The sequence below is a fragment of the Coffea eugenioides genome, chromosome 11, assembly GCF_003713205.1.
Source record: "Coffea eugenioides isolate CCC68of chromosome 11, Ceug_1.0, whole genome shotgun sequence".
Taxonomy (NCBI): Eukaryota; Viridiplantae; Streptophyta; class Magnoliopsida; order Gentianales; family Rubiaceae; genus Coffea; species Coffea eugenioides.
In genome coordinates, this window is record NC_040045.1 from 45,912,895 (window position 1) to 46,054,250 (window position 141,356).

General features: G+C 38.0%; 12 protein-coding genes, 1 long non-coding RNA gene and 1 pseudogene across 22 annotated transcripts; 8 read left to right on the forward strand and 6 right to left on the reverse strand.

Moving 5' to 3' along the window:
- Positions 1–7,571: 7,571 nt before the first annotated feature.
- Positions 7,572–13,774, forward strand: LOC113754307. The gene is made up of 14 exons (XM_027298686.1): positions 7,572–7,838; positions 8,497–8,570; positions 8,693–8,770; positions 9,598–9,676; positions 10,339–10,403; positions 10,812–10,913; positions 11,566–11,655; positions 11,756–11,830; positions 11,924–11,956; positions 12,055–12,135; positions 12,219–12,278; positions 12,753–12,821; positions 13,196–13,234; positions 13,325–13,774. The coding sequence occupies exons 1-14, from the start codon at positions 7,796–7,798 to the stop codon at positions 13,511–13,513; spliced, it is 1,077 nt and encodes a 358-aa protein (XP_027154487.1). The 5' UTR covers positions 7,572–7,795; the 3' UTR covers positions 13,514–13,774.
- Positions 13,775–15,678: 1,904 nt separating this feature from the next.
- Positions 15,679–23,501, forward strand: LOC113753868 (probable DNA primase large subunit). Of its 2 annotated transcripts, none has more exons than XM_027298130.1 (20): positions 15,679–15,863; positions 16,272–16,333; positions 16,444–16,547; positions 16,667–16,748; positions 16,873–16,932; positions 17,120–17,177; positions 17,306–17,325; positions 17,820–17,903; positions 17,989–18,053; positions 18,625–18,673; positions 18,755–18,802; positions 18,893–18,982; positions 19,125–19,184; positions 19,410–19,469; positions 19,689–19,763; positions 20,201–20,286; positions 20,648–20,741; positions 20,838–20,945; positions 21,731–21,802; positions 23,345–23,501. In XM_027298130.1, exons 1-19 carry the CDS (start codon positions 15,728–15,730, stop codon positions 21,749–21,751), a joined length of 1,362 nt encoding a protein of 453 aa, XP_027153931.1. In that variant the 5' UTR covers positions 15,679–15,727; the 3' UTR covers positions 21,752–21,802; positions 23,345–23,501. The 2 variants fall into 2 exon arrangements, with proteins under 2 accessions (XP_027153931.1, XP_027153932.1); XM_027298131.1 differs by lacking the exon at positions 23,345–23,501 and adding an exon at positions 22,799–22,998.
- Positions 23,502–27,540: 4,039 nt separating this feature from the next.
- LOC113753138 (squamosa promoter-binding-like protein 16) lies at positions 27,541–32,453 on the forward strand. Of its 3 annotated transcripts, XM_027297237.1 has the most exons (5): positions 27,541–27,856; positions 28,100–28,129; positions 29,508–30,024; positions 31,328–31,461; positions 31,598–32,453. In XM_027297237.1, the coding sequence occupies exons 3-5, from the start codon at positions 29,813–29,815 to the stop codon at positions 32,221–32,223; spliced, it is 972 nt and encodes a 323-aa protein (XP_027153038.1). In that variant the 5' UTR covers positions 27,541–27,856; positions 28,100–28,129; positions 29,508–29,812; the 3' UTR covers positions 32,224–32,453. The 3 variants fall into 3 exon arrangements, with proteins under 3 accessions (XP_027153038.1, XP_027153036.1, XP_027153037.1); XM_027297235.1 differs by lacking the exon at positions 28,100–28,129; XM_027297236.1 differs by lacking the exons at positions 27,541–27,856; positions 28,100–28,129 and adding an exon at positions 28,903–29,047.
- A 4,059-nt stretch (positions 32,454–36,512) lies between these two features.
- Positions 36,513–45,230, reverse strand: LOC113752722 (annotated as a pseudogene).
- Positions 45,231–47,132: 1,902 nt separating this feature from the next.
- On the forward strand, positions 47,133–51,874 carry LOC113753969 (agamous-like MADS-box protein AGL9 homolog). Of its 2 annotated transcripts, none has more exons than XM_027298252.1 (8): positions 47,133–47,563; positions 49,334–49,427; positions 50,113–50,180; positions 50,273–50,372; positions 50,971–51,012; positions 51,105–51,146; positions 51,279–51,412; positions 51,638–51,874. In XM_027298252.1, exons 1-8 carry the CDS (start codon positions 47,379–47,381, stop codon positions 51,711–51,713), a joined length of 741 nt encoding a protein of 246 aa, XP_027154053.1. In that variant the 5' UTR covers positions 47,133–47,378; the 3' UTR covers positions 51,714–51,874. The 2 variants fall into 2 exon arrangements, with proteins under 2 accessions (XP_027154053.1, XP_027154054.1); XM_027298253.1 differs by having other exon boundaries at positions 49,349–49,427.
- A 9,785-nt stretch (positions 51,875–61,659) lies between these two features.
- LOC113753880 (agamous-like MADS-box protein AGL27) lies at positions 61,660–76,796 on the forward strand. The gene is made up of 7 exons (XM_027298147.1): positions 61,660–62,113; positions 73,607–73,682; positions 74,273–74,334; positions 74,402–74,501; positions 75,594–75,635; positions 76,187–76,228; positions 76,318–76,796. Exons 1-7 carry the CDS (start codon positions 61,929–61,931, stop codon positions 76,429–76,431), a joined length of 621 nt encoding a protein of 206 aa, XP_027153948.1. The 5' UTR covers positions 61,660–61,928; the 3' UTR covers positions 76,432–76,796.
- A 9,458-nt stretch (positions 76,797–86,254) lies between these two features.
- On the forward strand, positions 86,255–89,557 carry LOC113751097. The gene is made up of 2 exons (XM_027294960.1): positions 86,255–87,065; positions 89,026–89,557. Exons 1-2 carry the CDS (start codon positions 86,660–86,662, stop codon positions 89,040–89,042), a joined length of 423 nt encoding a protein of 140 aa, XP_027150761.1. The 5' UTR covers positions 86,255–86,659; the 3' UTR covers positions 89,043–89,557.
- Positions 89,558–90,211: 654 nt separating this feature from the next.
- Positions 90,212–91,059, reverse strand: LOC113751583. Its single transcript, XM_027295637.1, has one exon. It carries the CDS (start codon positions 90,767–90,769, stop codon positions 90,560–90,562), a length of 210 nt encoding a protein of 69 aa, XP_027151438.1. The 5' UTR covers positions 90,770–91,059; the 3' UTR covers positions 90,212–90,559.
- Positions 91,060–92,201: 1,142 nt separating this feature from the next.
- LOC113751584 lies at positions 92,202–92,566 on the reverse strand. The gene is made up of 2 exons (XR_003464844.1): positions 92,474–92,566; positions 92,202–92,442 (listed from the first exon to the last, which is right to left on the reverse strand). It is a non-coding gene; the product is annotated as an uncharacterized LOC113751584 (long non-coding RNA).
- A 2,192-nt stretch (positions 92,567–94,758) lies between these two features.
- LOC113751582 lies at positions 94,759–95,625 on the reverse strand. The gene has a single exon (XM_027295636.1). The coding sequence runs from the start codon at positions 95,274–95,276 to the stop codon at positions 95,067–95,069; it is 210 nt and encodes a 69-aa protein (XP_027151437.1). The 5' UTR covers positions 95,277–95,625; the 3' UTR covers positions 94,759–95,066.
- A 3,514-nt stretch (positions 95,626–99,139) lies between these two features.
- Positions 99,140–109,552, forward strand: LOC113751514 (calmodulin-binding transcription activator 4). Of its 4 annotated transcripts, none has more exons than XM_027295546.1 (13): positions 99,140–99,582; positions 100,405–100,530; positions 100,644–100,759; positions 101,517–101,605; positions 101,839–101,884; positions 102,392–102,800; positions 103,387–103,556; positions 103,787–103,877; positions 103,970–104,193; positions 105,670–106,349; positions 107,526–108,117; positions 108,598–108,888; positions 109,165–109,552. In XM_027295546.1, the coding sequence occupies exons 1-13, from the start codon at positions 99,570–99,572 to the stop codon at positions 109,252–109,254; spliced, it is 2,937 nt and encodes a 978-aa protein (XP_027151347.1). In that variant the 5' UTR covers positions 99,140–99,569; the 3' UTR covers positions 109,255–109,552. The 4 variants fall into 4 exon arrangements, with proteins under 4 accessions (XP_027151347.1, XP_027151349.1, XP_027151351.1 ...); XM_027295548.1 differs by having other exon boundaries at positions 103,387–103,511; XM_027295550.1 differs by having other exon boundaries at positions 103,387–103,481.
- A 690-nt stretch (positions 109,553–110,242) lies between these two features.
- LOC113752987 lies at positions 110,243–111,536 on the forward strand. Its single transcript, XM_027297061.1, has 2 exons — positions 110,243–110,649; positions 110,923–111,536. The coding sequence occupies exons 1-2, from the start codon at positions 110,458–110,460 to the stop codon at positions 111,415–111,417; spliced, it is 687 nt and encodes a 228-aa protein (XP_027152862.1). The 5' UTR covers positions 110,243–110,457; the 3' UTR covers positions 111,418–111,536.
- Positions 111,537–111,611: 75 nt separating this feature from the next.
- LOC113752988 (nuclear transport factor 2B-like) lies at positions 111,612–114,081 on the reverse strand. Its single transcript, XM_027297062.1, has 2 exons — positions 113,589–114,081; positions 111,612–111,933 (listed from the first exon to the last, which is right to left on the reverse strand). Exons 1-2 carry the CDS (start codon positions 113,886–113,888, stop codon positions 111,859–111,861), a joined length of 375 nt encoding a protein of 124 aa, XP_027152863.1. The 5' UTR covers positions 113,889–114,081; the 3' UTR covers positions 111,612–111,858.
- A 16,212-nt stretch (positions 114,082–130,293) lies between these two features.
- Positions 130,294–138,404, reverse strand: LOC113751113 (histidine kinase 3). 3 transcript variants are annotated; one of them, XR_003464768.1, is made up of 11 exons: positions 137,034–138,404; positions 136,308–136,589; positions 135,891–136,060; positions 135,174–135,386; positions 134,063–134,249; positions 133,919–133,970; positions 133,588–133,817; positions 133,364–133,462; positions 131,586–132,718; positions 130,967–131,319; positions 130,294–130,867 (listed from the first exon to the last, which is right to left on the reverse strand). XR_003464768.1 is itself a non-coding variant. In XM_027294981.1 (10 exons), exons 1-10 carry the CDS (start codon positions 137,517–137,519, stop codon positions 131,079–131,081), a joined length of 3,093 nt encoding a protein of 1,030 aa, XP_027150782.1. In that variant the 5' UTR covers positions 137,520–138,404; the 3' UTR covers positions 130,294–131,078. The 3 variants fall into 3 exon arrangements, 1 of the variants encoding a protein (XP_027150782.1); XR_003464769.1 differs by having other exon boundaries at positions 136,308–136,575; positions 137,034–137,118; XM_027294981.1 differs by having other exon boundaries at positions 130,294–131,319.
- Between the last annotated feature and the right edge of the window lie 2,952 nt (positions 138,405–141,356).

Sequence of the window (141,356 nt, forward strand, 5' to 3'; positions counted from 1 at the left end):
TCCTGCGACAGCACGACTCAAGTACAAATTTTGGAATAGTCCTGCGTTAGCACAACTCAAGTAAAGTCTCAATTTACGTCATATATAGTTAATACTTAACGCTTTTGAGTTTAATTTGCTGGTTAGTTTTTTACGTGCAATGGAACAAAAATTAACTTGTTTTTGACATCAAGGTATCCTCAGCCGAAAGTAAATAAACCAAGAAGTATATATCACTTGAAGTTAACTCTAGTTAATTTGACCTCAATAAAGTTTCATCCTTGTTAAAAAAAATTATTGACTAGCAATTCCCATTATTTTGTTGTTTTAATTTTTTTGATATACATATTGCAATTTGCTTCAATTTTTTTAGTTGAAATTCTTATATTTGTAAGTATAATGTTAATGAAAAATATATATCAAAAGAGTTAACCGGAATGATAGAAACAGTAATTTAATCAACCCAATAAGAAGAAAAAAGAAGAAGAAAAGCAGTGTATGGCATGACTATTAAATTATCGGTACCAAGGATAAAAATAAATTGGTGCATTTTGGGAAAGTTTCATATCCCCGTTTAATGTAGTAAAGATAAAAGGAGCAAGAATTTTTGTTTTTTTTCCTTCATAGGACTAGAAAATCAAGCACAAACTTTACCAAACATAAGTTGACAATCAACCACAGGCTCTATTTGGAAGGTTGGTTTTTAATATATAAGTATTTTTTTTAACAAATTTGTGGATAGAAACCCTTGGAAAACACCTCAAGGTTCTCAAAATACATACCAAAATATCACAAAACACAGGAGTTTTTTTCCTTTCTTCTTCTTCCCCCTCTCCTACCTCAACAGGTGTCGCTGCTCCTCCTTTTTTTCTTTCCTTCCCTCTCCCTCCTTCTCTTCCTCATCCTCTTTTTCCTTGCAAGACTCTTAGTCCATTGGACTGGTCTAATAACTTTTTGAACTTAAACCATAGGTTCAAAATGGACAATTCAAAATTATTTGATAATCCATAGGTCTGGACTTATATATCATTCCTTTCCTTCCTTCATTTCCGATGTGGGACATTTTACTTATTCCACCCTAGAAATTTTGCATCATTGCAAAGTCTGATTATCATTCATACTATCCACTTAATCATATACAGATTCTAGATGTGACTTGTACGGGTTCCAAAAGTGGCCCACATCGAACTTGATGCTTAATTTTGCAAGTTCTATAAGTGACTCCTGTCGAACGTGGTATTTAACTCTCCATAACACTTAGTTTATTGCACTCTGGAGTTTGAATCACAACACCATTTAGTCCAAACTCACCTCATGCAAAGATTACGTGAGATTCGTTTTAATACCATTTAAATACCCCGATCCCACTAGAATGGTCCAATAATTTTTTGATCTGAAATCACATATTTAAAATGGTTAATCCAAAGTTATTTGATAGTCCATGGGCTATGAGTTATATGTCATTCCTTTTCTTCCTCTATTTCCAATGAGGAGGGTATGGCAGAGGAGAGGAAAGAAAAAAATGAGGAGAAATATGAAGGATAAAAAAGAGGGAAAGAGAAAGGGGTGACGGCAGTGGAGATGTTGGGCAACAGTGGTTGGAGTAGTAGTGGTGGCAAGGAGGAAAAAGAAGAGAGAAGATAAAGGGGAAAAAAAAAGGAAGAAATAAAAAGAAGAGTAAAAAAGTTTTTCAAATTCTCCACAAAAAATTGTTATTCAAATCCTACAATAAACTAGGGTAAAATTTGATACAAACATTCAAAATACACACCATCCAGACGGACCCTAGAACCTTCCCAATTATATAGATATACCATTTGGAAGTGTGAAATGTGGAAAAAAAATTAATTATATAGAGTCCATATGGATTGGGTGTTTTTGGAAATTTTTAAAAAAGTACACTGTATGTATTTCAAAAACTTTCTGTTGTAGATAATCCACATGGATCAAGTGTTTTTTAGGATGTATTTTCACCATCATTCACCATACATTACGACCCTTCACCTATCACTGCTTCTTCCTATTTCCCTCCTCTATTGTTGCTCATCCATTCCTCCTCGTCTCTCTTCCACTTCCTTCATTCTCTTTCCTTTCTCTCTCCTCTTTTTTGGTTGCATTAGCCACGGGAGGAGAGGGAAGAAAAAAGAAAAGGAATGAAAAAGAAAGAGAAAGTAGGGAGAGAAAGAGGACGAGAAAGGATGGAAGGGTCGATGATGGCAGTAGAGGAATGAGAAGATGAAAGGATGTGGGTAGGCCTGTCAACGGACCCGGACTCGGACCGGATCCGTCAAATTTTTACGGGTCCGGATAGTGATATAATTCCGTTACCTGGACCCAGATCCGTTTTATCAAACAAAAAAACGGACCGGATACAGAATATAATATTTCGACCCGTATCCGGATATAAAATAAATTAATAATTAAAATATATATATATTTATCAATAATATACCCCAAATTTACTTCTATACCCCAAACAACTAAATATTATCCAAATCCTAATACACTCTTTAGACTTCACTTCAGCCGCCGCACTGCACCTCCTTCACGTCTGGAAGCTCTTTACTCTCTTAGTCTCTTTTGCTCCTCCACCTCCACCTCCAGGCTCCAGACTTCGTCCCTTTTCCAAGCTTCAAAGAGGAGCAAGACAAAATCAGAGAGTAGCAAAATACGGAACTGGGATGGGTAAAAAAGGAAGAAACAAAAAAACTTTTTGCTGCAGAAGCAGAATAAGGATACGACCAATTTGGCTCTTGCTGAAACCTGAGTATCTAAGATGCGGAGAAAAATTCAGTCTTATGCTTTGGATTGCTCATTGTCCAAGCTGGTGTAGACAGCTTCGCTGCTTGGGGTTCAGTTTCAATTTGGAGTAAAAAGAGTCATATTATTCTTATGGAACAATGACTAGTTGAGATCAACATCAGAGATAATGATAATCTTATAATGTATTTAATTTCTCTAATTTGGTGTGGTGTGTATTGATAGAAAGAAATGCACTGGTTTAGAAACAAAAATATATTGCTTGGCAGTGTGAGAACTGGAAAATTTTCTGAATTTCTAGGCCTTATTTTCTTTCTTTGCACCCGTTTTTCTATATTTGTGTTATTATGTTAACTTTAGAGATATTTTTATAAGTAAATATAGTTTTAAATTATTTTTCTAGTATAAGTTAGTTCATGAGATATTAGAAGTGTATATTGGACGTGAGACCCGCTAGTGGCGTTAAGCGCGATAAATTTGATCAATTAGGTTACGTTTTGTATACCGGGATTAATTTACTAGGTGTTAAGAGATAATTAGAGGTTACTTAGATTGTTTAATTTTGGAGAGACAAAAGGATAAGTTTGAACCATTAAGAGTGCCATGTGTCGCGACCCGATTGGATGGTTGACTTGCCTAACTTTCTTACCTTTACTAAAAGAATAATTTTGACCCAAAATCATCTCTAATTTTCATCCTCTTGGCCAAACCTCTTAGGGAGAAAAAAGAAAGAGAGCTTCAATTTTCATCTTCCATTTCTTGCTTACAATTTGAAATCCAACCGATTAAATCTCGAATTTGTCCACTAAAGTGACTTGGTAAGGGAGTTTGAAGGTCTTGGTGGAGTTGTTTTGAAAAGAAAAATCCTAAGTTATCATATTTCTTGAAGTGTCAAGGTACTTTGCTGACAAACTTCCTCTTTACTTCAATTAATTGATAAATAGTGGCTTATAGTTGTTATAGATGCTACTTTGTGGAAGATTTCATGGATTAAAGTGAAGTTAGCTAAATTTCTGATTTTTTGGGGGATTTTTCTATTTTCATATGATGATTATGGTTGGCCTTGGATTGATGGTTCTAAATTGTGTTAAATGGATCCCTTGTGCGTTAATTGCGGTTATTTGCGGAAAATTTCAGTTTTAGGGTTCCAATCTGTCCTGTTTTGGCCGGCTTTATTAGTGCATGTTAGAGGCCGAATCAGGCTTAGGTTAAAACATGAAAGTTGTATAAAATGATGTTAACTAGTTGCCTGCAAAATTTCAGTTCAATCGGAGCACTGTAACTTGTGAAATGACCGAAATATCCTTGACTGCCCATGAACCCTGTTTCGCGGACAGATTTCTGTTTTCGTGGAGATTTTCATTTTTGACCATGAAAATGCATGATTTGGCTTTGGAGGTCTTCATAAGAAATGTAGGTATATGTCTTGGCTTCGAAACCCTATAAGATTCGTTTCAATCCGATAAGTGCAGCTTCAGTTGTAGTTGTTGTGCCGAAAGGTGTATTTTATAGTCTATGACTTGTATGTGGTTGATTTGAGATGAATTGGTTTTGATTGTAGGATGGAAAAGTAAGGAATTTAGGGGATATGCTGTCCAAATTTTGGGAGTGTTGGATTTCTTCGAATTTGGTTTGGTTTGGGATATATATAAAAAGGGTTTGGGGTTGTTCGAGCCCTAGGTTTTCATGTTACCTTTTCGTCCCAAAATCATGTTTTGCACATTTGCATGAGTAATTATTTGGCGAAATCTACGACTTGTAGTTGAGCCTCATTTGCGCATTTTATTTACTGGAATTGTGGCTATGAGAATCATAATTGTTTACCTTGGCTATTTTAGGATTTCTTGGTGATTAGAGCCCTACCTTGGTAGAAACTCTGCTTTAACTGGTGAGTGTACCACTCCCCTGAATTGTTGTTTAATTGGTTCATCTATACTTGAAATTTGTGACATGGATAACTATGAACTCTGTTATTCTGAATGAGACGAGGGTATACTTTATCACACTCGTTCTCTTGCCTGTATTGAATGAACTGAAATCTATTACTTGTACTTGTTATGAACTTGAACTTGTTACTTGCGCTTGTTATGAGATCGTTGGAAGTGTATCCAACGATCTTCCTGTTAACTTGAGTTCAACCTCATGGGGAGTTAATTAAGTCGAGCCAACAAGGGCTTGGTCGAGGTAATTGACAATTCATGGGTGCCTGTTCCTGAGGAATCTTTGGGTATTGAGACTCTTGATTCCGGTATATTCGAGTATTACCAATTCTGTACTGTTCGTCGTTCGGGCCCGGTAAGGGGTATGTTTGGTGAACGGGATTTTGGCGCAAGAGGGGTCTACGGACATGAGTGTGTCATTAAACGTTGACGGAGAGTCAACGAGACTGGATCAAGTATTGCAACGGGGATTTGGCTCCTGAGAGCCACCTGTATCCTTTAAATTGTGGTGTTCGTTCATTTCTCTTACTTGATGTGTATATGTGGCCTAAAAGTGTTTTCTCATGATTTCTACTGTTATACTTTTGGTACTTCATTGAGCTTTTAACTCACCCCGTTCCTTGATTTTTATTTTCCTTACAGGAAACCATCGTTTGGACTTTTGATTTTTGAAGAATGAGTTGATCTAGTTTAGATATTTTGTATAGCTCCTCAATGGTTGGAAACCCTAATTGTACTTGGATTCAAATGTTTTATTTTGATTTGCAAAAATACGAATATGATTTATAAAAGCGTGTACTCATGTTCATGTGTTATATTTGGTTTGTATATGTCCATTTCAAGAATTATATGAAGTTATTTGTATTCGATTGGGTCCCGGTCGGATTGTGACATGGCAAGCACTATTCACTTTCCGTTTCAATTTTCATTTTTCTGTTTCGTGATTTTGCTTTGTTTAAGCGCGTTACTGTATTCCGGCACGTTTTGAGTTGTGTTTAACCGTCTTAGTAGTTCTGACGAGAGTTGGGCAGGCGGTCCGCCGAATCCTTTGGTTCGCCTTAGGGTGAGATGGGGCTGTCATAGGCAGTCTCTGGAAAATTGAAGTTATCCATTCTGTTAAGAATTATGATGATTATCCCACTTGATATGGAACAATGATTGTTTTTTATTTTGCTGTAAACTAGGTTTGAGAATTTTTTCAGGGTAGACCCGGATCCGGGATCCGTCCGATCCGGGTCCGAGACATAACTTCTAATACCTGTCGGGTAAACAGATCGGGTCTTGAATCGGTATAGAATGGCAGGTCCGGGTCCGAAATAATGAATTTCGGCCCAAATTCGACCCGTTGACAGGTCTAGATATGGGTGGTGAGTGAAAAAAAATAGTGATAGAGTTGTTTTTATTATTTTATTTTTTTGTTAAATGCATTTGAAATTGTGTGTATTTGGAGTATGTTTGAAGGGCATTTTTTTTAGTGTGTTATTGTAGATTTCAAAAATAAAAAAAATTGTGATAGAGTTTTTTTTATTACTTTATATTTTTTTGTTAGATGAATTTGAGATTGTGTGTATTTGGAGCATGTTTGAAAGACATTTTTTTTTTTGAATATGTTACTGCAAATTTAAAAAACAAAAACTTGTTTTTAAAATACCCACTAATCCAAACAGTAGAATCTTATGGGATAATAACCACTGAGCTTTGGCTCAATGACCACAAAAAAGGGATTAAATCTCTCTTTGAACTATAGGTCGGAGGTTTGGACCTCACAAGCAATGAAAAGATCCAAAAGAGGTGTTAGAACACCCCTTTTGTCTAGTCAGATCTATATACCTGCTAGTCCCTTACATAGCCTCTTTAGGTTCCCGGTCTCTGTAGATTATGATAGATTAGGTTACGAGAATATTATCGTTGTGAGAAAAAAAAATCATACAGGATAATGGATAAAATGTTCAAACTACACGGTGTTAATATGCAATTTACAAATTTTATGAACTGAAATCTTCATCAAGGAAGCCCGACGGGTACAAAAATCTTCCGTTGCAAAGGAGGCCCATATATCGAAGTCATCTGACTTGGGTCCCCTAGAGTGACTTTTAGTCCCCTACTGTTGCTGTTATTGACCCACAGAATGGAAATTTCCTAGCAAAACTGCTGAAATTTGGGGTAATATAAACCATTCGGAAAGTCTTAAAAAAAAAAAAAAGCTGAAACAAAAGCAGTAAAACTGTGACTAGGGTCGAATTTTAGCTAGAGCTCTGCTTGTTAAAAGCTGAAAATCTTTCAGGTGTCAAATAAGCATGATTGTAATAATCAGATCAATTAAGAAACGATCAATTAAGAAATGAGCTAAGATTGAATTGGGATGAGTTCAACTTGTTTGAGGCCCAAGCCCAACCATGGCAAGTTGTATTCATTACACACAGATGGATTATTAATATCTCCCTTTTATCCACGATTTTTCAAGAAATAATATCATATCTATCAGATTTTTCTCATATTAATTAGTTAATTGGGTTTCATGCAAGGCAGACAAAGTTGTGCATGAATTGGCCCATTATGCTTAATTTGCTCCAAACTTTGGTGGCGTTTTTTCTGCCAAAAAATTTTAAGATATTCTCTTAATACATTTCATAATTATTTTTTATTTCATATATATTACATCACAATATAAAAACTCTAAAAAACTGATATCTAAACTGGACCTTTGCTTGATTATTTCCAACAAATTTTCTTTTTATTAAAACAAAAATTAGAATTGGATTTAATAATAGTTTAGAAGGGCTGAGAGCCGCGGGGTGAACTTTCGTATTCGAGCCGAGTTCTGGCTAATGGAAGCCCGGCTCGCTGGGCCCACTTGTCGCTTAATAGCCCTAAGTGGAGCCTTGTTCTCCAAGCTCTTCTTCACTCCTCTCCTACAGCTTTGCTCGATTTATTTTCTCTCTCACACACAAACACACACTAAACCACAAGGCCGACTTCGAAGTTTGGTTTCTGAAGAACAATCAGGGATTTAGCTGCAAGAAAAGAAATTGACTGTACCCCAAAAAATAAAAAAGAAAAAGCTTTAATGCTTCAGTTCGTAACATCCTCTTTTTGATTGATTCTCCAGACAGCGGATGGCCCTACCTCTCGGCAAGCTAACTATCATCGTTGGTGCAGGTGCCTAAATTTTAATTCGTCTTTTTTATATTTCTGTTTTTTCTTTTCTGAACTTTATTATCTGTTGATATGTATTTATTTTTATCGTGTGATTAATTAATTGGTTAGATGTTTAAATTAGTGACTGTCTTTAATGCCATCTGTTCATTTGCTAAGATGGTTACTGAGGGCTTGTTGGAAACCAGTAAATTTGCTGCAATTTGATAATTATTTTGAGTGGGCGGGTAATTATTATGGTGAAGGTACATTAGTTCGTCTATTTCATTGTTTCAGTCATGCTGTTGAATTGGGTTCAGTTGAAGTGGGGAGTTTCTTTTGGAATTTAAACCTCAAATCATCTTTTAAGTGGGTTATCAAGAGGTAGTGATACTTAAGCAATTGGGCTAATTGGAACTTCTATAATGGTGAGGAGAAGCAAAAGTTAGTCCGGGTAAGTTATTCCTCTTATGTGGCTACTACGGAAAAATAATGCTAGAATGGAAATACTAACCATAAAGGGAAGACATTTCCAGAAAAAGAATTCGGTGCCGTATAGGCCATGGCAAAGTGTCTGTATGTATATTTGTAGCTGTATAAATGGATTTTGAGGTGTTTTCTTCTCAATTAAAGAGGAAGAAGCATTGTAAGTGTTGATAGATGTCACTTGTGATTCTTGTAGGCCTTGTCGGATCAGTTTTAGCTAAAGAAGGGCGTATATCAGATGTCTCTGACTTCTTTTCAGGTGCCTTGAAGGTATATTTCATGTTGGATACCAAATGCATCTTATTATTCAACATACTATGTTCTTCTTAAAAAGTATTTTGCTGTCTGCTCATCTTTCTCCTATAAAAACAGTCACTGTTTGTTTATTGCAGGTTGTTCTGAGGCAACTTAGACATGATGAATCTACCACTTCAAAGCCCAAACCACAGAATGATTCTCTCATGCAACAGGTTTAAAGCTTTCTCTTGTATTTTCTTTACAGAGTATGCTCTTTATTTACCTTTTTTTGCTGTAGAGTGTTCCTTTTTCATCTTTATGGTGCCTGGATCTTTTGTGTATGCAGCATCAGCACACTTAAAATTTTAAATTACCATGGATTTGTGAAAGTTTTAAAAGAATGTGTCACATTTCACCGGTTTCTTTCAAAACAGTGTACTTTCAGTATACTTGCGGTGTTAAATCTATATTCCTCTTTGATGTACTTAGGAATTTATGATAGGATTTGATTGCGACACATTAGTTATAAGTCAGCGGCAACTTTGGAGGCCACACTTTCCATATTAAAAGAATTGCTCTCTAGTTACTTTGTTGATAGCTTCTACTTGATTAAATCTGCATTGATTGGAGGGTTTGTGTGCATGGTTCCCTTTTAAACAGCTGTCAGCCATCTGAAAATACAATCTTTAAGCCTAGAGAGTGGCGATTGGTCAGGTTAGCTGATTTGCTTGGTACTTGGTCATGGAACTTTATGATTTCCATACCATTTGCATTGTCATTTTCCTAAAAGATTTTTTTTAATTGTCTAGGAGATTGTTTGTAAACATTGTAGAACTGATATATGGCCTGGGCCTTTGGAAATTTTGGGATAAAAAGAAAAAAAAGAAATTGATCTGTGCCTGGCTGTATAAGTTAATCCTTTCTAAATTCCAACTTCTGTATGAATCTGCACCTTTAAAAAGATGTGGTCCGTTTAACTACATCAATGTTATCTCTAATGGTCTTCTATGCATTCAATTGATCTACTTAAATAGCTTAACTCAATGTTTCACTCTGACAGGTTAATAGCCTTCGAGAGGAGCTGCAACTTTTGGCTTCAAATAGATCAATTACAATTGTGACATCAAGTGCTGGCTCTGGTTGGTTGAATGCAGTTCTGTCTTGGTTTCTATAGCTGTGTAAATGATGTTTTCATACCAAGCTTTGTTGTGATTTGAGTACAGGGTGGTAAATTTTTTTTTTTTTAGTGGTCAAGTGATCTGGTGCCTCGAAAGTTTTGTGAGCTGTTACTTCTTTTGCTTTTGGGATGCCTGTGGTTCCAATGTAAAACCTCACAAGATAGACACTTCCACGAATTGGCGATCTCTGTCATGGCGTAAATTTCATACATTAACTATCCTCCTTTTTGTACAGAAAAAAAAAATGTTGTCTCCTCATCTGCTGCTCTCCTGCTTTTCCACCGTATTTCATACACGCTTCTCAATTTTGAACCAATTATCTTGGACACTGATAGATCCACCAACATGTCTGTGTTCTGTTCTATAGAATCCAAAGTTTCCTATGACTTGCTTTGTCTTCTTATCACTGAAATTGAAGCCCTAAATGTAGATATTTATGCATTGTATTGTCAAGTTGTAGCTCTATAGAAAAATAAGAATATCTTGATTTGACTTTGCAGGGGTGAATAGGCTAATATTATTTGTAATCCAATTATTCATGCCATATTTCTTTTGTTTTTTAACAGTATGCTTTTTTATTGCAATTTTCAATCCTTGACCCTTTGTAATAATCATTTGTGCAGCTTCTGGCAGATATGGTGTAATTGTGATTGTTATAGTGGTTGGATATGGCTGTATATGGTGGAAGGTAAATAATGTGTGGTCGCACAATGTCTGAATCTGAGTATAAAAATCTCCTTTTGTCTTTTTTTTTTTTTTTACATTTCCCCCTCCGTATCACATAGAGTTTGTCCCATGGTATCTGCATGTACCAAAAGTTGTTCACCCAGGTTAGGGTGTTTGACATTATAATGGCTGTGGTGCTGTTAAGATGTATGATTCCTTGTGTGAAAGCTGAAACTTTCTTAGGCTCTGTTCTATGCAAAAGGGTGACAAGTCGTCACCTGTCGGTATTTGCTAGTAATCAAAAGCCTAATAGGATTTTCTACTAAGGTCTATTCCTTCTCTCCTCTGCTTGTGTATCATTGTGTTTTGGGCAGGGAAGGGGTTGACAGAAGAGTGATGTAGACTACTAAATTATTTTGTGTGCTTGCAGGGTTGGAAACTCTCTGATATGATGTTTGCAACCAGACGCAGTTTGTCTGATGCGTGTTCTAGTGTATCCAAACAACTTGAGAGTGTCTATTCTGCAATTTCTGTAAGTTTTCCATATTGTATCGCTTAGGATAGCTACTTAATTTGGTAGGAGAGTAATTCAAAGACATTCTTCACATAATTACTGCATAAGTTAAAGAGTTATTGAACTGCATTTTGTGTTTGACATTGTTGCAGATATATATATATATATATATTGTTTTGCCCTTCTTTATGGACATCCCGTCAACCTTGGGCCCAATAGAGAGAGAGAGAGAGAGAGTTCTGATTTTTTTAGGGGAACTTCAAGGGGGTAGGGGGAAGTGAGGAATTACTGATTAACAGTATTACAGTGACAGAGAAAGTTAATGATAAATGACCTGCTTCTGCTTTGTATTGCAGTTTTGCTCCTCAAGTTGTGTACTCATATAACACTCGTCAGCTACGTACATATCATGTTGCTTATATGTTTTCACATAATATGTATGGTGATGATTGGTTGCTTTAAGATTTCATACAGGAAAATAGCTGCAAGAAGTGACTAAAGATGATTATGCCTTTAAGAGTCAACTTTGTGAAATGAAATAAATCTATTTCCATAGGTATTTGGTGTCTCAAGAATCATAATTCTGTCTTCAGTAGGTAAATTTAAAATGTAGCTACATGATAATTGATCATGGATTTACAATGTATTTGAGATTGGTTGTGTTGTCCAGGCCACTAAGCGCCATTTGTCTTCGAGAATTGATGGTGTGGATAGTAAAATTGATGAATGTGCGGGTAATACATCTGCCACAAAAGAAGAGGTAGGATGAGTAAAATGTATTTTGGTAAATGGAAAATTGTCTTTTTGCCCTTTTGTTTTCATGAGTTAGTGTTTCCTTCTAATTCATGGACCTTGTACAGGTGTCTAAACTACGAGGGGACCTGAGATTGATGGGTGCCGATGTACAGTCAGTTCACCATGTAGTCCGATCCCTGGTAATCCATGTTATTGAGTTTCATGTAGCTTGCCACATCAGAAGCATTATTGTGTTGGTCTAGTTACTAAATAAAGTACTTCATATGTTGCAGGAAACAAAAATCAGCAAGATAGAAGGGAAACAGGTTTTTTTCCTCTTTTCTTTTCTTTTTGTTCAGTGTATTGTGTTGCTGGGGGTTTTAATGGCTAATAATCATGGTCATGGTTTATCACACGTGTGCAGGGTGAAACACTCTTCGGGGTTGGCAGATTGGTTTCATTTGTGAAGAATCTAGAACATAGCAGAACCTTGGATCCTATTGAGGCAGGAGAAGCATCCCTTTACATCATAAATGCTTGTCCTTTTGCAATGTTTCCTTCCTAAATACATTTTGTGGGATTTTATAGGGTGCATTGCCAAGTTCATCTCGGCCAGCTCTTGAAATGCAGCAAATAACTCCATCTAGGGTATGATATCTCTGTAAGACATTGGCTTTTGATGTTTAGAGGAAACTCATGAACCTATGTCAGCCGTGGTACTACTCATCTTAGAAATTTATGGGTTGAGTACTGGATTAATCCTGGATTGCCTCCATTGTGACATGGGAGATCACATAGGCTTCACTTTTGTTAGCATATTTCAAGTTAGACTCTGCAGAATTATCTTAGCTGAGTTGAAAATATTTTTGCTGGTGGATGGCTATTTACTTTGTTTTTGGCCAACCTATTGAAACTTGTCTTAATACTGTATTGCTGATCAAAGCTTGCATTTTACCACGAGGTGGTTGTAGTTCTCCTGATTAGTAATACTGGGGGAAGAGAATGAACATGCTGTTCTAGTTAAGGGCTCGGGTGCCCTTGGGCCAAATATCTGGGGTTGCTCTTTTCCATCTTGATGCCTAGTCCACTTATTGGTTCCCTTGCCTTTTGCTGTTATTGCAGGCTGTGTCATTGCCTTCTAATTGTTCAGTGGAATCGCCATCGTCATCTGCATCTAATGGGCCCAGCAAGGTATGCAAACTTCCTGTTATGCAAAGACGTTAATATGATAAGGGAAATGCTCAAATCCACAGTGCTTGAAAATGTTTAGCAGGCAAGTGGAGTGGTTATCTGTATTCGAAGATAAAATGCTTGTCATTTTGAAATTTAACTGTTATTATGGACTGGATCTGGAACAGTTGTTTTCTATCTGAAGTTCGCTTCTACTATATTGAACTTGCCATTTTTTAACTAAAGTAATGTCGATGGCGTAAGATATGAAGTTATTGATCATTATTGTGTTTTTCGGAGTTCGTTTCTCTTATCCTTTCTCTGGATGTCTCTTTACTGAAACTCGGTTTTTTTTAATACCTCACTCAACTTGTGTATCTATTTCTTTTCTCCAGCGTCCTTTGCAAGGTGGTGTCTTAGACTCGGGCTTGAAGGTAATTGATGAGTTTCTCTTCTTTGGCTTCTTTCTTGTGTAGTAGATATCATCGTGCAGAGTGAGTGTGTGATTTTGTGTTTTTCACCAGCTGCATGGAATGTCAAATGGAGTTGAAATGTCCAGCCAAAGGAGTTCTCAGATTTTTTCCACTGACGTTCCTGTCTCAGAAGTGGCAAACGAGTCTTCTGGTTCTGGTATCTTCGGCCTAAAGTCTTCTGGCGGTGCTTTTAATATGGTGAGAAGAAGCTGCAGCGCGAAGCTTTCATTCAATATTTAATATTTATCATGCTTTTCACATGAAACGTAGATGAGAAAGGATATATTTTTTGCCCTTTAAAATACTACTATATATTGGCCTCGCGTACGGGGTGCCAAGCCATATTCATGGTCTTCGAATTTTGTAGGGTTTTCTGTTCACCTTATAAGGTTAATTTAGGATACATGTATGAAGTTCTGGATAAAATTACTGCCTATATTATACAGTGAGACTTCTGGAAGGGAAAAGGATACGTGGAATCACATCCGTTTTGTCAGCGCATTTTTCCCTGATTTGTTGCCCCATTTGACGTGTGGTCTCTGATCGCTAAGATTCGCTAGGTCTGAGTAAAAAGATGGTACCGGCGTGGCACCAAGTTTTTTTGCAGTAGGTTGTCCGTGATGCAGTTTTGACTCTTTCTTTTTTAATTTAAAATTTTGCCATTTGATGAATAACGTAGAAATTGAACTTGGGTAATGCTGTTGGGTTTGATGATTCTAGTGGAAAACCCTCGAGTCGAGTATTACTGCTTTTTTTCCCCTGTTTTCGATTTACCACCTTATTATGCTCTTGCTTTAAGATTCCGAGACGCACAATTTTTGTCTTTTTTCGCTCTTTGAAGTTTTATATCATGTTTTGGTCTTTGTCATCTGTCAGCTGCCTAGATCTTTTCGCTTCAATTTGCTTTAAGCGGATGAAAAATGAAACCTATGGGTAACAAGCATCACCAAACAAAGATGAAGGGAAACTAAACGAGGCAACTTGTGTGACCATCAAAACATATTATACTTGAAAAGGAAGATTGCACTGTGTGATTTCGAGCGATTATTATTGTTGGTATAAAAAACGCTGTATTATTATTGTTGGTAAAAAAAGATACATATTAACATGAATAAAAAATATGTGAGAAAAGAAAGAGAATAAACACACAAATAAATATTTAATGATTTTATTAACTTAAAATTCAAAAATAACAATATCAAATTGTAACTTTTTACTTAGGACAATTCATAAATAACAATTCTTAGAGGCTCTTTGAAATCTACTTCTCAAGATTTAATTCAACTTTTGAAGTGTTAGCTTAGCACCACTACAAGTATTTATATGCTAATGAGTGTCTTTATATATCAAATACAAATTGGAACCGACTAATAAATCAAGAAAACAACTGGGACTTGGATTATTTCCACAAGAGACGCAAACTTACCAAAATATTAGATACCACCGACTTAAGAAAGACAGAAACTAGAGGTGCGTTTGATAAAACTAAAATCTAAACCCCGATTCCATAAAATTACTGAATTGTTAAGTACTAAATTTGATACATTTGAGTACACATTAAGTGATTAGTGAATTGTTTATCACTTATTTTTTAGATCAAATTTTGCCTAAAAACTTCAATACTATTTGATTAATTTTAAAGTTTTATTTTTCGTTATCAAATGTGTTTGAACATGTTAATATCTGAACTCATTAAAATTAAGTGCTGAATTAGGTTAACAAGTATGGTCTAAATAAGATAGTAACACGGCTGCTAGAAACAAATTCTTGAAGACCATAAACCCACGTGACCACTTAATGCACTCAACAAAACTTTGACGTTCAAATTATGTAAAACCTTTTAATTAATTGGCTCGGTTTAATTTTCCATCAACTATGGTTTGTTTGGATTGAGCATTATTTCCCCAATTTTATTTACTTACATCATCATTACAATTTTCAATACACCTTTTTATCTCATATACATCACATCATAAAAAGTGCTACAGTAAAAATATTCCAAATAACTTACAATCCAAAAAGTGCTATAGTTGTGGCGGCTTAGCTTCTTGACATCCAAGAACAAAGAAAATGTAGAGTAACAGGTACCTGTATTTAATAACTGAAAAAAAAATATAGAGTTGCTTTTTTTTTTGTGTGTGTTTTTGGGGGGCGGGCCGGGGGGGTGTGGTGGAGGGAAATAAGAATTGCTTCCATAAATCCACACAAATCCATTCCTAAATTTTTTTGAAGAGCCCATTTTCACCCGATCCATCTTTGAACGACCTAAATTCCTTAGGGCCCACAACTTGAGCCCAACGGACTTTTTTTTAATGCAGAATTGTGGATGGAGGGAACCAGAAAACATTTCCCGCCATTTTCCACCCCCCCCCCCCCCCCCCCTCCCCCCGGCCAACCTTCAGAAACGACTGAACGGCGAAAGGAAAAGCAGAAAGGGGGGATTTTAAAAAAAAAATGGAAGTGGTAAGATCTCATAGGAAGCCCGCCGAAGCAGACGACGTCGTCCCTACCCTGCCTCTTTACCTGTCGGCGCCTGCTCTCCAAGTTCGACTGGAAGATTTCGAGCTTTATGCCGTGGATCGCCTCAGAGGTCACTCACTCTTCCTCATTTTTTTTTAGTGACCATAGATTCCACAGATCCATTCTTATTTCCCCCTAAAATTAGCAAGAAATGGGACTTATTTTAGACTTTGTTTGTAAGCAAACGGGTTTATGGTGGATTCTTGATTAGGCTTGTTTCTTCATTGAGTATATGTGCGGTGACCGGTTCCTTAAAAGCACTACCTCTCTTCTAAACGTACAAAAAATCGACTTGTATGTGAATTTAAGAATTAAGTCTCTGAACTACATTTGATGAAAGCCTTTTGCAAATTTTAATCAGATTTTTTCGGCAGTCTTATAAGAAATTCTTTTCCCCAGACGTTTTTCTTGGGATGCATCACATGCTAAAATTTGAGTTGTTGATAGATAAGTATTGTCTCGAATCGTGAAAATGCAGTTCTAAAAGAGATTTCGGATGGACTATCGCGTGGAAAGAAGTCTGATGAAATGGAAAAATTGGTAGACGATATGTCCTTTCCATTTCTTTTCAGATGCAGTAATGTTTATGCCAGTTCTGAGAACGTTACATTTCCTTTCTTTCTTTGGACTCGTTTATGCCTTTTTGTTAGGTACGTGAGTTGTGGAAGTTGCATATGAGCCATCCGCATGCATCTGAAGTTGTCAACAAGGACATAATCTCCCATTTTGTCCTTCGTTTGGTCTACTGTAGAACGTAAGATTCTTCACTTTTTTTTTTCTTCACGTGTAATTCTCATATTGTTCGTCAGTTTTCCGTATTGTTAGATAGTCAATTTTATTTTTATTTTTATTTTTTGAAATGTTATGTTTTAGGGAAGAGTTGAGAAAATGGTTTCTTTCCATGGAGACTTCATTGTTTCGCTACCGTTTTCGGTCTGAAACTCATGAAGCCCAGGTGTGATTGAGTAATTTGTGACGGCTATCCTCTTTCTTTTCATGGATTGGGGCCTGGGATGAGGCCAAGGTTTCTTTGCTGTGTGTTTATTGCTGATTATTTCAGGTTTCTGTTCTCTCTGCAGAGGGCACTGATGGCAGAATTTCATCTCCCTTACAAAACTGTGACCAGCGCCGAATTTGAGGTATTTTATGTATTATTTTACCTTACACTTCCTGCAGTGAAATGTTCTTCATGATCTTCATTCGCTTAATATTCCTCGAGTTTAGTTGTTTAATTAGTATTTGTACATGCTGGTTCTTTATGTGATAATGCATTTGTCAACCAATAATATCTGATTCATGTTTTTTTTTTCTATTTTTCCTATGCAGAATGTGAAAGATAAACTGAGCCAAGTTGCGCGTTCAACTGGTCAATCCCTGTCAAGTGGTATTTGCTGTCATACTTGCCAATCCAATTTTTGTGATTGTTGATCCTGTCACTGATGAATTTTCAGATCTTACTTTCAATCCTCTCATTTCTTGATTTTAATACAATTTCCACTTTCTCTTCTACAGGTGATGGTATATTCTACAAGGTAAATGTTGCATTCCCACCTCCCCTGATAAGAGAATATCTAAATGGGGTTCTAAGTTACTTTTGAGGTTTGCACTGTCACACACGTAATTGTGCTGATCTGGATTTAATTTGACAAGCATTATGAGAATAGATCGATAGCAATTCTTGCAATTCCTTTAAGCCCATAAGACTTCCTTGTATGTGATAATCGCATTTAGTCATGCCTCCGATATTTGATTGGTGAGCATGACGTCTATATGAATGTCAGAAGTTAAATCTTTAGGTGATTGTGAACTATAATCTATCATTTTAGTACGTTTGTCAAAACTAATAATTCTGTAATTAAGGAGAAAATTTTTATTCGTATATGAAGTAAATGCTATAGTTCGTGTTCCTTTAAAAGTTGCAAAAGAGCCTCCTCTACCTTGTGGAGTTGAATGAGCATCTTGTCTAATAGAAGTTGTGGTCATCTTAATCTTTTCTCCAATGTATCCTTGAATTTGATGAATGAAGGTGCCATTTGAAGAAGTGCCCGAGCTTGTGGCAGGCCGCCGAGTATATATTCAAAAAGGCCAAGCATATGTTGCAATGAATCAGGTGAATTTAGTGCCTACTGATTCATTCACATCTGTATGTACTTGGGTTCCATCTACCTGATCAATGTATTTACGACTTTTTACAGGTGGTATCTCTTGTTGTTACGCAGTTTCGCTTTCTTCTTTCGAAAGCACTTGTGTTGACAAACAGGTAGTTTATTTTCACTGACCCTAAACTTTTGCATTGCTTTTTTTTTTGGGCAAAAATAAACTTAATCTGTATCAGTTGGTGCTATGCAGTTTTTGTTGCACATGAATTTGCCATTTCCTTTTTAATACTATGAGCTCAAGTGTGTTTGCGCTAGAGCAGTATTATTGCCTTCCAAACCTCCAGTTGCACCGTAGACGGTGGTCTGTTTGCACTGTGTCTTCTGTTCCCAGCAGTCAGCACTAGTATGCTCTATATCTTAGTAGTTTGCCTATTTGTTTGAAAATTCAGTCTTGTGTTTTGATGTATGGTCCTTAATGTTCCCAAAAGTTCCAAAAAACGTTCCTTGGCTTTTAAAATTTTTCTCCATCAGCTGCATAATTGCATAAATAGGGCATGGATAGATCTAAGACACGATTTAGTCGAGGCTTTGGTTGTTTGATTTGTCTTGTTATATGGCGTCGGGAGATATCTGTCTTGGTGTCTCATGTATTAGATTTCTTAGCCTAGTATCTCTTGCATCAAATCTCATAAGAGATTCCGATGGTCTTTAGCTTTTATATTTTATATTCAGAAAATGGACAACGATGATCAGAGAACAAGAAAAAGATCGTTTGACGCCTGTGAGTGGTGAATTAATTCTTATGTTTCATTTTTCTGTTTTTCTCAAATTTGTTATTCTTACTTCGCTGGTTATTTTGTAGCTCGTTGAATCCTTATCCTCGAGTTATTTGGGTCCGGATTATAGTCAGGTATTTGACAGATGCAATATGATCGTCTGTAGCCCCTGATTCATTTCCATTTAAGGTAATCCTGATCATATAGCTGAACCTCTTCTGCAGCCAAGAGAATTTACAGAAATTTCTTTAAAAGATATTGACCAAGTGGCTAAGAGTTCTTTTCCCTTGTGCATGCGTCATCTGTTTGAGAAGGTTGGAGGTTTTAATATTTCACCGTTGTATAATTTTCTTCAGCTATTGTCCATTGAAGTTTAATTTTGAAACAATATTTTTAGGATATGCATTCCCCTCATTTTATTTAATTTACTCCATGATATGCATGGCTTTGATGCAGTTGAGAGAGGATCACCATCTGAAGCATGGAGGCAGAATGCAGTTGGGTTTATTTCTCAAGGTTTGCATGTCCTAGATATTAGATATGTTTTAACACAACTCTGTTTTATGGATATATAATATTATCTATAGAAGTCAAACCTGATCTTTCGTATGCATAAAATGACACAATTGTTTTATAATAGTTAAAGTGGTGGCAATAATTTCTGAAAATTGTATCGTAGCATTTTATTGCACATGTATGGATGTTTCTTATGGATTTTTCTTGTTGAGTGTTTGCTTTTAGGGTGTTGGACTGAAGTTAGATGATGCTCTTGCATTCTGGAAAGCAGAATTCTCAAGAAAAGTAAGATGTAGCTTTATGCCATTTCATCTGTATTTGAGAAGTTAGATTCATTGATCGCCCCAATTGTGAAGAGGCACAATGTATTTCTTAGCATACGAAATCTTAATAGCTTTTTTTTTTTTGTACCATAAGACCTAACAGAGGCAAAATTTCAGAAAAATTCTTTTGCTCTTATTAATTTGCTGCAATAGCCTTTTAAGTGCACATTGGGTGTTGCAGTTTGGTGTTGAAAGATTTGACAAAGAATATGCATACAGCATACGCCACAATTACGGAAAAGAAGGGAAGAGAACAGTGAGTTATTTTCAGTTTCTGATACTTCTCAATTTTCTCTTTAAGTTTAAATTTTTGGATTTAATATGACATTTTTTCTATAGAGATAGAATGCACAACTGAAGATTAATGTATCTTTTGTGTTCAGTAGAAAACATAAACAAAGAGAAGAAAAGGAAACTAAGTTAAGAAAAGGAAACTCCTGATTCTTCTGTGTATGACATAAAAATCATCTTGTTCAAATTACTTTCAACAATTTTCTGAGTAGATTTAAATTGAATTCCATGTGAGCTGTAGTCATGTTAGAATAACTCTATCTGTTCAAATTGCCCCATTTTTTTTCCTTATTGTTAATCAAACAACTCATTTCAAAATTTGTGAAATTCTGCATGGGTGCATTGGCCAATTTTTTCACACTAGCGTCCAACTTTCTTCAACTCTCTTTGTGGTAACTGCAGGATTACACTCCCTATTCATGCCAAAAAATTATCTCTTCGATGCCTGGTGTTGGAGATCATCATGGTTGTCCATATCGTCATTTCAGGTCAGACCTTTGCAATAATGTAACAGGCTTTATTTTCTATATGTTGAATTTTTTACATTGTGCCTGCTTGAATTTTCAAGAAATTCATATTTCTGATGACTTTCTTTATATTTTTGAGTCAAAGCAGTCCAATTATTTTGGTACCATGTTCTATACCATTGATTTTAAGTTGAAAATTATCTGATGAAATGCTGACATGTTTATCAGTGTCAGTTTTTTATCATCGTCATCATCAACAGAAATACTTTTTTGTAAAACTTAAGCTTATATTGTACTCGTTATCATTTATAATTCTATGTTCTTTTTTGGCTTAAAAGTTTTTTTGGCCGAAATAATTAGCTGGACAATCTTTCTTGAGCAGTGAAGAGAAATTGAGAGCTGCCCTTGGAAGGATGGGAGTAGGCAGTCGTGCACTAGAGGATGTAATGGAAAAAGTGCGAAATAAACATTACCAGGTTGGTATTCAGTGTTGTTTGTTGTCTTGAATTGCCTCTGATAATTTCGCTTCTTTGCTTGGGGTTGGAAATCAAAATGCTGAAAGCAATGTGCAGTTGGCATGTACTTTGACATTTGAGGCTGTTCACGGCACATCTTATGATGCTGGGATTAATCATCCAAACCAGTACTTCAGTGACAGTAAAAAGACCTTAGAGTCAAGGGTAAGCTCTGTTGTTTGAACTTGTGCTTTCAATCTGGCGAGTATGTTTGAATGATTGAATTATAACTATCATCCTGAGAGCCTGCAAGTCCCCAATTTGGTACGCATGAATAATCCATGAAGATTTTAACTACACAATGATTTTAAATATTTTGTGTGCTATCTTAGTACAGAGAAGGCTTCTGTGTTTTGATTAACGTTATTGTGGAATCGCCTAGGCTGTATGGATGGGCAGATTGGTTAAACATCAGATGTCATGTTATTTACGATTTTAAACAAAATGAGGGTATGGCTAATGCTAGTAGTCACACATTGGGAGGTTTTGCTCGTATTGGCCGTTCCCTTTCCCTATAATTGCCCACTTTTTCTGCTTTGATGATATCTTCCTTTAGGTTTGTGAAACAGCTTGAGGAAGTGGTCTAGGTATTAGATTGTAAAATAATTCAACCAAGCCTCAAGTCATTTTGGGTTATGTGATTTGTACATGCAAGTTTGTGTTTGGCGGGTTGCTGCAACAGGGAATATCATTTGGCAAATTGCTGAACCTCAACTCACTCCGCTCCCTTACAAAGTAAAAATAAGAAACGATGGATCAAGCATTAAAAACAATAGCTGTTAAAATAAATATAAGTAAAAACGCAAAAAAGATAATCCAATAATAACTGCAACTATTTGTGCATCTCATGATATCTTGTTCTTGTTGCGTGCATTGGATTTTTTTGGTTGTGCTTTTCCATTTCGCTTAATACATGTCTTCTGTTTAGCTTTTACCTTCTTCATTTGCAGAACAATGCCAATACTGCATAAGAGCTGGAGTATTGCATTGTGAAAATTAGTAAAGCTGTTTTCCAATCATCGGTAAGTTTTTGCAACAAGATTCTCAGATCAAGTGCCCTACTGCATTCTTCTCCCAGTTCTTGTTTTTCGTGGTCTGTCATTGGTGATTGCATTGCTGTAAAATGGACAAGATGATGGATTGTGGTGATATAGTTTATTTTAGGATAAATTATCTTTTATCCTCCAGTAATTTGGTGCTTTATCACATAATTTTCTATGGTTTAAAAACTTATATATAATCTCTCATGGTTTAGGTTAAAGTATCACCGTTAATTTTTCAATAGTAAAAAAATTAAAGTCAAACTAATAAATTGACAAATTCACGTTTTCACTACTTTTTTTTTCTTTATTCCTTTTCTTTCTCTCTTTTTTTTTGGGAGGAGGAAAGAGTAGAGATGATTTTGAAAACCTATATTTTGACCTACAAAATCTTAATTTTCTCCAAAATACAAAAGAGATGAAAGGGAAATAAAAAATAAATAAGAAACTAAAAAAGATGGAAGGGAAATATAAAACACATAAATAAGAAACAAAAAATATCAAATCATTTTTGGCTACAAATATCATTGTAGGTTTTTAGACCAAATATTTAATGTTATTTTCTAGTTCTTAGTTATGTATTTTTTTTTTCGATTTCTTCTTTTTTATGTTTGAAGGGAAAAAAAGAAGTAATGAAAGGGTAAATTTGTTAATTTATTAGTTTGATATTAACTTTTTGACTATTGATGGTTAGTTTTAATAGAAAAACTAACGGTAACACGTTAATCCAAATCATAAAAGGGAGTTTTTAAAATATAGGAAGGTTATGTGGTAAAGCACCAAACAAAAACACATGGGGATAAAAAGGTGATTTATCCTTTATTTTAATTGGCTGTCAGAATAGTGGAATTTATTCCAACAGAGCTAAAGGGATGCGGCTTATCTTATAAATTCGCATACGGTTGCTTTATGTTGAAAAGAGTTGGACATGCAAATTGATGAAAACTTTTTTAAAGATATTTACAAATTTCATCCCAGGATTACTGCTTGAGCTTGGATGGTTAATTTAAACCACGAACAGTTAGTGTTCGGAGGTATTTCTTCCCACGTCATGCAGATCGGCTTTGGTGGATGTACTTCCCTCACAGTTTTGAGTGGTGTCTTCGGGTTTTAGATATTAAATCCCGTTTGGCCCTTGTAAACTCCTATCCGTGTCCAGTTTTCAGGACTAAAGAGGACGTGAGCTCGTATGGAATTTTGTGGAGACTGGTTGGAGTGGTGTGAAACAAAAAGGAAACCATGATTTTAATGATTTTATTTCCTTAGCGTGCATAAGGTAGCCAAAGCCTTTTTCCTTTCGACATGGATACGTGTGTGAGTTTAGGATCCTAATCATGTCTGTCGATGATTATTTTGTTGTCATGCCATCATTCCCATGCGTTTCGATGAGGGCACATTCTATTTGACTATTATCAATATCAGCCCCGGAATATCTGATGACTAAAATCATCAGCAGTAGAAGGGTTCGGGGAGTTGTTTACCTGTTGGTTTATTATCCGCTGATTCATTTTTTGCCCTTTCCAGGTTGGCTTCCTGGACCGAATGATGAGTGTGATAGAAAGCTTCTTCCTGCATGCATCGTGTGGTGGATTTCTGCTTCTGTATTCTGCACTGGCCTGGGTACTCCCTGAATATAGTTACTGTGGTAAAAGGGAAGAGGTAAGAGAGGATGGGATAAGAACAGTGCTTTTAGTATGAAGATTGGAAGATGTGTTGCAGCACCAGAGTTTTCCAAGAGTAAAGGAATAAAATCGTTCTCCGCCGTTATTCGAGCTTTTGAAACCGATGTGCATAGATGATAAACCGATTACTTCTTTGCTCCGCTTTTGGGATTTGTAGGAAGGGAGGTGTGTTAGTGTATGTTATCTACGGAAAGGCAAGTGCTACTAGGTTCCTCTTTCCCACAACGGCTCTCACCTAATTATTATTATTAACCGGAGTGTGAAAGAACATATCCATCTACTTTTCACTTGCCGCTGCTTCCTGAATCCTAGGTTGATGTTACAGGTGGGATGAGCGAACCTTTTCTCGTCGAAACTCTTGATGGTAAAAGTACCATTGCATCAATTGGACCGACCAACTTATGAGCGGGGGGCGGGGTTTGGTTGTTTCAGATGGACATCTTTTTCCCTGCTCTCTCTCTACTGTACTTACTAATGCACTCTGTTCATGAAATTGAATAGTTTTCCAGGATAACGCCCACATGCTCCCAAAGCCAAAGGTTGGTTGAGCCAGCATGAGTGAGAGAGAGTTTAGTAGCAAAAGATTTGCCATTCATCTATCATTTACTAGTATTTATTTATTTAATAATTAATTATCATTTTTTAAACCGTTATATATATATATAGCATTAATTTTCTATATATTGATAGTGTATGTATTTTTATCATTGAATACATGACATATATATATATATATATAATATTTATATTTATTACGAATAATAACAAACAATTAAATGTAGAAACCCGGATCTTATCCAGGAAGGACGGAAGGTGGATAGTAGTAGTGTGTTTGTAGAGCATTAAGTCAAATGATTGGAAAAAGATTTTAAAAGATGCAAAGATGTCAGTCATAGAAATGCATAATCGGGCTAGTGGACAAACAGGGGATCATTAGAAGCAACCAAATTAAGGGCTCCACGGCCATGACCCAATTTCATCCATCCATCCATCCATCAATCAATTATCAATGCCATGCATAAAATGCTGCCCCTTCGCTCAGTTGAGGTGATATACAATTATAGATTACTGACACGTGTAATATAAGCATCCCCACATAATTAATTAATTAATGGGGTATGCTGCAATTATAATAGTGTGCCAAGAAAATATATATATAAATAAATTACATAAAGTCGAAGGCTCCGTCTCCGTTGCATAATTGACACACTAACAGATCGGGACACGTGGAACGATAAAGGCGTTTTATAATACTACTACCTAACTACAAAACTCTTTTTCAACGGCCGACATCGCAAACGTACTACATACGTGCATCCAACCCTCATAAAAATTAACATTAAATAACAAAAAAACAATCATTATCTAAATTCTCAGATGATGTGCCCTTAACTTTTTGAAAACACAATACAAAATTCTTTTTTCGCAGTCAAAATACTTAGGTCATGTTTGGATTGCAAAATTCTTTTTTTGCAGTTAAAACGTAGCAATTTTTATTTGAAAAATTACTTTCCAAACAAGACCAGTTTCTCCCCTAAGTGCTTCTTCTTCTTCTTTTTCTTTAAAACTTCTCGATTCGAAACTTTTCAACGACATGAGCGTACAGATTTACTAAGCACAGGTAGACCACAGGTCACAATTTTTGGGGAAAACTGTATGTAATCAGGTAGCATATATTTTTGTGACCGTCTTTTTCCATACATTCTATGACATTCTCGTGTCGTTTTGCGTCTTTTTAAATGGTCTATTGTGTCATTTGTCAATTTTTGTGATACAATTACATATAGATTCTTTGTTAAAAAAAAAATTTATTAGTTAGGGTAAACAAAATTGCTGATTCGATGTCCAGATCCAACCCCAGGCCCCAGCCCCTCTGGTTTGAGTATTTGAAATCGGAGGACAAGAGGTAGTAGGGATTGCTCCGAAGAGCAAACATCAGGAGGAAAGAGGCTTGTCCATGGTTGATTGTCAAACTTGTGCGATTTGAGGGATTATTCAAGGAATGCTTTGACATAAAAACAAAAAATGAGACAGTTCTCTCCGTGTATAAAAAGTTTTCTTGTTTAAATGAAAAAAAAAAGTTGTGTTCCCTTGGTTTCTCTCACTTAATGTCAATTACAAAAAAAAAAGAAGAAGAAGAAGAAACGAGGCATAAACAAGTTTGGGTCACATCTATTGGGTCCAAACCCTAGCTAAAGAGGGCCATTTTGAACACAAAATCTAGACTTCGAGGGTTTTCCTGTAATAGCATAAATTATGGTTTCCAAGAATTGCAATTTCCAACAAGCATCAAAACCCATATTGCAGGTGAAATGAAATGGAACTTTGTCCTGCTTAAATAAAGCATCATTCTCTTAACTTGGATTTTGACCGAATTTTTTAATCTTCTTTAGTTGTAAAGAAGGAAGACTAGACTGCCACTTCTCCTTCGTTAAAGGTTTTAGCTTTTAATCATTGACATATTTATAATGACTTTCAACATCATTGCCTACTATAAGTAGTAACCGAGCAAGCTTTGTTTGGATTCAAGAGTTTTTCAAAAATTAGTTTTTTAAATGTTATTAAAATGTTTAAAAAGTGCTCCAAAAGATACGCTAAAAAGTATTCTAAACTTTTTTAATGTTTAAAAAATATTTTAAAATATATTCTAAAAACTCTTCTACTCTTAAATATTCCAAAATATTTTTTAAAAATATCCCAAAATATATTATAAAAACTCTGTTACAGTAAAATTTTTCAAAAACATTCCAAAAAACAGCTAATCCAAACGAAAATTTAGAGACTCACGTGGCTTCTCTCCTTATCTCTCCCCTTTTTTTTTTTTTTTTTTTTCCTTCCCTCGAGCAGGAAAGAATTAGGAGTTAAGAAGCGGACAGAGAAAGAGAGTGAAAAACATGCGAGTTCAGCTCCTGCTTATGCTTTTATTTTTTTCCCCCTCTAATAGACAGGGTGACCAGAGGAATTACAGAAAATATTTGTGTACCTTTGTGTTTACGGAAAATGACTTTAAATATTATTGCTCTTCTTGCTATACTCTTTCTGCAACTTGCTGTATTTGCCATTTTTGTCGCTCCATATTTGATGTACGCTGTTTCCTTGAGCTCCTCAGAGGACCCATAGCACAGCATGCATCCTCAAGACAGGGTGCGCTGGCCAATCATTCTAGTAGTATAAGAATCTGGCTTAATAATATGTGTAACAGATTCCCATTTCAAATATAGAGGACAATAATAATAATATCTTTTCAATATATATATATATATGTGTGTGTGTGTGTGTAGAGGACAATAAAACCAATTTTGTTTGCAGGAGGGAATAATAGGTCATCTTAAAAAAAAAAAGAAGAAAATTTATAACACCAGAGGAAAAGAAAGGAAATAAAGAAGAAAGTATTAATTTAAAAGAAAAAAGGGGAAAAGGAGAGGAGTAGTGGTAGTGTAACTAGAAGAGGCAAGGGGACATGATTCTATTATGGGACACAACGACTGGGACTGGGAAACCACACCAAACTTTCCAGTTTCCAGTTTTTCCACTCCACGCCCACCAGCACCTACCAGCCCCCCCTCGTTTCAATCTCATCCTCCCATGTACTTTATCTTTTGCCCCGTCTATCTCTCTCTCTCTCTCTCGAGTCCATAATAAAGTTGAAAGCTACAAACACACCCTGTCGCTTTCCTTGCCACTCATTTTATGGCTCTTGTTCTTCTTTAACTTAATCAAATAGTTCAGTTTAGTTGTTTTTTATTAAACACTTGTGGCAAGGCTTTTAGCTTAAAAAGGAATGAGGCTTAAGAAAGAAAGTGAACAAACAGTTCCAAGTTTGAAGTTTTTTAACTCAGCAATCGTCCACCCCACCCTGCTCCGACCCCACAGACCGGTTTAGTTAGTATGTGAAAATTGAATTAGAGTGCTACTTAGTAGGCATGTTTTCGTTGCACAAGTAATAGTAGTATGTGTCTTTGAGGCGTTATCCAATAGCTGCTGTGCTGATGTAAGTGTGTAAATTATAAAAGCTCCTCCCAATAATTCCAACATGAAACACACCTCTATTGCTTCTTTTGCTCTCACTCGCGGTACCATCATGTCTCTATTCTATCTTGTTCTTGCTCTTGCTCTTGGTCTTGTTCAGCTCCTCACCCCTCCTAGCCTTAATTAACTCTCCTCCTCACTTTCGCAGTTCTCTCTCTCTCTCTCTCTCGCGTACAAAAAACACCACAACGAGGGGAGGGACACACGGCTTATGACTGTCTTTTGCTAGTTGCCACTTTACTGATCTAGACTGTTATAATGGTCTCATTGTCAGAGAATGAATGGCTGAGAAGACCAAGTCAGACTTCTTCTCTTGCACTTGTCTGTAAGTCTCCCAAGTTCTTGCTCCTCCTACTTCTTCTTAGATACTTTTATTACTCTATTATTACTGCTATTATGCTGTGATCTTTTCAAGTAGTAATTCTTTGGATGTGCTACTAGTACCATATAGAAAGGGCATCGTGTACTATCTTGCTTGATCTTTTCTTGCTCAGAGGCCCAAAGTTTTAATCTTTATGCTTTCTTTGATGATGAATCTCCAAAATATCTAACTGCTTCTGCTCAACAGGCCAAAGCCAACTTCCCTGTTGATTTTAAGGTATTATAGTAGTTCTGTACTCACCACTTTCTCTACCTGCCTTTCTGGCTGTTTCTGCTGTTTCTTTTAATTGAGATGGAACTGGGAATCCGCGGGGGCTGTTCAGTGTGTCTGTCTATCTATCCACCCATCTTCGAGGGCTCTGTTCCTTTTTCACACCCTTTTCTTTTCTTTCTTTTCTTTTCTTTTCTTGCCTTCGCTAGTAGTTATGGTATATTAAGTGGTTTTGGTGATGAAACCTTTTCTAGCATGTTATTAGAATGAAATTTTTTTGTGTAATGGGTAGTGATTGGATTTTTACTATTGTTGCAATAATATTATAAAAGACAAAGGACAGCTGTGATATTTCCTTTTTTCCTCTTTTTACTGCTACTACTATTACGTACATCTTTTCCTCCCTATTTTCTTTAGAGGGCCTCTCTCTCTCTCTCTCTGGGCCTGGAACTGTGACTAGTAAGATTCATAGCTGTGGTTCCTCCCTTCATAATTGGACGAAGTGGGGTTGCATTATTTACAACTTGCACATGGTTTTTGAGATTTTTCCACTTTTTGGCAGAGAACTTGACATGAATTGGGAGACATTTCTTTCTGAACAACCATCTGTAACCCTCTTCTCTCAATCCGTGGAAGTCATCTTGAATGACCATGGTCCTACAATTCTGTCCTTTTTACATGACCATAACCTTACTTTTTGCATTTTAGAATCTCCCCCTGCACCATGACTAGTGTAGATATATGTTTTAAGCAGTACTAATATCTTTTTCCTCCCCCCCCTCCTCCCTCCTCCTCCTCCTCCTCCTGCCTAATTTGTTTTTGGTGGTTGAGGAGTTGTTGAGGGTTTGGGATGCTGAGGCATGTCCAATTTCTTCTTTAGGCCCCAGCCTTTTGGTGGCTGTCGGACATGTAAATTTTGAAAAGGTTAGTTATGCTAAATACATCTCGAATATTCCAACTGCTGCTCATACCATTTCCTAACATTTCCAGCAAGAAAACCAATGACCTGAGCTGTATAGTCTGCACAAAACGCAAGAACTTGAAGCAGTTATACTTTAATGTTCCTGAGTTTTATTTATCTTAGAAGGATGGTTTTGGTTTCAAGGAACTAGCTCCGCAGTTTCCTTTGTTGAAGATGTTCCCCTAGAGTCTATCGAAGACCTTGACTTACACGAGGGAATTATTTGGGTTCATTTTTTAGGACTTTTAGGACCAAAACTATACTAGCCTGTTCATTGTTACACTAATTCTGAACTTTCCCCTTTTATTTTGATTATTTACACGAATATGAACCCAAAAAGAGTCTATCTTTAAGGAGTTAATGATTTTGTCTTTTTGTTTTTCTCTCCCCTCTTATCTCAACGGTTATGGAATGTTGTACCAGGTGGATAAGTTTGTCAAGAACTTGATTGTGAGGCTAATGGAGGATCCATATGAAAAGAACTTGACTGAGAGGGAAAGTTAGTCTGGGATCTCTCTTTGCGGACAATTTCTTGGAAGTTAGCTGGATTGGAGGGAGACGCTTCTTATTCTGCCTTTTTTGTAACGTGTAAATCTTGTTGTTGACTGGAGTCAAGTAGCTTACAAGTGAAGAGAGACTCAAGGGAGCTAATCTTTCTAGTTAAAGAAGCTGTTGATATTTCGAATTTGGGGGGGTTGGAAAGTCATTGAGCACCACAAATCTTGTTGATGGAATCATCGTCATTGACGGGATCATCGAAGAGGGCCAAAGCACCTGGGAATGTGACCCAAATGGCTCATTGCTTGGTTGATGGATGTAATGCTGACCTTAGCCAATGTCGAGATTATCATCGCCGCCATAAAGTCTGCGAGCACCACTCTAAGGCCTCAAAAGTCACAATTGGGGGTCGTGAGCTACGGTTTTGTCAACAATGCAGCAGGTAAACCACTTTATATCAAGAATGGTCTGCAGTTTTGCTATTGATAAATTTTAAAGAGGATTGTGATCAATTAGATCTCATTGCCTTCTTATGCTTCTTCTTTGTCTCTCTCACTTCATTTTCCCCAGTTTTTGGTAGCCGTTCCTTCACACTCTTGTGCTTTTTGTTGCCTTCAGACTCCTAACTCTTTATCTTATGGATTCCAGCATGAAGAAGGCCGATCTCTTGTTGATTGAAGCTGTGTCTAGCAATTTTAGTTATAGCAGGATGTTTGTTGGGTAGAATATCTGTAAGCTGGTATTGCTAGTTCATGGTTTACTATCGTAGACCACTTTAGTGGGTTTTGCGCCATTCAAGTTCGGTGATTCTAGTTTCATGCTATAGTATTTCTTGTTCTGGAGTTGTCTTACTTTTTATATTTATTGTTTTTTTAAGTTGTTAGGTACAGGTCAATAACCTTTCCAATAGGCCCAAAAGAAGAAAAGAATAAAAAGTGTGGCATAAAAGTATCAATTATTGAACCTCCTTTAATCAAAGTATCATGTATTTTCTAGGTGCCATGTGAAACTCATCAACTCCCTCCCTAATCTCTTAGTCATGAAAATGCTGATCCGCCGTTACTACAAGGTTTTACATAATTTTATAAGTATGCATTCAGAAATGTTTTTTGTAGTGGTTTGATGCTCAATGTTGATTGATGCCTTTCACGTGATGAGGTATCCCTAATTGAAACCATGTGATTTTCATGATAGTTTAGCTGAGTCTGACCACAAAATGTAAATATTCCAATGAACATTTGGCAAATCATTGACTCGAGACATAGAACAGTTTCTAACTAAATTCAACTGAAAGTCATCCTATCATGAATTCAGTGTATATTTGGAGCATGTTGTGGAGCTAACGTCTCTTCTTCTAATGAATTTTTTACCTGAAAGTATTTTTCAAGTGAAAAGATATAGATGCCAGAACAATAAATCACGTATGCAACGTGTTATGACTCTTCAAGTTTGTGAGCAATGAGTGCAATGGTAGTTAGTTCCATGTTGTTATGATGCAATCTAGGTTGAGCTGCTCCCAGTAGGTGACTTACTTTCATGACTTGGCTGTGCATGGTATCCTCCATCCGTGCATGCTTTACGTGAAATTCTTTGAATTTGACACATTAAGGGGAAAGAAAGCTGTATTCACGTTGGATTGCACATGTTCTGATATTTATTCATTGCAGAATTTCAATTGTTATTGAAGATTTTCTCTCTTGTAGATTCCAGTCTGCTCGTTTCTTACTCATTGTATGCATGTGCAGGTTTCATTCTTTAGGGGAGTTTGATGAAGGAAAAAGGAGCTGCAGAAAACGTCTTGATGGCCATAATAGGAGGCGAAGGAAGCCTCAGGCAGAACTTTCCAGAAACTCTGGAATGCTTTTTCCAAGTCAACAAGGTCTGGATGAGTAAAGATCGAGCATTCTTGTTTGTTGACTCTGTTAATGCACTAGCATATTATGTGAATCGCATATTAGATACTTCATCATGATTCATTCAAGTGAACATTGAAATTTAAATGGCTACCTTTGCAGGTAGTAGTAGGCTTCTGTCATTTGATACACCTCAAATATTTCCAAGTGCTGTGGTGAGTTCCAGCTGGAGTGGTGTTGTCAAACCTGAGAATAATGTGGTGCTGTACTGCCAATCAAACACAAATTACATAGACAGGCAAAACGCGTTCCCAGAGTCGGTTCATGACTACAAAGGAGTGAACCAGTTTCAATTCATTCAAAGCACCCCCCGCACTCTTCCTGAAACTTCCATCTGCCAACCGCTTCTTGATCCTGATTCTGCATCAGGACATAATAATAGCAGCCAAAAGATCTTTTCCGATGGTTTGAATCAAGTTATCAATTCTGATCGTGCTCTCTCTCTTCTGTCATCTGCACCCGCCGTAACTAGGGAGATTGGTTTTAGCCACATGGTGCAGCCTGACTCCATTTCCCAGGCACAGTCCTTAGTACACAATTTGCAGTACGGCAGTCCAGGCCAGTTTCCATATGCTCAGGAAATAGAAAACAAGCCAGTAATTTCTGAATCAGATTCCCGAGTGAGCAACAATGCCACCCTTCATTTCCAGGAAATGTTTCAGAATGGACCTGAAGAGTCATCTACAAGTGGTGGATCTCAGCAGACTCTAACATTCCTGTGGGAGTAGCTCTCGTTAATTGCCGTTGCTTGCACTGTGCTGACTGCGTCAATAAACTGTTGCTGTACTAGACACTAATTCTTTTTCACCTCCCTCTTAAGAATGTTTGCTGTTGCTAGATTTATCTGTGTGACCTATTCTTGATACCTGTTGAGGAAATGAAAATTTCACCATTCACCTACTTTCTTATTTCTCCACTTCCAGGTAATTCAGCCCCTCTGCAACGAGAAAAACTTCAATGCAGTTGTTCCCATCTTAAGTAGTATAATTATCTAATGGTCGTTGGAGAAAATGGAATTGCGTATCCCAGGATCCTGTGCTGAAGATTTACAATCTCCAAAAGTGGAACTCCAAATTATAATCCTACTAGTCTGTTGTGATGCATAAGCTGATGTGATATGCAGCCGTTGAACTGAAAATTCTCTCCTCAGCCTCACAGAGTTTGAGAACAAAGTCATACAACAGTAATTCTGCCACTTCTGCTAGTGGATCATTGTAATGAAATAATGACATAGGTTAATTAAAATCAACTGTGAAAGGAGGTCAGGCTGAGAATTTCATCTGCAAATGCGGTCTGTTTCATACGCAATCATCTGGAGGGACTTTCTTCATTCTCTGATATATGGGCTAATTCTATGTTAAGTTTCTTGATTAGTTTTATCTTTGATGAACATTTATTCACAGCAACAAGCTTCTTATGCAGGCCATTTACACGGCAGGTCTTGGAGTGGCAACTCGCTTGATCCCCCCTCTTAGTGCATGAATTATCAACTCCAGTACGTTATCACAATATTGGGTTGTTTGCATGAGATAAACATCATCATCATCCAGCAGCGCTGACTGGTGATTGCTGTGTTCCAGGACCACAGGAAATCAGGGATGTATATCTTAGTTAAACGCGCTGAACTAGTAGTTGTACTTTCTAACTATAGTTCGTCAAAGGCAGCTCCAACCGAGCCTGGCCTATAGCACCATACAAATAAGAATAAGTAAACAAACGCAAGATCTTGTACCAAATCACGGGATAGACAGAGAGAATAAAAAGCGAAGCAGGAAGCCATGCATAAAGAAAGTCCACAGTCGGCTCAATCTTTCCTTGGATATGTTTTAATCCACCAACGCAATTCTGCATTAAGCATATCTCGGAAAATGGGTCCGAATCTGGAATTAAATATAAAGAGGAATATATCCAACTACAACTAATTGAGTATTATATGACTGCAAAGCAGTAATTAGCTGGGGGACCACTGATCGATCATCAAGAAGATTCATTTTTATCTTAACAACCTCAGTCCAATAAATAGTGGAGCTGCCCCCAGTAAATTGTATATAAGTTTCTAATTTTGTGCTGTAACTCAAAATGGAGATCGCCAACCGGATGCAAGGTGGAGGAGGAGGCAGCCTTCTGAAGAGCAAGCTGGTTATGTCTTTCTACAGAGCTGCTAAACCTGCACCATCTATGATGCAATATGCTACAAAGGTTGAGCCAGAGCCGCGCGCATCTTCGGCCGCGGTGCAAACAGAGTCTTTCTCACAGCCAGGCGGAGGCTTTCCTAGTTCGGATGGCTACGTTCACGGCCCTACAGGCATTGGTGGAGATGAACAAGTTGACACAAAGGCCACAAGCTACATTAATCACGTAAAGGAGCGTCGCAGACTCGAAGAATTGAGCATCCTGAACGAAGGCCTTTATAACTGATTGGTGAACTGATCAGGAAAATACATGTAGCCTTGCTGAATTTTTTATGGTGCAGTATGGTGTGTCGCGTGAAACTCAGTCACGCGAGTGACTAGTCGACTAGGAAGCAGCAGTCCAATTTTGTTATGTTACAAGAACCTTTGAAATGGAAGTCGTTTCACTTTCTGATGTGTTGTGATGTAGTTTGGATGTTTCTACTGTTGTTCGAGCTTCAAGAATAAGCGTGCAGAAGACATCATCACTCATTATATATATATATATATTCCTTTGTTATGGAAGATTGTACATAGCCCCCCCCCCCCCGGGGGGGGGGGGGGTATACAGTTTTCTTGTTCTGAAGCCGTGCTAATATTCCACAAAGCGATTATCTAAATTCAGTCTTGTTTTAGCATTTCTCCCCGCATAGCAAAAAAGCCTCTGCATTTGCATGCACCAGGCATACTTATTATATTACTGCTACCAAAGCTTATATATATATTGCTGATGGTTCTTAGAATAAGGAATATTTAGTCCGCACATTTCCGGAGGAGGAGGATAAAATAAAAAAGTGTTTCCTTTGAAAATGACACACTTTCGAGGCTTGTGGCGGACGAGGAATCGAATCCATGGGCTTCCAGAAGCAACTTTTTTGTTTCACTGGCTATCTTTCAATCTACGTAGCTGGACATTGTATATGGGCTTTTACTGCAAAGCCCATTATCTATGTCATGTATAAAGCCCAGGGCCGGCAATGACTTGTAGGCCTGGTATTTGATGCTCATGACCCATACCATTTTGCGTACACCGTACATTTACCAACACCTTAGCCCAAAAAGGAAGAAAAAGAAAGATTCTCTCTCTCTCGCTCTCTCTCTTAAAAATTTTCTAATTGATAAACAAAAAGATCCCACATCGGGGTTGTTAGGGGGATTGGGGTAGTATATTAGTTCCCTGTGAGACCTCAAGAGATACCGGCTTTTGGGGTTCTCACGGGATTCGGGTTAGTTTATTACCACAAAAGTCTTAACTTACTTGGTAAAAAAAAAAAAATGAACAAAAAGATAACAACCCTTTATTGAGAATCTCTTCTTTTTTCTTTTGAACCGTTCAAGGGAGGTTTTAAATGTTAGGAAGGGAAGACTCTGAGAGAGTCTCGAATTAGACACTTCACGGTTAACTAAGTCGTTAATGATAATTACAGTTGTGTTAGATCTCAAGAATTTTTGGGGAAATTAATAGCGGAATTTCTTGCAGCCATAAAATATTAATTTGACAAAATTACCCTTATAGATCATTCGTAGGTCATTTTAGCCTTTCACGCAATATATTCCAACGCTTCAGTTACCCCTGAGAAATGAATTCTTATTCTGCTAATAATAATAACGTATGATGGTTTGGTTCCAAAAAAAAAAAAAAAAAAAAGGGCTGTGTTAGCAGCTGCAACATGTCACTTGGCTCTGAGGTTGCTTTCCAAAACATGAGCAAATTTAATGACACCACATGGCTGATGCAGACATGCCAATAACATTCCTCATCCTCATGGTTGAGATTATCATTTCTCGGTTTTCTTTCAAGGATCAATAGCGGTTTTAACCTTAAACAGCTCCTAATTTGAGAACCCACCACAAGTACTCTATTTTTTTTTGTATTGTTTTGTTGTTTTTTGTGGTTTTTTTTGGGGGGTACTGCCCATTCATCTTGAGAATCATCAGTTACAGTACAGTGGTCGTTTAGGCAGTACTAATTTTCTAATTTGGATCTCTGAACTGTCAATCAAATGTACAAACAGATCAAGCTCAACAAAGCTTTTCCTATTGTCTTCTCTATTTTGTGCAGTTTTCAGCCAGTTTTGGCCAAATTAATAACGCCCTACAAAGTGCTTCCCCCGCATTTGCAATTTTTTGTGTGATCAACAAGCAAGAATTTCTTTCCTTTTTTTGGTTTGATTTTTGGGTTTGGTTTTAACTTTTAAGAGAGAGAGAGAGAGAGAGAGATTTTCAGGAGAGAGACAAACTTCAAAAGAAATTGCACTTCACATGGTTCACTCAATTGCAATACTTTCCATATATGAGTGGTCAGCAGAAAAAAGTTTTCCAGGAAACACTCACAAACACCATTTATGCAAACGCTTTGCCACCAATGGCAGTCAAAAATTGTGTGAAGTGGGCATTTCTGGCCAAAAAGATAACAAAAAAAAGTTACTTTTCTTCCTTTTACTTTTAGTCCCTTCCCCTGCTGCGGTGATGGTGCATGGTGGTGTTGTGCAATTAGTACCACGAGAGAGGGCCCACTTCACACGGATGCCGGAAATTAGCGGTATTATCTAAAAGGGAGAACTGCACAAATAGTCCCTCAAATATTGCAAATGTGAAAATTTAGTCCCTCAGATTGAAAATGATTGATTTTAGTCCTTAATAAATAAAAAAGGATCAATTTAACTCCCTTTTCACTATTCCGAGCAAATTTTGCTCAGAATGTATCACGCGCACATCACGTGCCCAACTTTTAAAGGGTAAAAAGGCCAAACCACTTATCTGTTGACCAAAATGGAAGGGACTAAAGTTGCAATGTTGAGTGCAAACCTCCATTTGCAAGCGTTATCTTCCTTCTGCGATTCCTCTCAACCCAAGATCTGCAATTTATATATATCTACAGGGATTTCTCCTGACAAAAAGTTATCACTTAGATCAAGCGGTATTAAACTTTTTAGCCCGAAAATGGATTTGGGAATTGGTCCAGTGAGTTTATTGAGGTAGAGAAAGAGGTATTGAAGATTGATGAGGTTACCCAAAGATGATGGAATTTCACCTGTGAGATTGCTGTTGACAAGATCCAGATGATGTAAAAAGGTTAATTCACCAAATTTTGTTGGAATTCCACCAGAGAAATTGTTGTACCCCAAATACATCCATGTCAAATTCTCCATGAGGCCTAATTCTGGTGGAATTTCCCCAACCAATTGGTTAGAGGCCAAGGTCAAGACTTGAAGGCTTGTCAAATTTGTGATGGACTTTGGAATTCTTTCTTCCGAAACATTCCCACCAAAATCAAGTACTCTTATCTTGACAGAAGTCCGATGTTTTCTGGGATTGCCCCTGAAAGCATATTGTTTGATAGATCGTAGGTCTCGAAAAACGGAATTGAGCCTTTGGGAAGTGGCCCTGTAAAGTTATTGTTGCTTAAATTGAGATGTTTAAGCGACAAACAAGAAGACAAATTGCCTGGAATTGAACCAGACAACTGATTATTTGAAAGATTGATGGTTTCAACATGTTGCAACTGGAAAACAGCCTTTGGAACACTTCCAGATAAATTCTTCCCTGAGAGCTCTATTTTGTTGACGCGAGACAAGCTATCGCAAGAAACTCCATGCCGTTGACAAAAGGATAGAGAAGAATTCCAATTGGAGAAAGACCTTAGCGGATCCTTGAACCATGCTTTGATGGTGTGAAGCAGCTGAAGCTCAGAACTTTGGCATGTTCACCATAGAACCTCTTTCCTAGATTTTCAGTTGTCCACGATGTCTTCATTCTCTCCGGTGCACCGCAATTACAGGTTGGTGGTTCCGCCATGGAGATAAAGCTTAGATTTTGGGTTTGGTTGAAATGAAGGAGAAGAAGAATTTTGGGAACCCTTGTCTCTTACATTTTGGTTAACAGATAAGTGATTTGACCTTTTTACCCTTTAAAAGTTGGGCACGTAATGTGCGCGTGAGACATTCCGGGCAAAATTTGCTCAGAACAGTGAAAAGGGATTTAAATTGATCCTTTTTTATTTATTAAGGACTAAAATCGATCATTTTCGATCTGAGGGACTAAATTTTCACATTTACAATATGTGAGGGACTATTTATGTAGTTCTCCCTATCTAAAATACACAACAAACTGGGGGGGTTCTCAAGAAAATGCAAAACAACGCTGGGGTTATATTATAATAGTACGTGTCAAAATAAATGAATTTTGAGCAAAAGAATTTATGCTTGGCCAAGATTCAATCAATTGGGGAGGTGAAGCTGAGATGATGGTGCAGCTGAGTGGGGGACCAATGAATTGGAGTGAAGAGAGACGAAGCTTTTTTGCAAATTGATGAACGGTACTGTGGACCCCTCACCCCCCGGGCCCCGGCGGAGAGGAGAGTACAAATCGGGTCAGATTTACAACCTTAAAAGGGCGGGCAGCATCAACATCAGATACCGGGACACGCGGATGGCCTTTCTATTTTGGGAAATTCCACTTTAAAAGCAGTAATGTAGTAATTCACATCTAATTTAATGGGGTTCTTTCTCCCATCCTCCCCTACCCTACCCTACCCTACCCTACTGCTCTGGCCCTATTGGCTACAAGGCCACAGCGGCTTGCTTGATAGATCAAGATCATCCAACCTAAACAACCCCATCGTCTTGGGTGGGTGCGCGTGTCTCGTCCATCCGATCTATGAGCCGGAACGTCGTATTTATTGAGCGCACAGTTGTCTTCGCAAAACGTCGCAATCTCTTCTGTCCGACTCATTGGTTGATTGGAGGGGGTTGGAACAAGGATGACCATTGGCCAAAGGCTCTAACTTTCTGCTTTTTCCTTGCAATGTGCATCTGATTGGATTTATGAGTGTGAAGTTGCTCATGAGGCATGATGATGATGATGATCCAAACCATTTCCACCACATTATACTCAATCATATGCCTAGACGTTAATACGCTTTCTCACGACGATTTAGTGAAAGATAAAGATAATCTTATACTGACTCTTAGGAATAAATTATATAAGTTATTACAACACTCATCTTTTTTAGTCTTGCTTGCCATGTAATGTTCTTCCTTGTTTTTCCTTGTTTTTCCTTTCGGGCGGTGGATACTACTTTAGTTGCACAGGTTAGTGGCCAAAAGAAGTCGTACCCATCTCTTTTGTCCGCGAAGTTCCGTACACGGCCCCTCCGCCCTCACTCTGCTTGTTCCGCTTTTCCGTCGTATTATAGGCTAGCAGAAAACAAAATTCCCGATTCATCATAAAGAAAAAGGTTACTGCAGGCTCTCGATTTTAACTTGTAAAACAAAAAGAAATGCATTATCGAGTCATCATTTCGAGCTTCTTTAGCTGGCCCTCCGATTAATTATGGAATTGAAGTTCCGGATTTAAGATTGAGACTCCACCAACGAACGTTCTTGAGGTCAGCAAGCTATAGCAGAAACAATGGACCACGAAACAGCTCTGAATCTTATATGTGTATGTGCATTGCTGCTCTATGCTCCCTCTTTATCTTCTGAGGGTAGGCTGCCTCCGTATTTGATATTTCGACGTGGGCTCCATCTCTGTCCCCACACATATACTCGATGCAGTGTATTTGGTGTCCCCACCGCCGTAAGAGGTTGAACGTCACATGTCATTTTTGGAGCTAGATGTATTGACTACAGCTACGAAGAAGCGCAAAGTGCAATAGAATGGGCATGGGGCTATATATTATTATATAATATATAATATATGGGGTGATTAAATGTCACGTGGTAGTATTCGTGTATTTAGAGTCATTCTAGGAAAAAAAAAAAAAGAAGAAGAAACATGGGAGTGTTTCGATAGCAGATTTCTCCAAATAATATTTCGCTTGTATCATAAACACATTTTTCAACCCACCTTTTTATATTTCCAATCACCTTTTTATCTCACATTCATCGCATCACAAAAAGTGTTACAGTAATTATTCCAAATAATATTTCGAATAATACTCTATCCAAACAAACCCAGTTTATCCCTGGTACTTAGACTGGGAGGCTGGACATGCCATTAATATAATGTGCTCTTGCGGCACAATCCCTCCAGCATCCAATTAAATTGACTGATTTGACTCCGTATTGCCATGTAACCAAGTTCAAAAATCAGAACCTTTAATCTCAATGAAACAACCAACTCGCCTTAGATGAGCTAACCGTGTATAAGGTACAGATTCAAAAGGATGCAGGTGTGTAATAGTACATTCTTTTGATTTAGAGGTTCTCCAACCTCTTTTAATCCTGTTGAATTTTCCTCTAAATAGATTAGAATAGAGGTGCGGTAGGTGTTTACAATTGGCAAAAAAAAAAAAAATCAATGGGACAAATACTACACTAAGTAAATGATAGTTAAGATTTGAGAAGGGAAAAAGAGAGGTGCAGAGTTTAAGACTGAACGGACGAGGAATTAGAAGCTTATAGCAAAGCAATGAAGAAGAAATGATGTGCAGAATACAAGTATGCACTACTTTTCTAGGAAAAGTTTACCTCTGTTAATTCTAATTCCCATCCCTTTTTCACACGAGGACTTGTTCGAATTCAGGTTTCGGCAAGGATTTGATTCCAACTTCCGAATGGGGATTCGATTCAAATATTACGAGCAAATGCGAGCACAGGTGTGAAAGCTCGTGTTTGCAGTTCCACGTGTGATCGTTATGGCAATTCATACATTAAGAAGCTGTTGGTTCAAATTTCGGAATCTGGATCCAAATTGGAATGAGAATTATAAATCCCAGTATGAGTGTGAGTTCGGTAATTCCCTCTTCCTTGTTTGGTTTTGAAAGTTAAATGAGTTTTCGTTATATCAAAGACCTAATTAATTTGAAGCTCAAGTAGGGAATCATAGGGAGAAAGATCTAACACTTTGATTCCCATTGAATAATTGACATAGTAGTCTACCAAACAATAAATAAGGGTATCATTAGTTTTGATACCCATTCCTACCCTTTAGACCCATTTGCCAAGCAGCCCCTAAGAGTCATGGTCTCATATATAGTCACAGATACACCTTGTTTTGGATTAGTTAATTATTCAACTTAATCTTAAATATATTGACACTGTATACACTATCATTATTGAACATATGACGACGTACATGTAAAATTTAAACTTCAAATTCAGATTTAGATTAATTGTCACCTAATAATGATAGTGTATATACTGTCACTGTATAAAAAAATAAATTTGATCATAATTATTTAGTGAGAATGTTTTTGTCTTGGCTACGTAATTCTTTTAAAACAAAAGTCATTTGACTGAAAAGGAAATAAAAGCAAATATGTTGAGTTTATTTGAAAATTTAGAAAACATATCACCATATTTACCTTGAGAGCCTAAGGTTGGTGGTGCACAATTGAAGCGGGGGAATAAGTTTGTAGAAAACATAGAATGAAGCATAAAGAGTTCTGCATGCGTTTCGCTTTTTGCTTAAAGAAAAAAGATGTTGGACCGCTCTACACAAAAATCCACCTTTCCTTTTTGCTTCATTTGGGAAAATAACAGATAGCTGGAGCATGACTTGGACCATTGTCTGGTGACATTCATCGTCTTCTTTAAGTCAGTGCCTTGTTTTCTTTTTTATTTTATAGCTACGGTAGCCACAACGCGGCTATTTCTCAATAGAAATCCTTCATTATCAAGAAGAGAAAAGGTATATATCCCCTTTTCCTAAGTTTTTTTTTTTTTTTGGTGCTAGTGTGTTTGTCTAGCATTCTTATATTAATGTTTCGCTGGGATGTATTTGCACGTTCTTTTCCAGACACTTACGGGGGAATTTCTGGGTTGATCTGAATTTTGACAAGCAAAAGACGAAAAGAATTTCAATGAAGGTGACACCCCAAACCCCCCCCCCCCCCAAAAAGAAAAAAGAACCACCGGGATTGATCAAAATTGACCCGTAATTTTGAGACGTAGCATGAGCATCTGTGAACACGGGTCAATCTCCATGACATTTATAAAAATAAAAAAAAAGGTTAAAATCAGCCAAAGAAGGGCTAAGATGATCGAGGTGATCATCATCATGACTCATGAACAGATAGATGGTCGAACACGGGGTCAATTTCCGAACGACCTAAGTAGATGTTTTCCCACAAATCCGTTAGATAAATGTCACAATATTCAAACAGGTAGATTAGAAGAGATTTGAACTGTGGCTGTGATTTGGCCTGAAGCAGGAGAAGACTTGTCCTTTCTCGGTCGTAACCAATTCTGAATTTTTCACCGGCCAAGAAGACATGCTTAGTCCAATGGGGTGGAATTTGGAGGCATTCAAAGTATTTGGTCCTCCTCTAAGTTGTTCTAGCAGAGGATTCTTGCACCCAAAAAAAAAAAAAAAATTTTTTTTCCTTTGTAGTCAGAAGAGGGAGGGGGCTTTGTTTTGTTTTAGTGACAAAATGGTTAACGCGTTAAACATGGCAAGACATTGGATAAAAAACTTATTACCACAATCAATGAGATACCAGTACGTCAACATCTTGGAAGATTATATAATAACGACTTATTAATTCATAATCACAGAATTTTGTTTTTAATCCACAATTGACAACTGCTTAGCTTAGGTCCACTTGAAAAATTTTCTGCTTTCACACGCACATGTATGAGCATGTATATATATATATATATATATATATATATATATATATATATATCCTCATTTTGGCAATATGGGTGTTTGCAACGTCTTCAAGTCGGAGGCAAAAATGGAATGTTTTGCTTTCAAACCCAAAGAGGAGAAGAATGGTTATCTACGTATTCTAACGATTGAGGATCGTTTAGAAGTACCGGTTACAAAATCTACATCAATTAACAACTCAACTAGTGGTAGATCCAAGTATTAATTACCATTAATCAATCACAACACAACACGGAGCATATCCATATAAAGCACCATTTTCTCGTTTGCTCTTCCAAACATCCTCTCGTCCTTGCTCTTGTTATGTACCGCTTAATTAATCTTGACATGTTAGCCTAATTAAAGGATGAAAAGAATCCTTTTTTCTCTTTTTTTTTTTTTCTAATTGGTAAGTTCAGTTGGTACAGGAACTATCATTGCAAATATACATATATATATATTTGCTTTCTCTCTTACATATATAAGTGAGCTAGCACTTATTGGATAAGCTGTCCAGGTAGTGGTTTATAAATGGTGAATTCAAGGATATAAAACACAAGCACCTGCGTATATATACGGAAAAACTATTAGAGGAAGAGGTCGGAGAAAGTAATCGCATTCTCTGTCAACTCGTTAATTTCCTGACTACCAATAACAAATAATTTTTTCCTTTACACTGGCAATTAAAATTGGAGACGAACAATTGAACTAATGGGTTGTGGGCAGTTATTTATTATTAATTACCTTTGACTCTTGCCAAGACGTGTAACTGTGTAATAAATGCATGCTTGGGATGGAAGGGCCGATCGAACAAACAACTCCTATGAATTTGTTCTCCACGCAATTACTCAGGCGTCTTAATCAAATACAAATGTTGTGGCGACTTCAATCAATCGAATCTGAAATGCTAAGTTTTGTCGTCTCATTGAAAGCGTCTTCTTTTTCATTTTGAAATGTTTCAAAATATTCGTTATTTTACTAAAGTTAAAGTTTTCTTTTTTTCGATGTTATCCTGACTATTATCTATATTTCATACTGTAGACGATAATTAAGCTTTGTTTAAAAACAGTTTAATAAGGAAAATATTTTTATGATCACTTATATAACAAAATGTACTAGTAGTTAATCACTAAACACGCTAATAATAGCTCATAATTAAGAACTTAATTACCGTTAAAGTATAGTGACGTAAAGTCACCATGGCATTATCCCAAATCTTGAGTTAAACTAAGACTCTGCGGTTGAATCTTGCCCATCTATTCGAAAATATGACCAGACAAATCTCAATATATAGGTGAATTACATAGATCTAGAGAATGATCACATACTTGAAACCGGGTTTGGTGAAACATGGTGGATTATAATCTTTACGTACAAGTAGTAGTGTTAAGAATTCCTTTTTCTTTTACTTTATCTTTCATTATAAAGGCATCAACGAGGCTGTGCTTGTAATACGATATCAAACCTCATTTTGTCTTCTTTTAGGCTTAGGAAGGGCTTGTACGTCATACGTGCTTTTGCACTCCTGTATATTTTGACACAACACCTTTGTCTTTTTTCTTCAATTGCGTGAGACAGAAAGCGGAAATGTTAATGTAATTTAAACCCCAACCCTCCGCGACCCCTCTCCTCTTCTTCAAGGAAAAGAGAAAGAAAAAGGAAAAACCGCCTTCACATTGCCACTTTGTTTATCCAGCTAAACCATACTAAGCAAGTCATCTGAACCTACGTTACTTATGGATGGCTTAAATTAACACGCAATAAATCTCATAGAATCAATTTTGGTTGATTTTATTAATGCCTTGTCATAGACTCTGCAAATGCGTCCAAGTCCAAGATATTTACTGTGTCCTCAGCCGCTGCACTAGAAAATTTTTTATATATTTTGTGTCTATACATGTTTAAGAACTTTTTAATTTTTCCACCCTTTGCCTCAATAATTTCGCAATTTCTGGATCAAAGGGTACAGCATTGGACAAACACACCTTTGTTGGGTTATACACTTACGCCGATGGTCTCCCGTGGGTTATTTTTATGTCAGGAGTTCGGTATTAGAAATCTCAGTTCATTCTTTTTTGGGTATATTACCTTTTATCTGCCCTGCAGTTTGATATTTTACGACATAACACTCATATGATTTTAAAATTTATATATAACTAGGGCTGTGCATCGAAATCGAAAGCGGTAATTCAGAAGTTTGAAATCGAAAATTTTCGAAATTTTGACTGGAATTTTCCTGACCGAATTCGATTTCGAAATGGCCAATTCCAATTTCGAATTCGATACCGAATTGAATTCGGAAATTCGGTGAATTCCTTTTTTTTCGAATTGGGGAGGGAATTAGAATGAACAAATGAGGAAGGGGGGAACAGATGAGGGCCGACATCGGCGAAAAAGAGCCTAGGGTGGTAGGCGAGGATGAGGCAGAGAAGGGAAGAGAGGGCAGAGACCCGGGCGGAGACACGGTCGCACTCAGCCTGGAGATCGGAGGTCTGGACAGAGGCGAAGGCTGAGGAGATGGAGTAGTGGAGGAAGAAGATGGCAGAAACGAGGCCGAAAAAGAGATCTGGAGGTAAGGATGGGAGGAGAGGGGTGGACTCAGACAGGAGGAGGGTGAGGGCGAGGAGGAGGATGAGGAAGAGAATGGCTGCGGACTAGAGGGAGGTGAAGCGGTGGACGGGGGTGCGGCCCTTGAGGAGGGGGTCGGAATCGGAGGAAACGAGGGTTGGTGGGTGAAGGCGACGAGGATGCAAAGGATGAGGAGGTAGAGCTGGAGATGGCGGAGGTCCGAGGAGGCGGTGGGCGCCGTTGGGGAGAGGGTGGTAAGGTCTAGCGGTGTAATCTCGGGAAGACTTGAGGTGGTTCTTGGTGGTATAGATGAGATGGTAGAGTCCCAAGGAGAGCAGAGCCGAGGATGAGAACGAGGACTGGAGCCTAGTGAGGTGACGGTGGTGAGGAGGAGACCGCATTTTTGTATTTTCTATTTTCCTCAATTCGAAATCGGAATCACCGATTTCAAATATTATGTTTTTGAATTCGACCCGATTTCGACCAATTCGAAATCGAAATTACCGAATTCACTTCCGAATTATCAAAATTCTGAATTCAATTTGAAATCGGTTTCGAAATCGAAATTTTTCGACTTTGCACACCCCTATATATAACTCCCTCATGAATTAGATTAAAGCGCCATCATTAGCTTTTCTGTTGAAATTAATAAAAAGTCAAAGTCAAACTAATAAATTGATAAATTTACCTTTTCATTACTTCTTTTCTTTTTTCCCTCTAAACATAAAAATGAAGAAATTGAAATAAAAATAGATAAACAAGAACTAGAAAATACCATTAAAGATTTGGTTTAAAAACTTATAATGATATTTGTAGTAAAAAAAAGATTTTTTTTTGTATTTTTTGTTTCTTATTTATTTTTTTAATATTTCCCTTCTATCTTTTCTGTTTTCTTATTATTTATTTTTTAAATTTTCTTTCCGTCTCTTTTATATATTTGGAGAAAATTAAGATTTTGTTGGACACGAATGATTTTTATTTCCCTTATCAGCATAATTATCAAGTAAAGCTGTAAAGGTATCGCAGAACAATATATAGTAATTTCCTTATACTCCTCTCTTTTTGAGGTAGAAAATAAAAGGGATGACAAGGAAGAGAATCATGGTGAACCTCTCTGATCAAGAACTCTTTGTCGATCGGGTGGGAATGATAGGAGGACATTCTTGTGTAAGGAGGAGGGGTGGTAATTTGCAACTTATATTTCTATGTTGAATAAAAGATGTCCCTGGAACCATTTACATTAACTTACTGATCAAGTACCTCACAGATTTTCATATTACGGTGTATTTACAAGAATTGCAAGCTCTAAGCCTCTAACTTTCACATTGCTGCCTTTTAGTTTGTGACGGTGTCATTGGCCATGAGTTTATGCAATAGCTTGCGCATTGCTGTTTAATTAGTTGTACGCTAGCTAGTAATCTCTGTTAGGTCATATGCAGATAGTTTCTGTGGTCTCGTCAAGCAATTGAGTCTCCCAGCCCCAGAGAAAGAAACTATTCATTACAACCAGCTAGTCACGTACATATCCTTCATCCAAGATACATATATAGTGGCAAAAAAGGTCATCCACGAATATTATGTCTTATACTCTTCAAAAGATTCTTGTAATATTCTTGGCAGCTGCGCATGACCCCTGCGTTTATGTTCATTTTAACTCGGTTATTGGGCAGATAATTGCCTTCTTTTTCATAAATAAATCTCTTTCTCCGCTTTTCTTTTTCTTTTGCTTCAAAAATTTCCTCTTCCCAACCAGATACAACAAAATACTAGTAGTACTAGCTATACGTCACAGTGGAGGGCAAAGTGGTCCGAGCAAACCAGTCTTTCACCGTTAAAATAATAATAATAATAATAAGGGGTACATTTCAAGGGTATTTCAGTCAGGACACAAAAGATAAAAGCAGCTCCTGTAATTACAAAGGTTTAGGTTCTCAAGGATTTGTCAAGAGAAAATCAACTGAATCCTTTGATCAGCTGTCAATCACTTGACATCTTGACACGTAGCACATCGACATCGAATTACCTCGTAGGTTTTAAGGTTTCCTCCCTCAATAACCCTTCATGCCCACTAGTATTTTTTTCGTCCCACCATCCTCCCCTCTTTGTCGTCCTTCCTCAACCCCATCTCTTCACCGTCCGATCCATCCTTTTAAGCCCGAGATACCAACCATGGTCCACATCCTTACCATGCACGTCAACCACACACAATCCGTCCCTTGAGACACTCACACAGCCTTATAATCATTGTGGTTAGTGTCTTGAAGAATCCCAGAAGGGTTCTCATTTTGTTTGAGAGTGGGAAATTGTGTATCTGTCTCAGGGCCCGCCCTTAAATAATTTTTCTCATCTAAACTGTGGGGATGTATAAACAGGACCGAATAGTTATCTAGTATATGTGTAGAAGATTACATGTATTGTGGGATGTGCATATAAAAAGAGGGAAACAAAAGGGAAGGAGCAGTTTTGAGGGGGAAACAATACTCTGTTGTTGTGGTTGTAATTTGTGAGTTTCAGTGGTAATAAGAACGGAAAGAGAGGTAGGAGAGAGGATGGGAAGAGGTAGGGTGGAGCTAAAGAGGATAGAGAACAAGATCAATAGGCAAGTAACTTTTGCTAAGCGAAGAAATGGGCTATTGAAGAAAGCTTATGAGCTCTCAGTTCTATGTGATGCTGAGGTTGCTTTGATCATCTTCTCCAATAGAGGAAAGCTCTATGAGTTTTGCAGTAGCTCTAGGTATACACCCTTATTATACATAAAAACAACTCTACTTTATGCACGCCCCATATACCGACTAGTCATGTACTGCTATCGAGTATAACCATTTGTTAGCAAGACTAGTTTATAACTATCTCTCTTTCCTTATCAAGATCTCCTCTTTTTTTTTTGCCCCCGTTTGTTTTTCATTTTTTTCCTCATTTCTTTAGCTAGGTAATCGTGTGCTATTGTTGGTTTTGAGAGATCTGAATAATAATCAATGGCAAGTAGGAGAAGAGGAGAGGAGAACAGTGAAGGTCGTCTTTAATTGAAGGGGGAAGGGGTGATGGTTGTTTTTCTCTTTTTCGGTGCTGAGCAAGTATGCCGTTTTGGTGAATATTTTGGAGCGTATAGGACTTTGTGCTTAAGGATGATGTTAGATCTGCAAGAGGAAACCATGAAAAGAAGATCATTTCCATTTTTATGTTTGAGGTTTTCTTTAACCCTTTTTTCGCTGATCTAGTTTTTGCTCTTCCCAACTCTCTCTTACCTTTATTTTCTGATCTTCCTAGCTAGTTCTTTTATTAACTCCTCAAAGAGGAGGAGTTTGATCGGTTCTTTTTTTAACAATCCAATTGTAGTGGTTTCCGTTCTCTTCTATGTCATCAATATGGTCTGATCTATACATGCTTTCAAAAACATGCCCTTAAGGTTCATGCAGCTAATTGAAAAAATGTTTTCTGCTTATGAATGCATCTTTTACAAGAAGTCCGGGAGTGGATGCTCATGAATCTGTAAGTTTGCAGCTGCTGCTCCTCAAACATGACAATTTAGGGTTTCCTTTGAATGATGCTTGTCCAAAGTTTGTACCTTTTTAGGGTTTCTACGGTCTTTCTTTGCAAATCTGTTTCAAATTTGCCATCTACCCAATTTGGGTACCCTCCAAAATCTTTTTTTTTTTTTTAATTTGGATCATTCGTGGTCTATGTTATTGATGCATACTGATTTTTTTTTTTAATCATTTATTGGGGACCGTTCGGGAAATAGAGCTCCTCCATAAAGCTTGGGGAGGTATGCTTAACAAAGTGTCTGGGAAGTTTTTCTGTGGGGTAGAGAGAGAGAGAGCTTCCATCAATCATTGAATTAGGTCTAGGGTTCGGTACGACGGATTTAGGGTTTGCTCAGTGTTGTTTTTGATGCAGTTTCGTGTCTGATCATCCAAAATCACAACTTTTTATGGTTCCTGCAAATATCTGGTTTTTTTTTTTGTAATGTAATGATTATTTTAATTGTGCTTGCCATAGACACTTTTTTTTTGAAGTACTCTTGCTAAGTTAAAGGGATTTTGAGTTTGTGTGTGTGTGAGTGTGTACATATATACATGGGATCAGTAAAAAATTACCTACGGATATATATTACATGGGATCAGTAATTATTTTGTGCTTTGCTATTAATTTGTTTTCTTCTCCTTTTAAATGAGTCTAACAGAGAAAGAAAGCAGTACGGCTGCACTGATTAATGCTTTTGACAAAACTCTGAGCAGTAATGAAGTCTTATTAATTAATGTCATTCAAAAAAAAAATGAATGAATAAATAAATAAATAGAAAGGATTGCGTATAAATAAATATACCTAGCTACGTACTGGGGATGTGATACCAAAAAGAAGAAGCTTGGAGGAACTGAAAGTAATTAATGATAATAGTACTGCTGGCATAAACATTTATTAGTGGAGATCTTAGTTCTGGCATTATTGTGTTTTTGTTGAATGAATGAAATCCCTTTTTCTGCACTCAATTAACAATGTTTAGAGTGACGCTGTACAGCATGGTCAAGACGCTAGAGAGGTATCAGAAATGCAACTATGGAGCACCTGAGCCCAACATATCCACCAGGGAAGCACTGGTGAGCACTCATTATTATATGGTATACATTAGTTAATTAATTAATTGGTGATCAGAGAAAATGTTGAAAATTAATATTCTAACTAGCTTAATTAGTGTTGAATTTCTTAAAATGTCAACAAAAAGCTTAAACGAGTTTGCTTAGAAGTCCGTTTGTAGAAAAAAAAAAAAAAAAAAATTTGCTTAGAAGTCGGTTAGATATATACTACTACGTACTAATTAAAATAAAATATTTCCTGAGAATAAAATGTGTATGTGACGTGACTTCCATTATACAGTACTTGTTTGGTTTTTGCTATTTTGAATTTCTTTACATAAAATTTTAACATCAAGATATTTTTTTTTTTCCCTTTTACCCGGCACATGAAGTTATCCGAGTCTCAACCATCTCTACTACTTTATAAAGAAGGCATTCATAGTAAACTTTGCATCTAATCTGTGTTGTATAAATTAACATGTGTTATATTAATAGATCTCTCCTATTGTCTACTCCTGCCCTTCAGATTCTTCCTCTATATTTTCCCTTTAGAGGACAAAATATACTCATATTTGCCCTTTAGATTCTTTTCTATATTTTCTTGGATAGATCCATAGAAATCCCGTTCATTAGATATAATAGATTACAGGGCACTCGTTTTCCTTGCCATTGACTGCAAGTTCTCATTTACTTACTGATTGTGTTCTAGGAGCTGAGTAGTCAGCAGGAGTATTTGAAGCTTAAAGCACGCTACGAAGCTCTACAAAGATCACAAAGGTACCTAGCAATAGATTATGCATGTTAAAAAAAAAAAAAAGAAAAGTGGAAGGACAGTAAAATCATTTTCCTTTATGCTGTTGTGATGGTAGGAATCTTTTGGGCGAGGACCTTGGTCCTTTAAACAGCAAGGAACTTGAATCATTGGAAAGGCAGCTTGATATGTCGCTGAAGCAAATCAGATCAACACGGGTAATCCTCTTCTTCTCCATGCAAAATTTTCATTAATTAGCACTACTTTCGTCCTATTCGCTCTAATTTTCGCATTGATCAGCCCTTGAAACTGGATTCTTTGATTTGTTTGAAGCCAAGTCTAGCCATTAATGGCCTGTGAAGTCCTACTAGCTAGCATTTCTAGTAGTACGTTCACCTGACATTCACAGTATCAGTTAAACTTGAGATACTTTGCAATAGATGCTCTAATTAATTTGGATCCAATAGATAGTCCAATATATATGTATATGATGCTTAAGAGAAATATAAAGTAAAAGCGGCTGCAAATTAATGACTGGATGATTTCCAGTTATATTCACCATAAAACATGAGGACAAGAGTACTCTCATTGACCCATGCTTCTTTTCCTGCCGTTTCATACTTTTCTTTGAAATGTCAATGGCATATACAGCTAGGCATCACATGAATTACTGTCAAAATAATCAAGAAGATAATGAGAAGATGAAATCATTGACATTGTAATTTTGGAGCAATAGCTAGCATCGAAAATTTTGCTGTAAACGAAACTGAAGATCGTATGTATGTGCATTAAACTCTACGCCTTGCATGCATGCAGACTCAAGTAATGCTGGATCAGCTCACTGATCTCCAGAGAAAGGTATTAAAACATTCTGCAAATTTTCAAGCAATCCAGAGTTCAAGTTTCTATCAAATTGTTGAGACCTTTTAATCATATATTTATTTTTGCAGGAACATGCTTTGAACGAGGCAAACAAAACTCTAAAACAAAGGGTAAGTTGTAATTTTCTGATCTTTAAATGTTTTTACAATCTAAATCTTTCCCAATGTCTAGACGTTAGTTGAACTGCATTCACCTCAGCAACATGACAGCACGTACAACATTTCTAAATAAATATCTTGCAGCTGATGGAAGGAAACCAAGTAAATCTCCAGTGGAATCCAAATGCACAGGATGTTGGGTACGGCCGACAACCAGCTCATGCTCAGGGTGATGGTTTTTTTCATCCATTGGATTGTGAACCGACATTACAGATTGGGTATGAACTCTATAATTCAGTAACATTTGATAACGCATCAGTTTCCACTTAGCATCCTACAGCAACAGATTTAGTACCTAGATTGTTATCAAATTTCAAGGCAAACATATTTTACTGTACTGTATAGTATACTATCCTTTTTATGTTGCATCATAGAAGAAGTGAGAAGAAACTGATACATACATATACATATATATATATGTATATATATTCACTGAAATACAGATACCAGAATGATGCAATAACAGTGGCAGCGGCAGGCCCGAGTGTGAATAACTACATGGCAGGTTGGTTACCATGATCAGAAGAAAAAATGCCTGTCATGCTAATGATTCCTTTCATAAGACTCGATGCAATTGATGTTCTATGTATTTTTATTTTGACTAAAGAACTTGTGTAATAGCGTGAATTTTCATAAGACACTATTATTATAATCTCCTAATGTGGACGAACCTTAAGTCATGTTTGCCTGCTCTAAGACTTGATCTCGTCATATTTTTTTTTCCTTCATCAGATGCAATTTCATTGATGTTAAAAGAGTTTTTTTTTATAAAAAAAAAAAAGGCCGTTCATCCCCAAGTTAAATCAGAAACATCAATATTCTTCGTTGAGGATAACTCTGGATTCTCATTTTCTTTCACGAAACCCCATTAACGTGTTCCGTCCAGAAAAGTAAAATGCACGGCGTAATTTAAATTAAAATATAGATAAGAAGACTCTGTTGCAACTGGGGGATTTGCTCAAGCCTATCCGTTGACATTTTTCCCCCCTTTGTGTTGCTTGTAAGGGTATTCAATTGATATTTGGGCTTCTGCAACCCGGTCCATCAATCCCATGGAGTTCAGGCCCATATTTCAACTTTGGGAATCTTAATCCATTTCGCCCTTTACAATTTAACAAAACAAAATCATCAATACATTTTTCAATTACCTTTTCATCTTACACAGATTACATCAAAAAAGTACTACCGTATCCTTTTCAAAAAATTGTTTCAAATAATCTATTATCCAAATACACTCAGTCTTAATTCATTACCTAATCTTGGCATTGGTTAATAATAGCTCTACACAAAATTTTCCTTATCATTCTAAGGCCTCGTTTGGAATCTAAGTTTTTTGGAAGTTTGTCTAAAAATTTTACTGTAGTGTACTGTAAAAGTTTTTGGAGAAATTTTTTAAAATGAAAAACTTTTTTTTTCCTTTTTTTTTCTCTTTCTCTTTCTTTTTCTTTTTCTTTCTTTCCTTTTTCTTTTCTTTCCTCTCTTCTTCTTCTTCTTCCTTCCCCCTTCCCTTTCCTTCCCCCATTACCTCTGCTTTCCCAGCAGCCATGGCCCTACCCATTTTTTTTCTTTTTTTTCTTTTTCTCTTTCTTTCCTTTTTCTTTTTCTTTCCTCTCTTCTTCTTCTTCTTCTTCTTCTTCCTTCCCCCTCCCTCTTCCTACCCCCGCCCACCTCTGTCTCCCACAAGAAGCAACAGCCTGCACGCCCAAATTTTTTTTTCCTTTTTCTCTTCCCCTCTTCTCCCTCTCTGCTCCCCTTTCCCTCTCTACTTCCCTTCACCCTCCCGAAGCCAGAGAACCAGCACCCAAGCCCTTTTCAATTTTATTTTATTTTTTTGCTTTTTCTCTCCCCCTCTTCTCCATCTCCCTCTCCCTCTTTGCCCAATCTGGTCGCGTGACCAGAGGGTGGCTAGGGAGGGGAGAGGGGATGCGATCTGGTCGTGGGAAGGGGGAGGGTGGCAATCTGCTCGTGGGAGGGGAGGGGGAGGGTGTCCAGGTAGGAGAGGGGGAGAAGAGGGGGAGAGGGAAGGGAAGGAGAGAGGGAGGGAGAAAGGAAGGAATAAAAAAAAGGGAACGCCGGCGCCGGAAGCGGCGGCGGAGGTAGTGGCGAGCGATGAAGGTATGGTGGATTGGGGTAGGGGAGAAAGAAGAAGAAAAGAGAGAGTTTTTTGTGTATTAGATATTTTTGAAGTGTGTAGATTAAAAAATTTGATAAGTTTTTTTGAATTCCTGTAGTTAAAGTTGTTAAAAAACTAATAGCAAAAAAACTTGGGTTCCAAACATGCCCTAAGTTTGCAACGAAAAATAGGATAATAGGGGTCTCATTAACATTTTCCGTAGTTGCCTCACACTTTTCTTTTTCTTCTTTTATTGACCAAAAAAAAAAACAATTTTTCTAATCTACCGTTCTATCATGTGTTTAATTCAAGTTCAGATATATAGGTCGATCTTATCCCAGAAACAAAAGTGACAACGACTCCAAGGGCAAAATGGGTCAGAAAGGGAAAGAACATTGAGTAATGGGGCAACAATTATCTATTGTTGAGCAAATATCTAACTTTCTCCGTGCCATTTTAATCAGTCGAAGGGGTGAATTTTCGGCTCTTTCATTTGTTTTGGTACTGCAGACCTTACACTTTCGACGCAGTTATCCTTTTTGTATTGTATCTGTAAGACGAGAGAAAAGGGAATCAAAATTTTAATAAAGTGCCTTTTCGAATAAGCCAACGAAAACCTGTCAATTTGGTAACTCGATTTATTCCAACGTACCGTCTCTTTTGTCCGTCCGCAGCGAATTGGATTCCGGTGTTCCTCGGTTACGGGAAAGCGGAGCATGATGGTAAGGCGTAAGGCGTAAATAGAAAGACATTGAGTACGTTTTAATTTGCAGAACTAAAACATAATAGTACTATCTCTCTTTCTTTTTTTTCTTTTTTCCGTTTGCAATAAAAAAATAATTTTATACATCTAATGTGATAGTACAAAAGAATTATAATTGAGCATATATACTTCTTCCACGACGTCATGTTTTTTGGATTTTGTTTTATGAATAAATCTTACGTATATCTGACAATATATACACTATCACGATTGAATATATAACACATAAACAAATTTTGAAATTCAATTTGTTATCATGCATCCAATGATAATGACGTGTATATATTGTTGGTGTATAAAAGATTAATACCTATTTGATTATTGTTTTAAAGGAAATTCTAAATCTCATAGAGGAGAGGGGAAGCGGGGGAGTTTAAGAATCAAATCAAAGAACCTCTCAATTGCCTAGTAATTTTCAAAAAAAAAAATGAGGCTTCACGATTTTATAAGCTCCGTGGTCATCGTCCTGTCGGATCTTGTGAACTTTTTTTTTCCTTTTAATACTACTGAATTTTTTTTCACCTATCTTAATCGTTAGATAGATCCCGTGTATCTATGTCAATGCACTTATTGCATCGTTCAAAATAACAGAATGACATGTTTACTTTGACCAACGACTACATGATAATTCTTGTAACTTAATCATGGATAAATTAAGTCAAATATATTATCAAAACAATCAAAGTGAATAAGAAATTCATCTTCTTTTAATTTTTTAAAAGGAGAGATGTAGTTTTGATCCTCCGATATTTGGCTTCTGAGCTAAATTGGTACTCAATATTTCAATCAAAACAAATCTAGTCTTCAAATTTTGTAATTTTAGAGAGATTTAGGACAATCAACAAAAATAAAACAATGACTAGCTGTCAAAATCAAATTGCTATTAGTCAACAATTTTGACTTTGTACTTTTGGTCCCTAATATTTTGATTTTGAATAATTATATCACACTAATTTTTAAATAGTGACATTAAGGATTTTAGCTTAAGTTGAGATGCAAGTTAGAATGAAACAGTATTAAATGGGTAATAATTATTCTAATCAAATTTCTCTATCTTTTTTTATTTTTTTCATTTTTTCATGCTAATAATATATCATGTGTTTCTTTTCTTTAACACAATTAGTCTCAAATTTGGTAGAATACATGCATATTATTATTTCTCTCTATTAACAATTAATTAATAATGAGTTTTATTATTTTTATTTCTAATAATAATTTAAAAACTTAATTAAGAATCCCTTTAAAATATATAGACTACATACTTTTTGAAAATTATGTTGGTCCTTTTTTTCGGCATTTTAATATGTTATCAATTGAGTTTGAAATGAAATTGGCATTGGTACACATTATATGCATGAATCACTAAATGATAATCAATGTACGTAGATATTAAAATAAATGCTTTAAAACTGCCAAATTGGAACATTAGATTTTAATTCAAAGGAAAGACAACAGAAAATAAAAGATAGTTTTCGTAAGAATTTGTAAAACTACTTCACATTGATACTTACCTTCATTAGTTTTTATAAATACAACAACTAACTATAAGAATTTGAAACCTATGTGCATAAGATATGCAACAATTTTTGTAATTGTAACTATAATAAACTTAAACTTTAAAACTAGAATTCTTCTGTTCCTCGACTACTTTATGTTTTATTTATTATTTATATATTATCATCCAATAATAACTTATTTAACAAAGATATTCTATTTATGTGGCAATCATACCGTGCCAATATAAAGTGTTTTATGAAGTTTTATAAAGACTTAGGATTATATTTGTCATATATTTAATTCAATTCATATATTATTTCATCCTAAAATCCCTAGTTGTAACTATTTAAAACCCAAAAAAGTATATACGACATATTATTATTTCTCTCTATTAACAATTAATTGATAATGAGTTTTATTATTTTATTTCTAATAATAATTTAAAAACTTAATAAGTATCCCTTTAAAATATGCGGACTATATACTTTTTGTAAATTATGTTAGTCCTTTTTTTGGCATTTTAATATGTTATCAATAAAGTTTGAAATGAAATTGGCATTGGTACACATTATATGAATCACTAAATGATAACTAATGTACGTAGATATTAAAAATAAGTGTTTTAAAACTACCAAATTGGAACGTAGATTTTAATTCAAATGAAAGACAACAAAAACAAAATAGAAGATAGTTTTCTTAAGAATTTGTAAAAATACTTCACATTGATAATTACCTTTACTAGTTTTTATAAATACAATGACTAACTATAAGAATTTGAAATCCATATGCATAAGACATGGAACAATTTTGGTAATAGTAACTATAATAAACTTAAACTTTAAAACTATAATTCTTTTGTTCTTCTACTACTTTATGTTTTATTTATTATAGGTATATTATCATCCAATAATAACTTATTTAACAAAGATATGCTATTTAGGTTGCAATCATATTGTACCAATATAAAGTGTTTTATGAAGTTTTAAAAAAACTTAGGATCGTATTTATTGTATATTTAATTCAATTCATGTATTATTTCATTCTAAAAGCCCTAGTTGTAACTATTTAAAACCCAAAAGACTATAATGATCGAAATTTGAAATATTAGGGATTAGAGATGCAAATTTAATACATTTGACTGTTGCCAATTTGATCTTGATCATTGGTTATGATTATTTTCCATTAGTTGTCTAAAAAAGAGCCTAAAATCACAAACTAAATATTGAAGGTTAGTTTGAGACTAGATTTTCCATTACTTTTGGGACTAGATTTGTTTTGTCGAAATATTGAAGGTTAGTTTGAGACACAAACTAAATATTAGGGATCAAAACTTTAATTTCTCCTTTTTTTAAAATCATAACATTATCAATAAAAACAATGTATCACACCCTTAATCCCTCATGTCGATTCCTTTTAGAGTAGTACTATTAGAGAGTTGTCGACTATACTCGTAGTCTCCCGGGAGTCCAAGCAAGTATAAATCACACTACGGAACAAAATATTGCATTAAATCTTATATATATCTATGATATATGTGAATAAGTTTGATTTCAAATTCAAATTTTACATAATTATTAGTTATCTAAAAATAATAAGGTAAACTACAAAAAATTCTCTGTGGTAAACCTAATATACAGAAAAACCCCCTATAGTTTCAAAATATACAATACGACACTTCGTACTTTGTACTAAATTGTAAAGTTGACGGAATCCGTTAAACTTAACGGAAATGACTTATTGGAATCTAAAAAAAAATTTTATACCTAATTTTTAACAAATATACCTATTATACCCCTTAACTCTCAATACTCTCTATATAGAGAATAAAACAAATGATTTATTTGACCTGTCTTTTGCTTAATTATATCAGGGCATTCTGGTCATTTCATACATTTTCGTTAAATTTAACGGATTCTGTCACATTTACAATTTAGTTCAAAGTACGAAGTGTCATGTTGTATATTTTGAAACTACGGGAGTTTTTTCTGTATATTAGATTTTTTACCCAAAATAATAATATATATTCGATCAATGTAGGAAAAATTAATCTATATTGCATTTATGCTTTAACATCATAGTAGTGTGCCTCAATTTGAGCAATGCAAGACTAAATAACAAAAGCTACCTAATTTCTTTCTCATTGGCAAGAATGATCCGTGGATGACTTATGAAACACATACGTGGTTGAAGAGGGATAAAATGAATATGGACAGATGTCTTGGGCTCAACACTTTTGACCGACAAGTGCACGGTAGATGTCAGAAGTTAAAAAGCAACAGTGAGTCACCAAGGTGAAAATTCAGCTCACTGCCTCAGCACCCGGCCTCAAGGCCATAGTCGAAAGCACCGTGGCCACTTGTACTTCGCAACTAACTCGCCCGCTCAGCGACACAGATAAATATTAGATCTTACCGATGATTAAGGATCGTTTTTCTTACCAATGGGTGAAGGGACATACCTCCAGCGGGAACTCCTAATTCCACTTTTCACTACGTTAGTTTTGGCTACAATCTGCATTGAGCATTACGCATTTATTTCCAATGCAAATGTTTGGGCCACTTTTAAGGCCGATTTCAATATTAGCTTAAGCTAATATTTGTTGAATCTCAAAAATTAATTGAATCTCAGAGTTAATAAAAAAAAAAAAAAATTTTGGACCAGTTAACAAAGGAAGGTTACATAGATTTGGGGTTTTTTTTAATGTGAATGTGGTGTTTTTGTTTAGATTATTAAAGCTAGTGGCTAGTGTAAACTCGTGTGTAGTGTATCCGACGTGTGCATTATTACATAATGAAAATTAAGAAGTTTATTTTAATAATATCGTCAACTGGTCAATTCTCGACTCGTAATAAGATTTTTCTTCTCGCTTCTTGCATATTGACACACGAATGAGGATTAAAAATTATTGAAAGTCATACTAAAATGAACAATAAACCTAAAAGAGTTTTCAAGTCCCAATTTAACTAATATGAACATTAATCACGTAAACATGAGCAGGGTTGTCAATTGGTGTTCATGGTTTTGACAAAATCCAAACTTGGCTCATAAAATAAATGGAGCTTTCTAGTTCAGGCCTATATTAGAAGGTTCAGACTTAATTTACATTTTAACATGATCTTTGGATTCAAATTGAGTTGAACCCAAAATCTAAATCAAGTACATAATTATATATAATATTTATGAATGATTAAAAAATTGTATATAGATTATTAATATTAATATTATAATTTATAATTATAGATTATATATATTATTATATGGATTCATCTTTCATACACTAACATTGTATACACTATCAGCATTAGATGAATGATAACTATGCAAAATTTGAATTTGAAATTCATTTTTTGCACACATGTCATGAATCAAACGGTGATAGTGTATACCCTGTCAGTGTATATAAGATTTACTCTTATTATATATTATATTTATATAATTATACTTACACATGGGTTGATTCTTAATTGGACTTGAGCCAAGCAAATTTTAAATTCAACTTATATTTAATTCGAATCACATATTCAAGTCCAAACTCTGTTTGGCCCTATTAAATATAAGGCTCAATAGCTCTTTTTTTTTTTTTTTTTTAAAGACCAAATAGGTCAAGCATGGGCTATAACTCAATTCCAATGACAACCCTAAACGTGAGATCCTCATTCAACATTGGAGCCTTCCCATCTTCTCATTCTCTTTCCTAAGGCTTGAGGAAGAGGATTCAGATCTCGTTTGATAATTCAATTCAACACTTAAATTTAGTCGATTCAAATTTTAACATGTTTAAATGCGTTTGATAATCAAAAGTAGAACATTTGATTTAATTAAGTAATTAAGTGCCACTAAATTTCTTAGACAAAATTAATCCTAAAAAGTCATAAACTATTCATTTATAATTTAATGTGATATACATTCAAATGTATTAAATTTAATATTTAACAATTCAACAACTTAACAGATTCAGATTTCAATTTTCACATTTCAATTTTATCAAACACACCCTCAATACAGTTAGGGTTTTGTGCAATTCCATTTAGTTGTTGTACTTTTTACATTACTTGAGATACAATTACATTACATTCTTATTTTTAGAGTAAAAAGTTGTACATGAATAAAAAAACTGACATAGATTTTCAATACTACATTGTAATATATTTTTACACAAAAATTTAAACATATAAAATAATCGGACGGAAACCCAACCACATTGAGTTCTTGCCTAATGCTCGGAGTTTCCCCTTGACCAAAAATAAATAAATAAATAAATCCAGTATGAGGTATAGTTGTCTCCGACAATTAGAGGGGGTGTACTTCATAGGGATTATGATCATTAGGCTTAAACAAACTCTTTTGGTGGTGTAATTTGTGGTGATTAAGATCATCAGGCTTGAATTAAGCAAGTAAAAATAACTTTTTTGGTGGGGAAGGGCATTGACAGATTCCAAGGCACATATACTCAAAAAGGGCAAAAAAGGAAAAAAAAAAAGAAGACAAGAGCGGCAGGAAGTTTTCTTATGATTGGCAATAGATCCGTAATCCATGATTTGGAAGTGATTTATTAATAAACACAAAGCATCAGCATCGTTGAGCGGGCACAGACGTGTTATAGTCCAGGAATATGGTGACCGGTGACCTACGTTGGACTGGATTGACACCGGTTCCAGGCAGCGTCAGCACTCTTCCACTACCAGCAGCCGCCATCCCTTTGTTTACAGATCACACTCCACGTGGCAAAACACCCATTCGGAGGAAGTCCACAGGTATTTGTTCTACTCCTCCGTCCGCATTTGGCAGTCCTATTTTTTTTTTCGTCTTTCTAAATTATAGTCTATTTTTTAATTAAAAATATAATTATTTTTTAATTTTTCTAAAATATTCTTATTCAATGTAGATTGTTATTAGTATAAATTACCTTATTTAATATAAATTATTATTGAATATAACCTATCCCATTTAATGTAAAATAAGGATTTATTCTTTCTTTATCATCAATTGAAATTCTCATAAACTATCAATTCAAGTTTCTATGAATAATTAATATAAAGTTATACTTTATTTAATGTAAGGGTATTTTAGAAATATAGCAATTTAAATTTATTTTTTCAACAAAACTAATTACTTTTTCTTAAACTGTATGAAAAAAGAACTAGAACTATCAAAATGGGAGAGGGGAAATAGTACTCTAGCAACTAGTAATAGGATAGCAGTAACTATTTTTTGGGATAAACTAACTTTTACTCTATACTACTTCATCACATAACGCTCTTATGAGTTAAATATATATATATATATATATAACTCTCTCGTGCTTTGTATTAAAATAACACTGCTAGCTTTTTTTTTGGTTGAAACTAATAGTCAGTAGTAAAAAGTCAAAATCAACTAATAAATTGACAAATTTACTCATTCATTATATCTTTTTTTCCCTCCAAATATACACAAGAAGAAATTGAAATAAAAATAGATAAATAAGAACTAAAAAAATACCATTAAAAATTTTGTTTAAGAACCTGTAATGATAATAATAGTCAAGAAAGATTTGGAATTTTTTGTTTCTTATTTATTTGTTTTGTAGTCTCCTTCTATCTCTTTTTTGGTTTGTTATTTATTTTTTAATTCCCCTTCCATCTCCTTTTTATTTGAACAAAATTCAGATTTTTTAGACCAAAGTATAGGTTTTCAAAATCATTTATTCTCTCTCCAAAAAGGAAAAAAAGAGAGAGAAAGAAAAGGAAAAATGAAAAAAGAGAAAAGGCAGTAAAAGGATGAATTTATCAAATTATTAGTTTAATTTTGACTTTTTTACTATTAGCCGTTAAATTTTAACAAAAAAAACTAATGGTGACATTTCAATCCAAATCATGAAGGGGTTATATATAAGTTTTTAAACTAGAAAGAGATACGCGATGAAACATCAAAATATGGAGGGGTAAAAAGTAATTTACTTAAAAAAAAAAATTGAATAACGGGCACCAATTTGACCGTCCGAGCTACGGCGTTTGCATAAATATGATGGAGAGACGGGGAGGAGATACATATATATGTGCGTAACTGCGTATACCGTAATATGGTAGTATGATATGTGATATGTGGCTCTCAGCGATAACTGGATCCCCAGGCCCTACAGTAAAATAATAATTCTGGCGTAGGAATCCTTCGACTGCCGTCTTTATGAAATTCTCATTCCTTCTCCTCTGTACATATACCACTCACTCACAGCTAGGTAGAAACGAATACAGGTTCAAATTCCGAATCTCGGAGAATTAGGGCAAAAACCAGAACCAACGATCTGTTTTTTCTTATCTCCCAGTTCGTACCTTTTTTTTTTCTTTTTGGGGGGAGCGGGGTACCGACGAAGGAATTAAGGATGGGGCGGAGGAAGGTGGAGATTAAGAAAATCGAGGACAAGAACAGCAGGCAAGTCACGTTTTCCAAGCGGAGAAGCGGACTGATGAAGAAAGCCAAGGAACTTTCCGTTCTCTGCGACGTGGATGTTGCTGTCCTCATCTTCTCTGGTCGCGGCAAGCTCTACGACTTCTGCAGCACCAACAGGTTCCCTTTCTCTCCCTTTTCTCCACCCTCCACCTCACACAATATGCATGTTTTCTCCTAACCGACCTTCCTTGTCTTGTGTCCAGATCTTGTTTCGTCTCTTATTATTCGTTCCAGTGCTTTCTCTCCCGCAGTTTATTTTTCTTTAAATTTGTGTTAGTCGGCCTGGGTTTTGAAAATGTAATTTTATTGCAACGTTTGTTTCCTTCAAAGTTCAATCAATCACTATTGCGTGATGTTTTATTGCTACGGTTATCACCTGAGGACTTGGTCCTAGTTACGATTTTTATTTTTAAAACCAAAAATAAAAAATCATGTGCGATATAATTTCTGTTTGTTGGAGAGGGGGGGGGGGGGAGAGAAAAAGCCGCAAAAGAAAAAACAAAAACCACTATTAGAACTCCAGAAACTATGAAAAGGCGTCTCTTTTATTGGTTAGGGGATCATTGTGCAGGGATGGTATAGAGGTGCCGCAGAAAGAGAGTACGTGTCGTCTTTTCTTTTTTCTTTTTCGCATACATCATGCTTTCTATTTATGGTTAACTACTGGTTTCCTGGTATGGGCAACAAAATGGGAAAGGGGCACGAACTGCCTGCTGTCTTTCTTGTGAATACTGCTTACGCGTAGGCTGTTGGCAAAAAGTAGCTGCTGCCTTTATCTTGTTTCACTACTTGCCTGATTACTCATATTATGTTGGGAAAAGATAAAGCTTCACTGCGTGCGATACAGTCTGTCATTACGCATTAATTAAATAGGATGTTCAACCCAAGTCAAACTTGTCCCACGTGGTGTTCCATCCTGCATTACAGCATTAGTGGTCCGGATGGATGGCTTTGGTGTAAGATAAAAGGATTGATTTCGCATGTGACACTTGTCACGTGTTTCCCATTTCAAGTTAGGGGTACTGCTCATTTGGATGTGTCTTGGCCTGATGTACCATCTTAACCATTCAGCCTCGCCTATCTCGCATAGGACAACCAAATGGCAAAGAGTTTTCCTCAAACGCAATGCTTACCACCTTGCCATGCTGAGCTTTGGCAGAATTCATTTTCAGTTGAATGTGCTAAATGGACCCGAACCTAAATTACTCGTGTGCATGCTGGTGTGAGATGGATTGATTTGTTGGATGGTTTGACTGGGGATAAGGCATTTGTGAACCTTAGTTATCATTTACAGTCTAAGAATTCTTCTTAGCCACATTAACACTATTGAGCACCAATGAATAACGCCATCATGGTGAGAGCATGCCAATATAGCATGATTCTTTTGAATCATTTGATTTCTTTTGTTTGTTACAATGCCTTATTTAGCAGCATCAACTGACACATAACGCACAAAAGTTTATCCCAACTTGTGGAGTATCCTAGTATTTTGTATTTTAGAAAGTGGAGAATATGACACTTGGTAATCATATAGTTAGCAATTCTCATAAACCCCATATTCTTAATCCATAGTTTACGAAGCTGGGGAATGGGACTTTTGAATTCAACATCATAAGTGATTTTCATATCCCGATTCATGTGAAGTGGTTTGATATGGATTGTCTGCATGAGCAAATGAAGTTACTCAATTTGCCTAGGTGGAGAGGGAGACAATTTAGGAGGCATTTGGTAAGAGGGTTTTTGGGTGTCAAATGGTGTGGATTCCAATGTGTCGAAATCATATCTTAAAATTTAGAAATCCTCAATCCTGACCAATTGGGAGGATTTGGCTAATTATCATATTTAATTTTGAGTGATACTAAAAAATAAAATTGCTCTCTCTCTCCTAGTACTCATCTCTTTCCTTTTTGTCCCTAAACTTCTCTTTCTTTAGTTCATCCTTCTCAGGTCTCTCTTCCCATGCCAATAGCCCCTACATCTTCTCTATCGCCTTATTTTGGAACAATTAAATCACCTATTGAAAAAAAAAAAACTCATGGTCATTGGAAAGAATTTATGTGGTAATTCCTTGCCCATTCATGATTTGAGGATTCGCTACTTCTTAATGGCTCTCAAGAGTTAGTAAAAAGAGAAATAACGATAGTTTGCCCTTAAAGACCCCCCTTTTGGTTATTCTAGTGATTTTCAGGAATTCAAATTAACTTTAGAAGGTTACTGAGTGTTATTTCCCATATGTATTTTTCAATTTAGAGGTGAATTAGTGGCGGTTGTAAGGTTGAGATGCCACCGGTGGTGGTGCAATTGCGAATGCATGTTAACTAATGCAGAAAGGAAAATATCTTTTAATTCCTATCCCAACCAAAATTTTATGAAACAGTACTTGTAGGAATTTTACTCGTGTTTAAACTCGAAATGGAACCTTGTATATGATTCCAATTGCGATTCCAAGTTTTGAACATGAATCAAACTGTCCCTCTGTAGTTCAAGAAATGATTTTAAAAGTGGCTCCTTTTGATCAAACTACATTTAGCAGTGCCAAGACTTAGTCCATTGCATGATATAGAAAGCAAATAGAGAGAGAAAATGTAGAAACTAAATTTAGAAGTCTCGAGATTTATGGTAGATTAGCGATATGCATATCCTTTGCTTCCTCAAAAGAAAAAAATTTCCAAAGCTCTTACATCCATGTTGATTGATATCCTTGGCAACACTGGTTCATGAAGCAAACATGAAGAACTTTTCACATCATAGAACAAAGTAATTAGCAACCTCAATCTCAAATAGTTGTCATTTTCCAAAAGTAAGATGGTTCAATAACAGGTGAATTTTTTCACTAGCCAACTTAGCTTGAAATGACTTTTTGAACTATCTTATGGAAAAAGTTAAATCCACACATCTAGTAGAGGCAAGCATTCACAGAACTAGATCAGCTTTATGAAGAACAAGTCATATCAATGACCAAGAAAACTTGGGAAAGGAACCTTCCACTTCTCTAGAGATAAAGCCATCTGAAGGGTAAATGGGAACCCGCATTTTTATTCTTTTGTTTTCTCATAGCACACTTCCCTTGAGAATTCTTTACCCTTTGTCTTAGGGAGACCAAAAAATGCACTTATTTTGCATTGGATTAGCCTTTCCAAACTTCCTAAAAGAGATCTTATACTTCTTTGCATTGCCTTAGTAACGCTTAAATTTGATTAGTTGTCTTTATGAAGGCAAAAGAGGAAGTTCAAAATCATCATCATGAAAACTTTAGATCAAAGTCAATCACCCTAAATTTATGAATGGAATCTTGAAATCTTATTACAAGTGGTTGAATTTGCCATGCACAAAAGGATATTTTATTTGTTGAAAGATCAGGAAATGGTATGTTTCCATTGGGTTCTTATAAACTTTTACCATATGCAATCGATTGTACAACAAAGGTTTAAAGACCAAAAACACAAAAATGTCATTGAAATTGAAGACGATGTCTCTAGTGCTTTTCTTTTGTTATTGTTTTTGTTCGAAATCTTCAATCAAATAATCAAAATGCTATTGCAAACTAGGAACTAGGATATAGTATTCTATTGTTTTTTATAGTTGGAGTCACGTTATAATCCCACTTGTATTGAACCAAATTATTGTATTTGGCTTTTCAATTTCAAGAGATAGATGTTCATCTGCTAATAAGGATTGAATTATTCATACCTATATCTTACATTATACATATCCTATGTATATTTCAATTAATAAAGAGCACATTGGCGAAATGTCACCAAACTATTAGGTTGTACCGCTTTTGATCTCTAAACTAATTTGTTAGCAAAAAATGTTATTGAACTAGTAAATTTGCGACATTTAGGTTATTCTGTCTAAATATTCCATTAAGAAAGACGGAAACAAACTTTTTAGGGGCAATTTCTTCTACATAGCTTTTTGTGTGCTATAGAAGAAACAATGGTGGGTGGAACTTTTAATTGACAAACTTAGACCAAATTTTCTCAATTTCAAATGATGATACAACTTGAAACCTTAGATCCACCACCACGATGGTCATCGGGATTTACCTTCTTCCCTAACCTCAAACCCCATATAGGACCCTAACTTTCCACCAATTTCTAGTCCTCTCTCACCTTCACCACCTAGTCTTCCTTCCACACCTCCCGTAAACCTCCAAGTATTGTCAAATGCATATTTGGCCTTGAAGTCCAAACTGCAAACACCACAATCCACACTGCAGCTGCGGAATTCCCCAGTCTACCGGATCTATTTAGCTCAAACTTGATTCTTTGACTCTCTAAACTTGATCTTCAAGTTTGACTTCAAGGGATAGTTAAAGATTAAAGCTTTCCACCTTTCTGGCAAGGGACTTTTGTGACTAGAAGTTGATATTGATTTATTCACTTAAGAATTTGAAGTTAGTTGCTGGACTGATTAATTGGTCTTACTTTGGACAAGTAGACAAATATTTGAGGATAATTGTGTTCAAATATGCATACAAGGAATCGTAGTCGGCAAATGGATACAAGGCTTATGCAATGGTGATAGGTGGGGTAGCAATGGTGATAGGTTGAGCGGCCACTGCCTCCACAATTTCACCTAAGAGTTCAATGAGGGGTAATGGAGCGTATAATTCTAAGTATAGGGGATACATTCGAGGTGGTTTTGGACGTAGGTAGTCGAGACAATTCCACCAGTCATAGCTTTTTCCTCTTCTTCCTCCTCCGCCTTGCCACAAAAGGGTGGTGGTGACATTTTTATGGAAGTTGCACGCTATTGTTCCTTCTATAACACACAAAAAGCTGTACAGATGAAATTGCCCCTGAAAAGTGTGTTTTCGTCTCCCTTTAACAATATTATTAGACAGAATCACCTAAATGTTATAAATTTACTAGTTCAGTGATATTTTTGGCTAACAAATTAGTTTAGTGATCAAAACCGATGCAACTTAATAGTTTAGTGACATTTTGCCCAATTTGCTCATTAATAAAATATTTGACATGCTACATTTCACTTGTAGAAGAAAAGATGCCTAATTACATTGGCTATTTGATGAGTTAAATAGTCATATCCATCTAATTTTTGTAGCAAAGAATATGCATAAAATAATGATAGAGAATAACATGATTGTGTGCCCTTACAAACAAATGAAAACTACTATTATAGAGAATAACGTTTTTTCTTGACATGTCTATTATGGTTCTCGGAAATAAGGAAAAATTTGAGAAATAATAGGTAGAGGGAACGAATACCACCTTGATCGCATATAAGTATCTTGGACAATCATGCCATACATAAGGGCCACTTCCTTAGTGGTAAGCAAAAAAGTATAAATACCTTATTAGAGACTTAGAGTATTAAGGTACTTTTTTGGATAGGTTTAAAGACAATAAAAAAAATCACACAAGTCTTGTAATATTTGTATATTCAAATTATTTTTTTTGGGAAAGAAAATCAACTCATAAAACAATTTAGGTTGGTTCTTAAACTTGAAGATGCGAATATAAATATAGCAATTCAAATAGTTATCTATAAACATCATTTTTTAATTTCAGGTATTGCAATCAAAAAGTAGTTAACACAACCATTTGTCTACATCTAAAGTTAAAATAAAGATCCAAATTTAATGCAACTAGATGTGTTTGTGCCGTCTAAGCTGTTTATGCATGAAAGTCTAGATTATTTGCCTAATATTTCTTTTCTATGTTAAGTTTTTGCTTTATTTTTAATAGAGCTGCAAACGAGTTAAGTAGAGTCAAATTGAGTCGAGATTTATCCTAATCAAATCGGGTTTTGGCCTAATCGAGTCGAGTCTCTATTCCATTTTACCAATCTCGAGCTCGAATTCGACCTCAACACACTCTCAATTGTAAAGCTCAAGCGTGAGTTGGACAACAAATTTGAGTGGAGTCGAGCTCGAGTTCAAGCCTACTAGAGCTTAAAAAAATAAAAATAATTATTTTATTTTTTAAAAAATAAATAAAATAATAAATTTTTCTTAACAAATAATAAAATATTAGGAATATATATAATTTTTACTATTAAAATGAAAAATTATATATATATATAAAATTGAGCGGCTCGTGAGCTAACGAATTGAATTTCTCTGTGCTGGAGCTCGACTTGGTTGGTTCAAACTTGACTCGAACTCAATGTTGATCAAGCTCGAGTCAAGTTTTGACCGAGCTTGACTAAAGGTACTTGCAGATGTATTTTTTTTCTTTTTTTGCAACGATAACATTCTTATAACCTAATCTATCATATTCTAGAGGGAGGGGTGCCTAAAGAGGCCTAATCTAATCTATCTTATCCTATACTGTAGATGTAAGACAGACTTTTTAGAAAAGGAACTCTGGTTCAACAAAAAGTTTGAGCCCAACAAGTCCATCTAAATCAAGTGTGATGTTTTCTAAGTACTTGTGCTAAAAGCTTCTTTGAACTAAAGTAGGTAAATCATTGCTCAAGTGGCATATCCCTTTAAATCTTGAGATTTGAATTTTCATTCAAAATTAGGCAAATTTTGTGATAGTATTGGTTAAGTTCAACTAACCTATAAATGTGTTAATCTATGATGCTTTGTTATAACTAAAGGTTGGGTTACAAGGACATTTGAAAAATTACATCAGATATCTCTCAACTTATACATTGATTTGATTCGATGCAGACATGACAAGAAGCAACATTTATGCTACAAGAACTAGTGGGGCCTTTCAAGGAAGGTTTTCTCCACAAGGTCTAGTCATAATATTAATATTATTTTAAGAGGAACAAACACATGAAAAGTTTTCAAAAAAAAAAAAAAAGAGGATTGGTGTGAAGAGATTTAAATTAAAAAAAAAAGAATAAACAAGTTCTTAGTTAATTCATTGTGATGTGTTCTAATTTTAATATACGGAAAAAAATCTGTTATATGTTTGATAGTCCTAATAAACACATTTTTCGAATAAAACAAAACTAGAGCAAATTGGAGACCACTTGAGGTTCTATACTAGGGGCCTTCAACTACTAAGTGTATTACATGAACTTACAAAAAAGTGTATACTTGTAACCATTTTGTTAATTGCACCCTCAACCTTAATAGACTTTGCTATGGAGTTTCAATCACTTTCTTCATATAAGCATGCCTAGCGGTTGCAAGAACTCCTATTCTAGTGCTTGAGCACCACAATTCAACTATCAATTTTGATACAGTAGCACCTGTGACTCCCTCTTCCACCTCAATTCGAAAGTGAATCTCACTAGATACAATTAGCTCTAAACTAAAGAAACAGTAGATCTACCACCATTCACAATTTTTCAACCAAATCATGTGAATCTTGAGCACTGTTTAATAATTCAATTCAGTGTTTAAATTTAATGGGTTCAGATCTTAACATGTTCAGACGTATATTGATGACAAAAAAAGAACATTTGATTTAATTAAGTGGCACTGAAATTTCTATGTAAATCTTGTTCCAACATAAGTAATAAACTATTCACTTATCATTTAATGTGATATACACTCAAATATATCAAATTTAGTATTTAACAATTCAATAACTTGACATATTCAGACTTTAGATTTCAGATTTCAATTATATCAAACGCATCCTTGGACTAGAATTTTCTTCAAAACAAGGAAAATTCATATCAATAGTATCAAAATTCTCCAAAGTTTTTGCACTTCTATTGCTTCTAACTATTTCAAGTTTTTGCACTTCCTTAATTGTTTCTCACTATTTCAAGGCACAATTGACATCAAATTCTCCAATATCTACTAATGAGCTCCTCATGTCATAAGGCTTCCATGTGCATGATTAACTAAAAATTTATGTTGAGTCAAGAACCCCAACTTAGGGCTTTTCCTTTTTAACATGCTAAAATAAACCCCTGTGATATTTTATTATCAACCTTGATATTTGAAATTGACAAAATGTCTAGAAATACAAACTTTTTTATGAGTTTGCTTATTAGAGACACGTTTAGGTCTCAAATGGCTGTAGAATATCCTTTTCTCAACAATGCTCACGTAGTGAGAGACAACACAATTTTGACACCTTAAGTTTTGGTTTTTTTCCTCCTCAAATTATGACCTTGCCTCTTTTTGTGCCTTGGCACAATATTCATTTGGTAGTTGGAATGAGATGAACTAACCAGCACAAAATGTACTAAGTAGCTACGCTTACTGCCAAATTATCTGCAAGGCATTAAATTTACACATTATTTTTTTTTTTGCAATACTTATGGTATACAATTATCTTGAAATGCATTATTCATGAATCCTGAAGATATATATGTCCTGCAATTGTTTATATTTGAGCCTACCTATTAAAATTTAATCTTGTATTGTTAATGATGTTGTTGCCCAAGGAAGCCTTTGATGGAGTGGTTGACTATGCATTTGACTACCATTAGTCCTTGTTCATTCTTTTCTTACAACTTGGCATATCAGATTTCTTTGACAGCATTGGATTATGTCACGGTGATGAGCATGATGAAGGTTGTAGTGCAGTTGCACTTGCTAATCTTTTGACATTTGGAGTATACTTGAACCATGACTAAGTTGTAGACTTCCAATTATGAAGCTACCTTAGCTGGAAAGGTCTTCATATGGTATTTGTTATTGCTTCAAAGCTTCTTGAATGCAAAATATCAGTATCATCATTAATTAAACCGTAAAGGTCATCAGAACTTTTCTCAAACTATCTATAAGTTACAACTAACGTTTTTATTTGATGAAGTTGAGCTGTCCAATCATTTTGATACAATATTGTAATGGGAGAGATCTACGAGGATTTCACCAACATGTAGTGAACATCTTCATATACATTTATGCTTGGATAATCTGTAGGATCTGTTATCCCTAGATGATTTTCCCTTGCATTTGAAGATATAATAATGGTCAAATTCAAATTTTTTAGTTTTGACTTAACTAATGAGATACTTTTAGTATCATCAATTATTAAAAATCTTTTGATGTTAACAGTCTACAAGTCGCTGAAACCAAATCAGCTTATTGGATTAACTTCTTTCATACTCTTCAAGCAAAATCGGGATACAAAGAAGGGGAAAGAGGAAGGGGGAAAGCACAAATACGCTAATTTTATGCACTTGGTATGGGGTACAAAAATGCATTAACCAATACTCTTGTGATGGTTAAATTAAATGTTTTTCCTTAGAATATTTAAGATAAATACCCTTATGATAGTTAAATTAAATGTTTTCCCCTAAACTATTTAAGGATTTTTGGTTGAAATTCTAGTTTGTTTCCTAGAATGTTCAGATTTTTTTCATGTCCGAGAGCCAACTTAGTTTGGATCTGATAATCTCTAAATGAAGATTTAGTATTTCTTTTTCCCTTCTTAGCCAAAGTATTAAATTTGAAGTTCACACAAGTAGCAGCACAAAGCTTAAGATGAACCATAGAACACAACTTCTGCTGGGACTAAAGTATTATCCGTTAACTTGTATAAAACTAAGTTGTAACATCATTGTTGACTAACATTGTAATAATTATTGAATCTCTAAGATTGGAAATTGTGCGTGTAGCTTCTCAAATGGACTAAATGGAAGTTGAGCTTTCGTAAATAAATAAATTAAAAAAAAACACACACACACACACACACATTTTGTGTTAGGAAATGTAGTCAGTTCAAGTTTTGATTGCATATGAACAAGTTAAAATTCATTATAACACACCCTATTTTTTATTTCAAAAACCTTAATTTGATTGAAACCTTTCTAAAGCAAACCAAATACATGATATTCATTTACAAAATTGCTAAACCGAATTATAAAAAAATCCTCTAGACATCAATGAAGATCACAAAAATCAAAATTTAAAGAGATTACCAACTTTTCGCAGAGTCTAATTAACCTCAAGTAAAGTAATAAGGCTAGTGTATGAAACTTGAGGTCAAAGGTTAAACATAATCTGTGTCTTGTTATGGTATTATAGATACATTGGTAAATACTAATCTACTGGTATTCTCTTCCTGGTCCTTATGAGAAAGAAAGAGAAGTGTAGTATGTAAAGAAACTTAGTTTAGGACAATAACTATTGGATGTGTTATCACGAGATGTAAGAAGGATGAAGTGAAAAACAATGATAACTCAATTTAATGGGGTACTAGGATAAGAACAAGGAGAAAAATCCACAAGATTAGGAGTATGCTTAGACAAATGATACAGAGTGAAAATCAAAATTCTCTTTTTGTTGCTTCGCTTGTGGGTATTGATGATAATCAGCTAAATGACATCAAAATTTGATAATACAAAATATTAGGCCTTGAGCTCCTTTGGGGAGTCTGAAGATTTTCTAATAGTGTAATTTGAGCTTTTTGACCCTGCAAAATCAGATTTCATCAACACCAACCTATCCCATCATTTTTATCTATCTACAAGATCTTCTTTTGCTTGACTAAATTCCGTAGAGTTTTCTTATTTCCATCTTGGATATGCTGATACCGTTTTATCTTGAATCTGTCATTTAATGTTACACACATCTTCTCATATTTCATCCATTTTGCAAACTTCTAACAAATTGCATTGGCAAAATAGTAATATTATGGGTTCCTAGTTTGTAGAGAGCAAAGAGAAAATCCCTAATGGGGACAGTAGCCTAATAGGGGAATATGCAGAAGAAAGCTGGGCAGCTTGCCTTTTGACTTCAAAAAGATAATCCAGAAGTCAGGAGTAGGATAAGCAAGACAGATGTTGAGGACATTGGGGTATTGGTTAGGCATAACTGTAGAATAAAATAACTTCCTACTTTGGGTTTATGTTTAGTTGATGTGTTTAAATGGAATTGCCTCCTTTTAGCTGAGTTAGACATAACTGTATGCAAGGTTTTTGTTGGTCATTCCTCACTAACCAATCTTTATCAGAAATCCAGATCATAATCCTTCATAAGCTTCTGCCAACATCAAAATACTGTATTTTTTTGCATACTTTAAATATTCCTCTCCAAAGGTTCTTTTGAGCTAGCATATACCTAATAAGACTAAACTTCCTTAGCTTGCTTGGTCTGTAGCGCTCCTGAATAGGGCTATCTAATTGTCTTTGAAATAGAAGCTCAAGGGAAGACAAAATCTTCAAATGTAGGAACTCTTTGGGTTAGCTACTCTAGTAGAAAAGCTATATGCACAACAATGTCTTATTTCTTGCGAATGTAGTAAGACAAATAACTGTCCTTTCTCCTGCATCAAACTCAAGACAAATGCTATATTGAGTACATATTCTTAAAAAATAAGTAGTGAATACTAAAATGTTAGTTTGGATGACCTACATGATTCCAATATAAATAAATAACACATTGACGTTTTAAGATTAGGTACAATAAACAACTCCATGTTAAGCCGTGGATATCTGTTTACTAAAGATTGTGCCGATGGAGTACTTGTTGCCTTCTACAAAAGATATAATTTGCATATTGGAATAGGTCACTTGGAGAAGCACAGTTATTTTTCCCAACATAGAGCATTACTAAACAGCATTTCTCTATAAATGAGGGACTAGGCTTCAGTCACTTGCTATTGTACCTCGGTCATGTATCTTCGTTGTCTTTGGAGCAGAAACAGCTACTCATATATAAACTCATATACACTCTTAACACTTCAATTACTATGTCTAAGTTGCTGTTATTTTCAGTTTGGCCAAGATCCTACAACGATATCGCAACTACGCAGAAGCAGAAGACGGGTCTGCAAGAATTAGCGGCGTAGAGGTAAGTTTGTGATGTGCTTTATGGAGCTTAAAATACTTGCAGCATAATGTTGGCTTGTTTTGGACCTGTCAACCACTGGTGCAGGGTAACAGTAAGTTTGTAGCTTATTGAGGTTAGAGCAAGTAAAAGGAGTTATTGGAAGTGATGAAATGATGACATCTTAGCATTCGACTACTTGGATTTAGCATTGAACCGCTTATGGCTCGTATGTCACTATCTAAAACAGCATTGAACTGCTTATAGAGCATGTTTCACTATCTAAATCTCCTAATAACATTGGAGAAGAAATTACAAGCACTAAACATACATTGCAGTTATCTCAGTTATTACCTACAATTGTAGGACAGATAAGCTGCAAGGATTTGTTTCACTCAACCGCCCACTAAATCACTAATGTCAATCAGGAGTCTAAGTATTTGCCAAGCTTAAGTGTGTTTTTTAGCATAATGTTTTGGAATGTAGAAGCCTCCGGATCATATGCTGATTGCTTTATATAATTCCATCTTTGTGTTACCGAATAGTCTAGTTTCTGCTTGGGTGGACATATTTTTATGCTAGTTGATTTACTAGTATTTCCATTTCTGTTTCAGAAACGTAACCCTGAAGGCAGAAATGTCGTGACAATCAGAAAGCTGCTGGAAAAAGTTGAAAGGCACTGACATAATACCTCATCTCCTTCGACAACTATAGAATCTAATGTTGTCTCTGTTTTCCAACAGGGATCTAGAGGAGCCAGATGTTGACCACCTTAACCTGAGTGAACTAGTGCAATTGGAAGAACAACTTGAAGATGCACTCATTCAAACAAGATCTAGGAAGGTATGTTTTTCTCCAGTTTTCTCAAAATAGGTGTAACTGTGTAAGCTATTTATTGAAAGAACTCGTGCAAATCTGCAATCTGACAGTAGAGAGAATAATTCTTTGTATTGGTGTTGCCACTTCGACTGTCAGATATTTTCAGTAAAAGGATTTCATATCTGTGTTTCCACTTCCACTGTTACATAGTTTCAGTAAAAGGATTTCATAGATCCGTGTCTCTAATTTTTATGATTAGTTAACATGGCTACTTTGTATAATTGTATTTAGCACATTGAAGTATTTCGAGATTAAGCCTGCATAACTAGAAAAAGTCACTATGAGATGTGGTAATTACTATCTTTGACTTTAATAGCAGAAAGATTTCTTCTTTGACTTTTAGTAGAATAAAGGTGTCTTGGGACATCCTTATCCTTAAAAAGGTAAATGACCAAATAAGAAATAAAAGGTTCTTCGCATCATAGTAAAATAATGTACTTTGTTCCATATTTGTTGTGACACTAATGATAGTTATGGCGCGAAAAGAGCTAGAATGACAGCTACATCAAGGTTAATATTCCTAAACTGGTTTACTAGACATGCTAATGTGTAGATGGTTGGACAAGTGTGGGTTGATGAGAATTATAAGGTTATTGTTGTTTCCAAAAATTAGGCCCACAAAGCAATTTTCTCTATCTGGGTACAGTACCATGTCTTGCATCTTTCCTGAGATCAGTAGATTGGAATCTTCGAGTGCATGAATTGTTAATCAGCTTGCCTCTATCTTTACTGTACAATTAACAAACTAGTTATCTAAAATGAGATCAGACTTTTGAATATAATGGTGTAACTATAACATACATGAGAAGCAGTCAAACAACTAACAGAGAGCGGGAAAAAGAAAGAGGCCCAGAAAAGTAAGATGGTGAAAGTTCTGCAAGAGGATGAATAAGCCATGTATCATTTGGGAGGAGACTGACAAATTTTCAATGTTCCTCCCCTATTCAAGCACACTTCTGTTGATTCCGTAACTCTCATCTTTTGTTTCTTAACAACTTCTGGTTTTCATGATTTCGGGTTTCTTATTACTTTACCTCATGTGATATTTTCGTGCAGACACGATTACTGATGGAATCAATAACCAGTCTAAGTGAAGTGGTATGTCAAAGCAATCTGCAGCCTTACACTTTTTTAGAAACATTTTTCCTATTTCCATTTTTACTACTGAAATTTGTGTATAAAGAATATATGCCCTCAAAAGTAGATAGCATATTCTCAATCCTCATCAAATTCTATGAAACGAGAAAGATTATCTTTCTCCGATACAGTTATATGTCAATCAACATCATGTCAAGGAAAATTTTCCACTGGGCTGGATCTGCGGTTGATATTATATTTATCGTGTATTTAGATATAGAGGTTCCTAACAGATATATCTGCTACGCATCTTCTGATGTATGATTAGACTTAGAAATAAAGTTCTTGCAACACTGAAATTCTTCTCTACAACTATATATAGTACTAGCATTTGAATGTTCTGTGGACTTGCAACAATAACTATATAAGTAGCTTGAATCAATTTATCCATTATAGCCTAGTTTCATCACAACGGAATTTGTGGAGGACTCAAGGACACAGACAGTTGACTGCAATTATAATAGCATATTAAAAATCAGTCAACCTACTTACCTCCACATCTCTACCTGCAGGAAAAGATGCTGAGGGAAGAAAACAAACTTCTGCAAAATAAGGTAACAGATTTTCTTGTTAAAACTATAAAGAAATGGCTCTTATAGACATTTACTCATGACTTTATTTGCAAATTGCAAACAACTTACAGGTAGCTGCAGGTACATCCAATGAGAAGAGGAATGACTTGATCCTTGAATTTGGGGACCTTACACACGTTGGAATGATTTCTGGGCAGCGACAGGCTATGCTTGAACTACTTTAAGAGTAGAAGATAGTGAGACAAGCCAGTTTGTGCCTTTCTGAGTGCTCCAAGGGAAAATATACCCGTTAAGGCAATGTGATCCTACTATACAACTCTTCATAAGCAACTTTTTATAACTTGGTTTTGCGTCTGACATCACTCCGCTTCATAACATGAGATTGAAGTGGGGTACGTTCTCCACTTGCATTGTTCTGTCACATGCTAACCCAGGTTTCTGATTAAGCAAAAGAGAATGAATCTTAAAGCAAAGCAGGTTGCCTGCAAGTTGGTCATTGGTGAGTATTCTAACTAAAAAATACTTAAAACTGCTTGTACCACCTCAATGGCATACAGACAAATTTGGTAATGTAATTACATTGCCAGTACGTTTTTGCACAACACTATGCTCAGTATCAGACTATCACTAACAAGTGACGACTCCCAATACAAGGAACGAAGCTGGTTATTGAGAAACCAGTTCTAGCAGAAGGTAAAAGGAAATGGGGTGACCATTTCTTTTTCTAATCGTTTTTCTAATTTGTTATGGCAGCATTGTCCATACGAGACAATTGTAATGTGCTTGCCCTGCTACTCAAGTGCAGCCTAATAAATAATATACACATAAGTACTCTTGCGGTCTTTTGAACTGACTTCAGTCGAGGAAGGACTGAAGAAGATAGAAGTATTGGGTTCTGTTGAAAGGACCAAGCAAGCTGGAAACCGGCTTTAACCGAACCACAACCCCCCCCCCCCCCCAAACACAAGGAAAAAAAACCCAAAAAATATATATATACATATATATATATTTCATGCATCAGGAGTTATGGGAATGGGAGAGTGATCATATCAGAAAAAGAATGGAATTCATAATGGTTTAGGATGGAGGAACATGGGATGCTAGACAGGAAACTAAATCATTGGAGGGACCGATCTTCATAATTTCGGTGGACCATGTAATGCCAGCTATGCAATTCGAACCTCAGAAAACATATTCAGTTATGTGGTACAACAGGAATCAGAGGTAAACGTCCCAGAAAGGAAAGAATCTGAATCATATGCAGGTTATATGAGCTGTGGAACAACGAAGAACATATATCTTGAGATTTAGCAAATCATTGACACAAAGGAGACACTCTGATTTGGCGAAAAGACAGGAAGAAAAGGAAAGACTGAAATATGGTGCATGGTGAATTTGGTTGATGACCATGACTAGGGCCACTTCGGCCGAGCCAGGTACTTGAGCCTCTCCAAGTCGAATCCGGAAACGGAAGACTTGAGAATAGGCAGCGTAGCCATTCTATGGCAACAGAGGATTTGCAACTTAATGCCACGGACACTAACAAAATGAGGGCTTTTTTTTTTTGGTTGGTGTTTTTGGGGGGGGGGGGGGGGGGTTTGGCATGCTTGAAAGAAAATTTGTATGAGCAAGAATGCTGACAAAGTCGTAAAATCATATTTATTCTTAGCCAACAAAAGGAAAAAAATAATAACGATCATTATCTTGCTTCTCCCTATATCTTGCATTGTCGAGCATCGTTCCTTACTCCGCCTCACCGCTGGGGATGGCCACAGAGGCAACAAGAGGAAGCGGCGACCACCCGGCAAATATATAACCTTGCAAGTATCTTAAAAGAATTGAAATCAGAAGTGTATCATCCAAGGTTGGTAGAAAAGTTAAAAAAAAAAAAAAAGAAGAAGTCTATGCAGTGTATATACTTGCGTTTTTTTTTTTTGGATGGGATTATAATGCTACAACATTAGCGAAAATACAGAAATGGATGAAAATTCACGCAGAAAAAAAAGGCAAAAAAAGGAAAAGGAGGAGGAATGGAAAATACTACGTTAGACGCATACATGAAGCCGATCGGCAGCGTCCAAATAAAGGATAGAGTCGGTTACAAATGGCGGCAGTGGAACAAACTTACAGCTTTTAAATTATAAAATAATATACGGATAGAGAGAGGTTGGATGTTCCACAGCGCTCCGGCCGCCCATTGCCATTTGACTGCAGAAAGATAGGAAGCAGCCATTGGCCGGTAAAACCGGTTGCCTTTGCCTCTCGACTCCATTGATCATTGATGCTTTATTGTTCCATAGACTTGGTGGTGGCGCGCCACATTTACGCTTTTCTTTGGACTAGTAGTTTATAGCAGCGCTGCTAATTTATAATACGAGGAGCCTGCCTAAAGCCGTGGATTGAGTTTGACCTCGAGCATTAGAAAAACTAACTTTAAAAATAATAATATTCATAGTAGCAGTGTACAAGGGACTATAATTAAGAAAGAGAGGACGGATATAGGTGTAATGTGCTTGCTGGGCAGTGGACATTGGACAACGTAGCACAGAGTCACCTTTCAAACTTTTTTGGAGGCCAAAAAGAGTTAGTGAGTGTTTAACCCTCAGCTTTTTCTCATGAGTCTGTTTACCCGTACCCTTTACTGCAATTTTTTTTAGGTTTTAGGTGTTGGGAAATGAAAGAAGTGACGTATAGATCAGAAGGCGCACCAGCCAGCTCGTTTTCCTTTTTCTTTTTCTTTTTCTTTTTTTTTTGGGTGTTATCAAAAGTTTAAGGCTCCATTTTCATTTTTTAAAAAACATGTTTCTCATATATAATGTTATACCAATATGCAATCAAAAATAACTTTAATAATATGTCTATACAATATATATAAAAAACAACTCTAAATATATAAAAAATAAAATTTACACTATTTTCTTCTTCCGTCTATCACTGCCACTCACCACCGCCATCCCTATTCACCATCGCTAGGGGTGTTTCGCGAATCGAGCGGCTCGAATACGAGCTCGACTCGAGCCCGTCAATATCGAGCTCGAATCGAGCTCGAGCTAATTAAGTCGATCTCGAGCTCGAGCTCGAGTTCAAAAACATTAAACTCGCCGCTCGCGAGCTCAATTATATATATATTTTTTATTTTTTATTTTAATAGTAAAATTACATATATATTCCTAATATTTTATTATTTATTAAAAAAATTATTGTTTTATTCATTTTTTAAAAAAAATTATTTTTTATTTTTTAAAAATAAAATAATTATTATTATTATTTTTATTTTTTAAAGCTCGAGTTCGAGCTTGATATTTTGAACTCGTCGAGCTCGAGCTCGAGTTCGAGCTTCATAAAATTAACTCAAGCTCGGCTCGATTAGCCAATGCTCGACTCGAGTTCGGCTCGTTTGCATCCCTAACCATCGCCACCATCCCCTCTTTTCTCCTATTTCCTTTCCCTCACTCTTCCTCCTCCCCTCCTACCTTCCCCTTCCCCTCCTCTTTCTCACCACGTCCCACCCCTCTCCTTCCTTCCCAAATCTAGCCTCGACCATAGACTATGATTTGGCCTAGATGTCGTGATCAGAGATCTCGATCTGATCTCAACCAGATTCGGGAGGAGAAAGGAGCTGTGAGGAATGGCGGGGAAAGGGAAGAAAAAATGGGATGAGGAGGAAGAAATGAGGGGATGGTAGTGGTAATTTTTAAAAAAAATCATAAAATTTGTAAGTTTTAAAAATATTTCAAAAGCACATAAAAAAATATCATAAAAATATTTATATTAAAAAGTTTTTTATATGTATTGTTACAGTAAAATAGTTCAAAAATATCAAAAAAAAATAGTTAATTCAAATGAATCCTAAATCATTTGGAGTTCGGTAATAATTGCGGGTCAAGTCAAGTCATGTCCCCAACTTACACAGACACATACTTAGAGATTATTTTTCTGATGGAAAACTTTTACGCTTTTAATTATTTTTATTTTATATATGCCAAATTAATATAATATATTTTTCTACAGAAATTCTTAAAAATAGCATTCCAAACGATAATTCTTACCCGACTGACTGTCCACAAACAAGCAAAGAGAGAGGGACAGGTGGCATCTGTATCCGGTACCCTCCACGAGCCCCTGCTTTTGTTTGTGCTTGTGATTGGCTCAGTAAACGCAGCTGCTGCACCGCTAAATTTGTGGTTCATACTTAGACAGCGCTTTTGCTTGCAGGAGTGATGTCCTATCAAATTCCACAACCTATAAGCTATAACGCAGCTTTCCCATATGCTACTCCACAACTCTACTTCCACCTGTGTGCAATCGTGGATGACTTGTTACAAATCATGACACTAGCAGTATAGTTTGTTTTCTGAGTTGGAGACGTTTGGAACCCAAAATGGGGACCCGAAAATGGAACATTTTATTACGTACCATAGCGCTTCGCTGATCGGGATACATAAACACTTTTTGGATTGTGAATTATTAGAGATATTTTTACTGTAGCACTTTTTATGATGTGATGTATGTGAGATAAAAAGATAATTTAAAAGATAAAAAAATATGTTAAAAATTATAATGATAATATAAACAAATATATTTTGCTAAATAAATCGCAATCCAAACAAACCCAGTACTACTGTAAATAAAGAATTTTAATGCCTTACTAATGTAAGAACACTTTACATACAAATGTATGTCACTTTCATTTGGAGGTGAATAAAGATTATACTAATTCATACATCGAATCAGGCTCAGACTCAAAAATTTTCCATTGAATAAGGAATAATTTCATAAACCGTCCTCGAGAGTTGTAACAGTTTTCACTTAGTACCTTTTAAATTTAAAGATTATTACTTGTCTCCCCTACTTTTAACTTTTTATCACATTGTCAGCCTATTTTAAAATAATTTTAAAACTCATTTTTAGATAGACAAGAAGATGTTTTCATTTCACAAGTGCCCTTTGCTGTTTTAATCTTCTTTTTTTTTATCAAAATTAAAAGCATGTAATAAGATATTGAAAATAAAGACAAACTATACAAATGTGTAATTTTAGTGGACACAATATAACAATAGGTATTTTAGCATTAAAAAAAAAGTTTTAAGAATGTATTCAAAGTCTTTTCAGCCCAAAAGAAAAGATCATTTCTTTATTGTGAAATGTTTTCGATCAATTTCAGGAGTTTTTTAAAATTTGTAGAATTTTTTAAAAATTGCAAAATTTTGTGTTTAAATTGATGGCTTGAAAACTAGGGGAAAAAAGGACAAAAGGCAAAAGGTTTATGTTTACAAACTCATTTGAGATTTTGTTAAAGACAAAAATTATTATTTTTTATTCAAAAATTGCTTGTGGATGAATTTAGGGATTTAGGTGTTGTCTAAATCTATGGCTTGAAAACTTGAAACATATGTACTCTCTTAACTATATATTTAGAAACTTATTTGAGGTGTTTTTAGCACACAAAATTTTATTTTCTTCATTGTAAAATTCTCGGATAATTTTCATGGTTTTCTAAATTATTTAGAATATCAAAATTTTATTATATTTCTTGTATAGGCTAATTAAATTGGTGGGAAAATTATCAATTGGTATATCAATCTTTTTAACACCTTGTAATTCCTAATTAAAAATTCATATAGGCTAAATTTTCAAAAAATAATAGATAAACTAGATTTGTTATGAATCTAAAATGCTTTACAAGAAACTAACAATATTGGAATGAAAATATATTCTCTAACCACCAATAATTTTGTTAACAATATATTTTGAAATTGGTTGGTAATATTATAAAATGTTAAAAATAGGGAAATCAAGTGATATTTTTCAAAATTAAAAAGTGCTAAGTGACATTATCACAAATCTCATGGCAAGTTAGATTTTTTTTTTTTGCAGTTCTAAATTGTGTTTATTTCCATTAATTCGATTAACTAGTGGTCTAATTCATTAAGCCCACATAAGATATCTTGTAAGCTTTAAGGCTAATTCGATCATTTCATCGGGGCTGAGGTGTCAGAAACCTCAAGAAAGCCCCCTAAAGCTATCCCTTGAATCTCTAGTCAATAACAAGTTAACCTTCAAAAATTTAGGTGAACCGGATATTATATCATGTGATCTAAATTTTGTTACACCTTGAGTTCGTGAGTTGATGAAATGGTGTGACCACATAATTTACATATATCGGATCTACTCAAGTGCTTGCTAACTTTCAAATTCACGGATGAGAAAAGGCAATACATAAAAAGGGATGACTAAACTTTAAGAGCATTCTGCTCGAAAAACAAAAAATAAAAATTAGAGAGCATTTCAGTGTATATTGATTTCGTCGTAGTAGGTAACAACTCTTCTTAATTTCTTCTTCTTCTTCTTCTTCACGTGTACTTTATTCCCACCCTGTTAATCTTGTCTCGCTCCATTAACAAGTTTTTTTTTTTTTTTCCCTCTTCTTTTTGGTGAGAAAAGTCATCAAGCAACAAGTCTGAGTAAGATGAAAATTGGCGTAAGCAGTAAGGAAGTATGAGATAAAATGATAAATAAACCGACTCAATTTTTAAGGAGGTCTTTGTCACGACAAGAACAACTTAGAAAACATCCCGAGACATGCCCACTTCATTTCTTGACTTTGAAAACCGTGGAAGTAACTTGGAACAGCATAAAAGGCTTGACTGTGGGTAAAATACACAAACAGGACAGGAAATTCTGGAATTTTATTTAAAATATTATTTAAAATAATTATGATAATACTTTTTTTTTATGATATAACGCATGTGTGATAAAAAATAGTTAAAAAATTAAAAAGGTAATTAAATAACTTATTTGTAGTGCAAGAAAATAATTTTTTACGAATAAAGTCAATTTAAGCACACCAAGAATTTGAAATAATTTTGTATCCAAAACCGTCCATTCAATTCCCCGTTGAAGATTCTACGGAGAGCGACTTAGCAACCAACTATGATCATTTTGGCTGAAACTGCCGACATCATGTGTCGCGATCAAATAAAGTGAGAACACCACAAAGTAAAGGGTTCATGCATGGTTTCAAAAGTTTTTTTATTCGACTTTGGTTTGTGGTTAACTTGGGATTAGCCGAAAAATAAGAAGTTACAGCTAAACTAAAACCGAAAATGAATTTAAGATGGAACAAAATAATATGGTATGCGCCTTAAAAAGGGAGAGAAAGCTGAAACCACCAGATTACTGCTGATACCTATGCTCGTGTTGGTTGATTATGCAACTATTAATTTGTTACTCGATCGTATAAAATTCGTTTTAATTTATGCTTCCTTTCCTGCATCCGTCTTTCCTGTCTAAAAGATCACCAAACATTTGAACACAATTACACTAAACCTCAGCCGTAATTGTCCAGCTCGGTAAACATTTTACAGTCGGTACTAATTCTAAGTGGTCACTGGGGTTTGCTGGTTCGGTGGCTTTCTATCTAAAGTGTTGGTAATTAGTACTTGGTGATTAGGGATGTAAGCGAGCCGAGCCATAATCGAGTAGCTCGCGAGTAGCTCGGTCAACCGAGTCTCGAGCTACTCGATTGTCATTCGAGTCGAGTTTCGAGCCAATAGTTTGAGGCTCGAGACTTGTCAAGCTACTCGTCGAGCCAGAGGTATTTAAATAATATATTTATAATTTAAATAATATATATGTATTATAATTATAAATTGACCATTATGGGTATAAGTTTTACAGAATTTACAATAAACTTTTCTTTATAATAAAATTTCATAATGGCAAAAAAGTAATAACATAATTGTAAAAAGACCTAAAAAGAAAAAATGTCTAAAAAAGGGAAGATTGGTCGAGTCGAGTCGAGTCAAAAAGCTTTATTAGGCTCGACTTGATAAGACTTGACTAAAGGTCGAGTCTTATCGAATCAAGTCTCGAGTTTAAAGCGAGTTCCTCGAGTCAATATTCAAGTATCGATTTTTTGTACTCGGTCGAGCTCGAGTCGAGCTCGAGCTTAGGTATATATGAGTCGAGTCGAGCTCGAGTATAGCAATACTCGAGCTTGACTTGGCTCGATTACATCCCTATTGGTGATAGCCAGCAAGAGTGGTTGCAGCAGAGCCATGGGCGCTAATCTATTTTCTATGGACTGCAAACAAGTCTAGGTCATGGCAGGTGATTAAGAAGGGGCCGAGGAAACAAAAGCCCCACCTCCATAATTCATGCATGCATACGTATGCGATAAAGACTTGGATATGAGATGATGATAAATGTGCGGATTACTGATGAGCTATTTGTTGCTGAGGCTTTTGTAAGAGTGTGTAATCATTTCCTTCAAAAAAATAAAAATAAAAAAAGAGCATGCAATCAGGCCAGAAAATATCAAACCATCCTCCTCTGGCTTTGGTGATGCTGCCCTTGGGGTCAGTCGACGGGATTGTGATGGGAGTCCCTAAGCTACTACGTCTAGCCACATAGAGTATGTTACACCCTATCCCATGTGAAGTTTTTCTTTGTCTTTTTTTTTTTTATCGTAATGTTAATATTTTATAATTTACTCTAATCTAATTTAGAGCGCTGATGAAATTTTATCTAAAAAATTCATTTAAATATAACAATCATAATTAAATGATAAGTATACAATGAAAGATAAGAATTGTGCCCTTATTTTTTTACCCCCACAAACATTTGAAAGTGTTAGTGATGACCAGCCAGCCAGTCCAAGAGGCTGTTGGCTTTATCCTATGTGAAGATTTGCTCAACTCTTATATGGTTATGATAGCAGCAGCAGCAGCGGTAAAAAAAATTTGGGAAAAAAATTTGGGAAAAAAATTAAAAAGCTACTATTTGTTATTTCTCTCCTTTTTGACCTTTACTCTGGATAACACGAAGGTAATATAACAAATCAGTCAGCAAAAAATTTGATAAAAAGCCAAACTCAGGGGCACGTGGTTGTCAACTCCACTGCTAAACCATTCCATTCCAACCAACGCCCGCCGTGCCACGTTAGTCCACCGTCAACAATCCCCTGCACGCGCCTCCACCTCTGCAGTCAAACAATATGTGGACTCGCCTTCGCAGTCTTAAGAAGATAAAGCCCCCACGTCATCGCTACCTCCTCGAATCAGATACTCCGCATCAATCAGAATAGATCAACAACTCCAATAATTGCGCGTGTACATTAAGCGCTCATAGAACGTGACGTGTCACCCTTACCTCGTTGCACCGATCCAACAGGATCCTTTTATCCTCTCCCATACTCAACTACATCCCTTCCTGATAAAGCATCTCTAGCTATTTTCTCGGACACTCGACATCGTTTTAATGCAATCGTTCAAAAAAGGGATTCTTTTCATTTGCACCCTTCAAGCTTGACATATTTTACTTTGTACCTAAGACTTGACAATCTAGGTTAAGATGATGTGCATCCCAATTAGAGTTTAAACACCAAAAAGCTATTTCTAAGTGAATTTGAGCTCGGCTAATACTGGTATAACGTTAAAATATACGTAACAAGGATAAAACTAGTGGAATAAAGATTTATGGATAAATTATTATACAATTATTGACAACCATACTTTAGAACCTTTACTTATCAAAATGTATCAATCCTCTCAATTTTAAAGATGTTTTATGTCATAATTTGAGCGATTAATTCTAACAACAGACATGACCATTCCATATTGTATCTGTATTTGAATTAACTTTACATGATAAAATTAGCTATCGCATTTCAATAATTTGGTGTTTCTCAAATAGGAGATACTAACTTGACATTCTACTTATACGATAACTCCCGACTCTCGACTCACTAACAATGAGGGCAAATTCGGTTTGTAAACCTCTGTTAAATGTTATTTTGAATGTAGTCTTTCTTACCAAAAAAAAAAAAAGAGGGCAAATTGCGGTACAAATTTTTACGGGAGAAGAGACATCCAAATGAAACTCTATGCAAATTTACAATAAAAGAACTTTAGGGTTGCAAAGTAGAATAAACACAAATGCATAAAATTTCCTCAATTATCCGTATGTAGATATATACTGGACTAGCAGCCCATTCCACTACCATACGGCATTGAAACAGCACACATTCCTTCCAAAAAAAAAAAAAACCCCTTTGTTGTCTTAAGTCTAACACGATAAAATTCCTTTGTGCCATTTGCAGTTTTTGTCCCTCTGAAAGCTCTTTTTTAAGTCCAACACGATATAAAATTCAGTACTAGTAATTACTACTAATTTAGCAGTAGTTGTATTTAACATTACGGAAGCACCATTCTCCGATAAGGTTTAAAACTTGGTAACGTTTAAAATCCATTAAACGGATAAACGTAACTAAAATCCCCCCTCAAAACTTTATCCATTCGCCTCGATTTCCACAAATTGAATTTTTGAGGCTTCTTTTCCATTTGATCGCTCCAGGAATCAAGCTTTTCCTTTTCTTATAGTTCCGGGTTGGAATTGGCATTTTGCGAATTTTTCAAAAATATATTTGTAAAAGGAAATTGAAGAAACACGATGGGGAGACAACAAGATCAGCAGTCGAAGGTGTTTTACGAGCTGTCAGCTATGATTATGAACATTTTACGATCTCCACCGACTCCGATTGAGTTTTCCGACGAGTCTGACAGTGTCCCGTCGGATGAATCTTCCTCGTCTGCAACTGGGTTGGCGGTGAGGAGAAGGCAGACGGGTATGCAACAGATTACACCGGCCGGGTTTGCTTCTTTGCTTTTGGGGATATCTCTGGCGCTGATGCTGTGTGGATCGGTGACTTTCTTTATTGGGTTCCTTTTGATGCCTTGGGTGATCGGATTGGTGATGGTCTTTTATGCAGTTGGGTTGGTTTCAAGCTTGTCTATGCTGGGACGGGCGATTCTTTGTCACAGCTCCGGCCCGCCATCTCCCAGAAAGGATTGTAATTGTAAGATTCTTCGTTTCACTTCACGTTTTTAGCTTTTTTTTTTTTTTTGGCTTAACTAGTTCTCCCTCCACCCAAATTAAATTGTTTGTCGCATGCACCTTGATGGCGAGGTTAGTGGATTTGTTTTCAAAATCGTCCTCCAAATCTGAATTTAGTAGGTATGCAATGCATATTAAAGTGGGATAATATTAGAAAAAGAGATTAAAGTAACTTTGGCTCTAAACTTTAGTAGGATAACAAACATTTTAAAACTTTCTAAAGAAAAATATGGCGCCGTCCCATTTCAATAGGACGGAGAGAGTATTATATTCTTTTTCTTTAACGATAAACGTAAACGATTCTGCTTCTTAACTGGGTAAATTGATGCGTGGTTCTGACTTACTGGAAGCCTGATCTCATGATTGTGCTAGTTGTGGGGGGTGGAATTTTAATGACACTGTAGATTGTGAAATGAAACTTGCTTAGCCAGATATGTCGTTCTTGTCTTTAATTTATCAAGATTATTGTCTTTTTCTGGTTATAATTGGCTAATTAGCACTTTCTTAACAAAGTATCCTTGTGATGTATTAGTTGCCAGAAACAAGAGTTTGGGGTTGTTTAATTATAGGTGCGACGGCTTGTTTTTACCTGTTATGAATTTTGTTAGTCCATTCACAATCTCTGGAGTGAAGTAAGGACTTCGCATTCGTTGTCCATCTTAATGGATGTGCTCTTCCTGCCAACTTCAAGATGCCGCTGTGTATCTTAGATTGTTGTATTGTATGGTAAAATGCAAATTACCACCACACTCAATTGTGATTATTTCTCAAGCTCCTTCTCCTTTGGAATGGCACTTTCTGGTAAAACTTGCAAAAGCGAATTTTGGTTTACAACTGATGCAATGCGTGCCAACATTTTTGGGTGTATGCAGTTGCATGGACGGTGAGGGTGTATTAAGGACAGATCTTACTGTTGTTCTGTGCTTGTGTGTGTGTATTTACCGAACAACAGCAGTGAATTATTTGTGCCCAGACGTTCGGTGTGTTTTACTTAACATGTATGATTACTCTAATCTTGTGGCCTTTCAGTCTCATTTTCAGTCACACTTTAGCGAAGGCTTTACAAAGTGTAGTATTGTGCATGCAGTAGACCTGTCCTTTTGTGTCTCTCCCACACGTCACTGATGTGATTACTAAAGAAATGTTTGAGATCTTTTATGGTCCTTGCATTCACCGGATAACTACTTCCTTTGACTTTTTTTTTTTTTCAAAACGATATATAACTACTTCCTTTAACTGATTTGAACTTTTTTTTTCTTGAGAGTGATTTACACTGTGGAAGTGGCCCTGACATCATTTGTTCCACGTTTAAGTTGTGTCGTGAATTTGAGGAGAACCGCAGTCTAAATTTTACTCGGGAGTCGGGACCCCATATGTGGTATAATTTCAAGTTGACTTCATTCTACCAACATTTCTTGGCCATTCTAGTGGTGTTAAAGATAACTCGCAATGGAAATTCTCTAATAGTCCAGTACTGTTTGAGTTATATCGATTTGTTTTCTAGGACTTGAAAGATAGTAGTGTGTCATGAAAGCTGCTCCTTTTTCATTGCTTTTTTTTTTTTTTGATGAAGTAATAGTAATAGTGGCTTTTTCCATTGAGTAAAACCATATTTTACCTGGTACTCTGTGCCATAGCACATGCTTTCCTGATCTGATCTGGCTTTTTGTTAGATTTAGTCTAGGCATAAAAATTGGTTAATTCATGAAAAGTTAAAGCCGAGTATGGGGTAACAACTGCAGTTAAAGCCGAGCGTCTGAAGTGATGGTTTTTCATTTTCTTATATGGTTATGGTTCTCCTTTGTCATATGAGATGATAGTTGTCCTCTGTTTTCTCTCTGGTAAATAAATGGTAAAATGGTCTGAAATCACTGCATCGAAGACTTGCTGAATAAAATTCCCCTGTTCTATCTCTGCTGCAGCCTGGATGCTCTTGTGAAGCAGTTTAGATTAGTTGGGAGATGCTCGGCAAGATTGAGCGGCGTGATTTTTCTTATGGCTGGCTGCTGGTCTCTGTAGTATTAGCATATGGAAGCTTGGAGCTGGCTTTGATTTAAACTTTTAGGAACAGTGCCCAGTCTTTTGGGTACCTCTCTCTCTTGGGTCTATTATTTTTTATATGGCCTCTGCATTAAAGACCGGAAAGGGCGCGCTGTACAAGTAATCGAAGAAGCATATATAGGGCAGGGGGAGCCTTATTATTACTACTCAAAAGTCAAAACAAAGAAATAGGAGAAACCAATTTCTTTCTACAGTTTTAACACATCTCTGCACCACGTTATGTTACGATGATATGGCTTTTTGTGCCTTTGAATATATACTCTCTGTCGCGCATCCTTTCATTTGGAAACAGAGAGCAAGTAATAGGCATGAATTGTTAGCTGTTGAATGTGTACCATTTCTTTTTGGGTACCAGAAGTACAAGTCGATAATTAGGGTTGTGTTTGGATTGCATTTTTCATGATTTTTTATGAAAAAAGTACTGCAGCGATTTGATGTATGTGAGGAAAAAAGATAATTAAAAAATATGATCACGAAAAACGATGTAATTTTTCGAGATCACGAAAAATGATGTAATTTTTCGACGAAAAATCGCAATCTAAACAAGGACCAGGATAGACATGTCTGGGTTTCAACACCAGATGCAAGAAAACCCCAGATGTCTTGCCTTGTGACAAAAGAAAACACCAGATGCAAGAAGTGAAAAAAATCCGAGTCCTACTTAAGGAGGATTGATGACTTGTGTTGGCATGGATTCAAAGCAGCCTGGTGCGCTGGATTCGTCTATGCATTTGTTGAATTTGGTGGAAGAATCGCATCCTAAAGTCTTCTCGAGGCAACGGTAGTAATGAATACGAATTGTTTACGTTTTGGTGGTAGATTGCGGGCTAATCCTCTAGCAATTAAGCAACTAGACTATCACTTTAGTGAAAGGGCTCAGATAACACCAAAAATTATTTGATTGAAGATGGGTCGGGTCAAGGGAACGGCAAATCTCAAATCGCTCATCCATTTTCGTAAACGAGTTTCAAGACAGAAATTAATCAATGTGGTGGTGGTTAAGAGATCGCAGAATGCGTGCACAAATTTGTAAGTACAATTAAAAGATGCAAGAACTTTGAAGTAGCAGCTGCTTTTTTGATACTAGTAACGTAGCACGGCAGCAGTATATAGATTGCAAAAACTATCTATTGAAATGCACTTGAAAAGCCCAAAACAACACCGATTACTGAACGAAAGCAAATTAAAGCAGACCAACCACACAGTGGCCCCCTCCCCAATGAGAACACGATAAAATCCCGTGCAGCTTCAGGGGCTCAACCCAGTCAAACTACACCAGCAAACAAGAAGAAATTAAGAAATCAAGATATCTGTGGACAGACAGAGACAGCAATAGGAAAAAACGTTTATAGAAGAAGAAGAAGCTAGCTGGGGGGCGGATTGGTGTGGTTTGGTCTAGCCGGTGTAGATATGAACCCCAATGGCAATGAGAAAAATGGTGATGAGGCCAAAGAAGATGATGGTGTGAACCAGTATCGACAGCCCACTTGTCTGCATGTTTCCGAACTCCACCACTCTTGATCTCCCCGGTAACTGAATCAACAGCCCTGGACTCAACAGCACGAACAGCACCACCGCTATTACCACCGGCCCCCAATCTGCCATCTTACTCTCACAACTTGCTACTGCTGCTGGATCTCTTCTCTCCTGAGTCCTGCCTTCCCTATCTCCCTCTTTCTTTTACTATCACTACACACCAGTTTTGCTAAGCTAAGAAAGATTGATTACACCGTACTACTTATAGGCTTGAAAAAAATAAAGGCAGCGGATTCTTGAAGGAGTGAGCAAAGAAAGGAATAACAAGAATGGGAGGAATAGGATACAGCTAAAATCGTTGTCATAAAGTTAGTAGTAGTAGTAGAAAAGCTGTGTGGATTTGGGGCATACTAAAAAAGTTACAAAGTGAAACGGGCAATGGGGATGGGGTTACGGTCCTTGTGACCCAAAAGCATTTACTAGTACGTGGCAGACTGGCAGTATCTTAAAGATTGGGCGGGTTGTCCCTGCTATCCATCTGGATCTTGCTGCTGCACCACGCCATTTTATTTAATTAATTAATTAATTAGTCATTTGAGTTGCTGCACCGTATAGTAAGTACTACTAGTATTTTGTTTTACCCAAGTTTCATAGCTTTGTCCTTAAAAAAAAAAAAATCATAAACATAGCTTTTCTGAAATTTTTTTTAAGTGGCTTTCATAGCTTTGGGTGATGAGATACACAGCATTCGATTTGCTAGGCGACGGTTAGTAGTACGTGTTATTATTATTATTATTGGTTTTTTTTGTGTTTGTCTGGAATTTCGCGCGGAAGTAGTATATCTAAGGGAAGCAACTGGGTTGATTTTTCGTCTTGAGCTGCATGCTTAAAAGCACCGAGTACTACTAATAGTAATAAGTTAATGGTCTTTTAAAAGCGAAGGCAAGTTTGCTTCAGTCGGGAAGCTAAGCTACCGGGGAGTTAATAAAAAACAAAAAAATTGCTGCCGAAAGTTTACTTGAAAGAGCAGCCCCGCCCCTGCATGGGAAAGTAATAATGGATTTGTTTAATATTTGATTTGCATCATAAATATATTTTTTAATTTATTTTTTATATTTTTAATTATTTTTTTATCTCACATACATTACATCATAAAAAATGTTACAGTAATTATTCCAAATAATACGTCTATCCAAACAAACCCAATGATTCCAGACAGTATGTGGTTCTTCTTGCAAATTAAAAACAGAATTAGTAAAATCTTATGTAATTTTAAAGTACCAACGCGCTTCAGTTCTTTCCGACTTTTCCATTGATCCGCTTGAATCCATCCCTTCTCCTTAGTACATAATAGGTATATATATAGAATAAAATTTATCGTATTCGAAAAAAAAGTACCAACACTTTCTCATAATAGAATGCAATTTTATTTCTATACCATTTTCTGTAAAGAACCAAAATACAGAAGAGGATGCTTGATTTAAAATAATTAATGTAACACTTTTCTAGATATAATGAATGTGAGATAAAAATTAATTAAAACTTATATGTATGATGCAAGTAAAATAAAAACGCTGATCTACTATATTTTGTATGCAATTTCTTGATGGGAAAGAGAGTGAGTAGACGTAGATGATTCATGAAAAACGCATGGGGCCCTACACTAGAGAAGAGACGAACCACTAATTCACGATCCTTTTAGCAATGGCGGAACGTGTGAACAACTGAAGCTCTACTAAAACAAGTTCTCATCTTTTATTACCATTTAAAAGGTGAAAAAAGCTACCTTCGGGTTAGTAGACCTGAAAGCGAGTGACGTGATAAATAGTAGACCTGAAAGCGAGTGACGTGATAAATATTACCAGTACCAGTAGCATGCTGCATTTGGATAACACCCGACCCGAAACTTTGTACGTGTAGATCATTATCAGGGTTTTAGTATCATTTTCTTCCATTGCTTAAAGATTTGCATAATCTCAATCATATCAACTGCATAGAAATATCAAACTAAAAAAAGTTAAAGATGGTTAATATTTAGTTTATGTCTTTGATTTTTCTGTTGGATTAATGTTCACATTTATATATGTTTTATTCAATTTATTAGATTTTAAGACAAACAAAATGGATCAATAACACAATGCCTAAAATGAATACAATTGCCAAAATTTCAAAAAGGTTATAATACTAAACTAAAATTTTAAAGTATTTCTTATTATTTTAATTTATTTAAACTTTTATACTAATATTATTGTCATTTTCATTTATCAAATTATTCCAATATTAAATTCTTAATCAAATTCGCTAAAAGTGGCTGATATGCCTTAGTTTTAAAATTAAAGAAGAAAAATGGAGATAAAATCAAATTTCATTTTTTTTAAAGAAGAAAAAGCAATAATACTAAACTATGAGCATACCAACAAAAAATGAAAATGGCATTAAGTTAAAAGTTTGCGTAAACTGAAATAATAAAAACTACTTTTTTTTTTTAAAACAAAAAACAAGTTTAATATTACCTCTTTTTCAATAAGATATATGGTAATTATCCTTATTTTGGCAATATATTATTTATCCTTTTTTGTTTGACTTAAAGTATAATAAATTGAAAGAAACATATTAAAAAAAGTGAATATTAACCCAATAGGAAAAATTTTAAGGACATAAAATAAATGTAAACTTTTTTTTCAGAGATTGTTGTATTATTGATATGATAGGGAAGATGTACATTTTTTAATAATGAAAGGAAATAATAACATTAAGTTATAGATAATTTCATAAATAAAAGGACAATAATATCATTTCACTCACTTTTGCTGGTATTTCTAACTTTGACTAATGTTCATGGGGTAAAAATGTACATATTTTAAGGTTGAAGGGCACAAAGTGTGAATACCCACTAAGTTCAGGGGAACAAAGCACTGTTATTAACCCTAATTATTCTCCGTCCCACTTTGATAGTCCTAGTTCATTTTTCACACAGTTTAAGAAAAAATAGTTAATTTTGTTGGAACAATCAATTTAGGTAACTATTTTCTTAAAATGCCCTCACATTAATTAGAGTACAACTTTATGAGAACTTGAATTGATGGTAAAAAAAGAATCAACTCTCATTAAATGGGATAGGTTTATAATAACAACAACTTACATTCAATAAGAGTATTTTAGAAAAATTAAAATACAACTACATTTTTTAATTGAAAAATGGATTACAATTTGGGACAGACGAAAAAGGAAAACAGGACTATCAAAGTGGGACGGAGGAGTATTATAATCATCTCTTTTAAATGAGTGGTCTGGATAGAAAGAAAGACTTCCTTCTCGAAACTGTACTGTAACCATCATTGCAGCTAGCATTTCATCTTAGGCTGGTTGAAAAAAAAAAAGAAAAAGGAAGAAGACAAGCCATGATTTGACCTCACAACCACATTCATGAGACGAGTTATTCGGCGTTGGTACAGAGATTTCTTTTTAAGCAGTAACTCCACAATTTATTGGCACAGCTGCCTGGAATGAATTTGTTGACTATTGTCGCAAATTGTTGGCCCAATAAATGCTTGCAAGTCATTGAATGCCTTTGCAGTGGATCTCCAAGGGTAATTACATCAATCACTTTCAGAGTTTTATAATACTACTAGTTGCATGGACCTTCCTCCTCTCGTTGTTTGAAATTACTCCAAAGAACAAGGCGTTTCGGATTTTGTTTCTTTCTTCTGGTCTTTTACTTGTACCCTTTTAATTTTGAGATAAGCTAATTCCACACTCTAGCATCGTAAATTGACATCCTAATGCACTAAGGAATCGTACCATTAATATTTGATAACTCGTAAATTGACATCCTAATGCACTAAGGAATTGTACCATTATTAGTACTAAAACTCGTACAAAGTGCAGACAATTTCTCAACAATCTCACTCTCTCTCTCTCTCTCTCTCACACACACACACACAGAGGTATATATCTATATCTATGAAGAAGCTAGAATTTGATTGGTAACCAATGAGTTCAACATCACAATCGATCCACCCTATAAGCGAAATCCACTCCACCAATTCACCACGAATACACTGTGTAATTTCACCTAATCTTCGTAATTGATGAAGCAATCGCCTAGAGCACGATCGTTCGTGCAAATAGCAACAAAAAATGAACAGTGCAACTCAATTGAAGTAGATTCAAGCAGTTGAATGGATAAGGCGCAACTCTCGACTTAGACATATTGCAGTAGATTCCGGCCGGGAAAACCGAAAAGTCCCAGCCCAAGTATTTAAAACAGCAGATACAAGTACTACTACTATAACATTATTACTATTGACATTTGTGTTTTACGTTTGCGCACCGTGGAGGCGCAAATTTTTTTTTTGGTTAAATTAAACAAAAAAATAGGAAGAAAAGAAAATAAATTCGTGCCTTCACAGTCGTCTCTGAGACTCTACCCCAGGTACAAATGGAGCTTGATGGCCAGTAAGAAGACAGAAATAAGAGCAAAGTAGAGCAGGGAATGCACCATTATGGCAGCGCCACTGGTCTGAAGATTGCCGAATTCCACGCACCTGTGGTGGCCGGGAATTTGAAATAGCAGCCCCGGTGATAACAGAACGAACAGTACCACTGCCACAAATATTGGACCCCAGTCTGACATCTCTTGTTCACTTTGCCAGGCAGGAGGGAGATGGACGTACTAGGAAACTTGCGAGTTCGTGAAGCAAGGATCGAGTGGCCGCTGAAAATGGAGAAGTGAAATAGTTATATTAGATCAGATGATGAGTTGCAGTCAGTGGTGCCGCAATTTAGGTAGTGTTAAAGAGCTCAGAAGGGAAGGGAGGACGGCGCACCTTGGAGTTTGGATGGAACGGGAAAAAAAAAAAAGAAAAGAAAATAGAGCAAACAAACAAAGCAAAGCTGCAATAAGGCTGGATGGGAGAGGAAACCAAAGGGAGTGGCTCAAGTTACTTGGATGCTCTCCAGCCGTCCCATTCTCCATCGCTTACACTTCTTTCATGCACGTGGGGCGCCCACTTCAATTCCATAGTTAATATGATTTAATTTTATTATTGTTATTATTTTTTTGATAAGCTGGTGCAGCTTTGATGCAGTGGTCAATTGTTTGTTTGGATTGATGCAGTGGTCAATTGTTTGTTTGGATAGGGTATTATTTGGAATAATTACTGTAGTACTTTTTATGATGTGATGTATGTAAGATAAAAAGGTGATTGAAAATATAAAAAAAATGAATTGAAAAATGTGTTTATGATACAAGCGAAATAGTATTATTTGAGATAATAGTAGTGCTATCCAAACACTCCTGTTACACCTACTATTATACTACAAATTTACGTAAAAATAGGAAGATTGGCTTGTAGAGTATGTAAATTTGTAAAGAAATCTATTTTATGTGGCCATGTAGAGTATTCACAACTTGCAGTTAAACCGGGGGTTATTAGATTGGTTGGTCCTGTGCAGTTACTAGTTAGTATGATGAGTGGATGGAAAGATTGGCTTTTGCAAAGTGAGATAATTACACACCCTACGTGTTGTGTTAACTCCACGCCTTTGATGAATTGATGGCGCATTGCTAATTCGTACCGTTACTATTTAAATTTGTGCAATGTTAGGATTTAGGAAGTAAAAATGTTGATTTAGCCTCATCCATTGATTTGTTTTTTTTTTAATGCTAAATTTTAATAAGTTTTTTTATCAACAATATGGGAAAAAATATGAGAAAAGTTTTAGCAGTAGTAGCTGTACATGGGATACAGATGGACATTGAGTGGGCTACAGTACACTACTGTCTCCTGATGCCCTATACGTGAAATCGCTTGATATGGATTCGCTGGGTTGTATCCGGCTTCAATGGGCCCAATAGTCTGGGCTGTAACGACTTTTTACAAAACACGTACGCTCGGAACTCTTTCGCGACGCATCCGATCTGTGCTGCCTGGATTAGAAGACATTTCAGAAAAGGGAGGCTTCTGGCACTTTCACTGATCTCCCCTGGAGTTTCAAAAATTATACTAATCTCCCTTGAACTTGAAGTTTTGGTAACAAATCAATCTAATTCAGAAAAAGTACTATTAAAAAGTATTTTGAGGAGTGAGATGATAATTTTCTTCTATATATGCCCTTTTCTAATTTGTCCTCAAGCTGTATTAGTAAATAATAAAATAATTAATAAATGTCAAGAGATATACATAAATTTTGAAAAGATGTAGCAACTATAACTTGAAGCAACAATGGTCTCTGCACATATCTAGTGCAAATTGTAATGGCCATAATTTTTTGTCATTTGCAGCTACATATAAAAAACACAACTAACTCTATAATGCTATTAAATTGTTCATATAAGCATCTAAATTTGGATAAAAAATTAATCTTTTTATTTTAGTGGACGAGATAAAAGTAAAAGTATTGGTGTAAAAAACATACAAGTCATAGTCAACAAATCAACAGCAAAAGGCATAAATAGTTTTGTCTGAGCATAAGATTCAATAAAATAAGTCAATCAGAATATTCTTCTATTTCTCTTTGCTCATAAGATCTATCTGTGCAGATTATATAAGATTGTCTATTCTAACTGTTGTCAAGTGATATCAATCACAAAAAAAGCGCCATCTTAGGAAAGCAATTGATACCATTTTTTATTGTAATTATGGTTGCTAATTTGAAATGAAATAATCATTGTTTTGGTTTAATTAGTTAATCTTATTTATTTAGTGCCCCAATCTTTTTTTTAATAATGCATAATGTCTTAGGGCAAAGTAGTACTTTCACTGTATCTTATGTAAGTAATGTATCCAAATTTCTGATAAAGGAGGTTGCTGTAATTTTTAAAACCTCAAAGGAGGTCAATGAAAGTGTCAAAAATCTGAGGGAGGTTTCTGGAATTATCCCTTGTTTCTGGAATGTATCCAAATTGTAGTGGCGCTGTACTTGTTCTGTGCTGTCCTGTTCCTTACCGCTCCGCCAGATGCATTCATCGATTTCCTCGTGCGGAAAATAATTGATGAGTAAGTGGAGTTCAAAAGCCTCCGTGTTCTTAAAAAAAAAAAAAAAAAAAAAATTTTGGGTATTTGACCATTATTGGTTGGGCTTAGTCGTGTTCGCACCATGTTATGCGATTGAAGTCAAGAGTTTGAAAAACAGACTGAATTTGAAGCACATGAGCTTTGATTCTTATCTCTAGGACTACAATACAGCGCAGGAGAACTCAAAACCAGTAGCTGCCCTTGACAATCATGTGCTTGATTACATACCTTTTTATTATATTATATATATTGGGTCTTAGGTAAATTACACCAACGCCAAAGGGGAAACTTGTTATTCTCTGGACAGAAAGCAATAATCTGCCCTCCAGTGGCTACTTAAAAAAAAAAGTTTTGTGTTCTCAATTCACTGATGAGATAGCCGGCCATTTGGTCCAGTGGTCATCACCTCTTTGGTGGTGATGCTGGAGGTTAGAGGTTCAACCCCTGCCTCCTATAAACTTACCATTTTTAAGTGGCTAGTCTTCTGTCCCCATGGGATAGCTCGAGCGGACACGCTCCCCCTCCTTAGGGTATGACGACTTTTCTGACTTGTTCAGGATTCGAGTCCTGCAGGAAATTAGTCGGGTCCCATAAGGATTAATCCGAACATCCCTATGTTGACAAAAAAAAAAATCACTGATGAGATAAAAATAGTAGTATAAGTACTTATACTACTACTAATTATTTTCAATAAATAAGATCTTATATTCAAATCTAATCTCGTGGCCGTGGTGTGGACGTAGAAAATAACATCACATAACATAAGTCACCAAAAAGAATTCGACGGGGTATGCTTTTGACCGTACCACTCCTACGCTAACTTCAACAACCCTTTTGGCGGACTTCAAACCGCGTCCTATATATTTTCTCTCTTTTTTGAGTTTTGACAACAGTTTCCTCTCTCTCTAAAGTCATTAGATGGCTAAACCAAACGACAGCTAGCCATTAGTTCAATGGCCACCACCAAAGTATTTAAGGCTTGATAGAATGGGCGGTTAATGTTCAAATTTTACCTATCACCATTCGTCACTAAAATGTGGTAAGTCACTTTAAGTGTCTTTCAGATGGATGCGTAGGACACTTATTTTAGTTGATAAGTGATTCAGTTCTCTCTCGATTTTCTTTTGGACTTCTTTAGGTCCAGGTCACTTTAAGCCTATTTTAGAGGGGTGCGTGGGGCACTTGTTTAGGCTGATAGGTGATTTAGTTCATTTCGATTTTTCCTTGGATTTTTTTAGGTTCTCCTATAAAACAGAATAAGATAGAATAAGTGTAGGTTTATCATATTTGACAAAAAAAAAAAAAACAAGCTCCTAAATAAATAAATAAATAAATAGTACGTACTAGTAGTATGCAAATATATATTTTTTCTAATTAATTTTTTTGATTTTTTTTTTCGCATTAAGTTGTAGTACTCCTATATTTTCATTTTGTTCTCTTATTCTCTGTCAATCCTGCGCCTTTCGCACTCCAGCACTCACTGGACTGGAGTCTCTAATGGACTGGAGTCTCTAATAAGTGGAATGAAACCTCTCGCTCGCCCGGTTGTCGGTCACTGGCCAAGTAGCTCAACTTCCCCAAGCTTCGTAGCTAATCCAATAAAATCTCTCTCTGCCTTTTTTGGCCTTCCCGTTGAGGCGTTGATCCCCCGAGGGAGGGTTAGAGGAATTTTTAATTAAAAACAATCTGGGTGATCCTTCATAATTTGGGTCGTGCTTTCGCTCTTCCGCGGCGATTCTACTTTGGCGAGTCACTTGGGAGCAGTTGACCAGGGACTTTGGCGGTGGTCGTTGGCTGAAATTCAAGACGAGGTCTGAATATTTGCTAATGAACTGCCTTCTCTGCAATTCCTACGGCTTTCTCATTTTTTTGGTAGAATTCTTTATCTTCTGGACGCAGTGACTTCAAATATGTCACAATCAGGTTAGACTCTTCTTCTTCTTCTTCTTCTTCTTTATTTTTTTTTTAAAAAAATCCTAATTTTGTAGTTCTAGTTTTCGCCTTTTGCTCCATCATTTACTTGCTTGTTTGTATATGCAGCAGCAGGATTCCTCTTCATCTATGTAGGTTAAGTTGCAATTGTGTAGTCGGTACACTTTATATCTTCAGCTCCATTTTTCCGGTTTCTATTTTCCTCTCAACCTTAACATTTTTTGTTCGATTTTATGGTTTTATTCTTGAAGTAGTTTTTCTTAATTTATTTATTTTTTAAAAAATATTGAGCATTCTATTTTGCTATGAATTAATTATGTAGTTAGCTCAGGCGTCAAATATATTTTCTTAAACAAAATCAAATGAATAGACGAAATTGATAACGGAAATATTCTGGCTGAAGTTGGTATTGTTAAATTGTAAAGCTTTGCCTATGCCTTGGACCGAATTACACGGTCATCATGGCTAACAAGTCTTGTCTGAGACAAAATATCTGCATTGCACAGTCGTCATTAACTCGTCATTTGAGATTGGAGGATATGCTGAGATTGTTTTGATAAAATGAATATTAAGCCATCAATGTTCTGGTTGGGTTCGAAGTTTGCATGTGTTTTGCTTGCTTGTGCACGTTAAATTGTCGTATATTTGAGAAATGAGTGGTGGCATATTCAGCACCTTTTGTAGTTCGCTTTACAGTTTAGATTTCTTCTGTGAATGCATTTTTTTGCTTTTCTTGTGCTCACGCCTTAATGTCAGACACACCTTTTGTCAGGGCCTGTTTTTATATGTGTTTGCTACTTTGTTGGACTTCAGGGTACAATTTAAATGATCTGGTTAGAGAAGCTCAATCTCGCTGGTTGAAGCCTGCTGAAGTACTCTTCATACTACAAAATCATGAGAACCAAATGATCACTAATGAGCCTCCTCAAAAACCAGGAAGTAATCATCTTATGTTTTACCTCTTGAGTGCAATTCTTAAAACCTTGCCCTTCCTTGGGCCTGACACCTTATATGGATGCTTCTTTGGTCTAACATAATCATTGCCTCAACAGGTGGATCACTGTTCCTTTTCAACAAGAGGGTCCTTAGGTTTTTCCGTAAGGATGGGCATAGTTGGCGGAGGAAGAGAGATGGAAGAACTGTTGGTGAAGCACATGAACGGCTTAAGGTTGAATATTAACAATTTTCCTGTTATAAATATCTCGATCCATTTCTACATACTTTTTAAGTGTCTGAGTTGACCCTTTTCTGTGAGGTTTGTCTTTCTTGTTCTTTAAGTTACATAAAAAGACTAGTTGGCAACTAAGTAAATAAGATAACATAGATAATGTTCAAGAAAATGATGGTTTTAAAGAAAAAAAAATTAAATGGAACTTCCAATTTAGGGCTGTTGGAGCAGTACATATTGTGTTCTGAAGCAAACTCATTTAACTTACCGCAGTTGAAGATGAAAGATTGCTCCCTTCTCCCAATTCGTTTACATTGGGAATAAAAATGGAGGCTCATTAAATATATCAATCTAGCAGTAGGTTTCTTCTTTTAGCAGTGCATATTCTTTTGCTTGCACCATATTTGTTCTGGTGAAAGAACCTAGTTTCGGGTGGATAATTAGCATGATGGCTCGAGAGTTTTCATTGCATTTCATAAGTTGCTGCTCCTATCAACCCAAAACTTTTTGAAACATCAACAACGGTTTAAAGTGGTCTTCCTGGGGAGCAAGTCCTTTACATAAGCAGTTGTTATCCTGGATTTGTCTGAATAACACATTTCTTTGATAAGGGCACTAGCATTCCAAGATTTTGCCTTATCCTGCTGTGATACTGTCTCCACCTTGTCATGAAGTTCTAGATACAATATGCTGATATCTTATTCATAAAAGACAGCAAAGTTCCATGCTTTCAGCTTACATCTTTTTAAATGGCTAGGTTGGAAATGTGGAAGCTTTAAATTGCTATTACGCACACGGGGAGCAGAACCCTAATTTTCAGAGGCGTAGCTATTGGATGTTGAACCCGTAAGTTAATTCTTGTTATCATGAATTTTTCCTGGTCTCCTTAGAAGTCAAGAGATGTTGGCATGTTAGATGGTATCCTATGTAATGATATACTGCTGAGGTTAGATGATTAATTGAGATTATGAAGTTATGCAGTGGATCTCGTTCTGTCAGATTAGAGCTGATTCTTTTTTTTTCAATTTTCTCATTTTTTCTGATTGTCATTGCAAGTCTTCTTTTTAATGTTTGGGCAGGGCCTATGAACACATTGTTCTCGTTCACTACAGAGATATAAGTGAGGTGAGAGTTCTTCAATCAGATTATTGTAATAATCTCATGTTGTTATTTCAACCTTTTGCTAAAAGGACGCATCTCATTTTTTATTTCTTTGGTGATTATGCTCTCCCACTCCATGCTTGTGCTTTATATTCGACGGTAACCCTATTGCTGGATGACTTGCCTAACCAATCAGGGCCTTGTTGCTAGGGGTACTTCAAATTTGATGCACGAGGCATGGCATTTCCTGTTGACATTTGTGCTTTTAGAAAATCTTCCCGAAGCTTACTTTTAGTGATTGTATCAGATTTGAGCTTGGCATTATCAGTGGACACTTGTTAAGTTTGCCTCAGCTTTTAAGTGTTTATGGACTAACATGTTGCTGCACCTAGTCGTCATTAATGATCGTTTACGTGCAAAGAGTAGATGTGTTTTCTCCATGACTCTGTTTACTTGGTAGTTGAAAAGTACTGTTGGAGTTGATAACTGACTGAACTTTAATCAACCTTGTGTCTTGTGTGACTTTTTAAGCTGCAGGCAAGGAACAATGCAGGAACCATATCACAATTTTCTCCAATATCCTCCTCTACCTTCAGTCAGAGCCCGATCTCAGGCAACACTCAGCAGCTAGGCACTTCTCCTCTCCTCGGAGAATCTTATGAGCAAATTCACAATTTATCTAGTCCTGGATCTGTTGAATTTAGCTCTAGTGTTGTCATCAAGAGTAATGGCATGAATTACTCACAGGATATAGAGAGAACAGAGGAGGTTACTAGTTCATCGAGCCATGACATCAGTCAAGCATTGAGAAGGCTTGAGGAACAGTTAAGTTTAAATGATGACAGGCTGGAAGAAATTGGTAATTGTTACACACAGAATGAGAACTCACACGATTCAGAAAAGTCCACACAGGGTCAAACTCCATCTGTTCCAGGACAAGGTGATTGAAGCATTCTTCTCTTGAACCTTTTTCCAGGTTTTTGTTATTGGTTCGTTGCTTCACTATGCAATCACAATACAGCACTTTCGTTCATTCTTATGTAGAATTTATAGTAATTATGATGAATGTAATTGGATGTTTTTAATTGTTGAATTTTGCTTTTGAAACTCTTGTAACTTTTTTCCTTTTGCAGTATGATAACTTTGAAATTGCTTTGATATGGGAAGATGACTTTTGTTTCATGTTTTCCCATTAAACATTTGATCTTCTTGCCGTAAAGTTGCTGAACGATGTATTTTATAATTCTTTTAGTCCATGATGGTTTAAGTTGGAGAGTGATCTCTTCTTATCTGATGGTTGTATGTGAACAGAATTGTGCTGATGCTTCCTGTTCTATATGGAGCTTGTCGAGCTAAAAACACCTCTTTTGAACATTCAGGGCTTCTAGCTATGTTGCTATAGCTTATAAATTCCCTTTATGAATGGTTTTATGTTCTATTGATCTTTTTCTTTTACATGAGGGAATCTGTTGCTATAGAAGCCAGACATGGATAAGCACAAATGCTAATAAGTCTTTCCTTTGTAGGTTATGAGATTGAACACCAACAGCAATCGTTGGGACATGAGGACTGGACAGAGATGCTAGATGGCTGCAATAGTTCAGAAGATGTTTTGGCACAAGTGAGACATGTAGACAAATTTGACAGAAATGTGAGAATGAATAATCACTATGAGCATTCATCTTCTGCCTGTGTGGTACCAATCGTATCTGTTTGTTCTTATATTTGATCATTTCTATGCCATGCTAATTTTCTGATGTGAATCGCTGCTTACCTTATGTTTGAAGTCAGTTTAAGGTGCATATAACTACCACACCACATGTTAAGACCCACGTCCTGCTTTGTGCATTTTTTGCTTAAATATAATATCTTTGTTAAGCTGTTCTAGTCTCAATCTTTCAAGGTAATTAACCATATGCACAACAGGGTGTGCTTCTTGATGAATGGACTAAAGAGCTGGTGGCTGAGCAAGATGGTTATACTTGGTTAGATTATGGAGGAACAAATGCTCAAGATGGTAGTCTCAACTTTAATAGTAGCTTATATTTGGAACCTTCTATTTTGTAAATTTAGGATGCTGAAATTCCAATTACCTTATTGTCCTGCCAGTTTCTTTACCAGTTGCCAAGGAAGTCCAAAATCTGGCATATCCTGCTTATTCAGCTGCAGTAAAGACCTACATGACCAACCCGGACAATTATACAACACTATTTGACCACAATCAGATTGGAATCTCCCTTGAAGAGGATTTGGGTTTAACTATAGCCCAAAAGCAGAAATTTACTATTCAAGAGATATCTCCAGAATGGGTTTATGCCTCGGAAACAACAAAGGTACTCGTCAGGGAACTCAATTTTGCATTTACTTTTAAACATGGACATTCTTCAATTCTTCCTATGAATATTACTGAACAATGATTCCAATGTGCGTGTAAGAGGTCCGCCATTATGTTACTTGGAACTAACTAAGCGTTGAATAGAAGGAGGCATGGGATTCATTGGTTTCATATCATTGCATTTGTCTCCCTAGTGAGCCGTTATTTTTGTAGAATCTTTTGGTGATTGGTTGCTTAATTTAATGGTCCTGCTTCTGGTCATATATGGTAGAGTTCTTGTTGGAAGTACTTTGCTTCATGTTCTAAATTGATTGGTAAGCTGTAATCATCACTATGGTGTCTTGCATGGCATGATTAGAATAATGTTAACTGAAATGGTACATAAAGGGATCCTAAAGGTAAAACAAGTGGTTAGGTATGAGCACGAGATCTACTTCCATTTGTTGTATAACATGGATAATTTCTGCAGAAACAAAAGTTTTCTTAACAAGCAAATCTGCAATTATAAGTGCTGTTATCTTCCTTGTTGCTAATATTTTGTACCTAGTCTGCATGATGACTGTCTTCCTCTATGATGGCTTAGTATGACTTTTTGTCATCCAAAAGTTTTTTACCTACTTCGGCCAATATTTGTAGAGAGCTTTGCTTCACAAGTTCTTATTGTTTTTACTCTGTCAGTAGCTGTTTTTTTAACTATTCCATCAATGACCAAGTCCCTATTTGACTGTTCTGGTCAAACTGTTAGATTTTCCTTAGTAATTATTTTTCTCATTGACCTTTTTTCCCCTCAAATAATAGTTTTATTACATGGTAGATTTTTCATGAATTTTGTCATCATTGTAACCCCCAAAATAAACATATATACACAAGAAATGATGTCTGAAATAGATTACTTAATGTGTGAAAGGCAAATACTGACATTCAACTAGGGCAAAAGGGTGTTTCTTATGTCAAGAGGTGCAAAAGGGATGGAAAATATTGAAAATTGAAAAGTTGAAGAACAATAGTTCAAATTTTGAAATGAAACTTATGTACAAACTGTGTGAGAGTGCTCTTGAAGAAGGAAAGCTTCGAACAACAGGGATTAGGTAATAAGCTGGCCTGACAAAGGTGAGGGAAGAAACAGAACTTTCTCGGCCAATCAAGAGTGTGAGAGATTTGGTTGAGGTGAGTTCTAATCTGGGTCAATTTTGTTACAATTAGAGAGAGGTGTTCAGAATAGATTTTCTACATGATGCTTTTAACTGGGCCTATCATAAAACTTCTACGGTTGGATCAATCTCAGAATACAACCTGGGAGATCGACGAGATCTTTTGAGTATGCAATTATTCATGTTGAATTTGATGTAAATGGTTATTTCTCATCTTATGCTTATGATGAGTACCCTGCGTTCTGGTCAGCCTGGTTGATTATGTTCTGCTTCTATTTCTCCGCTTGGCATTGTAAATTCAAATATCAAGAATCGTATTGCAGGTTTTCATAATTGGATCATTTCTCTGTGATCCATTGGATGCTGCATGGACTTGCATGTTTGGTGACATTGAAGTTCCAGTTCAGATCATTCAGGAAGGGGTCATTTGTTGCCATGCTCCTCCTCACTCGCCTGGAAAAGTCACAATTTGTGTCACTTCCGGTAATAGAGAGTCCTGCAGCGAAGTCAGGGAATTCGAATATCGTGTTAAACCAACCGTTTGTAGTCATTGCAGTCAGCCACAGAGAGAAGCTAGTAGAAGTCCTGAAGAAATGTTGTTACTTGTCAGATTTGTACAGTTGCTTCTATCCAATCCTTCAATGCAAAAAGGAGATACTTCTGAATCAGGAGTTGATTTATTGGGCAAATCCAGAGCAGATGAGGACTCATGGGGTCAAGTCATAGAAGCTCTTTTGGCCGGCACTTCTACACTATCTATCACAACAGACTGGCTCCTAGAAGAACTTGTGAAAGACAAGTTGCAAAATTGGCTTTCTTCAAAATCACAAGATGATAACATGCCATGCTGTTCCTTATCAAAGAAAGAACAAGGGGTAATACACATAATTTCTGGTTTAGGATTTGAGTGGGCCCTGCACCCAATTCTCAAGTCTGGAGTCAATGTTAACTTTCGTGACATAAATGGTTGGACTGCCCTTCATTGGGCTGCGCGTTTTGGAAGGTGGGTAACCCCTTCCCTTTACCTATTCGTTACTGACATTCAGAACTTTTTATTGTGTAAATTAGCATGACTTATATGGAGTTTGAGTAGGTGATTGGTAGAAATGCATGAATTCTGCCTGATTACATAATCCAAATTGCTCAAACTGGCAAGACAGAAGGACACATTCACTTGTGATGCCTTTTCTGCTTGATTACATTGCATAATCCAAATTGCTCACATTCACCTGTGATGTCTTTTATGTGATTCCATAAATCTTTTCATTGTTTGCTTCCGATAGTGCTGGCAATACTTTTCAACCTTGATGGAGCAATTACCATTGATTGTAGCTGAGGAGAAATACGCCACAAAATGTTCTGTGGAATGAAACTGATTGTTATTCAGATGGCTGAAGTTTTAAAACAAATTACATTCTGTTAATGTATGGGGTGCTGTATCATAAATGTGGAGGAAGTGTTTATTTGAAAGGCCACAGCTTTATCATTTAAAGATTCCATAGTGTGTTATTGGCAATACACCAAATTATTTGACTTTTGGCCTTCACCCTGTTCTCAGTTGGCCACAGGATCTGTTGGGTTCATTGCGACCACAGGATCTGTTGGGTTCATCGCCAACCACAGGATCTGTTGGGTTCATTGTGAGGGAAAGATAGAAGTTGAAGATTTAGTTACTTCGGTTTTGGTGCATGATTTCCGGGTTTTTTGTGGGGGGGGGGGGGGTTGGCAGGTTTAAGTCACTGAATGTGTTGACAAGACATATATCTATTGGAACAAAGTTAACATAAATGGGGAGAATATGACACCTAGAAAAGCTCTGGATTAACTCATGTTTCTTTACTGGATGGTTTATGAGTTAGTTTCTCACTCAAATTATCATACATGAGTTCACTGCAATAGCTTTAAGAAAACTTCTTCTTCTCCTTTTTTTTTTAAAATCAGCAGCAGTGTTTCTCATGGAGTGCAAAGTTGATAGGCTGCACAGGTTTTTTTCCCCAGTACTTCATTCCATTTTGTCTGAAAGTTTACTCTTGATTTGTTTGTGGTTGTAGCAGCCCTTCTTGCAATCATGTTTGCTGCACATTACCTTGAAGATTTACTGCAGTGCATTTATTTGTTTTTGATATACCTCATGCATATTTCTACATGGGAACTCTGTTTACTAAAATCCTTGTTACAGGGAAAAAATGGTTGCTGCACTGATAGCAGCTGGTGCATCTGCTGGAGCGGTTACTGATCCCAATTCTAAGGACCCAACTGGGAAAACTGCTGCATCTGTTGCTGCCACTTGGGGCCACAAGGGTCTTGCTGGTTATCTTTCAGAAGTGGCACTAACTAGTCATCTCTTTTCCCTTACCCTGGAAGAGAGTGAGCTATCAAAAGGATCTGCTGATGTAGAAGCAGAAAGAACTTTGATTAACATTCCCAAGACAAGTCCCACTACAAACGAGGACCAGCTTTCTCTGAAGGATAGCTTAGCTGCTGCGCGGAATGCTGCACAGGCTGCTGCACGTATACAGTCTGCATTCCGTGCACATTCTTTCAGGAGGAGGCAGCAGATAGAATTTGCTATTTCTGCTGCTTCAAGCACATCTAGAGACGAGTATGGAATCCTTTTATCTGACATACCAGAGCTTTCGGCTGCTTCAAAGTTTGCCTTCCGCAATTCGAGGGATTACAACTCAGCTGCTTTATCGATACAGAAGAAATATCGTGGTTGGAAAGGTCGCAAGGATTTTCTTGCATTTCGTCAGAAAGTAGTGAAAATACAGGTGCCATGCTTTCTCTTTTGGGCAAAGTTTTTTGGGATATCTAATATTTTGTTACCTACACCTGAGTAACATAATAAAATATTCAATGAGGAAGATCATGACTGTCCTTTAACATGCCCTTAAATTTCCTATTAATCTTGAAATACATTTGATAACTTTGTTGAGAATCAAATGTATAATATTTATCTTCAAGTTTCTGAAGACTGGTATCTGAAATTTTGAGGCTGCTTGAAGCATGATTCATGATAGTGTCAAGTGCTTCTCTGTCATATGAATGATGAATGTACATGGACATCATTGCTCAAATAAATCAGAAGTTTTGATACCAGGAGACTTTCTTAATCATTATTTGGTTTTTTCTTCTTGGTGTATGAATTGCATGAGACTAGCACAAGACCACCACACCTGTTAGAAATTTTTCAAGCTGATGTTGAAAAAGATTGGAAATACTTTGTCTAATTCTGAGAACTTTCGTGGCAGGCTCATGTGCGAGGCTATCAGGTCAGAAAGAATTATAAGGTATGCTGGGCCGTGGGTATTCTGGAGAAGGTAGTTCTTAGGTGGCGTAGACGTGGAGTTGGTTTGCGTGGGTTCCGCCTTGAGACAGATGCTATCGATGAAAGTGAGGATGAAGACATTCTAAGGGTCTTCCGTAAGCAGAAGGTTGATGCAACTATTGATGAAGCTGTGTCAAGGGTATTGTCAATGGTTGAGTCTCCAGGAGCGCGCCAGCAGTATCGCCGCATTCTGGAGAAATATCGTCAAGCTAAGGTAATCTTGGTATGGAACTTAGGTTGGTAGACACTATTTACTTTGCACACTGCAAAACGTGGAAAGTTTTTTGAGGTATGACAAATCACATCTTATTGTAATCTATAGGGACGGCAAACCTAGTGAAGAAAATAGTGCATGATTTACTCCAAAATTTGTATATCCAAGCATATGTTGAATCTGCTACCTTCCTATATGAATTTTAGCCTTTATATTCAATTAGCGCAGGTAGGGAAAGATGTTCATTTACGCCTGTTAAACACTTAAATTTTGCAGGCTGAGCTTGATGGTGCCGAGAGGGAAATATCCTCGACTTCATATGACGTATCTAGCATGGGAAATGATGACATTTATCAATTTGTGTAGATGCGATGGATAACTTGGCTTTTATTCTAGACACTGTATGTGGGGATAGATGTAAATTGAAGTTCAGGTAGCTTAATTTGGTTATTATTTACGGTTAGCTAGTTTGATTGGTTATATTGCTGAGATTGGCATTTTGTAAATGCGCTGTGCAGTTTGATGTAAATGTCAATGGTAGGGTGGTTACGTTTAAGAGAAATTTCCGATAAACTTACCTTTTTATGGTACATGACTATGTGTATGATTACACGATGTTTGCTCCTGTAAAAGTGAAGATGTTCTCGCGTTGTTTTAGCATGTATTTAGTGCAGGGCTCTTGGTTGGCTAGAAGAAGGCACTGCTACTTAGGGTGAAGTCCTTTTCTCTTTTCAATGTCGGTTAACAGTTTTTTTTTTTTTTTTGACAACAATGTGGGCAAACAATTTCTCGTCATTACTTTTAGGAGGCTAGCTGCAAAATTGATCTCTTGTACGCACGGCAGAATTCCAAGAAGATGAAAAGAGAGGAAGAATATTTTCCAATTAACCAGAGTGCAATGGTTACCGGAACTCTTGATTAACAACACCGACTTGATAATACAGTATATAACAATTTCACGAGGAGTACGGGGTTATCTCAAAAGTTGTTCATTGCTCTCTGGACGATGCTGGAATAGGTCAAATTTTCTGCCGTGCTATTTTTAGTAAAATACACCACTGTGAGAAAACCTCATCTACATGACAAGTATTCTACTTATTTTTTTTATGCGATTAAAATTTGAATTAATCTTTTTTATACTGACAATAATATTAGTGGATCTAAATACATAATAATTAAGCTCAATTTAGATTTAAACTTCAAATTTCTTCTATAATTAGCGAACATGTATCGGACGAAATTTCACTAGAATGTTGCTTTGGAAGGAGAGCTTGAGAGGAGTGCAAAAAAAATAAATAAATAAATAAAGAGGCCTATAAAAGGAAGGAAGGAAGGAAGGAAGCACAATATTCTCCAATAATTGGGATGTCGAAGAAGCTTTGTGGGACGTAGGTGGGTAATTCTCCCAGAAGAGGATATCTATGCGGATAAGCTGGACGGTTGATGGCGAAAGTGTTGACCTCGCTTCTACTGATTCGATTAGAGCAAGTTTTCCGGAAGATCCCCACCTCATAACACCGATTCTTCTTTTACGAAAAAGAAGTCAGCAGAAGAGGGTGATCGAACGAAATGGAATCAAGGGATAAGGTGAAGCTATTACAGACAGCCATAAAGCAACTGATTGAAGAAGCGAAAGTAAGAAATACAGACGGGCCCTCATTGGATGAGAGCTTTGTTGCAGTCTCTGGCGACAAAGATGGTTCCCCCGACGACGACGACGACGACGACCGCCGCCTTCTTCTCTCCAAATTACTTTCACAGGTAAAGCCGTAAAGCGACCTCGAAAGTAAGAAATTATTCGACTTAGCTTTATTGGATTTTACCTTTTCAATTTGTTAATTGAGAAATATTTTTGATAGTCCACAGACGTACGCTATTGCTATTTCTTTCTTTCTGGACTTGTTAACTTGCTTAATTGGAAATCTAATCCATCTTTTGCTCCTATGCCCAGAAGTCTTAGTAACACATTAACTGAATTCTCAACGCGTTACTTGTCAAAGGATTAATCAGCTTTGGCGCCTGTAATTTTAACAGTTAGATGCCTTGCAAGAAGATGGCATGCTCGAGGAACCCAAAGCATCAGCTGACAATAGTAAGGTACCCAACCCTGAAGCTGAAGCTGAAGCTGGCGAGAAGAGTGAGACTGCAAATGAAGCAAGGAAGGGGGACTCGAGCTCCGAAATTGGGAAAGAAGATATCATTAAGGAGCTTAACGAAGTTAAGAGGCAGAACTTTATCACTCATTGTCTTCTGTCAGCCATGATTGTTCTCACTGTTGCCTGGCAGCTTTCCCAAGTCTCGCTCATTCTGAAGGTCAAAGAAGGATTAAGCCACCCATTTAAATCCTTGGGGGGTATGATCACCGGGCTGCTGAAAGGTAACAGAAGAATTACGGGTCAGGAAGTAGATAAACTAGCCTCCTCTGTGATGCCAAAGCCAATTCTTGCGGCCTCATCTCTGCCGGATCTAAAGATTCCAGAGCTTCCCCGTGTGGAACTCCCAGTATTTGATGTAGACAATGAAGAATAGCAAAACATTTGTGTTTTGCTTGCGAAATGTCCACGCAAGCAAGCAGGCAAATTACTCTGTCCGAGTATCAATTGTTCCAGTCAACCACGGTACTAAAAAGATCTCAGATTACATCACCACACCTTAATGTTTTTCCTTCAATCAAGTTGGAATCAGGACGCAGATTTGATGAGAGAGATACAATTCTCAACCAATTAGTTCAAATATCACTATCCAATTCATTTGAAAATTCTTGGCAAAATTAACGCAGCATTAAAATAGGTCTAATGACAACTCAACCATCCGCCAGTCACCATAGACGAAGACAAACAATTACTGAACATCCCGAAAATGCCAAGTTTGGACACTGGAAAGCTAGAATTCAAAGCTGAAACTAATTTGGTTTATGGCACTTGGGGCAGCATTCGACCCCAGTGATTTAACAAACGGACATGTACCGCATCACGCGTAATTCAACCGGAAAATGTCATTCAGCACATAAAAGCTACCCTGAGGAGTGGGCATCAAATGGAACATCTGCCGCAAAATCAGATGGCAAGTATTAGCGACCAACAAATATGCAGAAGCAATGGAAGAATGAACGGGCACACAAAAGACAACCACATTCAGAATAAACACACAGAACTGATGTTACTACTTTCCGTGTAACTAGAAAGCACAACAATCATATGCTTATGTGGATATCAACTTGAGAGCACTTCAAATGCTTACAAGTGAAAACAACAAATTATCCTAAATCAATTTCCTTAAAGAGTCATCAAGCTAAAGCACAAAAGCAGAATGGAGAAGTTGTTTGAACAGTATTGACCAGAAGAACTATGTCGCACTTAGAGTTTAACAGTATCACCAAAAGGAATAGATGATTTTAAGCAACAGAAATAAAGCTGAAACCCAGCAAAAGCCAACAATCTTCCAAACCAACTAGGCATCGCACAGAGGGTAGCACATTGTTAAGACCTTGCAATACTATGTGATTAAGTAGCTGTTCTAGACTTGTAGTAAACTACATATGTACAACCTTAAACAGGAACTATTCTCTCAAGCAAAAGACAAAAGTGGTGAAACAATCTGGATCCATATGCAAAGTAAATGGTCGGTGGAGAAGGTAGTACACATATTTATGAAATTGCCCTCTGCGTAAAGGGAAGCAACGCAAAATAGGCAGTCTGTGTCATTAAAGATACCAATATTAGACGGGAATATTTCTCGAGCAAAAGCCAGAAGAAGTGAACAAATCATCTGGGACCTTATTCACAGCAGATGGTTTGTGTAGAATGTATTACACATTAAAGAAGTTACACTTTACGCAACAGAGAAGCAATACAAAATAGGTAGTCTGTATCAATATGGATACCGATATTGCAGTTAAAGAGTTCAGCGCAATGCAGAAATGCTAGTCAAGCATGTTGCATCTGCAGCTATGAATGGAAAGTAGTTCATTGACACCAAAATATGGAGCAAACAATTAATGAAGTTGCCAACATCAACCTTCATTAGCAGAATAACTATTTGAACGTGGTCAATCGCCAGACTAGAATGACAACAATTCCATCTTCTCACAATCTTTCAATTAGAGCCCAAAATAAAACAGATATCGACGGCTCAACAGTTAAAAAGGGCAAATTCCACTTCAACACCCTCATGGACTCCAAACTCAAATTTCAAATGCTTAGCATCCTGAACTCTTTTTTTGACACCTCTCACTTTGGTCCAAATGGATCGCAAGTGGGCCATCAGGCCAAGTTATTAAAGAGAACGTTGGTATCATTCCTTTAGTATTGTGAAAATCCTCAACGACTGCACCTGGACAAATTAAAAGAGATGCAAGATTTCCCAAACTAAAAATTGGTTTCCAAGTGAACATTGACGGAAGGTTTACAGGGTGCAAAAGGAAAGTCACCCACCACAGTTAAAAAGTGCTCATTTCTCATTATACTACATGCTAAAACGATTAAGACACGTGATATCGTGTATGAAATGAACTGCAGTATAAAGTTACTGTTGCCAGATATTTAATCCTCAGTTAAATTAACATGCTAAAAATAATCATCAACACCGAACGTTATGATATCTCAGTGTTTAATTCCAATCAAAAAGGAATAACAGGAAATTTATTTATTGGAGGTTGGAGAAGAGGGGGGGGGGGGTTTAAAAAGAAAGGCGGGGGATACCTGGCTGAACTTGAGGGGGTGCTCCCCGCCGTCGACCACGAGAAGACCGGAGACAAAGACAAGCATGCCACCGGCAGGACCAGAGGGCTGGCAATCGACGGTGGTGATGCCGTGCTGGCACTGCTGGAAGGGCAAACCAGTCAATTTGGCAAGGATGTTGGAGGAGCCCTGAAACTTCTCGCCTTCGAATGTCAACATGGACTGGTCTTGATACAGGTTACCCAACCCGCTCCGATTGGTGTCGAAGGTTGAATAGTAGTGGTCCACGAATGCCTTCGCCACCTGATCCGCCTGATCCATTTTGCTACACCTAACTACTGCGGCTACGGCTACTGGCTACTAGTATTTCTTCTTTTTAATTTTCCGCACTCAGGACAGGACTGGAGAGTTTCTTTTTTCTTCTCTCTCCGCTTGGGCTGTTGGGATGGGTCCAGTCGGCGGAGGCAGCGGAGGGAAGAAGAGAAAACTAACTAGCCAGCGGGGGCATTGCTTTGTAGGAGGAATTTTCTAGGGGGGAAAAAAAACAAAGAAAGCCTTGAGGGCTCCTGTGTAATTTCACTCTTGTGGGGAGTACTAAACCAAAAAGAAAAAAGAAAATTAAAGCCCAGTGAGCGGGTGCCCAGTTTCTTTTCTTGATCTAGTCGGTTTGTTTGGATACCATTTTATTTGAAATAATATTTCGCTTACATCATAAACACATTTTTCAACTTATCTTTTTATATTTTCAACCACCTTTTTATCTCACATACATCACATCACAAAAAGTGCTACAGTAATTATTCTAAATAATATTCAAATAACACTTTATCCAATTATTTCAATTTTCTCTCGAGAATGAGATGTGACGTGTCAGGTTACCCTCTTGTATATAATATTACTCCTATCAAAAATTAAAAAGAAACAAAGCCGACACAAGCTCCATGGTTGTTAATTACCTACTCAACAACTTTACGGTTCTGTTCTGGCGGAAAGGTTTATTCAAAATGGAAAGGTCAAAATGGGGTGAGTTGATGAAGAAAAGAACCACATGCAGATGTAGAGTTACTTGATGAACTTTCACAATTAGTTGTCTGATGTTGCCTGCACTCTACCCATTTTTATTCTTTAAAAAAAAAAGAAGATATACTTCCTACTTACTATTATATCTTCAGTGCCCAGCTTGATTGAGCTTTGAAGATATATAGAGTTTGGCATCTGATGCTGACAATAAAACAAGATACTGATCACTACTGATATTTCGTAGCTCATGACGACAATGATGGAGAAACTTCAGTCCTTTTTGGCCACTGAGACTTTCTTTCCTAAAGGTGCCATTAAGGTGGAATTTGGAAACACGATGGATTTTATTAATCATCAGAATATTGTGTTTACCTCAGAGCACAGCAGATGCTGAACAGCCCTTTGCTTATTGAAAGACCTGCCAAGGAGCACGATCTAAGTAGGACGTCCAGTGAACGAAATCAAGCTGATTTGCAAAGAATCGAACTATGGGACTAACCCCCCGTCATGGCTCCGATGCTCAAGTCAATCAAAAGATTAAGGTATAGAATAAAATAAGCGTATTGTGTTGTATATTATACATTTTCTTGGTTCAACCCGTCACTATTTATATGATTTTTCCTGATAAGTTACGAGAGTATCTAACTTGATCTCTTACATATAGTACTTATCTCATTCAAGAGTATGAATCCTACTAGATTACTAGGAGTAAAGTCCCCTTTGAATTCAAGTTCTAATCTTATCCCGAAAAATAAACTCCTCAGAACTAAGATGCTTGCTACTCCAATTCAATTCGAGAGAGAAAAACTCGAATAAGGAGCTCCGACCCTGACACGTATCCACAAAGGATTTTTTCCTCTACATTAGCCCCCTTCGAGACCAGATTTATTGTACGACTAACTGAATCTAATCTTAATTTCAGGGACGTGTCAATTCAGCCAATGGTGCATATCACCGTCATCATTACTTTTGACATTTCAGACTTCCATCTTGTCAACTGTCACCTCTCTCATTAATAATTGTCACTCGATTTAAATTCAAAAATTTTTTCTTCTTCCCACTCTAGTGGTCCTTATAAATAGAGTTCACTATTGCCATTTCATTCTTCTTCCCTTTATCAAGTCTTCTCTTTAGTCTATTCGCTTACTTTATTTTCAACGGTTAGGCTTCTACCAGAAAAGTTCTCCTACCTAAATTGTCCTTTCACTGTCACTAGTAACTTCTCCTCTCTTTATCTTTTATATCTTCTTCAGAACAGTCCGATATTACCACCTCGACTCCTAGACATAGGGCAGTTTGGCCATCCGTGCATGTAGAAGTTCTTTCCACCTTATCTTCCACCTCATCTTCTAGTTCTTGTGATTATGAGTAGGGCTGCAAACGAATCGAGCCGCTCGCGTCAAACTCGAGTCGAGCTTGATTAATATCGAGTTCGAGTCGAGCTCGAGCCGGCTCGAGCTCGAGTCGAGCTCGAGCCGGCTCGAGCTCGAGTCAAACTCGAACTCGAACTCGAGCTCAGAATATTAAGCTCGTTAACTCGCGAGCCGGCTCGCGAGCTTGAGTATATATATATATATATATTTATTTTTATTTAATAATAAAATTACGTATATTATATATTTATTTTTTTATTTTTTATTTTTATAGTAAAATTACGTATATATCCTTAATATTTTATTATTTATTAAGAAAAAAATATTATTTTATTTATTTTTTTAAAAATAAAATAATTATTTTTTATTTTTTTCGAGCTCGAGCTCGAACTTGAAAATTGCCGGCTCGTCGAGCTCGAGCTCGAGCTTGGTAAAATTCAGTCGAGGCTCGGCTCGATTAGCTCAAAGCTCGACTCGACTCGACTCGTTTGCAACCCTAATTATGAGTATATCCCAACTGCTATTCATTGTTCTATTCAAGTCATGAGTTTCCCCGAATACATTTTTCAAGCTGCTTCTGAGGCTCCTGTCCAGGTAGTTATGCCCGAAACTACGACAGAAAGACCACTGTAGAGGGAACTTCCTCCGTCCCCTCTTTCTTACAATGGATCGATTTTGATGAAATCAATTCTATTCCTCCTATTCTAGATTAGAAGGATGTCCATCAATTGGTGAGGACTTATTCAATTCCTTCTCAATTTGAGGCCCAAGGATCTCGTCGATCGAAGGTTGCCTGCCAACTTTCCTCCCAATATGCAGCTATTTATAGGGATTAGTTCATAGCTAGTCTACGCATTCCTATTTCCTCATTCCTTTTTGAAATTCTGATTTTTTGAGGTATTTGAATTACTCAGTTCATCCCCAATGCAATTCAGTCATTTTTTGATTTTTTCATCTTTTGCTAGATTTTGAAAATTTCTTATTCTTTGAACATGTTCCGCTCTTACTTCTATATGAAAGTGTCAGGTCATTTTCCGAATTGGTTCTACTTCGCTCATCGAAGTGAGAGCAAGCATCAGACTCGTGAACTATTTGTTGCAGTTTCTTCCTCCATTAAAAACTGAAAAGCCCAGTTTTTTTTTTTTTTTTTTTTTTTTTTTTTTTTTGTAAAAAATCTAGGTTTTTCACCATTAGTGTGAAGGGAGAGAACATAAGTCTCTAATGCCTTTCTTTTACCTTTTCCTGAGGTTGAACTGAACCTGTTATTTGTTTCGGACATTAAGTTGAATGTGAAGGAGTTCTCTTCTGTTTAACTTAATGCTGTTAGGTTCATCCATTCAGACTTTTCAAATTCTTCTAATAAGACCAAAGATCTTTCTCCAAAAGAGATGGATACCCATACTGCTTGTTTTCATCTTGTTCTACATAATTTTGTTCTTCTTCTTTTTTTTAACTCATACTTGTTTCTTTCGCAATGAAGAAATTCTTTCAGCCGCTATCTCTATCCGAAACTACCAGTTTGGTTCCAACGTCTACAACTCACGCCACTGCTACTTTCGCTACTTCAGCCCCCTATCCAAATGTCAATTCCAACACAACCTGCTCAGATCAGGGATGTAGGAAAAAAGAAGCGGAAAAAGTCTATGGCCAAGAAGGCCCAGATAGAGAAAAAGACTTCTTCCTCCCCTGTTTGAGAAGAAACACCTCACTCTGCCAAAGAGGCAGAGCACTATGGGGTGAACACGGCATAGGAGCAAGTTAGAACTAATCCTCTACCCAATATGTGGCAATGCTTGAGTACAGTGCCGTTTGATCAGAGGTCCACTTCCGTCACTCACTGCCATCTAATGCACTTCTGCTCTTCTTGAAATTTATCCATCAATGATCGAGATCAATATCTCAAGGTTACTCGAAAATTACTTCAGGGCGCCATCTTGCCCAGAAGTTATAACTTTATCAAGGCGACTCCTCACTCCAGCCTCTTGCAGCATTACTGCGTTGTGACAGTTTAAGTTGGGGACTATCCTTTTATCGTTTGTTCTTCCTTCTTCTTTTCCTTTGTCTTCTTATGTACTATTCTTGTTGTCAGGTGACTAAGAGGTTTGAGGACATGATCCCAGTTTTGGCCAATACATTGGAGGCCAAAAACGCCTTTCCAATCAGTTGGATGCTTCCTCCTAAGAAGTCGAGACTCGCAAGAGACAACTGTCCCAAACCCATAAGAACCTCAAGTTGGAGAGTGCAGAGGCCCCGTCCTGGGCCTATACACGTGGCAGCCCAGGGAGGCCTGAGTTGGGCTTAGACCCCGGGCCCATGGGAACCGTCCCGTGGTCCTCCGCTGCTAGGGCTCCGAGGAGCTCCAGGGAACGATCCCGTAGAGGGCGGGGAGGATCCCCCTCAGAGCGGGATTGAGACTATTCTGGGCAGGTCCCGAAACGTATGGAGGTCGGACTCCCAAGCAGGTATAAATGGTAACACACATCAACTGCACAAGGTACGCTCACTATACGCCAGTTACTCCCGACTGTGTTACTTCCCGTGAATCTCACTCACCGGAGAACTAACTTGACCGTCGGAGTGCCCTCGGGGACGACCTCGGGGCTCCCATGTCAGATCACCCTCTTGTCTGCTTTGCAGGCTTGGGACGCGCTCTCCTCATCAGCACGCCGAGCTCATCAGGTCAGCTTGGTCCTGGGAAGCTCAGCGCTTCTTCAGTTGGCGCCGTCTGTGGGAACGAAGAAAGGTACGAGTAGTTGTGTTGATGGCGAGAACACGTTCCAAGCGAACCGTAGAGAACACCGATCCCGGGGCAGGCGAGGGGTCCCGGCGAATGGAGACCGAGGCAGCTCGGGACGCCGGGGGCTCAGCCCTTTCAGGGGAACGGAGACAGCAGATTTTTCAATTCGTAACGGAGAACCTCCTCATGCTAGAGGATATAATTCGACAGGCAAAGGAGGGGGGTGAAGCCGGGGGCGCACAAACCTCCAAGGCGAAGGGGAAGGAGCGGGAATCATCTCCCGTTCCCTCGGAGGATGAGTCACGGGACCAGCCCCCCAGGAGGAAACGGCCACGGACTCCCCCACGACCGCGGGCCTCGGTGGTCGGGGATAGCAAGAGGTACTGTTGCGACCGGTCCGTTGGGGGCCGGCCAAGGAATCCCTTCTCGTGGAAGCTTGCTCGAAAGGAGCCTGAGCGCTCCCCCGCCCGATCTATCAAGAGCCGGCCGCGGGACCCCCCCCAGTGGAAGCCTGTCCGGGACGAGTTTGAGCAGATCCTGCGGCCGCAGTTGTACGAGGACAACTACACTAACTCGCCTTTTACCCGGGAGATAGAGGACTGCCCACTACCCCGGAGATTCAAGATCCCGAACATCGAGCTGTACGACGCCTCGACCGACCCGGAAGACCATCTCTCGGTCTTCCTGACGCACATGCGTCTGCAAACAGCTGCGGATGCAGTCCGCTGCAAAACCTTCCCCATGTTTCTGAAGGGGAAGGCCCGGCACTGGTTTCAGGGTCTGGCACCGGGGTCCATTCGGAGTTTCCCCGAGCTGGCCAGACAGTTCGCCGCCCAGTTCGTCTCCTCAAAGACTTACTCGAAAAACGCGGCCCACTTGATGGCAATCAAGCAGAGGCCGGACGAGTCCCTGATGAATTTCATGACCCGCTTCAACACGGAGAGCTTGCAGATCAGGGACAAGGACGAAAATGTAGTCATGGTCGCCTTTATGAACGGGCTCAAGGCGAAGGAGCTCTACTACAAGCTCGTCGAGAAGCCTCCTGGAGGCCTAGAGGAGCTCTTGACCAGGGCACACGCCGCCGCTAATGCGGAGGAGGTGACTTGCCTGAAGAGAGAGTCAGATCGGGAGATCGGAGATCGGAGAGGACGGGGAAACCCCCCCGAGAACAAGGACGGCCCGGCCAAGAAGAATGTTTTCGATCGGCTCACAAAGGAGAAAATCTTCGCTCAACCGCCGCTTCCGGAAAAAGGCTACACCCCCCTAACTCGGCCCAGAACCCAGATTCTGGCCGTTATGGAGGCGGAGGGCCTAGGGGAACGGCCACCTAAGATGGGGACACCCCGGAATAAGAGAAATCAGAACCGATACTGCGCCTTCCACCGTGATGTTGGGCATGATACGGAGGGGTGCTGGGCCCTGCGAAAGGAGATCGAAGACCTAATCCAGCGCGGTTTCCTGGGGCGATTGGTGCGGCAAGGTCGACCTGGTCAGGAGCCAGGACGCACCTACCGCGGAGACAGGGGCGAGGGCCCGCGTCACGGTCGCCCTGAGCGGCGTGACGTTCCTCGGGGCAACTCCCCCGACCAGGACAATCAGAACTTAGCAGGGGTGATAAACACCATTGTTGGGGGCCCACGGAGGGGGACAGCCATGCAGCTCGGAAGAACAGGCGGCCTCCCCCCTAGGGGGATGACTCCCTGAAACGCTTGTGCATGGATGAGGAGATCACCTTCGGACCAAGGGATGCGGTTACCCTGGCGTCTGGAAACCACGAGGCCATCGCGATAGACGTCGTGACCAATAACTACCGGGTGAAGAAAGTGTACGTCGACCAGGGGAGTGCGGTGGACATCCTGTTCTACCGGGTGTTCAAGGAGTTCGGTCTGGAGGACGGACAGCTAACCCCGGTTCGGACACCCCTAGTGGGTTTCACCGGACCGCCCATCAATCCGGAGGGGATGATCACCCTGATGGTCACGGTAGGGCAGGCGCCCAAATGCCGGACCATCCCCATCAATTTTGTGGTGGTCAAACAACAATCCCCATACAACGTGTTCTTGGGACGGCCCGCCTTGAATGCCCTCCGAGCCATTCCCTTGTCTCTCCACCTCAGCGTCAAATTCCCCTCCCCGGGAGGAATAGCTGAGGTGCATGGAGATCCAGAGGTGGCCAGAGCTTGCTACCTGACCGTGCTCCGGGGACATGAGAAGGTGATCGCCCAGACGACCAGCCTGGAGCCCTACATTCCGGGCGAGGAGGCCCGACAGTTGGGCACCCAGGACGAGATCGAGGAGTTCCCCTTGAGGGAGGACAGGCCTGACCAGATCCTCCGTATCGGTGCATCGTTACCTTCCGAGGAGAAGGAGGGTTTGAAGGCCCTGTTGATAGAATACTCCCAAGTATTCGCATGGATGGTTGAGGATATGCCTAGGATCCCAACTGACCTGGCCGTCCACCACCTCAACGTAGATCCCCGCTTTAAGCCGGTGAAGCAGAAGAAGAGGAGTTTCGCCCCCGAAAGGAATGATGTGATCAAGAAGGAGGTCGGCAAGTTGCTGGAATCCAAAATCATCCTGCAGGTATACTACCCGACCTGGTTAGCCAATCCCGTACTGGTGAAGAAGAAGGACCAGTCCTGGAGGATGTGCGTGGACTTCACAGATCTTAACAAGGCCTGCCCAAAGGACTACTTCCCCTTGCCAAGAATCGACAGGTTAGTAGATTCTACTGTGGGTTTTGACGTTTTGTGTTTCCTGGATGCCTTCAAGGGATACCACCAGATAGAGATGGCCGAAAAAGATCGGGAAAAGACTTCCTTCATCACCGAGGAAGGGACGTACTGCTACCGGAAAATGTCGTTTGGATTGCAAAACGCTGTCGCTACCTACCAGCGCCTGGTCAACAAACTATTCCAGAGTCAGATCGACAGGAGTATGGAGGTCTATGTAGACGATATGATCGTCAAGAGTCGAACTGACCGGCAGCTCGTTCCCGACCTGAGGGAAATCCTGAACATCCTGTGGGAAAGCCGGATGCGGCTGAACCCAAAGAAGTGTACCTTCGGGGTCAGGTCGGGAAAGTTCCTGGGCTTCCTGGTCTCCCGAGATGGGATCCGGGCCAACCCGGATAAACTCCAGGCCATCATGGACATGGCCCCTCCGAGGAACGTCAAGGAAGTCCAGCGGCTCACGGGAAGAATGGCTGCCCTGAATAGATTCCTCTCGCGCTCCGCGGTAAGAGGGCTGCCCTTCTTTCGAATCCTAAAAACACCTAAGGATTTTCAATGGACGGAGGAATGCTAGAAAGCCTTCACCGATCTAAAGGCATACCTGGCTGAGCTACCTGCTCTGACTGCCCCGGAGCAGGGAGAAACCCTGTACCTATATTTGTCTGCTCGCAATGAGGCCGTTAGCGCGGTTTTGGTGCAGGAGGACAGGGGGGCTCAAAGGCCAATATACTACGTTAGCTGTGCTTTACAAGGGCCGGAGACGAGTTACACGCCGGCGAAAAAATTGGTCCTCGCCTTGGTGCACGCCGCTCGGAAGCTCCGACCTTACTTCTAGGCTCACAGCATTACTGTCCTGACGGATCAACCCTTACGACAGATACTCACAAAACCTGAGGTCTCGGGCAGAATGACCAAATGGGCCGTCGAACTGGCCGAGCACGACATCGGCTATCAGCCCCGTACCGCTATCAAAGCTCAGGCCCTGGCAGACTTCCTCACCGAGGGAGCCAATTTTTCAGTGACTGAGCCGAGCTCTTTGCCCGAGGAGGCACGGCCGGAAGAACCGTGGGTACTATTTATGGACGGAGCCTCGAGTAAGGAGGGGAGCGGAGCCGGCCTGCTGCTCATCTCGCCTACTGGGGAAGAGCTGACCTACGCACTCAGATTTGACTTCCCGGCATCCAACAATGAGGCTGAGTACGAGTCCCTATTGACAGGGTTGCGGATAGCCCACCAGATGGGTATAGCTGCGATCAGGGTCCGGAGTGACTCTCCGCTCGTAGTCTGCCAGGTCCGCGGGGAGTACGAGGCCAAGAAAGATGTCATGAAACAATATCTGACTAAGGTGCGGGAGACGATAAAACTATTCGACATTTTCGAGATTCAGCGGATGCCGAGATCACAAAACAAGCGGGCGGACGCCCTGTCGAAACTGGCGTCCTCCTCGTTTTTCCACCTGAGCAAGGAAGTCTTGGTGGAGGTAGTTAAGCAAAAAAATATTGGCCAGGTCCAGGTCTTGGCTATAGACAGCCCGACCACTTGGATGACTCCCCTCGTGGACTTCCTCAGCTCGGGTGCCCTCCCAGTGAACAAAACCGAGGCTCGCCGACTCCAGGTCAGAGTTGCTAAGTACGCCTACGCCGGGGGGACCCTCTACAGGAGGTCGTATCTGTCTCCTTGACTAAAGTGCATAACTCCTGAGGAGGGCGACTATGTCCTCCGAGAAGTTCACAAAGGCCTGTGCGCGGCACGTGTGGGGTCCCGAGTGTTGGCCAAAAAATGCCTGCTCCTAATCTACTACTGGCCCTCGGTGTTTCGGGATGCCGCGGCTCTTGTTCAGAAATGCCGAGCTTGTCAGGTGCACGCCCTGCTGCGTCACCAGCCCGCTCGGGAGATGGTCCCCATCCATAGTCCTTGGCCCTTTGCCCAGTGGGGAATAGACCTCCTTGGTCCCTTTCCCCGAACTCTCGGGAGGTACGAACACCTCGTGGTGGCCATCGACTATTTCACAAAATGGATGGAGGCCGAACCTTTGACCACTATCTCTGGAAGGGCAATTCAGAAATTCTTCTGGAAGAACATAGTCTGCCACTTCGGGATCCCGCATGTCTTGATATCCGACAATGGGCGACAGTTCGCAGAAAACCCCTTCCGGAGCTGGTGCGCGGAGCTCGGGATCAACCAACACTTCACCTCGGTCGGTCATCCCAGGCCAACGGCCAGGTAGAGAATGCTAATCGAACCATTCTGTAAGGATTGAAGACTAGGCTGGAACTGGCCCAGTCTAGCTGGCTAGATGAACTCCCTAGCGTCCTCTGGGCTTACCGCACTACGCGAGGACAGCCACTCATGAGACTCCGTTCTCCCTGACTTACGGGGCGGAGGCGGTGGTACCGGCGAAAATCGGCCTCCCCTCTCCTCAGACACAGAACTTCGTTGCGTCAGCCAACGAAGAAGAACTGAGATATAACTTGGATATGCTGGAGGCCAAGCGTGAGGAAGCGGCGATACGTATGGCTAAGTATAAAAGCCAACTCGCCCGCTATCATAACGCGAGGGTGAGGAATACGCAGTACCAGCCAGGAGACCTCGTCCTAAGAAAGAACTTAATCAGCCGAGCTCATAGCTCCAACAAGCTTGATCCGAACTGGGAGGGGCCGTACAAGGTCCTAGAGACAAGCCGGGTTGGGTACTGTAAGCTTGCGAAATTAGACGGCGTAGAGGCACTTCTCGAATTTGCGATTGTTCGTATGATAGATAGGTCCAGGGTATCTTAATGTATTCTTTGGAATCCTCATACGAGTTCATCATTAAATAAATGTTCGGCTTTCAAGTTTTAAGTCCATTCTCATTATCAATGCCGTTTAACTTTTCACTTCTACACTAGCACACTCAGATAATGCTAAGTGTCCTAGTGGGGGGCCCTGAGGGGTAATGAATGGTAACGGATAGAATGCCTTTCAAGTCCGAGAGATCGACGCTCGACCCAGGAGGTCGGCATGATTATCTCTAAAATATCGACGCTCGACCCAGGAGGTCGGCATGATTATCTTTAAAATTTTGAGGTAACGGACAGAATGCCTTTCAAGTCCGAGAGATCGACGCTCGACCCAGGAGGTCGGCATGATTATCTCTAAAATATCGACGCTCGACCCAGGAGGTCGGCATGATTATCTTTAAAATTTTGACGCTCGATCCAGGAGGTCGGCATGAATGGTAACGAATAGAATGCCCTTCAATTCTGGGAGATCGGCGCTCAACCCAGGAGGTGTTTGATTATCTTTAAATTTTTGCTGCTCGACCCAGGAGGTCGGCAGCTAAGGGACGAATTCAGACAATGAATCAATGGAATGCCTTTGAAGTTTGCGAATTGATGCTCGACCCAGGAGGTCGGCGGGGCTTAAAACTTTAAAAGTCTGAGAGTTCGATGCTCGACCCAGGAGGTCGGCAGGACTGTCTTAGGATTTTGCCGCTCGACCCGAGAGGTCGACGCAACTTAAAAGAGCCTTAGGGCCCGGTGCTCGACCCAGGAGGTCGGCACGCCGCCCAGGTTGTTGGAATTTGGTTGTTGATTTAGTTTGATCATCCGATGGGACCTCAGTTTGTCATCTTGGTTGCTGGCTTATAGTTTGGCGGATGTTCGACCCAAGAGGCCGGCACACTGCTCCAGTAAATTAGGTTTGGCGTTCGACCCAGGAGGTCGGCGAAACTTAAAGCCTAGAGGTTTGGTGTTCGGCCCAGGAGGTCGGCGCGTCACTCCGGTTATTAGAATTCGATTGTTAAATCGGCCTGATAGTTTGATGGTTTGGTGTCCCTGACAACTTAGTCGTTAGCTTAAAGGACGATAGATGCTCGACCAGAGATGTCGGCACGCTACCTTGGTGGATCTATTTGGTACTCGACCCGGGAGGTCGGTGTTCCTTTTCGGTTACTAGAGTTCGCCGCTAACAGGGAATTGAAGGTCAAATCGGATAGTTTCATTCAAACTTCATTTCACATATGCATTCAGGCCCTATCTATTACAAAGCCTACCGAGCTATACAAGGAAAGGAAGACCTAACCATGCCTTCTTCTTGCTGGCGACCTACTTGAGGCGGGAGTTGAGGAAACACCTTAAGCATGTTGAGAGGCGTATGGTAGGGTACACTTTAAGCATGTTGAGAGGCGTATGGCAGGGTACACCTCAAGCATGATGAGAGGCGTATGGTGAAAGCTATTCAAAAAGATATGGAAATTATGAACTGCGGGGCATTGAAACCCATTCATTACCGAAGCGCGGTCACATCCTTATAAGAAGATGGAAAGGGTTTCTGGAGTGACCGCTACCCTAAGCCACCGGCTCCTTCCCGGATGCCCTGCCAAGAGTCTCCTCCTCCTCCAGGGGAAGCTCCGCCAGCTCGGCCCCACATCGCTCCTGCCCACCAGGTCCTTCAGGGCATGCCCTTTGCAGTACCCATCGAAGAGCCAGTCCACTTCCCCTCGGCTGCGGGGTTGTAGTCCTTGAAGTCAGCCAAGTTGAAGCCGGGCAGGTTGAGGCCCTTCATCTGGTCCAGGGCCCGCGTGACGCCGACCTGGAGGATGGGCTGGTTGAGGAGGGCCACGTCCTCGGCGAACTATTCAGAGGAGATGAACCCCCGAACAGCCTTCTTGCGCTCCCGGCTGACGGTGCCGGAGAGCTCAATGGCGTGGTCCTCCCTCAGTTTCGCCACGCCCTTCTTTTCCTGGTCCAACTTGGACAGAGTGGCGGCGAGCTAGACTTGGGCCTCCTCCAGCCCCTTCTCGGCTTTGCCCAACTTGGCCTTAAGGGAGTCCTCCCCCTTAAGGGCCTGGGCAAGCTTCTGCTCGGTCTCCCGATTCTTCTTCTGCAACATCTCCAGATCGGGAGACAGCTCGGAGAAGCGGGTCACCAGGGCAGCGCCGGCGGCATTCGCCTGAGAAAAGGAAAGTAAAAATTAGCACTCCACCAAGGGGGAAACAGAGGCACATATGGTCAAAGCAGAAGAAGGCTTACTTGGGCCTGGGCGGTGAAGTACATGTCCTGGAGCTCGGACGGGCTCGCCAGGTCCATCCACCTCCTGTCACGCGGGAGGACCGAACCCGTGACCAACTCGCGAGCCACCTCGGGGAACTGGGCTCGGTTATTGATAGAGAGCCCCCATGACGGACAGAAGCGGCGGGAGTCGTGCATAAAGGGGGCCTGGCCCGATTTCACAGGTGCCACGTGGCGGAAATGCCACAGGCTGGGGGGAGGCGTCTCCTGGGTGTGCTCCTCCGCGGAGCCAACCCCCAGGTGGACGGGGCCTCCCGACGTTAGCAGGGGAGGGGGCTGTGCTTGGGTGAGGGCGAGCCTCTTCTCGGGCTAGGGGGCTTCATCCCATCGGTCCCTCTTCTGCCCGGCCGCCTTCTTCTTGCTGGCGGCCTGCATGGAGGGGAACTGAGATTGGGAGGCCTCCTTCTGAGGGGCCGAGTTGCGCCCAGGAGTCGGAGCGGTCTCGGAGGCCTTCTTCGATGCCTCCGGCTGCGTGGCGGGAGCAACCTGCTCGGGTGGCGCGCCCAATAGCCTGGAGAGCTTACTCACTGCGGCAAACATAGCCAGGTCAGCCAAAACAGGTCAGTAGGGAAAAATATAATATATATATAAATACAACGAGCTACAGGGACAGAGTCGGCGTTACAGGTTTCGAGGTCGGTAGGGGAGGCCACCACCTCTCCAGGGGACCCGGACAACGTCCCCATCAGTCCGGCCGCAGAGATCTACTCGGTGGAGAACTTGGCGGCATAGAGTTTTACCTTGGAGTTCATCAGTTGGCCGAGGGCCTCGGGGTCCAGGTCCTCCGGATAGGGGTCGGAGTCGACCTCCCCGACTTTCCACACGTTCGGGGGAAAGCTCGTGGATTTTACAAAGAGGAAGTCCCCCTTCCAATTTTTTATGGAAGAGGGGACCCCATAGAGTAGATCCTGGGTGCCCTTTCCCCCCCGAACTTGGTTAGCCCCTCGGCGGGAGAAGTAGTACCACCCAGGGAGAGCTTGAGGATGTAAGAGACCCGGAAGAGGGAAAGTGAGTAGGGGATGGAACAGATCTGGCAATAGATCAGGAATCCAATGATGATCCTGATCGAGTTGGGGTGGACCTGGGTGATCCGGAGCCCCCAGTAGCTCAGGATCTCCGCCAGGGCTGGAGGAATGGGGAGCCGGAGCCCAGCGAGCCGCTGCTCCCTGTAAATGGCTACAAAGCCAGGGGGAGGTCGGCAGGCTCGATCGTTGGGTCCGGCGGCCCGCGGCTCGAAGGCCGGATGGATGGAAAAAGACCCGGCCAGCTCGGCCACTGCCTCGGGTGAGAGGGTGACCTCCTGCCGGTCGGGGTGACCGTAGTTGAATTCAGAATCATCCCCCTGCTCGGAAGCAGGGGTCCCCTCGGAGGAGTCCCTGTCCTCCCCAGCTCCCCCCTGAGCTCCGCCAGGGGAGTCATGTGGAGACTCGGGGGAGGGAATAGAAGTGCCTTGCTGCTCGATGAGGGAATCGAGCTCGGCCACCTCCTCCAGGAGTCGGGCAGAAGGAGAATGGGTAGATGGGGAGCTCATGATGTCAATGGGCTCAAACAGGTCAGGAATGAGGAAGTTGGGATTGGAGGCAGAGGAAGAAGAGAGAGGAGGAGGGGAAGATGAAGATGAAGATGAGGACGAAGACGAGGAGGAAATGAGGATTCTGGGGGCTCTACGACGGGTCGGAGTTTGGGATACGGTGGAAGTAACGCCGGAACGATCCGACATAAAATGCAGAAGGTGGCAAAGGAGGAAAAGAAAATGCGAAGGAGGGGGAAAAAAAACTTACTAATGATCGGAGTGGAAAAAGACGAAGGAATCACCGGAATCTGGGTACTGATGGCCGAAAGTCTTGCCGCGAGAACTTTTGGTAGTAGGAGAAAATACGTGAAGAAGGGAAAATCGCAAGAATACTTGAAGAAAGGAAAATGGCAAATAGAGTCTGAGAAAATCTGGGAATCCCTATTTATAGGGAGCAAAATGGGGGAGAAACGGCTGCTTAAATTTGAACCGCCCCATGTGAACGCATTTAAGCGCGGTACGGAAACCGAAGAGACGCGACAACTGAAGGGACGCGGGCGCAGCTTTCCAATGACAGCACTGTACCGGAGGTGACCGCGGCAGAGCAGTGCGACGCTGGGCTCCCACGTGGCAGGGGTATAGATTAGGTCTGCCCGGAAGCCCTACCTAATTTAAGGGGCTAGTGCAGAGGCCCCGTCCTGGGCCTATACACGTGGCAGCCCAGGGAGGCCTGAACTGGGCTTAGACCCCGGGCCCATGAGAACCGTCCCGCGGTCCTCCGCTGCTAGGGCTCCGAGGAGCTCCAGGGAATGATCCCGTAGAGGGCGGGGAGGATCCCCCTCAGAGCGGGATTGAGACTATTCTGGACAGGTCCCGGAACGTACGGAGGTCGAACTCCCAAGCAGGTATAAATGGTAACACACATCAACTGCACAAGGTACGCTCACTATACGCCAGTTACTCCCGACTGTGTTACTTCCCGTGAATCTCACTCACCGGAGAACTAACTTGACCGTCGGAGTGCCCTCGGGGACGATCTCGGGGCTCCCCTGTCAGATCACCCTCTTGTTTGCTTTGCAGGCTTGGGACGCGCTCTCCTCATCAGCACGCCGTACTCATCAGGTCAACTCGGTCCGGGGAAGCTCAGCGCTTCTTCAGAGAGCAAGAAGGTTTCTGCTCTATTTGCTTAGTTAGAGGTTGAACAAAAAAGATTAGTAGAACTCGAAGCCAAGCACACTGCTACTCTCGAAGAAGGCTAGAAGTTAGGGGTCAAGAATTTTCTGAAGTCTCAGGAATTCCTTGCCGACCTAGCTATCTTGAATACCCCTATCCTTCGGTATGGGTACTCCTCTACTTTTCATGAGATACAGACCCTAAATCTCCCTGGGTTGGATATTGGAAATTTCTCCAATTATAACCCCAAAGCAGCCGAACAGATTGATCGTCTAACTTTAGCGTTGTAATATTAATCTATTCACCTTTTGTACCTGGTCATTTTTATTACTACTTCCTCCATTTTTTGTTCAACTCATCCAAGTTATATCTCATCTCTTCCTCGTTATTCTACGCGATGATATTTTGTACCCTCGCTGAAGGCAACCCAATTTCTGCTTGGATTACTGCCTTTCCATAAGTTAAGGCAAATGAAATTTCTTTCGTGACAGTTCAGGACGTAGTTATATAAACCTACAGTATACTACGTAGTTTATCCACCCACTCTGTCTGGGCAACATCTATTCAGGTCTTTAACCCATGTAGAGTTGTTCTATTAGCAATTTTAACTTGATCATTAAGTATACTTTTTCTTAGTTTAACTTGTTACTATTTATAAGGTTTTTCCTAATAAATTATGAGGGTGCCCAACTTTATCCTCTGACATATAGTAGTTATTTCAGTCAAAAATATGAGTCATACTATGTTACTAGAGGTAAAGTTCCCTTTGGATTCAAGTTTTGGCCTTATCCCGAAAACTAAACTCCTCCAAACTAAGATCCTTGTTACTCCAATTCAGTTCAAGGGAGAGACGCCCGAACAAGGTGCTAATCCTGACACATGTCTGCAGAGGGATTTTCCTCTATACCTGTCGTTAATATGATTTCTTTCATTCAACGAAAAACCTCAAAACATCGGAATCCCACGCCAGACAGACACGGGCATTGATGAATGGAAAAAGGAAAAAAAGAGGACGCAGCTCAGTTGCCTCGGAAAAGGAAATCACAAGAACGAGCCTTCTAAAATGAAGGATAAGAAAAATTCCACTTCGGCACTCGATGCAATTGTGGCCACCTTTTTATTCAAAAAATGGACAAAATTTATACTGAACCACCAAAATTATCATTTTACACTCGAACCAGTTTTACTCCCTGTACTACTTTTTTACATGGCTGCTTCCTTGTTAAAAAAGCAGACAATAGTAATTGTCAAAAGAACAATTCGGCATAGGTTGGTTTTGGAAACTCTCCTACACAATTGATTGTTTTATTGTCGTTGAAATATATACACAACTATACATCGATGCATATCCTGGTATATATTATCAAGACGTGGCATTTCACACCATCAACTAATTCAATATCTATGGTGCAGAGATGATCCTCCCCATATGTTGCAGAAGAGCGACGATTAAGAGTTCATCTTCCAGGCTGATTTCCATTCTCGCAAATGGGAAATGGGATAAACTGCAGAGCTTCAATTGTAGACTCGATTCTTCAAAAAATTTTCCTCGAGTCTGGTCAGACTGCCCTATTTAAGGCTTCAAATATCAAAAGAAGGTTAAGTTGAAAAACTCAGTTGTCTATCTGAGGCGAAGTGAATGCCACGAACACAAATCCTCGGCTAACATGTACACTCCCAAGTCCAATGGAGAAATCAATTTACTGCCAAAATACCAAGAAAAGATGAAGAATGTCAGACTTGCAGCACCAGCAGTGGCACCAGTGTCTTGAGCATTTAGATTTGGTTGTTAAGATACTCACTGGGGAAAAATCCACCAAGTACTTGAGGAAGCCAAGACACCTCCGATAAGCACTTCTCTTGGAGCACATCGGGCATTCACCAGGTTCCTAGCTAGTTTTCATTCGATACAATCTAAAAAAAGCGTGATACTTCACGATAAAGCCGCTCAGGATCAAATGGTTTCGATACATAGCCATCCATTCCACATTTTGTGCATTCTTCATTTGTAGCCTGGATCACATCAGCTGTCATGGCCAAAATGGGCACATGCCAGCTTGAAACATTGTCAAAAGCTTCAACGGACAACTCCCCTTGTTCGATTTGAGAAGTTACTTTAGATTCAATGCTGCGGATAAGCTTTGTAGCTTTAAACCTGCGAGATTTCAAGTCATGTGATCTTTAAACCATTGCACGGGATGAAAGAAAGGAAAACTCGAATGGTAAATTCAAGTTTTCCAACAGCAGTCTACGCTACCATACTAGCATGATGATTCAAATGACGATCAGACTTTTTTAATCATTGAAAACAATAAGCGTGAAGTCCCATCATATGAATGAGATTCCTAAAGGGATCAATTAAGCTTATTTCCTAGCATCCATAAATCTACAATAATACAGAAACCGATCAGATGTACATACCCATCCATCTTTGGCATTTGAATATCCATGAAACAGGCATCAAACTTATGGGGAGGCTCCAAGAGTGAGACTGCTTCTTCCCCGCCATCTGAACGGACCACATCAGCACCATACTTTTTCAAGAAACATTCTGCTACTTTTAGATTCACTTTATTATCATCTACCACAAGAATTCTTCTTCCCCGAAGCAGATCTCCAAGACTCAGAGGAAGCTCTATATTGCACGAATTTCCCCTACTACCAACGCCCATTAAACGTTGCAGGGATGCAGCAAGCATACTTGCCCTTATTGGCTTCATGATAACGGATGAAGCAGGAATACCAGAAGCTGAAACAGTCGATCGGGTAGAACTTAAAGAATTAGATAAAAGAAACAGTTTTGGTGCAACACTAATGTCAGTCCCTCTTAATTTCTCGACGAACGGAGTAGACGTATTAAAATCATTATCCCAAACTTCCTGTTCAATGAAAACAACATCTATGGTAGCCTCCTTGGTGCTAATACTAGAAAATGCACGGTTCAAATCAGGAACTACTTCAACACAGATCCCAAGGCGCTCAATGTGATATTTTGACACTTTGACCCGTGCAGGCCTTGGATCAACAACTAGCGCTCTCACGCCGTGGAACTCCGAAGAAATAGAGTTGGATTGATTGTTGATTTGTTTGCCCTTCGGGTTATTTGAATTACCGGAACCATTGGCAAAAACAGCTGTAAAAGTGAAAGTGGATCCCATCTTTGGCAAACTTACAAACCCTATTTCGCCTTTCATGAGCTGGACCAAACACTTGCTTATGCTTAATCCTATGCCAGTGCCTCCATGTGTTCTGGAAATTGAGGGACCCACCTGCATGAAGGGGGTGAATATACGAGACTGAGCTTCTGAAGGAATTCCTGCACCTGTGTCCTCCACTGATACAATTAGATTGATTTCGTCAATTGAGGAGGACGGTAATGCTGCAATAGGTCCGTCTGGGCTGAAACCTCTAAATCCTCTCCAACTCTGTCGTCTGTCAGCTACAGGCAACCCACTCAATGTGTCATCTGAATATGATTCTGTTTCACCTTTAACAGAATCCACCACTTCTTCAACAAGATGGACAGTCACAAGTACGTGTCCTTTTTCCGTGAACTACAAATAGACAAAATATTAGTCAGTTCCAAGCAAAAGAAACATGTACAAATTAGACACTATCTTTGCAGAAGGAAAAGTAAAGCATTCTTATTCTGATCCATTATCATCGCTAAAAATTCTTCAGGAGAAATATAAGCAGAAATCTTGGCTCTTGTTTCAAATAAATTTGGCAGCACTCATTCATCCTTTTTCGTTAATTACAATAGTTTAAATCAAGGTCTCATTTACTATTTTGTTTAGATTTACTGCATGGGCATCATATTTGCCTGATTTATATCCCAGTGTAGTGAACAGGAATTTTCTGATAATTGTTCTCTCAAGAATTTGAGAATATCAAAGTTATCCCTTTACTGCAGTCCTAGAAATTACAGGCTTCTTTTCAAAAAGAGGCGGCCAGGACATATAAAAGAATTGGTTTGTACATTGCATACTGGTGTAAACCTACAGTATTGTGGTAAAGTAGGAACAAATACCAAATGAAAGAAAGAGGATCAGTAATTGTGGGACTTCCCTTTCTATGTATCTTATTATTATTATTATTATTTTTTGTCTGGGAGAACAGCTAAAAAAAGTTATTATCCTCTGCATGATCTTTTCCTTTCACAGACCAAAAAAGGAAAATCAAATCAGAAATGCACTTACTTTGATCGAGTTACCCATCAGATTCGTAATTATCTGTCGAAATCTCCCAGGATCACCAATTAGCATTTCAGGGACCTTATCAGAAACGTAGGCAGCCAACTGCATACAAGTTTTTTTTTTAATATATATATATTTTTTTAAAAAAGCACGTTAGCTAAAATAAAGATGCAAATGAAGCAAGTGTAAAATAGGAAAATCATCAGAAGCCTAATTGATAAGAGTACCTCGACACCTTTTTCCTGTGATTTTCCTGAAAACAGTGACAAAACATCATCCAGAATAGCTCTCAGGTCAAAGCGCACTGCCTCAAGCTCGAGTTTACCAGATTCAATCTTCGCCTGGTCTAGAACCTCATTAATAAGAGAAACTAAAGCTCTACCACTTCCCTGTGCAGTTTTGACATAATCTTGTTGAGTTACATCTAGATCTGTGTCCATAAGCATATGCAACATCCCTAGAAATTGGACATATTTGATGACATCAGTCTCTTGCTCCAAACAGATGGAAGCATCTGAATAAAAATAGCAATATTAGGGCAAGAACTTGCAGACATACCTAGAACACCATTCATGGGAGTCCTGATCTCATGAGAAACGGTGGCAAGAAACTACAGCAAGTCGCATGTAACATCAGACATTTTATCAACAAATTCTCAATGTGGGGAGACACTTTTGCACTTAAACTAAAAGTAAAATGTACCTGTGATTTTGCAATGTCAGCCGCCTCAGCACGCTTTTTGAGCTCCATCATATCATGATAATCATCCTCAACTTTGGCTATTCGATTTACTGTGGCATGGAATATTTGTCCCACTAGCAATGCAATCACAAGTATGCCAATTGAGGTTGTTATTGCAAGCCATGGCCAAGGTGGTTTGTGTTTGAAGCTGCATCAACAATAAAACTTCATCAGCAAGATGCAATAGATTACTTTCACCACCAATTATGAAACATCAAGGGTGGCAATTGAACCCATATACTTCTCTGACACTGAACCAGAACACACTCCTTGCAAGATCTCCTGCTCATGTCCATCACCAGCTCAGAAAAAGAACCACCAATGATGACTCCCCTTCCTTTCTCATAATTACCCTCTTGGAAAGAGTCATGCAGCAGGCTATCAATCTGCCACACCCTTCCATCCTGCACTCCAACACCTGCTCCATGCAACTCCTCATTATCACCCACCCTGTCTCTTCCCCTCCACCCAATCCCTCCCCCAGCACCCCCCCAAACCAAACAACCCTGAACAAAGACTTGAAAGGCACTCACAATCAGACCACAAATAGCCTCCTCATCCCCACCAAACACGGCAACATATGGAAAGTTCATAGTATATAGGGCACACAAGCAGACATGCATATGAGAAAAAGTACTTACAACTATAATGTGTATGTTTCCATATCTGTGTTTGTGTCTTTAGTTGCAGTTTTTGGACAAGAACAAGTTAAGTCCATCCTAGTAATAATCAACTCCTAACCCCATATTCACCTCTATTACATTTTATAAATATCCTTGCTTATTTTTAGGTGACAATAATATCAGTTAGAAAACATATGAATAATGGAATCCTCTAGCAGAGATAAAGTTAAGATTACCAAAGAACTCTCCAAAATAGAGCACATGGTGCAGAAAGTTCAAGTAAGAGCATGATTTGGAAAATTTTGACTATGCTTCCACTTTCATTTGAATGATCATAAATGTTTAGGCGTAGGTAAATAGGCAACCTGTGCTCAGTGAGTTAACAACCTGAAAGGACCCATAGAAAACATACAGGAAATAAACAGTGCATGGGTAAAAGAATGCTATACCGGCATCGCATCTCATGCTTGCGGAATGGATCACCAAAGTTGAGGGCACTAACATGCTGCAGCCCATCATCGGATACATTTGAACCGTACATGCTGATAGGATGGGATATATTTGTAGTGTCACAGACACTTACCAGGATAGTTTGCTTGCTTGCAAGCTGTTGAAGTAGCTTCTCTACCAGAGACTCAACGTCAAAGACACCACCTAGGTACCTGCTTGGAATAAGTTGAATACCAGAAACGTTTGAATAAATCCAGTCTACTAACCAGAATACGTTACAAGCATAAAACTTCTTAGTATCTTCATTAAACCTACAAGTAGCAGTCAACAGTTAGTTTGACAACATACTACTGAAAGGGTTTCATTGATCCAGGAATGACTACTAAACCAAGAAAGCAATCAGTTCCTCTTAGAGTAGTTCAATTGTTGTTTCTTTAGATGCAGTTTGATAGCTGTATGACTAGTTGAATACTTTTCATTCCCTCTTTCTTCCTTCATGTTGTTTTGGGTTGAGAGGCAGGATAAGCCCTAATCCCTGAAGATTGGAGTAATATTTGGAATGCATTCAACAATGATTATCAATACCTCTATTTTCCATTTCCTTTGGTGCAGTAAGAATTTCCATTTCTTTTTTTTTTCCACTAGAACTAAAGGAACAAAACCCATCAAAAAGGCCAAGGCAACTGTAATGAAACAAGTCACATTCAATCACTTACCCATCAGTTGCTTGTGTTCTCTCATCTGGGGTTGCATCAGGGGGTAGATCCATCTTGTACACAGCAAAAGTCAATATTACACCTAAGCGGTTTGATTTGATTAGCCTGAAAGGAGCAGTAAGTACACCTTTTCCAGATTCTCTTGCACGCAAGATATTCCCACGATCTTCCTGTGGGGGATCAATACAAGGAATCAAACAAATCTTTCTTTTCTTTCCTAATCTGTTAAGCGGAGCAGAGAAGGTAAAAATGTTTCAAGTTGAAAGCAATCCAAGTCAACTGTGCTGCTGGAATATTACAATTACCAATCCTCTCTATCTTCCAAACATTCAGAAAAACAGCTTAAATTCACTCTATTTGCATGCCTGACTAAAGCTGGAAAAGTCCAACTAGAGTGTTGAGACAAATAAAGCTTACCTCTCCAGAGAGCATATCAAGAGAAATTACATGGGCAATAGTATCCTGAGCAAAGATGACCGGAGCATATTCCTCCTGAACTGGCGATGGCTCTGGGACTTCTGAACTATACTCATCTTTATGAACTGGTGTCTGCTCAATGCTATCCATTCTCTTAATAGTCCAGCCTTGTTGTTTCTCAAACTGCTCTCTTTCAGAATGAAGCACCCTTACAGCATATGCCACTCCGCTGGTAAGAGGTCTCTCAAAGGCTGTTCGCTCTGTGTACCTTGCAAATGTCATCTATGAAATTTGGTAAGTTAGATTGTTCCTGAACAGAACCCTAGAGACAATAGAAAAGCGTCTGGATCTAGTAGTCAGCAAAAGTGCATCATTGAAACAGTCAGGACTCCTATGGTTATATAAAAATGGACACTAATATATTCCTTGAAAATACCAAGAAGCAACTCTCTCTGGCCAAGCACGAGGTATGGGAAAAGAAAGCCACAAAGCTAAGAAAACTTTACGTGAAGCAATATAAGCAGAAGTACCTAGATGACAAACAAGCTAGAATCTAAAGCTCAAATTGACCAGTCGGACAGAGATAACTTCAATCTGATCACATTTTAAGCTGCAAATGTCTCTCTCAAGGTAATTAGGACAACCAAGAGATGCAAGAAGCCAATCACTAGTCTCCATTAAGTAGAACATTTCTTTCATACAGTAGAGGTGATGACAAAAGTTTACCTGATCAATTGCCGAGGGATTCTTGCTGTGGTAGAAGGTTGAAATTAAAATAGACATAGCCTGGATATGATTCATGCTAACGTTGAACTGATCCTGCAGCATCCTAGCTCTCTCATCGCACATGCTTGCAATGGTCTCTTTCCTCTTCTCCGTAGCTAAGGAGTTCATGTACCAGAAGACCGAAACAGAAACTAGAATCCCAACAACTATCCATGCTACCAAAAGCTTCTTCCACCAGTTTCTTCTCACTCTCTTGGGCCCAATGTACTGGGAGTAGTGATGATGGATCTTGAAACTCTTACCTGAGATCTTCTCCCACAATTTCATCCATAGCTGCTCTCCATCAGCAAGCAAACCAGTCTTTGTGGTCATCACTCCACCATTACTTATCCAATTCAGGGAAAACAAAGAGACAAACCAGCAACATAGCACCAGAATTAGATGCCCCACCTTCAATCCAAATCCAATAACATGGAGTAGACTCATCCAAGATAGTGACTTGGTAAAAAGAACGGTTCAACTTCAAACAGTCTCCGATCAATACTTTTTCAACCCCTGGCTAAATTTGGGAGAAACTAAAGGACTTCCCATCTTCCACCCCCTCCCCCAAACTGTCAAATCTACAGAAACTGTCTAGTTAGACCTACTAAGAGCGTAAAAATTCAAACTTTGGAAGCAAATAACAAAAAATAACAAGGAAATGAGGCCACCGACCTCATAATCAGGAGACAATTAAGTTGATAAGAGCTAAGAAGCCTAAAAATGATTCTATCTTATCCACCCAAACTGCTTGCCAGAGGGAGGACCCAGAATTAAGGGAAGACAAGAAATCCCAAAATGACCCAAGCAAGAATGAAAGAATCCCCCAAGATTCCTACTTTTTTTCCAATTACAGGACAGAATTTTAATTTTTATCCTGTCTACAAGCACCAGCCAAAACCAAGATGAAGAATTGGGCTAAAACAAACCAAACTAGATTCTCTCACAAACTAAATCAATCAAATCAGAAAACAAGAACAACTCAGAAACCATAGACTAAAGCAGACGATAACAGTAGTGACTCCCCCCAACAATAAAATCTGACAGTCAGCATGGTTTGCAGGAAAAGGTTGCCTCGTATTTTTATGGATATGACTAGAGAAGTTTGACTCTCAAGACACAACCAAGTTAGCTAAACTCCTGTGTAGTTTAGGAGACAGGAGGGAGGCAATAATTCAGAGAAGATTAATGATAGAATAGTAACTAATGTACCAGAATGAATAAAGGCAACAGCGAGAAAAGAAAAAGAAAACTGGATTCAATGGACACTATGCTACAAGAATCTGTGAAAGCGAAGATGAGAAGAATATGGTGGTAGGAAATGTCTGCTAGCACAGGCCATTATCTCTATCCATTCTATCTCCATCCAACCCATTAAAAAAAAAAAAGAGTATTCAAGAAAAACTCATAATGTTTTACTGCTACTACTATTTTATTCATTTCAGACTAATAGGAATATAATAATTGAAGGAATTACGTTCCCAAAGGCCAAGACTCAAAACTCCTATCATCATTTTTACTAGTAAAAACCGACAAGGGTAGAAAAGGTATGCTCCAAATTGTTCCACAGAGCAAGATAATTCACTGCTTTTTCCACGAGTACTAGAATACTTATGCTGTAACGCTGTTGCTGCTGCCCACTTTTGCTTTTTACACTCATCTCCACCTGCACGGATGCAGCCCAGAGTGTATTCCAGTACACAACTCCTGCAGCTCATGCCTCAAACCCCACCGCTTAACTGGCCTTTCCCCCCTTTTTTTTTTTTGTTTTCAAGTATTTTAGAACATAAGTAGGAGGGGAAAAAAAAAAGAAAAGAAGAAGAATGGTAACAATTAAAATGAGAGTCCGCATTCAAGAACGGTAAAGTACTTAGCGCATAAAAGAATAGAGACCGCGAGAATAGAATTTATTTTGCAAACAGTTAGTTTGATGCTTTGGTAGAGGTAGACTACACTTTTTTGAGTTTACAGTAGTTGTTTTATTACCTTACATGCAATCAAACGCTACGTTTTATCCCTTTGGTCAAATGATAATTTCCCTTTGTTTCTTCTAATCTTAAGGTTCCCACTTCGCATTTGATGAATTTTATAAAGTGTCAGCAAATGGAGTGGAATTGTGGGAAATGGGAGAACGAAAAACATGAGAAAGAAAAGTAGTAATAAAGAGAGAGGGAGGAAAGAAAGAAAAAAAAAAAGGGTTGTGGAAGTCCGGCCCCATGATGGCTACCGTCGAGGTGTTATTATGTTTTGCCTAATTACCCCTGTTTTGGAATCTAAAGGACTAGTGCTGCTGCCTGGTTACAGGTTTACAGCACTAACTTTTGATGAGAACAACATTATTAACTTTTACATTATTAATGCATTTCCCTACCAATTATGTAATAATACACGCTTTTATTTTGATTGGCATCACATCTCGCTCTCAAAGTTAGAAAAAGAAAATAATAATAATAAACAGAGATGACCCACCCATCAAGAATTAGCACTTTAAGTATCCGCATTGGTTGTGACAAACCCCCCTCATCTACCCATATGGTTCCTAACTACGGGATTTGTCCTCTTCGTTCTTATAAGCAGTTATTTAATTCTTCAGACATCAGGAAGCAACCAGGTAAGAAAGGACAAAGAGCAAGGAATGGAGTGTGATAAATATGATTAAGGCTTTGATGGGGTAATATGGGTTAATTACACTAAATCCCCCTCAAGATTTCTTTTTGAGACTCTTAGAACCAGCTCAACATGTCATATTTGCATCATTTTATATTCGTTTGATTATTTAACAATAATGCATAATGTTATTGAACTGACTGAAATATATCCACAATGCTGGATCACTCTAACCCCAACGGTGAATCGCTATCACTTTTCAATCAGATGATAAGTTCAAACACATAAAGTTAGCAGCTTGTAAACAACTACTCCGATCACACTTAGTGCAACAATACAAATTTAAGCGTGTCACTGGTGTCAAACTTGATTAGGCTTATTTTTTGACACGATATAGAAACAGCGAGTCATTACGTTATGCACAAAGTTAAAAAAGGCCCTTAGCTTGCTCACAGAAAAAGGTTAAAATTTAATATAATCGAGCAATGAAACGCTCGACAATTTGAAATTTTACATTATAAGACTCTGCACGAATTGTGCGACATTCGATCTTCAATCAACGATGGATGGAATGCTTTCGTCAAGAAATGAGTGGAGTTTATGAATGTGTTTGTGCCTTAAAAATGTTACAATGTCACTGACAAGGAGACATAAATTTGTTTTAGAGGTTGAACTTATGACCAAAGGCCTCCAATTGACAGTGGTAAATCTTAGCTTAACATTTTGAAAATGATGCGGTATAAAGTAATGTGAACAACAGTGAAAAAAAAAAAAAATGGTATTCGAAATAAAGAGTAGGGGTAGATTAAATGATGCAGGGGGTTTTGTCACGGAGTGATTAGGGCATCACTACGCCTGATCTCTTTACTTCCTTTGTGTGAGGTCCAGTGGGGCCCTTTTGACAGTGACGCCCCGCGTCAGCATCTGCACCGGTTCTCTGGCGGGCGCCAATGGCAATGTCCGACGTGTAATATCCATAATGGCTTTTACTTTGCAACGCGTCACTGTTGAAGTGGTAGAAAGGTTCGGAAGCATCTGTCTGCCACGTGGCGATATTTGGACAGTCTTAGCCAAGCTAAGCTTTCCATAACTTCTACTACTAGTATTGTTAATGCCCAAAAAGCGTCTGTTGCTTATCATATTCTCAATGACTAGTTCGAGAATCAAGGCTCCAAATGGCATGCCTCAGCCAGTCAGCCTCACCAAATCAAACACTCCAAACCTCAGAGAAGCTTGTTGGTTAATCTATAACTTATTTGGGCTAGTAAAGTTTTATAGCTGGTGTGTGATCTAAACATGATGAAAGCCCTTGCTTATTTCCTTTTTATCCAAAGTGTATGGGATTACAAGCAGTTGAAAATTATGAACTAACCCAAAAAAGAAAAAGTAATTTTGGTTTAGTGATTAAAATTAAGACTTCAAAAAATAGAAACTCCAGTTTAGTAGTCGAAAAGGTTTTGATCTAATAACTGAAATTGGAAATATTAAGAATTAAAGGTTGTGGATTCGATTCTTCTCTTTATTTATGTTTTCACTTCTTGAATTTACGGAGAAAAGAAAAACAATAATGATAACTTGAAAGGAAAAGTAACTCAAAAAAATGTACGGATACACAAAGATTAAAAATCGCCCTCCTAAACTCGACAGCTTGGGGACAGGAAGGGCCTGTGGAGGGGA

Excerpts from the sequence above, each read along its gene's own strand:
- LOC113754307 (XM_027298686.1), top strand. The coding sequence starts at position 7,796 with ATGGCCCTACCTCTCGGCAAGCTAACTATCATCGTTGGTGCAG. Across the intron at positions 8,771-9,597 it reads ATGATTCTCTCATGCAACAG|GTTAATAGCCTTCGAGAGGA; the intron begins GTTTAAAGCTTT and ends TCACTCTGACAG. Across the intron at positions 11,831-11,923 it reads ACCATGTAGTCCGATCCCTG|GAAACAAAAATCAGCAAGAT; the intron begins GTAATCCATGTT and ends CATATGTTGCAG.
- LOC113753868 (XM_027298130.1), top strand. The coding sequence starts at position 15,728 with ATGGAAGTGGTAAGATCTCATAGGAAGCCCGCCGAAGCAGACGACGTC. Across the intron at positions 19,764-20,200 it reads GAAAAGAAGGGAAGAGAACA|GATTACACTCCCTATTCATG; the intron begins GTGAGTTATTTT and ends TGGTAACTGCAG. Across the intron at positions 20,287-20,647 it reads TGTCCATATCGTCATTTCAG|TGAAGAGAAATTGAGAGCTG; the intron begins GTCAGACCTTTG and ends TTTCTTGAGCAG.
- LOC113753138 (XM_027297237.1), top strand. The coding sequence starts at position 29,813 with ATGGAATCATCGTCATTGACGGGATCATCGAAGAGGGCCAAAGCACCT. Across the intron at positions 30,025-31,327 it reads TTTTGTCAACAATGCAGCAG|GTTTCATTCTTTAGGGGAGT; the intron begins GTAAACCACTTT and ends ATGCATGTGCAG. Across the intron at positions 31,462-31,597 it reads GCTTTTTCCAAGTCAACAAG|GTAGTAGTAGGCTTCTGTCA; the intron begins GTCTGGATGAGT and ends CTACCTTTGCAG.
- LOC113753969 (XM_027298252.1), top strand. The coding sequence starts at position 47,379 with ATGGGAAGAGGTAGGGTGGAGCTAAAGAGGATAGAGAACAAGATCAAT. Across the intron at positions 51,147-51,278 it reads ACAAAACTCTAAAACAAAGG|CTGATGGAAGGAAACCAAGT; the intron begins GTAAGTTGTAAT and ends AATATCTTGCAG. Across the intron at positions 51,413-51,637 it reads GAACCGACATTACAGATTGG|ATACCAGAATGATGCAATAA; the intron begins GTATGAACTCTA and ends ACTGAAATACAG.
- LOC113753880 (XM_027298147.1), top strand. The coding sequence starts at position 61,929 with ATGGGGCGGAGGAAGGTGGAGATTAAGAAAATCGAGGACAAGAACAGC. Across the intron at positions 74,502-75,593 it reads TTCAAACAAGATCTAGGAAG|ACACGATTACTGATGGAATC; the intron begins GTATGTTTTTCT and ends ATTTTCGTGCAG. Across the intron at positions 76,229-76,317 it reads ACAAACTTCTGCAAAATAAG|GTAGCTGCAGGTACATCCAA; the intron begins GTAACAGATTTT and ends AACAACTTACAG.
- LOC113751097 (XM_027294960.1), top strand. The coding sequence starts at position 86,660 with ATGGGGAGACAACAAGATCAGCAGTCGAAGGTGTTTTACGAGCTGTCA.
- LOC113751583 (XM_027295637.1), bottom strand. The coding sequence starts at position 90,769 with ATGGCAGATTGGGGGCCGGTGGTAATAGCGGTGGTGCTGTTCGTGCTG.
- LOC113751582 (XM_027295636.1), bottom strand. The coding sequence starts at position 95,276 with ATGTCAGACTGGGGTCCAATATTTGTGGCAGTGGTACTGTTCGTTCTG.
- LOC113751514 (XM_027295546.1), top strand. Across the intron at positions 100,531-100,643 it reads GCCTCCTCAAAAACCAGGAA|GTGGATCACTGTTCCTTTTC; the intron begins GTAATCATCTTA and ends TTGCCTCAACAG. Across the intron at positions 106,350-107,525 it reads TGGGCTGCGCGTTTTGGAAG|GGAAAAAATGGTTGCTGCAC; the intron begins GTGGGTAACCCC and ends TCCTTGTTACAG.
- LOC113752987 (XM_027297061.1), top strand. The coding sequence starts at position 110,458 with ATGGAATCAAGGGATAAGGTGAAGCTATTACAGACAGCCATAAAGCAA. Across the intron at positions 110,650-110,922 it reads TCTCCAAATTACTTTCACAG|TTAGATGCCTTGCAAGAAGA; the intron begins GTAAAGCCGTAA and ends TAATTTTAACAG.
- LOC113752988 (XM_027297062.1), bottom strand. The coding sequence starts at position 113,888 with ATGGATCAGGCGGATCAGGTGGCGAAGGCATTCGTGGACCACTACTAT. Across the intron at positions 111,934-113,588 it reads ACCCCCTCAAGTTCAGCCAG|ATGTTCCATTTGATGCCCAC; the intron begins GTATCCCCCGCC and ends ATTTTGCGGCAG.
- LOC113751113 (XM_027294981.1), bottom strand. The coding sequence starts at position 137,519 with ATGAGTCTACTCCATGTTATTGGATTTGGATTGAAGGTGGGGCATCTA. Across the intron at positions 133,463-133,587 it reads CACAGGAAAAAGGTGTCGAG|TTGGCTGCCTACGTTTCTGA; the intron begins GTACTCTTATCA and ends ACTTGTATGCAG. Across the intron at positions 131,320-131,585 it reads CAAATGCCAAAGATGGATGG|GTTTAAAGCTACAAAGCTTA; the intron begins GTATGTACATCT and ends GAAATCTCGCAG.